This window comes from Oreochromis niloticus, linkage group LG17 (assembly GCF_001858045.2).
Source record: "Oreochromis niloticus isolate F11D_XX linkage group LG17, O_niloticus_UMD_NMBU, whole genome shotgun sequence".
NCBI classification, from domain to species: domain Eukaryota; kingdom Metazoa; phylum Chordata; class Actinopteri; order Cichliformes; family Cichlidae; genus Oreochromis; species Oreochromis niloticus.
Genome location: NC_031981.2, coordinates 13,104,745 through 13,248,923, shown reverse-complemented (window position 1 = coordinate 13,248,923; position 144,179 = coordinate 13,104,745). Strand labels below are relative to the sequence as shown.

At 39.2% G+C, this 144,179-nt stretch overlaps 6 protein-coding genes and 3 long non-coding RNA genes across 16 annotated transcripts; 2 read left to right on the top strand and 7 right to left on the bottom strand.

Annotated features, from left to right (window-relative positions):
- Nucleotides 1–26,318: 26,318 nt before the first annotated feature.
- Nucleotides 26,319–33,041, bottom strand: fam3c (FAM3 metabolism regulating signaling molecule C). Its single transcript, XM_003444945.5, has 10 exons — nt 32,884–33,041; nt 32,432–32,490; nt 32,200–32,304; nt 30,938–30,964; nt 30,451–30,574; nt 30,171–30,229; nt 30,026–30,076; nt 29,856–29,940; nt 29,635–29,761; nt 26,319–27,134 (listed from the first exon to the last, which is right to left on the bottom strand). Exons 2-10 carry the CDS (start codon nt 32,445–32,447, stop codon nt 27,045–27,047), a joined length of 684 nt encoding a protein of 227 aa, XP_003444993.1. The 5' UTR covers nt 32,448–32,490; nt 32,884–33,041; the 3' UTR covers nt 26,319–27,044.
- A 502-nt stretch (nt 33,042–33,543) lies between these two features.
- On the bottom strand, nt 33,544–71,441 carry si:dkey-159a18.1 (sortilin). The gene is made up of 23 exons (XM_025899401.1): nt 71,424–71,441; nt 64,792–64,915; nt 48,160–48,436; nt 47,747–47,809; nt 47,126–47,202; nt 46,956–47,052; nt 46,449–46,616; nt 46,220–46,293; nt 45,921–45,967; nt 45,035–45,171; nt 44,863–44,946; nt 42,585–42,645; nt 38,777–38,929; nt 38,099–38,196; nt 37,923–38,022; nt 37,650–37,824; nt 37,362–37,555; nt 36,579–36,771; nt 34,671–34,787; nt 34,453–34,594; nt 34,247–34,353; nt 34,041–34,158; nt 33,544–33,788 (listed from the first exon to the last, which is right to left on the bottom strand). The coding sequence occupies exons 3-23, from the start codon at nt 48,418–48,420 to the stop codon at nt 33,774–33,776; spliced, it is 2,481 nt and encodes an 826-aa protein (XP_025755186.1). The 5' UTR covers nt 48,421–48,436; nt 64,792–64,915; nt 71,424–71,441; the 3' UTR covers nt 33,544–33,773.
- LOC106098225 (uncharacterized) lies at nt 51,201–55,247 on the bottom strand. Its single transcript, XR_001224359.3, has 2 exons — nt 52,987–55,247; nt 51,201–52,060 (listed from the first exon to the last, which is right to left on the bottom strand). It is a non-coding gene; the product is annotated as an uncharacterized LOC106098225 (long non-coding RNA).
- LOC102076485 (uncharacterized) lies at nt 56,303–64,778 on the bottom strand. The gene is made up of 2 exons (XR_003214422.1): nt 64,325–64,778; nt 56,303–57,358 (listed from the first exon to the last, which is right to left on the bottom strand). It is a non-coding gene; the product is annotated as an uncharacterized LOC102076485 (long non-coding RNA).
- impdh1b (IMP (inosine 5'-monophosphate) dehydrogenase 1b) lies at nt 69,445–84,093 on the top strand. 6 transcript variants are annotated; one of them, XM_025899404.1, is made up of 17 exons: nt 69,445–69,732; nt 71,761–71,859; nt 72,036–72,113; nt 75,201–75,249; nt 76,410–76,511; nt 76,617–76,691; nt 76,818–76,823; nt 76,996–77,202; nt 77,298–77,385; nt 77,480–77,679; nt 80,127–80,217; nt 80,358–80,453; nt 80,850–80,993; nt 81,116–81,260; nt 81,348–81,491; nt 81,573–81,656; nt 82,005–84,093. In XM_025899404.1, exons 1-17 carry the CDS (start codon nt 69,728–69,730, stop codon nt 82,024–82,026), a joined length of 1,635 nt encoding a protein of 544 aa, XP_025755189.1. In that variant the 5' UTR covers nt 69,445–69,727; the 3' UTR covers nt 82,027–84,093. The 6 variants fall into 6 exon arrangements, with proteins under 6 accessions (XP_025755189.1, XP_025755190.1, XP_025755191.1 ...); XM_025899405.1 differs by having other exon boundaries at nt 69,446–69,637; XM_025899406.1 differs by lacking the exon at nt 72,036–72,113 and having other exon boundaries at nt 69,451–69,732.
- Nucleotides 84,094–84,151: 58 nt separating this feature from the next.
- On the bottom strand, nt 84,152–105,388 carry prrt4b (proline rich transmembrane protein 4b). The gene is made up of 4 exons (XM_005451606.4): nt 105,277–105,388; nt 98,695–99,831; nt 92,725–92,847; nt 84,152–86,855 (listed from the first exon to the last, which is right to left on the bottom strand). Exons 2-4 carry the CDS (start codon nt 99,737–99,739, stop codon nt 84,823–84,825), a joined length of 3,201 nt encoding a protein of 1,066 aa, XP_005451663.1. The 5' UTR covers nt 99,740–99,831; nt 105,277–105,388; the 3' UTR covers nt 84,152–84,822.
- Nucleotides 105,389–114,518: 9,130 nt separating this feature from the next.
- On the top strand, nt 114,519–120,880 carry LOC100704070 (uncharacterized). Its single transcript, XM_013271219.3, has 3 exons — nt 114,519–115,890; nt 117,319–117,953; nt 120,138–120,880. The coding sequence occupies exons 1-3, from the start codon at nt 115,865–115,867 to the stop codon at nt 120,497–120,499; spliced, it is 1,023 nt and encodes a 340-aa protein (XP_013126673.2). The 5' UTR covers nt 114,519–115,864; the 3' UTR covers nt 120,500–120,880.
- A 2,712-nt stretch (nt 120,881–123,592) lies between these two features.
- lepb (leptin b) lies at nt 123,593–128,777 on the bottom strand. Of its 3 annotated transcripts, none has more exons than XM_005451607.4 (3): nt 125,849–128,777; nt 125,539–125,689; nt 123,593–125,392 (listed from the first exon to the last, which is right to left on the bottom strand). In XM_005451607.4, the coding sequence occupies exons 2-3, from the start codon at nt 125,686–125,688 to the stop codon at nt 125,084–125,086; spliced, it is 459 nt and encodes a 152-aa protein (XP_005451664.1). In that variant the 5' UTR covers nt 125,689; nt 125,849–128,777; the 3' UTR covers nt 123,593–125,083. The 3 variants fall into 3 exon arrangements, with proteins under 3 accessions (XP_005451664.1, XP_025755109.1, NP_001287978.1); XM_025899324.1 differs by having other exon boundaries at nt 127,894–128,777; NM_001301049.1 differs by lacking the exon at nt 125,849–128,777 and having other exon boundaries at nt 125,084–125,392; nt 125,539–125,688.
- A 4,746-nt stretch (nt 128,778–133,523) lies between these two features.
- Nucleotides 133,524–139,853, bottom strand: LOC112842594 (uncharacterized). Its single transcript, XR_003214421.1, has 2 exons — nt 138,483–139,853; nt 133,524–135,006 (listed from the first exon to the last, which is right to left on the bottom strand). It is a non-coding gene; the product is annotated as an uncharacterized LOC112842594 (long non-coding RNA).
- Between the last annotated feature and the right edge of the window lie 4,326 nt (nt 139,854–144,179).

Here is a 144,179-nt window from a genome sequence, read left to right as displayed (position 1 = left end):
GTCATTTGATTAGTCTTCACAACAACATACACACAGGCCTACTATCACTTCCCAGCGAACATACTACACAACCTGCATCTGTCTTGGATTCATAATGGGCGGCTTGTTGTTAGGCATCTCCACCAACCCCCGCAGAACTGTCTTCTGGGGATTCACCACTTCAATGAGCCTCTTATATCTGCAGAGGGAGACAGCCAGTGCCAAACAAGACTGGCACAGAGAGGGAACAGCGTAGGCACGTGGGAAAAGCATGGGCAAACCGTGGCTCATCTCGTGATTCAGAACAATACGTTTTAAATGGGGAAGCTGGCAGACAGGAGACAAAACTGATAGAAGAACAAGACTAAAGGCTATTTTATGGTCTCCTGTAACGCTCTGCTCATTTTACAACAGGGAGAACAAAAGTTAATGGGGAAAAAATAAAACACTAAAAAGTTGTTTTTTTATTGTTTCTTTTGTGTGTGTGTGTGTGTGTGTGTGTGTGTTCCTGTCTAGCTATCTTTGTGAGGACCTTCTACTATACTTGTGACAACCAACAGTCACTTGTGAGGACACACACACCGGTCCTCACAAATTTGAAGGCCTTTTTGAGGCTCAAAATGTGGTTTTAGTGTCAGGGTTACAATTAGGTTATGGTTAGGGTTAAGGTAAGGGTTAGGGTTAGGCACTCATTTTTAATGGTTAGGGTTAGGGTAAGGGGCTAGGGAAACCATTATGTCAATGAAGGTCCTCACTAAGATAGGTGAACGGGCTTGTGTGTATGTGTGTGTGTGTTTAATGTAAGTAATTTAATTAGGACATTTAACTTTTATCCATCCATCCACCCATTCGCTTCCGCTTATCCTTTTCAGCATCGTGGGGTTCGCTGGAGCCTCTCCCATCTGTCTCAGAGCGAGAGGCAGGGTACACCCTGGACAGGTCACCAGTCTGTCGCAGAGCTAACACATAGACAAAGACAACCATTCGCACTCACATTCACTCCTGCATTCACACCTATGGGACAATTTAGTGTTTCCAATTAACATGCATGTCTGCATGTCTTTGGACTCTGGGAGGAAGCCGGAGTACCCGGAGAGAACCCACGCAAACACGGGGAGAACATGCAAACTACTCATTAGACAACTCTTTCGACAACCAGAAATTTTGATCAGTAGTACCTGGTGGTGCTTTGTAGTAAAAATAAATAGCTTAAAAACTAAAGAAAATACACAATATGTCACTAAACGTTGCACTTGAAAGACTAGAAAACATTCAAATAGCAGTCTTATATTAATTATAAGGAACCGTCAGTCTTAACGCAAAACAGCTTTCCTACCTTTGCAAAGCAAAAAATAATATAACTTAGAATACAAATTTACTGAATTTTTGATATTATTATTATTGAAATAGTAAATAAAAATAGTGACAAAGATAAATACAGTGAAAAAAAAATCATGTTATTCATCTAATTTATTTGCACTGGGTTCATTTCAGATTAAAGCGAGAGTCATTTGGCTGCAAACTGCTGTCATTTACAGCCACAGAAGTTTCTCATTGTTCTTCTTCACAGACAGGAAACAGTGCCACATCTGTGTGTGAGGAGGAAATAAAATTAAATCTGATGTGATTTAAAAACGTTAGTTATTCAAAACCTTTCAAGATAAATATTGCTAAGTGCTTCACACCAATATACAAGTGAATGTCATCCGCATAGCAGTAAAAATAAATGTCCTTAAAAGTCCTCAAAATGTGCTGAGGAGCGGGCAGATACAACAGAAACAATAAAGGCCACAAAACAGAACCCTGTGGCAACATGCAGGCAAGAAGAGGACCTGTACTTAGAAGCAGCCACAGAAAAGGATTGCTTAGAAAGAACCACTCCAAAGCAGACTCTGAACACATTCAGATTTGCTGGTGAAGGTTTGTTTGAAATGAGATGTGAGACATCATATGAGTCAGATTTGAAATTTTTATCCCTTTTAATGTGATCATCCACTGTTATAACAGCATACAGATGTCAAAAATAGACAAAAGCACACAAAAAGTTCACTCTGCAGAATTACTTAGCATCACACATCACAATATAGATGCAGACACCAAAGACACGTTGGACTGTTTATTATTATGTCACCCATACCAGTGTCACAAAATGTCTGTCTGCTTGTAAATGCAAATCATTAAGTCACGTGAATGGGATTTTTGATTTGCTATCTTCGCATGCTCTCAGCGTTTGACATGGAAGAAAAAACGAAAGGGCAGGGAGTCTGTTAGAAATGCACACAGGTGACTGGAACACCAAGAACTGTATGCAAATCAACAGAGCCAAACTAATGAAAGCTGATGATGTTTGGATTTCACAGCATAGCTTTCTGTTTCTTATCTGTTAGATTGCACTTTGTGTACCATAGCAAGTTCCTCTGATAATCCTTGCCGTCCTGAAGACCGAGTGTGCGATTATGCGTGTATGCTAAGGGTTTCTTCATGGGTGTATTCAAAATGAATTTTATATTTGCGTGTGTGTGGCTGATAAGCGTAAACACGCCTCTCAGCCTGTAGCATTTGCCTACCTTGATTACATCTCTGCCTTCTCAAACCCAATCAGTCTTCATTCTGCCTAGCTGTAGCACACACACACGCAAATACTCTATGCACACAGAAAAACACAGATTAAACACTCAAATTGCCCCTGCACAGGCATGTGATGTATAAACGCTTCAAACACAGCAGATCTGAAGCACTCCAAACTTCCCCTTGCACTTGCACTGTCAACAAACAGGCCGTTTTGCCCATGTAAATTCAAAACCCTAGAGGAAACTAGATGGATATCTTGGACAATGATGAGTTCATACTTTCCTAATGAAAGGCTTTATGTGGATGGGTTGTTAGGGGATTTATAATTACAGGACTGTGGAGGAGGGCTCAGGAGCTGTAATGAGCCATGCAGCCTGGTAGGTCCTCTGAGTCAAGAGCGACAATCTTTATGCCTCCTGTGGAGTCTTTTTCAGTTCATATGTGCTTGTGTGAGAGAGGGTGTATAATGTCTGTCACTGGGTAAAATATGTAGGGCTTGTGAGACTACTCATTTGAATGTTATCAAGTCTGTTTATACTCTCAAACTGCTATTTTTTCTCATTAAAATATAGGCTATGTGTTAGTTATTGTTAGAGTTGACAGACTGAATGCAATTTTCACTAAACCGAGATGGGGCCTCAGCTCCAAAAAAGTCCAGATTTGGTAGTGATTTCTGCCTTCTGTGGAGTAATTTCATATGTCGGATGCTATTTAAGAACACATAAAGGTCACAAAGATTAGCAAATGTTTCTGTAGAACCTGTTAGTTTGTCATACCTCTGATAGATTTCGTTCACACCATACCAAACATAGCTGCTTATGTTTTTTTCCCCATGTGATAACATCATTGTTGGCACACAACTGTGACTAAGTTTTTTGTTGCGGCCAAGCATCAGGTGATGAGCCCCAAGTAGCCTGAATGCCACATTGTTCATGCTGCCAAAGAGCTCAATCGCCTTTGTGGTGCTTCCTGCTAAACTAGGCGTCTCCAGAAACACATTTTGACGTGATGACACACACACAAGGTAAAAATAATGTCAGCTATGCTATCCTGGCTCATAATAACATTTGTAAGTATGCTGTTTTAAGCAGGCCACTGGTTCATCTGTTTATTCTGCCAGTGCAGGACCATAGCTGATCACAACAGATGTGGACGAACACAGGAGCTAATTCACCAGTGGCAAGCTTACAGCAGCTTGTGATTTGGCCTTTTAGCATCTGTTGCAGACTGAATGACCTTTGTGCTGCCACGAGAAATCTGCAGAATGTTATTTGCTACTGTTTGAGTGCCAGAGAAATAAGTCCATAGCATGAGTTTACAGTATGCAAGGAGGCTTTTGGGGCTTTTTCAAATATAAAAATAAAGGTTTACTTTGTTTTTGTTTGGACAAAATGACACATTCACTGCCTCTAAAATTCCCTGTTTTGTTTTGACCATTTCCCTTTTTCTTTTTCCCTTTTAGTCTCTCAAACTCCCCTCTTCTTACTGTAAATGTTTGCACACCACAAACCGTAGCTGGAACGCTGACATAAAAATCCCCACACTTCCCTAAAAGAGGAAACTACAACAGGCTTGCCGCCACAAGACAGAAAAAGCAACTTTTGTTCTTGGAAAAAATAGCCAAAATGTAATTTAAGGAGAAAAATGCTTAACATAACAATTTTTTTAAACGAGAAACATAAAGAAGTGCATACATTGATAAGTATGCAGCCATACTCCCAGACTTTAGATAGTGGCACTTCAAAAGCCTGTTACAGTGAAAGGACACAAGGGTTCATGGTCACATGTACAGGGGCAGTCGTTTCGTAAATAGCTCCCTTAGATGGGACTATCCTACATCCCTCTATTATTAAAATCTGACCACTAATTAGACAATGCCTGGGAGAGGTGGGGTTAATATTCAGGCGGTGGCACAAAAGAGAGGAGGATTATAAGGGCAAAATGACAAAGAGCTTTAAAGAATATGAAAAAGTTTGTGTCTTCAGGGAATGTTAAAAAAAGTTATTCCTATCCTTTTTGTCTCATTTAGACCTTTAGAAAGAAGAAACATCTACTCACAACCGATCCTTACAGAGATGGTAAATGGTCTCCACTGTACACCACCTTTTAACCTTATGGATGGATGAAGAACACCCACTATGTACCACTGTGTAGTGAATGGTTATTACTGATGACAGACATGCTTCTTTGAATCTCTCCGAATGTGAAGGCTACTAATTATACAGCACATACATATTATGTAATAGTAAATAAACAAGCCTTCTATCTTAATCTTGACTTCATGTCCTGTTTGTTATGTAGCTACAGTGTGAGTTTTAGACAGTGTTCTTTTGTTGGTTGAAGGAGTGTTTGCGCTAATGTTTTACATTCATGGTTCCTCGGTACAAGGTGTGGCTTCTAAATAATGGCTTAGATAAGCCCAGTCTTGTTATTGATAGCCACTCCTGTATTAGTCCTGCAGGTCTGTGTATGGTCCACACGTAGTCTTGGCTTTTCGTCCGCAAGCAAATGCAGTTTTAGGTCACTGAAGACAGATGCCCTTTCAGGGTGAAGCCATTCAAAAGCTCAGTCGGATTGAGAAAGTAGGTGGCTGGGAAAGGTGCCAGTGATTCTGATTTGCCTGCATGGTTCTAGGCTTAAAGTTATAATGCTGCCCGTTGGCTTGGCATGCTCTTGACTGCATGTTCCTGAGTTGTGATTTTGAGTTTCAATATGACTGAGAAAAGGTCTGTGCAGGAGGAAAGATACTTGTGCACTGTGGACTAGTTGAGACTCATATAGAAACGTAGACAATATACTGTTCCTATTTGTTAGTATGGCTTTCTTGACAAATGTATCTCCAATTCATCCCTTCTCTGTCAGATGTTTTCTTCATCCCCGTGTCTAATGTGCTCAGTTGTATTGAAGCTTGTTTTTGCCATGGAAAAAATGCCATTCGTTCAGCTATCATTTTGAAATTTTGACAAAATAACTTGAAATTGTCAGTCATTTTCTACATTTTCAGTTATTTTCTCACACGTTAGTGTTTAAGGTGAATTTTTGAGAAAATAAACCCCAAATGTTGACTTCTCACTCTTTATATTCATCTTTCTCTGTAACCTGCAGCAGTATTTCAGCCCAGCTCTTCGTGCACTCTTTCACCGTGTCTTATTTGTTTTACTCAGCCTTTTTGCTCCCTTGTGTGTCTCACTTAGTTCATAAGGTACAGCCATAGATTGGATTAGTGCAGCACAGACACAGATACCTGCTAATTAGTGATAATTAGCAGGTATAGAATTAAAATACACCAAAAACTGGAGCACTGGAGTGAGCCGAGTGGGTCGGATTAGCAGCGACCTGATCCGTACGCATTTGGATTCAGCTTTGGAGCTGGTCACTTGCATTAATCCACTACAATTTTGCCCGCTTACCTGCTTCACCTACCTGCAACCCTCTCCCCCTGCTTTCAGTCCACTCACCAACTCATCAGCTTGCCTGAACCTCATCATGCAAGCTTCCTTCCTGGCACTCTGCCAGCGATAAACTCTTTTATTACCCCTCAATCAATTGTCTGTGTTTTGCATTTTGGTTCATCTTGTCGATTACACCATGCATAACTACTTATTCAGCCTGTATGCCATGAAGTGGTTTGGAAAAGGAAACAGAACACTTACGATGCCCCTTTCCATGCCATAATCGTAATAATAATGCTATAATTCCTAATTTGAACCAGGAAATGAAAATGGTTGAACTTCCACGCAAAATCATTTTCCACAAAGCTAAAGTCTCACATGCAAATGTGGAAATCGAAGCCAGCAGGGCACCATAACCTGATTTAAGACATTCAGATCACCGCTTACGCCACACATGTCGAAAATTACATTTGAATCAATCTGTCGCCCAGATTAGCAATCAGCTCCGTGACCGAACCTCCATCCGAGCTCAATAATAACCTGATTTCATATATTTCCTCACCTTGCTGCAAGGGCAGTCTCTGTAAGAACCAGAGAGGTTTTTACATACATTAGAATACAGAATGCCTCATGGCTTAACGTCTTTGGTTATGAGAGCAGTGGAAATGTGATCCCAGCAAAACAGCATGTCAGTCAAATGCATTGTCTGCAATCGGGTGCGCTGTCTTTCTTTGCCACATAATACAGTATGGATTATATTTGCATTTGTCCCCTAGAGATACTATTCCATGCCAGAGAAAAAGGAACAATCCAGGAGGCTTTTTCAGGGGATGGCAGGTATTATATAGAAAATGCGTCACGTTTCTTTTAAATGAATAGACAGCCGATCCGAAAAAAGACTATGTATAGGTATTAACTGTGTACATATGTCTGTTTACTCATATGCAAACACTTCCAGCCATTTAGTCAGATCAAGTTTAACAAAGACAAAAGTGAAAAAAAAATCATTTAAAACACGAATTTCTTTTTTTCTGGTTACATTGGGATTCAGTATTCCGAGCAACGTTGACTGATCATTTATAGAAACAATTTTTTTGAATGACTTTTTTACCAGACAGAGCAATGGTTATGTTTTACCGTATGTCCTGTAAGCACATTGGTCTCCATGTATTGTTTGGAGCTACCGCTTGCTGCAAAAATAAGTTCATGAGTAGTCTGCTTTCTCATCCGTGCCAAGGAAAACATCCAGGCTGCATTTACCATTGCTTCATAAAACCCAGTGCCACACTCTCATTTCAAATTTACAGCCATTAACTAGATGCAGAAAGCCTAACAATGCTTCCTTTCTTTGGTACAATGGAAAACAAGAAAATAAACTGTAAATGAAACCATGGAAAATACCATGCTGAACTTATAGCTGTGATATTTAAGCAAAGGTCTTGGCATTTTGAGTCATTGCACGGCTATGATAAATATTATATTCAGTACTATATAACATTTCTTTATATGTTTCTAGCAAAAATGGAAAATAGATGCAATAATTTATTAAAACATGGGCAAACATACATGGAAATCAAGTATATAAGACCAAAGCAATTAGTCTTCAGGAATTATTCTCCAGGATTCTTAAAGGAGAATGACTTCTCGGCAGCCACCCTTCTACTGCAACCATTTCTAACGAGGCTTCAGCAAACAGTAGATGGATCGACTGAATTGCTCAGGCTCTGTGCCAGATGTGGATTGTTTTTTTAAGATCATAACTTTCAGATACTATTATCTGCTGTAGAATGTTTTTTAAGCCTCTCACTTCGTCTTTTGTGTTCAACGTGTCCAGTTTCCTCATTTTTTAAAAACACACTGCGCAGCATCCTGACATATGCCAGGCTTTTAGCTAATAGCTCTTTGGGAATCACCTTGGTGGTGCAAAATTCTTTATGCCTGTAAAATGGCATTATCTTTGGCATTTTTCATCTACTAAACTAAAGAAATGTGAACAAATGACAGGCTGCTACTAACAAAGTGCCTAAAAATCTGATTTAAAAGGGCTTTTCTGTTATGTGTAGGCACAACAGTGGTTCATCCTTGAGTTTAGTGTCTTTTTTATGCTTGAATGATTTAGAGGTCACTGTTAAGTGGCTTCACAAATAAACAAAAGAGTGAAAAAGTAGCCAATGTCCAAAGAAAAACTTTTAAAGACCTTCAGAAAGCCGGAAGAGCTCAAGAACACTTAAAAAAATATAAGAAACTCTGTCACCTTAGAAGCAAAATATAAAAATATGAGGGATGGCTCAAGAACTTTGCACAATACTAAGACCCCTTTAGCAGCAAATATGAAAGAGAACAGTAGAACATCAACTGGAACAACTGGGAAAAAAAGGACCATGGCTCAGTGAATGGTAAGCTATTGATCTCCTGTTTATTGATCAGGCCTTTTCAGCCTGAGCCTTCTGAGAGTCTTCAGTTTCTCATAGCACATTGAAGCATGTTATATTATTTCCAGTGAGTTTAAAGGACATTAATAAAATTAAACTTTACTAAACTTTAATCTAAAGTTTTGTACTTTTTAGGATTCTTTTATAATTAAATTAAAGGTTTCAAATCTGAGTTTTGCACCTTTCCTCTGCTGTGAACATCTGACAGCACAGAGAGCTGCGGGGGAGGGGGTTTGGGTGAGGTTGTAATTAACAACGCTGAGATTCACTCCATTGAAGACTGAGAATTAAGAAAAATGGATGATAGGGAAGAATTTGGAAAAGGGAAGAAGAAGCAGATGTCACCCATACCTTATTAACATTACTTTCATTGACTCTGAGAGTGATGTTAACATAGCCGACGGAGAAGTTTTAAAAATTAAAAAAAAGAATCAACAAAAACCGAACACTGTAATTATTATATCAAGCTGAACACAGACTTTCTTTATGCATTATTCTTCCTTTACTGATTCACTTGGTTCTTGGTGTGGCTTAAACTTTATGTAATACATAATTCATGTAAAGCGTGACATTAATATGTTGAATACATTGCAGTTTTTGTATTCTCTCTTGTGAGTGAGTATGTGCACTTACATTTGCCTGCCTGTGTCTTCCAGGCTCAAATAAATGAGTGAGAATTGGGCACCTGAGGGGTTTTTTTCACCCAACATTTCACACTAGACAAACATCCACTTTCCACTAGGTCAGACAATTTCCCTAAGTAAATGAGAGACGTTGTTTGTTCTACCAGCATAATCACTGGGAAACAGCCACACCTGTTATACAATATATGAAATGGAAGGGGCATGTGGGGGGTAAACGTAATTTGCAGAGCCTGACGCTCGACAAAAATACCAAGCAACATGGAAGAAGTGGGATGATAAGTAATCAGTAACAGGATTAGAAAGAAGCATTACAAGAAGTAATTGAGTCACACATTTATCACAGTTGTGATATCAGTGGGGGTTTCAAATAATGCAAGCACTGACTGAGAGAGACTGCCTCTCCGTCCCGGATGCTGATAGTACAAATGTATCTCTTTGAAGATGCACCGGGCCTTTTGAGGTCATCCACAGTGCAGACCATGAGGTGGACAAAATTAGAAAGCACACTTAGCGAGGGCAAAGGTAGTGGTCACTGAAGTGAGTGCTACAGCTGTCCAACTGGTAGAAATTTTCCATGCATGGATCACCTGTTTAAAGTAGCTTTGCTCTTTGCCATGTGATCAGAAGTACAGCCATCCTTTACTTACATAGAACAGTAAGTAGTACAGTAGTTAAAAAGTATTCTTTTAAAAGCTGATTTACTTTACTCTTCTATACTCAAGTAAAAATGAAAAATTACAGGCTCTAAAATGTAAGAATTCTACAAGATGTGACCCAATATTTCTCAAGCTATCGTGGCTGATTTCCATCCCCTACACCAACAGTATACTCTTGATACTACCTTTGTAATAGGCAGTTAGCATAAAGGTGGAATTCATTGACTAAATATAAGCATCATCAGCTCAAATTCAAATTCATAACTTGAAAAAAGTAACTTGACATCATATACAGAGCCAATATCTGATTTAAAAATAATGACATTACATGCAAGCTTTACATTTTCAGTTTATCAAATGTCACTGAGCAGTTCTTACCTTTAAATCTTTACAGAACACATCACACATACAGGTGCTGTCTTTTACAAAAGTAAGGGCAAAGAAGTGTAAAAAAAATCAAGCGTTCATCCTAGTCTGTTTGCACAATGCTAATGTGCAAAAGCAAAGTCATTTTGCAGAAAACGTAATGCCCGTTAAATTATGATGTCTATCAACATAATGAGGAATTTTTTTTAATTACCATCTTTGACTTTGCAGTGTGTTGTAAAAAGCTGATATTTCAAGTATCTGCAAATTGATCGCTGACTTAACTGTGGCTACAATACTGATTTACCCTTGCAGTCAGTGTTTTCTTTGTTGCTGCTTTTGGACTATTTGTTATTTTTCTAATTAAAAAATTCTTTCAGCTTTATGCAATTTTCGAATGCTTCATTTTAGTCGCAGTCCTGAAGGTTCAGGAGTGTTATGCAAGTAGCAGCTGTGATCAACTAGAGGAGATGAGGAATGAGCTAAAGAGAGATCCGATTTTCTCCAGGTTTTCTCCCTTGGGGTCTACATCAGTAAGCGACACGGATAAAAGTGACATCACTTGCGACAGTCTATCACATTTTATGTGGGCCCCTCTGGATCTACAGAGCGCAGTACACCACTTCACACATTTAGCTGTGCAGTACTGCAATAATATGTAAAACTGAATGAAACTTTAAAATGACTGAAGCACAAGCTTTGGCTAATATTTTTTACATATAAAAAAATCTAAATAAAACCTTACCTCCCTGACATAAACAAAGAGGTTTTGTTGTACAAACCTTTACCCCCATAACTCAGAATATAAACGTCAGTGTTCGGCGTCCAAAGTCCTAATTGCTCTACAAGCCTTCCTCTGTGAACTTTTATGTAATAAAAATGTCCTGACAATAACTTTTTTTTTGTTTCATTATCATTATTTATTGTTGTTGTTCTCATGGGTGCTGTGAATTCTGAGGCTGGGCTCAGCCTCCTGCTGTGGAGGGTGAGCCTGGGCTCTTTATTTGGCCTATAGCGATGCAGTTCTGGCTTGCTGACACCTGATAAACTTGAATCCCAAAGAGCTGAAGGTGTGGACATGATACAGTATGAGAGCTACTCCCATGGAAATGCAAAACTGGGCACTACTTTTCCATGTGTGGTCTCACACCACTTGTTCAGCTTGTAAAGGAAAGACAAGACCTATGTGGGCAGACACCTGACATTGGAACATATGCAAAGCCGTAACCAAATTCCCAAATTTATTAGACCAAGAGCTGGTAGGTTTCCCTTCAGTTTAAACTATTTTTTATGACAGTGGAGCTTTCCGCTCTGTCTAGGGCCTGTTTTAAAAAAAGCACAGGTCAATTTACATATGAAAAAGGGACATGATTATATCTGCAGAGTTTAACATTTACACAAAAACTTTTTTTCATTAATTCTGAACACTAAAAAAACATAATATACAAATGTTAAACGTCAGGATTAAATGTGTAGGTCAAAACTATCCTAAAATTATTTACTAAAGGAAAGAAGAGTGGAACACTATGTGCCTCTACATCTTCCCAGCCCATCCCAGGATACCAGGCAGCTATACTCCCCTTTTTCAAACCTGTAGGCAACTTTCACTCCAGTCTGCAAAAGAATGCTCTAAGGATTGTGCAAATAAACAACAAAGATGTGCTTTGCTTTCCTTACAGGAAGGAAGCTACAAAGCTGTATATAGAACGAAAGAGGAAGTATTCCTATAGTAAATGAAAGAAGCAAAAACACTTACTGAGCTTTTATATTTGTGCACTTTTTACATGATCTACTTTTATTCTTGATAATAATTAGAGATCATAATGTCTGAACGGTTTTGAGATGCCCTACCAGGATCTCTCACTGTCAACAAAGAATGCACTTTCTTCACTCTCTGCAGCCTGATTTTAGTTAAATTTTACACAGTCTCTCATCTATTTCAAAAAATGAGTATGTATTTTGAGAGGAAAAAGATTGCAAGATTGCACGTGTTGTACATTAGCAAGATCTACCATATGTGGAAACCCACATACTGATTGCCGTAATTTATAAAGGAGCCTCAAAGAGGAGGGGAGGAGGACTGAAAGATATGAGGAAGAAAAAGGAGCTGCATGGCAGACCTTGTTAAATGAAAGACGGGTGATTTAAAGGCCTTCACTGTAACAGTCCATTGATGCTTTATGCAACATATGTGTATATGCACTGTGTGTAACCATGTGACATTCTTAAATGCAAGAGTGTGAGCGTGTGTGTGTGTCTCATTCTTCCCTGTGTCATCCAGCTGTCCCCGGTGAACTATGCATGCCATTAAAGGGTAGCAAGCCCTCGACCATTAGTGTAACAGGATCAGGCCAGTGAAAGCCTTCTGCACACATGCATATACTGTATGTGCTGCAGACGCTCACTCAGTATCAAGAGGGTACACGCACACTCTAAGACTTACTAGAAACCATAACCATTAACACAGCTCCCATTCAAAGCACTTCACCAGTCAGTTATTGAGAGTATATGAATTCCTGACTGTTTGTGTGAGGAAGAAGGGGATCAAAGTCATGAAAGCAGCAGTTATGCACCCCTGCAGCCCCCTTTTCTTGGCAGGAAGTGAAACAGAGACAAGAAGGAGAGCAGAGCAGCAGAAATCCTGTTTACCCCTGAATGTCACCCACACGGCTCTGCATTTTGTTTCCCAGAGGAAAAAGGAAAATGGAAGTCTCCTTGTTTTGTTTTGCTTTTTTTTCTCCAGCCGTTTTCTTACCCAAGAGGCAGTGCTCACAGCCAGCCACATCTCTTCCAGTAAGCTATAATTATCACTAAACTGACGCAGATTACTGGAGGAGGGAGCGTGTGGGAGAAACAGCGGTGAAGGTTTCGAACAATGCCGGAGAAAATCATAGCCTTGATACGGAGGTCACATAGTAATGGCAAATAGAGCCTAAATGAGTTGATTCTATGGCTCACAAAACATTCCCTGTATTAAACCAATAGAGACAGAGGGGGCTTTGTCCTTGGCCGCTATTAGCATTTTACACAAGATGTGCAGCTAGTAATTACGTTTGCCATTGAAAAAACACTTAAATACTTTGAAGAGACAGAGCAGGGAAAATGAGAACCACCCGTATCTGTCTCTGTTGTGCTCAAGTAATGAAATTGCTGTTGATTGAATTAAGAATATGATGAATGATTTCTTGTGCTAGGCTTTAGGCTTTAAGGCACGAGCAGGCGTGAGCAAATGGGCTGTGGGCCATATTTGGACAGCTTCGGGCCAAATGGTGTTGTATTTCCACATGGCTCGTGTAACATGGGAGGCTATTTGCTGTTAGGGCCAGAGATCAGCGCTGTTGTGAAAAAAGATCTGAGACGGACTGTGTTGGATGTGACACGAAGCACATGTGGTTCTGCGGTGGTGGATATCATGCAAACAATGGAACCTAAACACAGACTTATAGCTAAGCGTGAACACAAACATCTCTGGCTCAAGCAAAACCTCAAAACATGTGGAACCAGACTTTACAACGCCCCCTCATCTGTCCAATCACCTTTAGAGCGTGTTTTTTCTAAATTACCTAATCAGTCCTGTTAAACGTTCTTCCTCTTCTTCCACACCCTCTGCTACACAGATGTATATCAGAACAACAAGAAGTTGTCTTGCCAAAGCAAGCACTGGGGCCACTCCCCTGCTCTCCTATCGCCAGGTATCTCTGAATTTTCATTGGCCTGCTTGGCAGAGAGATTGCAACACCTCCTGAAGGTTCAGTGACCTCCACTCCTTGTGTCACTATGAAAAGCAAACAAATGACTTAGAGGACAGTCAGCTACACTGACTAACATTGCAGGTTTACTAAAAGATCTTTCTTAGTGAAACTTCCGCTGCAAAAAATGCACATAAACATCCTTTTATCATGCTCTATATTCGGCACTCGTTGCTTAACTTTCTGCAAGTGCAGTCCATGTGAGTCCAGTTTGCATACAAGGAGACTCTAGCATCAACTTATTTAATGAAAACAACTTGAAAATCGCTGGGCCTCTGGGTTGAAAACAGCCTGTGGTTATTTTTAACAAGACTCACCTGGGAAATGTAAAGTGACACAACCCTAACAGGATCTACATTATGTGTGTACATTTGCATACCATGAGGTGACAGTGGAGGTCAAGCCTACACACCTGCATCCTTTTTATGGAAGCAAAAACACACAGCAGACAGTCCTGCATTTGTACAGCAGTGTAAACTGTGACACGCTGTCACCTACAGCGTATACAGTTGGCTTGGCAGGACCTGAAAGGGCTCACATGCACAAATGGTATAGCAACATAGCTGCCATTAGTGGACTCTGGCTCTGTTTATGTTGAGGTCTTTCCAGTCAAAACAGTTGTTGTATGGAACCCATTTGGCTTTCATGTTAAAAGATTGTTTCTCACAGCAAAAAACACCACACTGAATATATACTGTACAAAGGAGATGCAACAAGCATTTGTAAAGGATAGCTTTGAACGTTTGAGAATATTTAGAGAGCAAAAAGAGTGTAAATGTTTCCCATATGGTGTTGTATTGAATTTTCTGTATGGTCATTTGATCTTGTGCCCTGTATTTGATCTTGTACCTCATCCCAGAGGAGACAGCAATACAACTTCTGTCGATTCAAGAAAGACAGACAGTGATACAATAAGTGGAACTCTTGCTAAAGAATTCATATCAGCCAGACTCTGGCTTGATTCAACATTTTTATTGGTGCTTATGCTTTGTGAATTATGCATTGTTTAAAAAGTCAAATTGACATCATTTTTGTGGTTATTAATCCTTCCAGGAGCTACACTATAAAAGAGCTCCATCTCAACAGCATTGCTGTATAGCGGTATAGTGAGATCTCACAATTTTGCATGACCTTGTCTTACTGCGGCCAGAGGAATTTTCAACACATATGATAGAAAACCACTTTACTGTACAGTAGAAAATGGATTCAGATTCACTATAAAACTAATTTATATGTTAATATTTTGTTTTTAGAAGAGGTCAGATAGCCCATTATAAAATTATTCATGTTTGAAAGACTACATTGTAAAGACGATGACTTTTTCTGTGATAATTCCAGCTTGCCAATGTGAGCTGGCACATGATCCTAAACAACACCAAATAACTTACTCCAAAAGATTTAATATTTAATCTGGGGAAAAGTACCAGTCTCCACACACAGACTACACTATATTGTTTTTCTGATAAGATGGCAGATAGGATGATTACAGAGTCGTAAATTCTTGCCATGCTGGACCCGCAACTGATTCCACAGTAATCAAACATCGTCTGTGGCATGTTCAGTGAGGTGCTGGTACACACTACCCACTAAAAGAATGTAAACAAATTGTCTATAGGATTGTTTAAGAACTCTGTGGACCTGTGTGGTTGTTGATATAATCAACTGAATGCATTTTCTTTTTTTGCTTACAGAGACAAAAAGAGAATCTACATTTAATTGTAAGGAGCATTTCAATTAAACATAGCTTACATTTCTCTCCTTCCCTCCCTCCTTTCACCTTCCCTTTCATCCTTGGACTCTCCAGTTGGATTAGTAAAGCCGCCTTCCTTCCAAACTAAACATTGTGATGAAAAAAATAAAAATCCAAGTGTGGGTGTGTAGTCTGTATCCACCATAACACATGACTTACACTGAAACCACAAGGCTGTGCCCACCCCCGCCATAGCGACTCACCCTTGTCTGGGGCCTCCCTTGCACACATTTTTTTCATAGCTACCACGGTTTTGTTTCTGAATCATCGAGCATGCCTGCTGATGCAGAAACAGGGTATAAGTTGAATAATTTCTAGCTCTGTGTGCTTGTTTTAGACTTTATGAGATGGGGGCTCGATCGCTTCTTGGCTTGTACCTATAGTCGTCGTGGAAACACGGCAGACCTTTTCTAAGACTAGGGAATCTGGACAAGTTTACATGAACATAATTTTTGTTCACTTCAGACAGTTTGGAGTACTGACGATGATATTCTACCCTCATTACTTTATTGATAAGTTTTATTAATATCAATGTACTTTAACCTAGCAAACTAGGTTAAGCTATAAATATGTATGTGTTTCTGGTTTATGCTATTTACCTATCTCCATGAAAATGTACCCCGTTCTCATTTCCTGGTTGTCAAACACTGCAGTTGTGTCAAAGCCTCTGGGAACAAGTATGCAGAAATTTGGCATCTGTTCAATAACACATTGAATCACGGCAAAAGTAGCAACAGATTTCCCTCCCAGCTCATATGTTAGTTTGTTCAAGGCATTTAAATGCACTGGATTGCCTTATGTGGTATTTTTCAATAACAGGTTGAACATTTTAATGCAAAATACATACAAGCCTTGTACCAAAAATGGATTCACACACATCATTTCAATTCAAACTGTTATGATGTGTGCCAAAACATAAAGGGAAGATGTACCAGGCTACAAATGGTATCTAGCCCAACTGAAGTGCATTACAGAGAAATGCATTGCTTGGCTCCAAACACATAAGGGATATAGCAGAATGATACTAACTCATTTGAATAGCATTCTTTCAATTGTTTTATAGTACGCTGTACTTAAGTGTATGTTGCGTAGTGAAGGACATGCAAGATTCGAAGTGATACAAAGTGCAGTGTAATTTATGAGGCAGCTGTATTTATGGGAAAAGGCAGCACTAGCTTGCTATAAAACTACAGCCTGATAGCTGGCAGAGCAGTCGCTCTGTAACTGTAATCATTCTAATACATGTTATGTTAGACATTAGAGTATAAAGTGGTATATTAACTGTTGCCAGAGTCAATGATTGTGGTAGGTGGAAGACAAAAAGAACATCCAGCCCTTCCAAGTAGCTTTCAGGAAAAAAAAAAGAATCCCATCTTTAAACTTTTAGGATAAACTATCCAAATTAAAATGTATATGATGAATTCAGCCAGTTATTCTGAGTGGTGCAAACATGATACTAAACTGAAAGTCAAACACGTTGAATCCCTTAAGCACTGCGCATTAGTTTGGAAAGGAGTGATGGCTTTAGAAGTGATAGTGCTCAGTGAAGAAAAGTAGTGAGGAGTGTTGTCTAGACTGTTGCAAAATGAATGAGGCAGACTTTGTGGTCAAAGCCATATATTTCCCGACAGCTTGCACGAAATCACTTAAAACCGATGGAGATGAAAACAACAAGGCAGAAATGGCCATTTTGAAATTTTAATCAAACTGCATGAGGCTCAAAGGCACAACCTGCAAACCATAAGTGCAACCACTCAATATTGAAAGCAGATAAGTGAAACTTTTCATTACTGGCAAATTTAGTCAAATGCTCTAGTGTTTATAAAAGGTTTGTTTGTGTGTGTTATGACTTTATTTTTTCTTCCGCAGTACCCCTAATGAAATTGTCAAATTGAAAATTATATAGAGAGCTATGATTCATACATTTATGTGACGATATATGTAGGCAGCGGCTCTCTGAAATCTGTTTTCGAGGAAAAACATTTTTGCTGACACAGTTTGGGGTTTTTTAGGTAAAGCACGATCGTGCCAAGAGCGCCTTTGAATTTTTTAAAGTGTATATATATATATTTGTATATAGATACCCTTTCCAAAGAGCACCGCAAACAAAAACAATATGATTACAGGAAGCGTTCCTACAAAAAAAATTTTAATATCATGGTAAAAAGAAAGTCTAAGGTTTTACATGTTAGGACAACATATTATACCATGCCATTATTTATTTCATGAAAAATTAAATAAAGTAAATAAATACTGACATATAGAAACAGTGTGTGAAAAACTATATACGTCCTTACTACTTTCATAGGAATTAAGAGGGTAAGTAGCAGCCCTAGTCAAATGCACTGAGATGAACTAATTATTAGCAGGTGTGACCACCTCTCATTCAAGACAGCTGCCAGTCTTCCCAGGAGTGGACGTCCCAGCTAATTCATCCCAAGGACAGATTATGCAATGCTCAGAGAAACTACCAAAAAAAAAAATATCAAGTGCTACATGACAAACTCTACAAGCCTCTGTTAGCATGTTCAGTGCTATGTAATGTTCATGACAGTACAACTGAAAAAGACTGAACAAGTATAGATTGTTTAGTAGGGTTGCCAGGACAAAGCATCTTCTTTCTAAAGAAGAAACAGCAGCATGACTTCGGTTTGCAAAGTTGCATCAGAACAAACCACAAGACTTCTGGAACAATGTCCCTTGGACAGATAAGACGTGTGGACATGTTTCACAATAATCTACAGTGTCACATCTGGTGAAACACAAGCATATCAGCACAAATACCTCATACCAGCGGTCAAGTATGGTGGTGGAGGGGTTTGTTTTGCAGATACAGGACGTGGGCACTTTGCAGTCACTGGGTTGACTATGAACTCTCCTGATAAAGTCACACATTGAAAACATAAACAAAGTTATTGTTGCTACAACCTACTGAATCACGGGGTGTACTTTTTTCCAAATAAATAATGAAGCAGTGGAATGTGTCCTTCATTACTGTTTATCTCAGATTGCATTTACCGAATTTACCAAACCAGATTAGACATCAGCAGGTATGAAATTACTGCCTACTGACCTGTCAGTTCTCCAGAAAATAGCATCACTATTCCTGGAAGATCCCACAGACCTCTGCGGAGAGAGTAGGAGGGTGTGAAGTTTGTCAGTAGCATCTAATGACTTAATGTTTCCCTGATGAGTATCAGTAAGAAATATAGATTCTTAGACCCCGCTTTATTCCTTGATGTTTTTCCTGTTGGCTCAACACATTTTTACAACACTTTCGTTGTTCTTTAACCATGAATATCTGATCCTAAAACGCTATCTCAACATGTAAACCTCACATCAATTTTGTACATAAACTAAGACTGTGTTTGATTTCTTTGTTTACTCTCAAACCCTTGCACACACCAGGTCTGCAGCTGAGAGGATAAAAACCAGAACTATCAGGAGCAGGTTATATTATCGAGTTTTGGTTCAACATCAGCTCTAAGCGTTACATTTTTAACTATCCTTATATGCACAGCATGTTTGACGTGAAATACACTTTACATGTGCAAGTTGTTAAGTCGTACCTTACTAAAACCACTGAGTAAAGCACTAACGGTGTGTAGTATTGTCACAGGAGTGCTGCATGTATTAATTTAGTGATGCAGAAAATGCAGAAAATGCATAAATTGCCGTTACACTTGATGCTAATCTGCTGCAAAGGCTATTTAAGACTGTTGGAAGTGCAGCTACTAGAACACACACACCATAAATACTTGTCCAATCAATCAAATCACTTCTATTTTCCTCTGTAGAGAAACTCAAGTGATTTCCACCATCTCCTTTATTAAGTAACCTTTAATGTTTAAATGGAACCAGTATAACGTTGTGCAGCGGTCACCTTAGAAATAAACAGCAGCACTGACAGCACACTCAGCCGTGAAATAATTAACTGGAATTAAAATCTTTATTTTACTACTCATTAAATCGCCAGATTAACGATTTTCTGCAGCATTAATCGCATGCCCTTTTTTGTTGGTCACCATTATGTCATCTTCTGATCATGTCTCTGGCTGGAGTAAGTGGCACTTGTAGGGATCATTTTCTTGGGAAGGAGAGTCATATGACTCATGAAGCATCCCTTTTAGAAGGGTTAGATGCTTCTAACACTAGGCCTTTCATGCAAACACGCAGGGGAAACCCTGGATTAACTTAGCGAGTTGACAAACAGCTTCATGTGACCACTTATCCAGATTAAGTGTTAGCGAATCCAGAAAAATGGAAAACACTTGGGTATATTAAACTTGCTTCGTAGTGTAGGGCCCTGGAAAAGACCAGATGATTTGTGTGTGTTTGTGTGTCCTGATATATAAAGCTTTAGATTTGACAGATGATGTACTTTCTTTTTACCATGACTGCTTTTGTCAATACCTGGTTGTTTGACTCATGGTACCTGACAAGAATGTCATGATCTCAACATATCATTGCCCTAGTATCCATGCTTGTTTGGTTGCTGTATATACTGTGTTTATTTCTATGCTTTTAATTTCAGGCATATTTTGGAGAAGCGTTTGAAACAAAAAAATCCCCCTGGGCTGGAAATGATCAGAGATCGGTTGAAAACAAAGACAAAAACGGCTCTTTAATAACTCTGGGTCAAACTCTTCATGTGCATTCAATGAATTGAGACAACATGTTTCAATTTGTTTGTGAAAACCCACCCACAGCATTTCTGAAGCACAGCTAAAACCATTAATGAAAATCTAAGTATGTGAAGGTCTTCACGTTGTAGTCATAAGCTCGTGCAGCCAAATTACCTAAAAGCACATGCATCTAATCCAGCTGCTGAGAAAGATAGTATTCACCTATTTGGCAGTGGCAGTGCACAATACGGCAAAGCTGCTGCTGTTACAATACCGAGGAAGAGCTTAGAGTTTGGAGTACGTCGGGATGAATTTTTTAAAGCAGTGATCTGATCCACTTTGACTTCCTGACTCTGAGCCAGAAGTAGCTCAGGAAGCGAAATGACAACTATGAATGAGACCTTTGTTTTACAGGGAAGACCAAAGAGACCATGTGCGTAGCTGAGTATGAGCTGTGTTAGCCATTAGTGAGGGTGAAAAGGTTACTGCTATTTCAGTTCTTAGCGTGTTATTAGTGCAAAGACTTGATTTAGCTTTGGGGCTGCCCTTAAATTGTGCTGGGATTATATAAATCCATGAGAAAAACAACACACCCACTTCCACAGCAACAAAGAAGTATAATTTAAAGTACGCGGAAAAACAGTTCTTAGGTTTCCATCTGGTTCTTCTGGATTGTGCTGGCAATCAGTCCCATGTGTTTGACTGTCTGTGTGCATTTGACCAGGGTCCGCTTAGTAATCTCTAGATGCCGTGAAAAGATCCATATGATCAGCTATCGATCTGGTTGGGTGTCTGCATGAGGCTTGTCTGTCTGTGCTGAGGTCAGCAGGAAGTTCCCACAGGCCCACTGAGTGTAAACACAGCTGTCTGGTTGTGTGTGTGTGTATGTGTGTGTTGAAGAAGCAATTACAGGATTGGAGGAGGGGTAGAAAGAAGGGCAAAGGGGTCACTGAGAAGACTGGGGGGGGGAAGGGAATGAGTTTAAAGGGGGTGTCAAGATAAGTTAAAAAAAAGAGAGAGAAAGAAAGAAAAGTTGTGGAAAAAGCTCGGTGCTTTAAAGAGCTGGTAGTAAACATAAGGGCTGAGCTATTCCAGTATCAGATAAGAGATTATAAGGGAGTGGTTACAGCCTCCAGACAACATAAAAGCACACAAATAACTGTGTTTATGTTAGGAGAGCAGTTGCCCCGATTCAGGTCCTTCTAGCTGAATGGTGTAGTCTGGGAAACTTTTAGAGGGATGCCAAATATTCTGATAACACTCTGGTAAACAAAATATCTTCTAAGGGGGGAATGAAAAGCAAAGTCAGGTGGGAATAAAGCAACAAAAACAACATGACTTAGAAAGGGGCTTCAAATAACTGATTCAGTTATACTGAAGGACAAAGAACAGATTAAGACCAAACAAGGTCAATGTGGCATAAACTAAAATATTCCAACTTTTAGTTAGTGTCAGGACATTGCTTGGAACGCGAGTCCTTCCATCCTAACATATCAAACTTTTAAGCTCAAGGCACTTTGCAACTTTCAGGCCAATCACAACAGTGACAATTAGTATTAGTAGCAGTTTTATAGTAGCCTAATGAACTACTTAGTCACCCAGGAGAGCTTAGAACTTGTAACAGAGGTAGTCCATTAATAACAAGGGTTAATGGTTCAATATTAGCTCCTGTTTACATGTTGAACATAGACTATATATAAATGATGTAGCCTCAAGGTCTTATCAGAAGTGCTTTAAACCTGCATTCCTTTTAAAATCCAGCATGTCTACTTCTCTCAGTAAACACTTTCCCCATGAGTTTGTTGTTTCAATTAGTTTCACGTGGTTTCAGGTCTTTTATAATTAAACAGAGTGTTCATTTTAGAAATGATGTTCCCATTTAGGACAAAATAGACAATAAAACAGAGGATGCTTTAGGGCATGACTACCATTCAAGCAGACTATCAAACTAGCAAAATGTCAAACTCGAGACTTCAAAACAGAAAAGGGCCTAGAAAGGGTCTTTACAAGGGCCTCAGTTACATAAGCTGAGAGACTGGAGGTGGCCAGGCGGTTGCCAACCAGTCTCTCAGCTTATGTAACTGAGGCCAAAATGTGTTATGTGTTGCAATTTGTTGCAAAGAAGATCCCAAAAACCCAAACCAAAAACCTCCTTGTGATTGCTTTGGTTGCTGTTGTCAGTCGTACTTGGTGTGGAAGACGCTGACTTGTCTGCAAACACTTGCTAACTACTAGCAAAACAGCAGTGAAGCTGGAAAAAGTGCAGCACATATGGTTAAAGAAAGCTGTGCCCCTGAAAGCAGAAGTTCTCCATTTCTGTCTTGCTTTGCAGTCTTTCAAGTTTCACTACCACTTGGCAAATTGTTGGCAAGTATTTGCAGATAAATTAGCGTCTTCCACTCAAACTCTGAAAAACTATAGCAGTGCGCTAGCAAACAAAGCAATCTCAAAGAAGGTTACCTCTTTTCCCCTTGCAATCAGCAGCTGCCAAATGATCACCTTTAGGTCTTTATGGCTGAAGCCTAAGCAAGGCCCTTAACTCTAAATTGCTCATGGAACAATTAACTGATAGCAGCACATAAAAGCTGAATAAGTGGATGAATAAGTAATCTAATGTCCATATCAGACTCAAGATATGAGGCCTAGGCTATTTCTTGGAATCCGTGCCATTGTAGTCCGGTGGGTTAGTTCATATTTTTTTCTTTAAGTTTCCCTGAAGCCCTTTAAATTATAATGATAGAGCTTAACACCTTTTCGTAAACTATTTAGTTTCACAACATCAATACCATTCATTGTTTCCATAAAAAAATAGTTTCCGACTTGACTCACAAATTTAGCGACAAATCAGGTCTTCCATAAATCTTAGCAGATCGTGTAGCATTCGAATGCCAAAAAGATCCTCAAAATGTCATGTGCAGGGCAAAAATGTTAAGTGGAATTTACAAAGTTCAACTCATAGCCACAAAAGGCATTAAAAGGTACAATTTAAGTGCTTTGGTAGTATGACAGGAGCTGACAAGATGCAATATTTGCAAAATATAATAGGAAACATAGACCTTAATAGATGCTTTAATGCATATTTTACCCCAAGTGGTGATTTCTGCTTGTCGTCTGTTTTATTTGAATCTTGCAGAGACTAAATGGGTTTTCAAGAGGCCAGAGCTGCGATGTTCAGGTCACTGAGGGATGTTTGGTCAGCAGACTCACAGAACGGAGGCCAAGGGAAGGTACAGTACTGGACTGAAATGAGTGTATGAGCATGTGCATTTACAGAAAATACCAATACAACCATGTTAGAGTCTCATAACTAGGTCAAGAAGAGATGCATGTTAATCACAAGGTTCATGTTAAACAGAAGACGGTTGTTTCGAAGCTTGTTTTGATGCAATGAGAACCTCGGGGTGTTTCGGTCAAAAGGCTAAAGGGCGGAGGTCAGGGGTCACAATCTGAAAATTTAGTGCTTCTGAGGTTCTTTCAGAGGCAACCACCTTTGTGTGGTGGACAGATTTATTTTAAAAACACACCCAAAAAAAGGAATCTCAAACAGGGTTTTGTTCTACGCGCTAAAAAACAGTAATAGTCCTCTTGTGTTCCTATAGTTTTGCCTTCATGCTCGCATTAGACGTTTCTGTGTTCATATGTAACATGAACATGACGAAACATGACGCTCTGGAGAGGTTCGGCCCACGGGAGCACCGGCTAGCCTAGCCTTCTGTAGGCATCATGCAGATACATCTTTAACTGCTTCAAGAAAAACAGTAACATACTACGTCCTAACATAGCAGGCAACAACAAATGTTGCCCTTTAAAAAACACATGTGCATATAAAATACAACAGGGATGTGGGATGTGTGCTGCGCAGATGACATCAAAGAAAACACCCCTCTGTGTTTCTTCCACTACTGGGGGAGCTTTTATGTTGAGAGGAGATGAGAAGGTCACTTCAGTGGCAGAAGGTGTAAAAAAAAAAAGTGACTAATTGAAGAACTGTTGGCTTGCTGCCATGGTGCAGAGCATGCAGATAGTAAATATGCTTTGAGGAGGGAGACCGAAAAATTTTCCACTATAATGTGATGCTGACACAAAGAGAAAGCCCCGGCAGAGGTTAGGCAATTCAATTTTCACACCCTCAATAGACATGCAAGCAGGTACAGCATTTTCTATCACTTTTTCATGTATTATGTTAATTATTCAAGGGGAAGAAATTGCATATTTAGTTGAAAGTAGGCCACACTTCATCATTAATGGGATATTTACAGCAGTGCTGATGGAATCTGCTACAAAGACGTGATTGTACGAAAAAGGCCTCGGATCTTTCACTAGAAGGAGCAAAGCCACTCACGGACACTTACTCTACTGTACAGCTGAAGCACATCCACACAGCGAAGTCACTACAAAACATATGGCCTGCCGCCTGAAAAAATAAGGCAATAGCGCTCCCTTCAGGTCACTTTAAAGAGTGTTTCTTTAGACCAGTTATTACATTTTTAAAGACTGAAAGGGCAATATGGTACAGGTGTGCTGATTTACTGTAAATATGACTCCAAACACGACGATCTAGTAATTACACCTCTATAGTAGAACTCAAAATAACGATAAGGAATGTCCAATGACTAAAATAAATCTCAATGCTGCTGAATCCTGCCATAGAAAATCTGTTTATATACTCAAAGACCACTTTATTTAGTTCAACTACTTATTAGCAGAAATATCTCATCAGCCAATCTTATGACAGCAACTCAATGTATTTAAGCATGTAGACATGGTTAAAATGGGCTGCTGAAGTCCAAACTGAGCATCAGAATGGGGAAGAAAGGTCATTTAATTGACTTTGAACACGGCATGACTGTTGGTGCCAGACAGGCTGGTCTGAGTATCATTGAAACTGCTCATCTACTGGGATTTTCCCATGTAGGCATCTCATCTCGGGTGCACAGGGAATAGTGTGCAAAAGGAAAAATATCCAGGGAGCAGCAGAAAAGCCTTGTTGATACCAGACATCAGAGCAGAATGACCAAACATCTTTGAGCTGATAAACCTTTGCAGCGGGTGGGCTACAGCAGCACGAAGACCACGCAGCTAAGAACGGGTAACCAAGGCTAAAATTTGCATTGAAAATTGGACAACAGAAGACTGGAAGAACGTTGCCTGGTCTGATGAGTCTCGATTGCTGTTGCCACATTCTGATGGTAGGGTCAGAATATGGTGTAAACAATGTGAAAGCATAGATACATCCTGCCTCGTATCAGCGGTTAAGGCTTATGGTAATATATTGGTGTGGGGAATATTTATCTTCCACTTTTGATCGTAGTTGAATACTATAGAAACACAGCAGCTTAACTGATGAACCTAGCTTGTGTTAATGCGCCATGCCATGAAGCTCAAATCATGTAAAACTGCAGCAACTGTATGACGCCATAATGTCAACAAGGACTGTAAGGAATATTTCCAGCATCTTGTTGAATCTGTAGAGAATGAAGGCAGCTCTGAAAGCAAACATTGGTCCAAACTGATACTAGCGAAGTGTATCTAAAACTGTTTTCAAAACAAAAGGTTTAAAAACTATAAAAATACAATCTTATGACAGCATTAGAGACTTAAGAGTTAAAAGTTGTTTTGCACTTGTAGATAAGTTATGTCAACTGAAAAGTGAAGTTGATCAGTGCTTTATTTTGTCATTTTGTCAAACAAGAAAGAAAAATGTGCAACTTGTAAACAGTGTTGTGCAAACGTTTTCGATAAGTTCTTGTATGTGGGAGACAAAAGGAAACCGCACAGTGTGATCTGAAATTGTGTAAAAGGTGAATGCAAATGGAAATGTAGTGCATGAGTACGTTGCAAAAGCTATGATCGCAGGGGCTAAGTTATACTAAAGCCACCAAAGATTTTTAAACCTTACCCCAAATAGAAGCTAAGCTGAAGATAAGACAGGATGTCACACCTAGCCAGTCTGAAACAGCAAACGCTCTATTATCTTGTTTGAAAGTGATAAAATGGTGAGCAAACAGACATCCAATCCATCTACACCTAATGTTTAAAGAACAAGGTCTGTTTCAAGGCAACACGAAAAACCACATAGCAGTGCAACTGCCGTACACACTGAAAAAGCTACATCCCACTTTAAGAGGCTACAAAACACTTAATCAACCGCAAACATTGTCAACAGGATCATTTATTTTAAGAAATTATATTAGTATTCAAATGCTCATTAAATTAATCCCTTTCAAAACTGCTTCTTTCTCTAAACAAATATGTACAAAACATCACAGTGAATTTGGTACATTTGGTTATAAAATCTTCAAATCTAATTTAAAAAAAAAAAAATCAAATTTCTAACAACAAACATCTGGAACAAACAAACAAACAAACAGATATAACAATGGTTATTTAAGGCAGGGTACAGGTTATCAAAAAATTAGCCACCCCTCCCCAAAAATCTGATCTACTATGTCTTTTTTGGTCAGCATTGCCATTATGCAACACTATCACAACCAAATCCCAAGAGAATCTAAAGATAGAAAGTTTGATTAAGAGCAAATGATTAAAGCCTTCTGATCAGTGCAGTCTACTCATAAACCCGATTTAGCATCTATTTAGTAGCATCTAAACAGAAGGAGAAGTGCAATGGAGTCCAAGTTTCCTTTCACATGCTCTGACTGAAGCATCATCACAGCTTTTTCCTGCTAATGTCTTCTTTAGTGAGATTGTTGCTGTGGTGGACAAATTCAGATAAAAGGCTTCTGGGTAACAGGTGTACAATGGCCTTACTGAGCACAAAAAGTGCAACGACTATAAAGTCTCATCAAGATAGGAACATCAGCGCAGGTGACAGCACATGGGTAGACAAGAGTGAATGCAAAGGTTGGCAGCACTTTAAAGGTCATTCGTGCCTCTGGGGTATGCAGCCTTCCATCTCCAACACTTCAGGCCAGCCTTCAAATTTGTTTGTTTCTGCGCTGTTCTTTATATGCTGAGAAAACAAAATAAGATACATGTTAAAGGTTAAAGTCATACAAGTCTCTATTGTTAACAGCTAATGACATGAGAATAGTCAAATGTTATGATAAGAAAAGACAAGGACCAGTAACCAACAAAACTGGTTTGTGGTTAAAGATAATCACTCTACAACCTGTGTGTTATCTGACTGCAAAATATGAATCCCTGAATGACTGATTGTGTACAATAGGTATTCTTAGTAATAAAAAGCCTACTGATGTCCAGTGATTCCACCAGTGTAAAATTAATTTAGCTACAAATTACGACTGAGCATACAAACATACTAGCGTGACGCACACAGTTTGCACTGCTGTACTGGTTGTGTCAGCAAGGAACATCTCAGAAGGTTGTATACAACAGATTCCTCCAGTGGAGACTCAGCATCGTAGAGCATACCATAAGCGATTTTAAATGAAAATTCTAAACAAAACATGCTGCATAACTATGTTAACTGAACCAGGAAAAGAACCTCTGGGGATATAAAGATTTACCGTCTTACTTATAATAAATGTCGATGCATACATAAAATAGGGCAACTACTCTTGTGCCATGATCCACACAAGTTTTAGACTTTGCAGAGCCATCCAGTGGGCTTGAGTGAACCCTTAGGCAGAGAAGTTCTAGTCAATTCTAGTCTGCAGTTCACGTGTTTCACAAAGCTGTTCCCGACTTTACAGTTGTACTTAACAATGTATAAGCATATTCGTTGGCGTTATCGGTTATGCAAAAGGCAAACAAATGCCTTCAGCTTTATCCTCCTGAAAACCAAGATAAAAATGAATCTTCCCCTTGAACCTTTTTTGTGATTTCCTCCTGAAGAGTGCTTTTTAGCAGGTAACTGTTAAAATGAAAACGATTCCAGATGTCGTGCATGAGGATTTTGTCTCAATGCAACAAGTGTCCCACTTAATCTTCCTTTGTTAGCAAAGCGTTGCAAACTTTTACACTTTCAAGAAGCCAACACAGCTCAAGTTGACAGCAAGTTATTACATTACTGTAAGCCCAATAAAAGCTGCTCAGTAAGTGTTAATCAACCCAAAACTACAGCCGTCTGAAGTCAGCCCCCAGATATCTGAATTTTTTTTGCAGCCAACCAGAGTGACGCCAAAAGGGAAAAGGGCCATAAAGTGTAGCGGTGCGCACGCACAAATGTCCACCAAGATCAAAGAAAACAACCACAGGATGTAATCTGACAAGAGATTTTGACAGTTTAGCAGAATCATTTGCTCAAGATTATTTTAGTAGCCTAATAGAAATAAAGTGTCAAGCTGTTTCATCCTCATATTTTGCTCTGTGGCTCTGTGGTGTATGGATTTTTCATCTGATGTGCGAATGATCCCTGCTTCAAGGCTGGGACGGGGCACAATCTAAATCCCATGGGTCACAAACCCCTAGTTCCTGTCCCAAGACTGGATAAACAGTAGAGTTTGTTTGAGTGTGTCTTTGTCATAGACAGGCAAGATCTGTTGTGGTGATACACTAGCAAACAAAGGAGCTGCTGAAAGGACCTTCTCACTTTGTCTTTGTCTAATGTGCTGTAGCTTTGCTGGCAGTTTTAAATTTAAAGACTATAAAGAGTAGGGCTGCAGCTACCGATTCTTTTATTAATCAAGAATTCTACTGATGATTCCATCGATTAGTTGAGTAGTAGGATAAGAATTCCTTTTGTCTTAATAATGAGCAATAATAAATATTCAAAAGAGAAAAACAGATCTTTTAAAATAAACTGCTCACACCAACACAAATATCTTTCCTAATGAGAGCTTGGGTCAGCATCCCCTCACTTTAAACATCACTCTTGTGGCTAGCTTAGCGTTAGTATGCTATCTGTGCAGGTGTGTGCAAAGAGCTGAAGTTGTGCTCACAGCATAATCCAGTTGGTTTTTTGTCCTGGGTGTAGTTTGCACTTCACCATTGTGCTCTCACCCTTTTTAAATAAAAGTAATACCCATATCCATGCTGTAGACTGCGTCACTATGTTCCCTCTCTGAATCACAAACGGAAATTATCGGATTGTAGTCAAGTGCAAGTGGAACCAATAAGCAGAATCAATAGGCAAGCAGATTAACAATTGTAGAGATCTGGATCTCGGTTCCCATTCCTACGTACAATCAGGCATAAAACAAAATTGTTACTTCTTGGAGTGCTTTCTGACACTAGTGGGAGGAAAAAAAATGGTTGGATCTCCTGCATAAGGTAGATTAGGTGCGTGTTCGTGTGAATGTGTTTTGTGTGTCTGTATGCTTAAATGTGCTAGTGAAGGAGTAGGTGTGTGTTCCTGTAAGCCTTTAAAGGAGCACATGGTGGGGGCAATGAAGAGAAGCAAGTGTATCAGCATTTTTTGGATGTTTGCCTTGTGGTTTGATCTAAATGTTTGAAGAAAACACACATTAAGATGGTGTAGATGTTAATAAGGTCACTAATAATTTAGTTTCCAGCTTTTACTAAATATGGGATTTTGTGCATCGTCTTACCTGCTCAAATGGACTCTTGGTCTTGATGCCTTTCCCTCCCACAAAGATCCAGTTATCTCGAAAGCCCAAATTATTAATAGCTGAGCTGCCTAGATCAGCAATTAACTTCCTGGCTTCATCATTGAGTCTATATAACAAAGAAGACATATTATTTCATGACCATCCCCGCAACTAGAAATAGCAAACATATTTATTGATCACGCGAGTTGAAATGCTCTTACTTTGTTGCGGAATCATCAAATGAGGCCATCATTACAACGGTCCCATCTTCAATTTCATTCAGGAATTTAATCAAGGGAGCCACATCTATGCAAAATTGACACACGGTTAACAAACTGTATGAACTGGATTTGTAAGTGTCTACAAAAAAATGGTTCTCAAGTATACTCACCTCCAGCCCACATATCAAAATATTCTGTTTTGACAACTTCCCCTGTCTTCCCTATGGAAAAACAAACAAACAAAAATACCGTTTTTGAGAATTAGGTTTGTAACTCTCCGAATTTAAAGTGGGGGACTCGAGTGGATAACGTCACCATTAACCAGGGCGATGTTGATTCCTCTTCCCACGTTGTTCTTCACGCCGCTCATTACTCTACAACCAAAAATAGGAAAGGGGGAGAACATATGGATACATTTAAATATAAAAGCATATAAACTTAAGGAAATGAGTGATTTATAGAAGGATAACACTTCATAACATGTTTAACATACTATAATGTAGATTTCCAGACAGCCCAGAATAATCAGACAACACTTTCTACCACACAAGTGAGTCTTTCTTTCTTATAAAACACTGTCTCACATCTTACTTACACTTTGTCCTCCAGGCAGATTCTGGGCCCGACCACACTGGCTGCACCACTTGCCATCTTGAAGGCAAAATGTCCAGCTGAACATGCCTTGGACAGCCCACATTTATGCCTGACAGGCTTTGTTGCTGAGAACACAAAATTCCATTTACCCAAACAGCACAGTATCAGGTCACAGGTAGTCCAATTACATTGTTTAAGGCTTTTCACAAACAGGCACAAGTACAGGTGATCAAGGAATGGTGCAGCTTGAGCTCATCTAAAAGGAGTCTATTTGCACATGTAATGCAATAGCTAAGCTTAAAACACACAGTTAAACTCGATATCTAGATGTTTTCAAAAGGATTTAGCTACATTACAATCTGAGACAAGCTCCTTATTACCATTTTTGTTCTGACTGTTATAGAGATAGATAAAAAAAGACAGAGGCATATCAAAACACACAAGTAATAGAGAATAAAAAGAAAAAGTAAACAATTGAGAATACTTACAAATGTCATTTTCTGGCACAGATCTTGCTGAAAAGCAAAAAAAAGATGTAGATGTAACTAGACTTTATAATATATAATATATTTGTAATTAAGAATATAAATAAGATTTATATTATATTTTTATAAATGTTTATTCAGGTTGCAACAATTAATACAGATAAGTAATAAGTGTGCAACATTTTTTGTGTCAAGACAAACTAGAGGCATAAAAAATTACAACCATCAGTTATAGGAGTGCAGAGGATACTTTAAATGTGGAGGAGTAGCGGCTCTACTCTGAGCCCCTCCTGGATGGCCGAACTTTTCACCCTATCTCGAAGGGAGAGGCCAGTCACCCGTCGGAGAAAGCTCATTTTTGCTGCTTGTATTCACGAGCTCGTTCTTTTGGTTACTACCCAAAGCTCATGAACTTAGGTGAGGGTAGGGATGTAGATTGTTTGTTAAATCAAGAGCTTTGCTTTTACAGTCAGCTCTCTCTTCACTACAACAGACCGGTCCAGCATCAATCTGTCTATCGATCTCTCACTTGTGAACAAGACCCTGAGATACTTTAACTCCTTCCATCCGGGGCAGTAACTCCTCCCTGACCCAGAATGGGCACTCCACCCTTTTCCGGCTGAGGACCATGGCCTCAGATTTTCCACCTACAAATTCTGTCCATAAAAATCATGAACAGAATCTGTGACGTAAGGCAGCCCTGGCGGAGTCCAACATGGTAAATGGTAAATGGCCTGTATTTGTATAGCGCTTTACTTAGTCCCTATGGACCCCAAAGTGCTTTACACTACATTCAGTCATCCACCCATTCACACACACATTCACACACTGGTGATGGCAAGCTATATTGTAGCCACAGCTGCCCTGGGGCTCACTGACAGAGCCGAGGCCACCGGACACTGGCGCCACCGGGGCCTCTGACCACCACCAGTAGGCAACGGGTGAAGTGTCTTGCCCAATTTCTCCACTTTCAAAACATGATAATGAACTCTGAGTTCACGATATAAATTAATTTTTCATCTTCTTCTAAAACTGTGCCAGACAGGCAGATAACCATCCTGGAGCCAGGATTTTTTTTTTAAAGCCATAACGTGCTGACCCAATGAATAAATAAAAAAAATAACCAGGATGCAGGACATGCCTGGCTTAAACTGTCCCTGGGGACAGAGAGTACACAAAGTAAATGACTGTCCTGTTTCCTTTACAGATGATTATCTCCCAACTACACAGCTGTTCAACCCCGTCTTACAGGAAACGTTACTCACAAATCATATTAGCCAGTTTAAAATCCGCATTAATCTCGAATAGCTGAAAAGCCAAGAAGACAGCCAGGAGGAATCCAATGACCAGCACTGTCAACTTTAAAATTCCTGTGAAGAGAGGGAAAGCGGAGAGGTGCGGTTAATCAGCCATCTGAATCACTGCGCAGATGAGAAACTGTTTTAAATAGCAAATGTGAGTTTGCTTAAATATTTATACTAAATATATCTGACTTACCGTTGGCTCTAACCATATTTGCGAGTCTCCAGAAGATTTTAAAAAAAACAGCTGTCAACCTGTAATATCAAATAAAAGTGTTAGGTGGCAGGTCATGTGTATATCTGCGTGGCTTTACATGGTGGTCTAAAGAGGGAAGTTAGCTTGTGCTGTGTATTATTTATAGGAGTGTCTAATGCTGAAAGTTGACACAGTGACCTTGCACATTTTCTAATAACTAGTTATTACGACCGAATTAACTAACAATGAACTCAGCTAGCGTAAGTTTGCATAGCATCATGTAATACATTTTTAAAGCTATATTTTGAAAAGCTAACTAGCTTTTAACCCTGTGGACAACTTCTTCGTCTTTGACAGGTTTTACTCACTGACACTGGAATGACTGCACCTCAGCCTCTACAAAAGAAAAATCCCTAGTTGAGCTTTGAGATAAATGTTCACGACTTTCTTACCTGTTTACGTAGCAAAATAGCGGTGGACGCTCCTGTGTGACTCTTTTAGGACAGGCTGATTAACTTACGATGGTGGTGCTGATACGCGTCATGACAGCTGGACTGTGGAAGAGGCGCAAACCGTGAAAGCGAGGCGCCACTCCTCCGGAAAAAGCAGAGACGAACCGGAAATAAAGCGCCTTGAGAGTACAAGAAAGAGTAGCTTCCGTAATTATTATCAGGTTGTCTTTTTCCCCCCTACTATTAAACAGGCAATTTATATAATTTCTTTTTAAATGATTGAATGTCAATATAACCTACTAGATTTGGAAAGAGTAATGATTGAAAATGTGGTATTCCTGACAACAACAAGACAACCTTTGGTAAGTGTATCTCCCATTTATGCCAGATGATGCATACACACATATATATATGTATATATATTAGAAACTGTTTACCTTGCAATGCCTCGTTGTAGTTTATTTTTAGTAGTGAGCCATCTGTCAAAATATTCACTATGTCACATCAACTTCCTGTTGAATCTTCTTCTTCAGTCATTTTACATGGGAGAGATAAAAGCGTCAACAGCGCCATCAAATGGACATGTTTTAAGCGGAAATTTCTTGGAGTATAATTTAATCTGTAATATTGTTATGTAGACTCAATAATATGCAGAATTTGTTTCATTTTAAATGTACATTCTGTTTTGGGTTTTATTTTTACATTGTACAGAAGTAAAATGTGTTAAACATGTAAATCAAGAAAACATACTTGTGTAAAAAGAAAAAAAAAAGGAAGTCAGCTCAATAAATTAAGACATTCAAGACATTTGGGGAGCTTCAATAAAAAAAGAAAATCAAGGCAACATGCAGTCCACTTTAGTGCAGCTGGCGTCAATCATATCTGCTGTGTCATTCAATGAGATCCTAGAAAAACGAGAACACAAAATGTATGTGTGAGAAAAATTATATCATCTGGAAAACATTATAAAACAGTGCTAAATAACGTCTCGATGCATGCTCAATCATGTTGGTAAGGAAATCCCAAAAAGTTGATTCTGTTCATCTGGATGTAGCGTTTTCAGTGGGAGAAACGTTTCGTCACTTATCCAGGTGACTTCCTCCTTCAGTCTGAAGAAGAGATCAATCAACCTTTTGGGAGTGCTAAATAACACTTACATCATCTGAGTCCTGTTGGCAGGCTGTGCTATTGCTGCTCGTGCCGCTTTCATGATCAACTGTCGTGGAGTTTTCGTCATCCTGGACTCGAAGGTTGGCGAAACGATAGATTGGCGTCCTGTAGCAGACAGTAGGAGACCACCACGGTCAGAGATTTCTGGGTGCTTAAATTTGAACATGCAGCAGATACCGTATGCTTGCCTCACCTATTTCTATAAATCACTCTCCTGACAACAATCACAGCGGAAACAATAGCTATGAGGACGATGATGACTGCTCCTGCACACACCAGGATCAACACCAGCTTTTCTCGCTGGAAAATACACGAAAAGGTTGATATTTAACCAAAAGAAGACAATTTTTAAAAAATGAAGCAAAGACTGACAGAGCACAATGAATCAAACCTACTGACCGGTGTGTCAAAGTGTGTGACTGAAGATGTGGACTTTGCAGGAGGAGCAGGACTAGGTTTAATACCACAGGCTTTGACTGTCTGCTTTATGAGCTGAGGACTGAACCCCCCCTCACACCTATCACTGGGTACCTTGCGGTACCTAAAAAAGAGAATAGAGTGAGATTTGCATGTGGGCATAAAGGTGGTGTTTCTTTTTGTTTTATGAGGGCAATTACCCTTCTGTCAGAAGCTCATCCTCCTCTCCATTCAAACAGAGCTCATAGGTTTTATTTGCAGTGCTTGGCTGTCTCACACACTCTGAGGTGTTCACATGGCGATAGTAACCAAAGTCGCTGTAGTAAAGGAGAAAAAGGAGTTTTAGTGCGACCACAACATGCGTTTCTCTTCTTAAATTCACATACAGTACTGTGCAAAAGTCCTTATCTATATTTTGCAATAAAATGGGTGCAGCAAGTTATTAAAACATGTGCAAAGACACGTGAAAATGTAGTATATAAGAAAAAAAGAACACAGTTATACTGGGTTTGGCTAAGAATGCAATTAAAATGTTTTAATTTTGTTTTAATTTTATTGTCTATTATGTGCAGACACAGCATCCCTTGAGTTAGCTGCCTTTTTTGTGCTTGAGTGATTCCCACGTTTTCCAGACAGAGCAGCATTATGTTTTACACACTGTACACTGGTCTCTCTTGGTTGCTTGCTGCAAAAAGAAGTTCATGATCGTCTGCTTTCTCATCCCTGGCAAGGAAAACACTCAGGTCACATTTGCCATTGCTACACTCTGATTTAAAAGTCACAGCCATTAACTAGATGCCAAAAGCCGAACAATGGTGCCTTTCTTCATTAAAAAGGAAAACAAGCAAACAAACAGAAAATGTAAATGAAAAATAAAAAGCTGATCTTGAACTTCTAATATATGAGTGAAGGCCACGGAATTTTGAATCATTGTACAGTTAAGATAAAGTATTATATTATTATTTATTGAGCAAATGTCTTGACTAACCTCTCATTTCTTTTTATTTTTTTTAGGAAAATGGGAAATAGAGTTTGTACACTTCTGGCGAGGTTAAATTTGGTAACCATCCATAGTCTTAAACAGAGCCTGAAGTCTCTTCAGCAAACCTTCTTCTAATTCCTTTAAGTAGTTTTCAGGAATAAATCAACAGGCTCCTTGAAAGACATTCAAAGCTCTTTGGATGTTTCTGCCTTTTGCTCCATTGTCCTTTAACATTATCCTACACTGCTCCAATAATACTGAGGTCTGGGCTCTGGGAAGGCCAATCCATGACTGATGGTGTTCCATTGTGTGTTTTTCCATCCTGGTATGCTTTTACTGCATTCATTGTGTGTTTTGGATCACTGACATGGTGAAAATTTAAGCCACTGGCAATCAAATGCTTTCCTCACCCTAAACCATGACAGAGCATCCACTGTGCTTTACAGATGGCTGTCTCTCAGGTACATCTTAAGAACATGATGTTCATATACTGTTCATCTATACTGTAGATAGTATTTTTTTAAGTCTTCTTTTGAAACCTGCCCACTTTCATCACTTTTTTAAGTGGCTTGACAAATGGTCAAATGGTGACTGGAAACGAGTGGAAAAGCTGCCAGTGTGCAAAGAAAAACTTCAGAAAGACCTTCAGAAAGCCTTGAGAACTATTGCTCAAGGTCATTAAAAAAACAAAGAAAAAAAGAAAACAGTCTGGCTCACTGGAAGCAAAATATAATGAAATTAAAGGTGGCTGATGACTTCTGTACTGTGTACCTCAGACTGGGCTTTATAACTGCACTACACACCAGAAATCTTGCTCGTGATTTTTTTTCCCCACTGTAATATATATATATATATATATATATATATATATATATATATATATATATATATATATATATATATATATATATATATATATATATATATATATATATATACACACACACACACACATATATACACATATATATATACATATATATACACATATATACACACATATATACATACATATACATATATATACATATACATACATACATACATACATACATACATATATATAGTAATACAATAATATGTATTATGTTACAGGACCATTTTAAAAAAAAACAATCCAACATACCACAAGAAATCTTCTCTGGTGCACAGACAAGGGCTTTGCTTTTTCTTCACCACAAAGCTTCGCCCATTTCGGCATACAGATTGCTTCTTTAACCTCCTGTAGGTCTCCTTAACACCCAGGACACATCCATTTCTTTCTGAGCCCCCTCCTTCTGTTGAATGAGCCAACCACTCTTCATAGTCGTTGTCATTACCTGATGAATGCAGTGATTACCTATTTAACTGTCACTAACAATCCTTTAAAAAAAATGCAAGTTTAACAAAACCAAACCTACAATGTAAATAAAGCAGTTTTAGGCAATGTTAGTCAAACTAGTGACGCATGTGTCTGTCCCAATGCTTATCAGATTACTAATGTAAGTGCAAAACAGCACCTGCAATACAACAAAGCAAAATGCCACAGGGGAAATATCAAAAGTCCTGGGAAACTTGAAAGTATCTATCTTTTCACCACCAGATAAAAGGGTGTGGTTTAATTACAGCATAATGTGAATGAATAATGTGAATATCACTATCTCACACAAATTGAAGAGAAAAAAGCAAAAAGAAAATGCAAACAGGTCTGTCTTCTTCTTCAAACCTGCCTTAAAAACAGAGGTAAAACAAGAGGAATGTATTTTTACAGGTTTTTTAGGTTATGGAAAATCCCTGCTTCTGTAATGGAAAAACAGCTACTAAAAGGCAACAACTCACACGCATCTACCACCAGGTGGCAACACGCCATAAAAACGAACAACAAAGAGTGCACTGTACAGTGTGTAGTCGTAGATGTTACTAGACTTACATTCTCTGGTAATGAGACTCTGGAAATCAATGGTGACTGCTACCCACATAGGCTGGCCGTCTTCCTCGGGTCGGAAGCCCCAAACACTGACGGTCATGGCATTGGTCCCTGGCTCAGATGCCAGGCCTGCGAAGAAGAAGGGCTGATCCGTAAAGTTATACAACTTCCAGCACTGACCCTCATCCGTTGAGAATCTGGTGGTGAAAAACAGTAGAAAAAGAGAAAATTTTAAATCTAAGAAAACACTTTCTGTCACTTCCCTGTGGTCTTTAAATGAGAATAAAGTACTTGATAGTCTTGACTTGTCCTTCACGATGGGCCTCCACAGCCACAATTAGACCCCCAGAGTCCAATATAGTGTAGTGATGAGGACCCCTCAGTGTCCCCCTCCAGTTATAACCTCCATCTGAGGAAACGAACACGTCGGGGTGCTGCGATGACGACAGAGAGTCACCCACGCTGCCTGTTAAAAAGAGGAAATCATCTGTATGTGTAAATTTTACACAATATTTGATGCAATGGTTTGGACTGAACCACTGAAAGTAACTACAGATCATTTACCATGCGCAATAACCAGACCAACAGCAGCCGGCTCAGACAGGGTCACCATGGGAACTATATGGTTATTACGACTGTGTTCCCCATGTATATGGAGATTGCACTGGCAAAAGAAAAAAAAGATCAAAATGAAAACACATACATACAGACACATAAAAAAAATTTTCTATGTAACATACACTCTTGATCTTGTCTCCACAGTTTGTGTTCTCGGGCTTGTTAAGCGGTCTCCACGTCCCTCCTCTGTTAAATGAAATGACAGATTTTATACGGCCATCTGAAAGAAAAACAAAGTATTCCCGTCAATATTCAGTAAGTTCAATCAGGAATTCAGATATAACTGTCATTATGCACTCTTTGTGCTCTGCTCAGGCCATGAACATGCCATGACAACATCTCTGTAAAGTTCAGTAAGTTTCCCTACTAATTTCTTTCTTTCTTTCTTCTGTAGCTTTTATGAGCAGGGTGGAGTCCACCTACTCTAGGTGTTACAAACAGGGGTGTTTATCTTGGCTTTTGTTGTTTCCTCATGTCAGCAATCAACTCCTTAGTTACGATAATGTTGGGTAATATTTTGTTCTCTTAGCACCGCACTGCAATATTGCTGATGATAGTGTTGTCAACCACAGACTTCACAGTTATTGGTTGAGCACTAAATTGCAAGCAACATGACAGCGTGTCCAAACTCCTCAATTAAAACACTTATAACTCATAAAGTGTCACAAAACAGACAACTGGGGGCTGCATTTTGGGGGTTGAAATCAAAAGCTCTTGGCGTAAAGCCATTTTTTACAAGAATTATGTAGGAAAAGCTACAAGACAGAAGAGCCATACAATACCTGTATGGGGAATCTTACCAACGTCTAGCTTATTAGTGAGGTACACTCCTCTCAGTGAAGTAATGTTGGTGAAGTCACTCTTTCGATGTCCATCAAACAGGTGGCGCTCTAGAGATTTAGAGAACAAGATCCCACGGTCGTCTGAGGTGTACATGGTCCCAAAGAAGGTGTCTGAAATAAAACGGAAAGGTGAGAAAAGCACGAATGTATCTCACAAAATTACAACATATTTTAACCTCTCCTATGTAAAGAGTTGAATTTTTGCAAAAATCTCAAGCCACCCGTCACGAATTTATATTTTGCTAGAAAAATAGTAAATCAGTGCAGTTACTTATTGAAGCACGTGCAGAAGAAAACGGGTTCTAGCACATTTGAAAGCCAATATTGCAATGATCTTGTTGTCTGGACTCTGAGTAGGTTAAACCAAGGCTGATAGTGTTAAAAGCATTGATTAATACCTTCAATTCAATTCAATTCAATTCAATTTTATTTATATAGCGCCAAATCACAACAAAAGTCGCCTCAAGGCGCTTTATATTGTACAGTAGATAGCACAATAATAAATACAGAGAAAAACCCAACAATCATATGACCCCCTATGAGCAAGCACTTTGGCGACAGTGGGAAGGAAAAACTCCCTTTTAACAGGAAGAAACCTCCGGCAGAACCAGGCTCAGGGAGGGGCGGCCATCTGCTGCGACCGGTTGGGGTGAAAGAAGGAAAACAGGATGAAAGACATGCTGTGGAAGAGAGACAGAGATTAATAACAGATATGATTCGATGCAGAGAGGTCTATTAACACATAGTGAGTGAGAAAGGTGACTGGAAAGGAAAAACTCAATGCATCATGGGAATCCCCGGCAGCCTACGTCTATTGCAGCATAACTAAGGGAGGATTCAGGGTCACCTGGTCCAGCCCTAACTATATGCTTTAGCAAAAAGGAAAGTTTTAAGCCTAATCTTGAAAGTAGAGATAGTGTCTGTCTCCCGAATCCAAACTGGAAGCTGGTTCCACAGAAGAGGGGCCTGAAAACTGAAGGCTCTGCCTCCCATTCTACTTTTAAATACTCTAGGAACAACAAGTAGGCCTGCAGAGCGAGAGCGAAGTGCTCTAATAGGGTGATATGGCACTACAAGGTCATTAAGATAAGATGGGGCCTGATTATTTAAGACCTTGTATGTGAGGAGCAGGATTTTGAATTCAATTCTGGATTTAACAGGAAGCCAATGAAGGGAAGCCAAAACAGGAGAAATATGCTCTCTCTTTCTAGTCCCTGTCAGTACTCTTGCTGCAGCATTTTGGATCAGCTGAAGACTTTTCAGCGAGTTTTTAGGACATCCTGATAATAATGAATTACAGTAGTCCAGCCTGGAAGTAATAAATGCATGAACTAGTTTTTCAGCGTCACTCTGAGACAGGATATTTCTAATTTTAGAGATGTTGCGCAAATGGAAGAAAGCAGTCTTACATATTTGTTTAATATGTGCATTGAAGGACATGTCCTGGTCAAAAATGACTCCAAGGTTCCTCACAGCATTACTGGAGGCCAAGGTAATGCCATCCAGAGTAAGAATCTGCTTAGATACCATATTTCTAAGATTTTCAGGGCCGAGTACAATAACCTCAGTTTTATCTGAATTAAGAAGCAGAAAGTTAGTGGCCATCCAGGTCTTTATGTCTTTAAGACATTCCTGCAGTTTAGCTAATTGGTGTGTGTTACCTGGCTTCATGGATAGATAGAGCTGCGTGTCATCTGCATAGCAGTGAAAATTTATGCTATGTCTTCTAATGATACTGCCTAAGGGAAGCATGTATAATGTAAATAGAATTGGTCCTAGCACTGAACCCTGTGGAACACCATAATTGACCTTAGTGTCTGAAGAGGACTCTCCATTTACATGTACAAATTGGAGTCTATTAGATAGATATAATACAAACCACTGCAGTGCAGTACCTGTAATACCTACAGCATGTTCTAATCGCTCTAATAGGATATTATGGTCAACAGTATCGAACGCAGCACTGAGGTCTAGCAGGACAAGCACAGAGATGAGTCCACTGTCAGAGGCCATAAGAAGATCATTTGTAACCTTCACTAAAGCCGTTTCTGTGCTGTGATGGGCTCTGAAACCTGACTGAAACTCTTCAAATAAGCCATTCCTCTGCAGATGATCTGTTAGCTGTTTGACAACTACTCTTTCAAGGATTTTTGATATGAAAGGAAGGTTGGAGATTGGCCTGTAATTAGCTAAGACTGCTGGGTCTAGAGATGGCTTTTTAAGTAAAGGTTTAACTACAGCCACCTTGAAGACCTGTGGTACATAGCCGATTATTAGAGATAGGTTGATCATATTTAAGATCGAAGAATTAATTAATGGCAGGACTTCTTTCAGCAGTTTTGTAGGAATGGGGTCTAAAAGACACGTTGATGGTTTGGAGGAATTAATTATTGAAGTTAACTCAGAAAGATCAATTGGAGAAAAAGAGTCTAACTTAACATTGATGGTACTAAGAGTAGCTGTAGATAAGATTACATCTGTGGGATGATTATTGGTAATTTTTTCTCTAATGATAAAAATTTTATTTGTGAAGAAGTTCATGAAGTCATTACTAGTTAACGTTAAAGGGATGGTTGGCTCAGTAGAGCTCTGACTTTTTGTCAGCCTGACTACAGTGCTGAAGAGAAACCTGGGGTTGTTCTTATTTTCTTCAATCAGTGACGAATAGTAAGATGTTCTGGCTTTGTGGAGGGCTTTCTTATAAAGCAGCAAACTATTTCTCCAGGCTAAATGATGATCCTCTAAATTTGTGACACGCCATTTCCTCTCCAGCTTACGAGTTATCTGCTTTAGGCTACGTGTTTGAGAATTATACCACGGAGTCAGGTACTTTGGATTTGAGGCCTTAGTTTTCACAGGAGCTACAGTATCCAGAGTCGTACGTAGTGAGGAGGTAAAATTATTAACAAGATAATCGACCTCTGTTGGAGTAGCGTTCAGATAGCTGCTCTGCTCTATGTTGGTACAGGGCATTGACGATGATAACAGTGGGTGGATTATATTCTTAAACTTAGTTACAGCACTTTCAGAAAGACATCTACTTTGATAAAGTCTACTCTCCACTGCTGTGTAATCATTCATGTGTTCAATCATACCTTGAGTTAGGTGCTATTCTTGTGCCTGAATGATTCATAGGCCAGTGTTAAGTGACTTAATGAAAAACAAATGATAATAATAATAAAACATCTCTCCATCACCTGAGGGAGGTAAGCTTTTGAATGTGTGTCCTCGTGTGTGCATGTGTATTTTGTTACACCCCGATGCCAAGATATGCTTATCAGCTTTTGCAGTGAAACCTAAATCTTCCTCGTTTCAGCCAGCAAAAGACAAAGTCACCCCACATCACCCATGCACCACTATCTCACGCAGGTGTGAGCCCCAAAATTATGTTATACTAAAAAGTGAATAAAATGGCAACGGAATGAGGAAGGAAAAGAAAGAGGGCACGAGGTGCAGAGGGAGAGAAAAACAGAGAAAGAAAGGAACAAAGCCACGAGATCTAGAGTTGCATGGACAAACACACACTCAGTATTATGGACTGATTTGTCAGCAAGATCAAGAACTTGTGAAACCAGTCTTGCCTTTACAGTTGAAGTTTTCCATTACAACAGAAAAAAAAAAAAAAAACACTGATATGCTGTGAGGACACGTTTGCAAATATGTGCCATTCATAGGGTTAATTTTTATAGGTGTGGCTTTTTGAATGGAAAACATTTCCAAAGATATTAAAAGGTCCCATATGCGGGTTTATGTATCTGTCTGATACCTCCCGGGTTGTCCACGTGCAGGAAGAGCATATCCTCATCTCCATCCAGGATGGAATAAAACTGCAAACAGAGACACACATGAAAGTAGAGAGCAGATGTGGACGAGAAAACACACGCACACAAAAGAGATGACTCATTGAATTTTTTGCAATAAATCTTGTCTAATCTTCATGAGACAGAATGTGTGTTTGTGCTGTCAACAAGATGTGTGGGTGTTTCATCAGAGCAGGTGTGTGTGCAGCTGGTGTTGAAAGGGAAGATGTTGTCACTGATGTTTTTTCCTCATCTCAACCAACTTCCTTAATATCCCAGCCAACAGAAGTATCTGCATTTATCTTTAATGTTCCCCACCCATAAACCTGACACGAACACAAATGGAGCGCTGCGATAAACATCTCAGTTATCATTTTAAAAAATTCCTTACAAGTGCCAATTAAACTCAATTTAAAGCTACTGTGTTGTGCTGGGGGGGGAAAAAAAGGTAGAGCTGTATCTTGCTTATTGCTTTAGAATAACTTACTAAGAACTAAGAGCAGTAATAATACTATATGTTTGAAGGGTCAGTGATATGTGCTGATAAAAAAAAGCAGACAAATGGTTGTGCACTTTAGTGGAAGGCTACATTTCGGTGTTGACTAGACAATCTGTTTTTAAACACTCAGTGCAGGAGGGGATTAATAATGAGGGCAAAAGCTGATGATGTGTGGAGTTCACACATCATCAGCTTTTGCCCTCAGGCAATTCTGATGAATTTACCTACAGTAGATTAATTAGATCTGAAAAAAAAAAAGCCCGAATCTACCTACAGTAAATTCATCAGAGTTGCCTGAGGGAACACATCATCAGCTTTTGCCCTCAGACAAATGTGATGAATCTACTGGAGATTCACTAGAAAGCGAAAACGTTGCTGTATATTCATCAGATTTGCCTGAGGGCAAAAGCTGATGGTGTACGGAGTCAAGTGACTCCAAAAATCATCAGCCACACTTTTGATTTAATTTTCAGCCTGTTACTGCACTACCGTGCTGGGTGACCCTTGAGAAACTATTTTGGTACCAACACCAAAATATTACTAACACATTAGACCGTTTTCATTAAGAGAGTGCTATTCTATGCTTTGCAACACCTCAAAATCTCCCAGTTTGATTAGTTTAAAGTAACTCTTTGAAGGCACTAATTAGCTCTACTACAACTTCCACAGTGTTCACTGTGACTTTCATAAGGTCTCATACTGTTTGTTGCCTCCCAAGAGGTTTTTTGGCTTCATTGTACATAATGTTGCTTTCGACAAAACACTTTATGAGTTCTGTGCCACAGTTACTTTTTTAAGTACTTTCAGCTGCCCACGTATTTCCCATGTATAGCAAATGGATCCACATGTGTGGTTTGGCACAGATTCCACTTTTATGCAGACTCTGGATCAGATCTAGGAATACAATACTTGTGAGGCTGAGCTTGTGTTTTCTTCCAGAACTGAACAAGGTAATTTTACCATGTAAGGTGAATGTGTTAACCTCTACACTACAGAGGTGCATCTATATTGTATTTAATATATACATGAAATTATATACAGAGGATGCAGTATAGAAATGTTAACAACACTAAAGCCAAGGAAATCTGCACAGGCTCTTGGATTTTACCACTGGGGATCTGCACAAAGATAAATATTAAATACTTTTGACTCTGAGTCAAACAAAGCTGCTCTAGTAGAGCCCAAGATTAAAAATGGAGCCGAATTCATGCAGAACAGATCATCTTTTAGTTTGAATGATAAGTAAACAAGATCTGTCTGTGTACATCCTCGGTTGTCTGGGTCATGATAATCTTAAGCACTTAAAATAAAGTAAACTTAACTTCTGTTTGTGAAAACGTTTTGCCGCTCATCCAAGAGACTTCTTTAATTTTAAAAACTGATGAGTTAGATCATTGCCCTGGAGGTTGTCCCAAGAGTTACTGACTAAGGCTGCATGAGGGTATGGGGGTCATATGAGGTAAGGAGTGAATCTAGGCTGTCAGTACCACCTCTCCGTCAGTTTTTAGAACTTATGAAATCTCTTGGATGAGAGAAAAAAAATGACTTCATAAATAAAAAAGACATCCAGCTGCCTTCATTTCAAGCGCTTAAGAAGTAAACAAGATCATACATTTGACTGCCGGGTGCTACAGTTACATTTTGAATACTACCAAATATAATTGGTTTAAGACCTACCTGTAGAATATTATTAGATGTTGTTGCTAACACACTCAACAGAAATCATGGTTGATGTTTTCTCTCACCTGCTCAGTGGATGCAGAAGGCAGGAGTGCTTGACTGAAAGTATCTCCTTGGTCTGATGAGAAATACATCACTCGAGGAGATCTCTAGGAGAAAAATAATGAATGACTATATAGATCGAATATATACTACTCGATAAACCAAAGTGTATAAATAATGGTCCAGCCATCTCACCGGGTCTTCCATAACGGAGAAGAAGAGAAACGCTCCTATGTAGCCAAAACTGTAGATGTCCTCATGGATTATGGTGAAAGTCTTCCCCAGGTCCTTCGTTCTTTTCAGGATTAAATCTCCCCTCTCCTCTGCCTCAACTGTATCGACAAATGACAATAATAATACAAATAAGTTCAATAAGAAATTTGCACTTGCCTTAAACACATTTAAGCTCATTGCTCATCCGCATACAGCATGCACCCTCACAAGCAATGAATGTTTTGAGTGAAAAAAAGTACTTATATTTATTTTGAGCTTGTGTTTCAGAAATTAGGCTATGATATACACAAAAGTAGTGTTTTACACATCTGACGGACAAGTGAAAGTTGTCTGGTTTGATCCTGGAAGGAGACGTAGATCCTTTTGGGGTTGTGTCAAGAAGGATTTCAGTGTAAAAATCCACCAAATAAGCACTTCTCTACTTACAGATTTAGTCATCTTAGCAATTATAAATTAAACTCAATCTCAATACACATACTCTACCCCTCAGTTCCTCATACAACTTGGTAATTTATTTACTTGTTTTGCAGTGAGCTTATAGCACCGCAGTTTTGAGCTTCTTCAGTTGCTTTATTGTTTTATTGTACTTTAATTGCTTTTATGCCGTCCCGTAATCAAAGGATTTTTCCTGTGAGATAATAAAGATTTTAACTTGGCTGCAAAAGCCATAAAAGATGCAGATTAGATTAAACATTAAAAGCAGAATTCTTATGACTATGCAAACACTGTTTCACACAAAATAAAAACATATACACACTAGAATATAGACAAGCCTGTATTACAAAGTGTCTGATCTTTAAATCGCACCAGTTTTACAAAACCCTTTAATAGCTTTACATGTTCTTACCTGCATCTACTCGACTGCAGCTGAAGAACAAGTTTATGCCAGCCCCCCTAATGGAAAGAGGAAGGGAAAAAAATTACAAACACCTTAAAATTTCACAATTTTAATAGGTTCTGTTTCTTTTTCAACAAGCACTTATTGCTTCAGAAAAACCTTGCTCGTATCATCTTAGTTTATTCAAAGCTAAGTCCCACATGTTACGCATGTCATTATGCATTTTCCAGTGCTGTTACTATATTTGTGCTACAGAGCTATCCACTCTATGATATAATGAGTAACTCTTTTTCCTTCTTTATTCTCACCATGAGAAAGAATGCACTCCATCATGAACTTTTGTCCACCAGGCCCCAAAGTCCAGAGAAAGCCAAAGACCGCCCTGAAAGTCAGGAAACAGAGCAATGTTTACACTTTAAGGAGTGTTCCTGATGTGTGTTTGTGTGGATGATAAACATGTGTGTCTGTGCGTTAGCCAGGAATATTAAACAAAGCAACGGAAACCACTAAGGGACTTTAAAAGTTCAACAGACTCACATCAATGCTTAGGGCCACAAGATAGTCTGGGTTGGAGAAGTGGTACGTGATTGGTTGTGCCAGGTGAAAGGGCAGTTGAATGAACTTGAAGGTTGCACCAGCATCCGTGGAGGTGAAGATAATCCCGCCTGGATTGTTAAGCACGGGTGTGTCGGCTGTTAAAATCACCTGTTAGTGAAAATCAATGGAAAACAGCTCAGAGATGGAAATTTGATTAGGAATTTTAGCTTCATCAATAACTTTTGGGAGTTTCGTGCAGAATTTTCTGCTTAAATTTCAGTGCATGCAAGCTCTGTACTTGTGATTTCATGAACTTGAAAGAAAAAAAAGAAAGACGAAAACCATCCACTTTCTCAGCTAAAGATTCTGCTTGCATAGCTCCGTGCAATATAATCAGTCTGTGGACAAAACTGTAAGAACACTAGTGGTTAAGACTCAAGCCGATTAGATGTCAGTATACACACCCACAGAAAAGTGTTAGTAAGAGTGTAAAATAGTGCTACTTACAGAGATCCCAGGTCCAACACTGACTCCAAATTCCTCCTTAATAAAGGTGTGGTTGATGCTCTGAGAAATGTCATGAAAAGATTTGCCATAATCCGTGCTGATGAGAGAGGAAAGACGGTTACGTTTTGATTGAGGTACCCACGGTAGCTGCTGATCAGATTCTAACTCACCTTCTGTAGAGTCGTGTGGAGCCTCCTTCATTTAAAGGATGAACAGGACCACTGATTGTTGACAGCACCAAGACCACCTATCAAATGAAGAAATATAGTTACAACTTTAAAAACTGGGTTAAAAAGTCTCAGTTAGATTAAGACGATCCAGTCTTATAGCACACTTTAATTTGACTTTTATTTTAAACCAGCATGTTGTCTAACATGTCTCTTACTGCGCAAAAACCTGGTCAAGTCTGCGCTTTCATTCTATAAACAAATCCTTAAAGTGCAAGATGGAAAGCTCAGAGATTGTGACCTCTGTAAGAGCTAATGAAATGTAGGTTTTTCTTATTTTTTCCTTAACACTTCATTACTATATTCCAGTTGTCACTGACAAAACTAGTAAGATAAGGATAAAACCAGGGGTATTGTGAAATTACATACCCATGGATATTAAAGAATGAGGAGAATTTGCTGTGTTTAAAATCAGCCTCAATTATATTTAATTCATTATCGTACATTGATGCATATTTGTGTGTTGTGGCACTTTTTTTCCTTTACAAAATCTACCTTGAATTGTGCCCCTGTGATATATAAGAGGCTATATGCAATAAACTGTCTGTATAAGAAGCTACTCACCCCTGTATCATCACCAACCCATGTGAGAATTACATAGGAACCATCATCGCCATTAAAACCTGTCTAAAATAAAGAGAGAGGAGAAAAACTCACACATCACAAAAACACACCTAACAAGCTAAATTAGATCTCTTCTCACAATTTCCTGTAATTTTCCCAATAATACTCTTTGTCAAATGGGTATACGGGCTTACATAATTATAATGTTCATTATACGTGTTTGTATTACTTTCGCTTGTTTGAGAAACCCTGTTAAGCATTGCAAAACACAAATAAAAACTGGTACCACATTCAAAGTCCTGGAATCTGTTTCTTCACATTAAATAAAAGGCACGACGGACATTGCACCTGCCTATATTGACCAAACTCTTCCCAGCATCTGAACAATGTCGAATATCTGAAGTGCAGCTCACCTCGTGTGTGTTGTCACCCAGAACCTCGTGTTCGGCGGGGGTGAGGAGGAGCCGACAGGGGGTGAATGGAGGACCATGTGAAGGCTTGGAAGTACCTGGGGAGCTGCTGGCATCCCTCCTGGGGCGACGGCACATTCGGCCCTGGCTATCACTATGCTGAGTCCGGCGGAAAGTCAGCGTCTTTCCCTCCCTGATTCTGCATTCAACTCCCATAAGAAGAACGACGGACACCCCCAAAAGCACCAAAAGTCTCCAGATCATGTCGACAGTGATGTGACTGCAATGAAAAAAAAAAGCGTCCCACTGACCGATATGCCTGGTAATAATGACTCACTTGTTGTACTCTAAAAGTAAGTGCTTGGACGGGTCATTAACATAAAAAGTGCTGCGCTAAGTGGCACTTTCACCACCAGCAGGTGCTTCTGCCCGCATCCTGGTGACCTAACTGCAGGGAGAAAAAAGTTTGGGGGTGTTTGTCTTAAAACAACAAATTAATTCGTGATTCGTTCACTTATCGTCAATAAATTAACAACAACAAAAAACAACTGGAATTCACATTTACAGAAGTTAAGGACATTTTAAGGACAGCTTTAAAAGAGACGTTCTGGCAAGCTTTGAAAGAAATAAGAGGCGTTAATGTGACATAAAATCGCAGTAGTATGGTCAGGTTAACGCAAGAGGTCGACATGTATTCACTTGTGTTGCTCCCAGATGTACATGATAGGCTATGGTGGCCAAAATACTTCAGGGAATTATGGCTATGATTCATCTAGTCAAGTTGCTACGACGTCATGGTCATGTCCTGAACAAGTCAGATCTAAGGAATCAGAGGGCTGGGGCGGTGCCAGAGAATTACACAGCTGCTTTAACCGCGGGGTGATTCAGCTGTAACAGGCTTTCCCTTTGGAATAAGTTTCATTTGAAAGAGACCATTTGAGCTATTACGGGAACTTTCATCTTAACATATATAGAAAGCGAATTAATACATTGGTTTCAATTAGGATTAAAGGTAAAGAAAATTTATTGTAATGGTCCTGTATGCATTTAAGGGTGGGAAACCGAAACCACTGAAGTGGTAAAACAAGACATCTAATAATTTGTGAGAACTGAAGTGTGGCACATTAGTTAAAAACACAAAACATAATCTTCTGATGAGTCACCTCTAATGACTTGGTTTTAGGTACAACTAGAACCCTTATAGTGAAAAATGCACCCGAGATATTGGAAAACTGACAGCAACACGTAGGGGCGCCACCAATGGGTGGTCAGTGGGGGGCACTGGCCACCCACCCAAAATTTGCTTTGTGGGAGAGTGAATCTTAAGCTGCTTCTCCCTAGCTCTGCTGAAAATCAAAGCGATGGCTGGACTTCTAGTCAATCAATCAATTAAAACTGATTATTATGGATTTCAAAATCTTCTTCGGTTTTCATATGTGCCTATTTTCAGTGATATCAACTTTAATAGCAGCGAATTAACTAGGCTTATGATTCCTTTCTTTCTCATTTTTGCCAATTTTAAGTAACCTATATTTGACAACAGCATAATAAAACCAGAAATTCTGTTTTTGGTGTGCCTCCCCAATAACGTTAGAGAACCATCCCACAAATGTGTTTTTAAGCAAAGGAACTATAATAACTGCTGATATGATGATTGAGCTTTTTAAGACACTTGGCAAGGAACTTATCTCTGCAGGGGGACTATTGTAATTCATTGTTATCAGCTCGCTCCAAAAGCTCCCAGTTCAGATTCAGGCAATAGAAACTCTCTACTTTACAATAAGGCTTAAAATTTTGTTTAATGTTAAAGCCTATAGTTATGGCTTGATCAGATGTTCCTGAATGCTGCCTTGATTATTGCTATAGTAGGTTTGGATTGCTGGGGGCTTCCCAATGATGCACTAAGTGTTTGTACTTCAGTCTTATCTTTTCACTTTATGTATGTTTATACAACACAATATTTAATCATTAGCAATTATTTCACACTGTCTCTCTTTCCTGTAGTGTGCCTTTTGTCCTGTCTCTCTCTGCTCTCTTGTCTTTACCCTCCCCTTACTGCTCACGGAAGATGGATTCCCCTCCCTGAGCCTGCTTTTCCTGAAGATTTCTTCCTGATAATAGTAATAAAAAATTCATTCCTACTGTCACCAAATGCTTGCTGAAATGGAGTTGTGTGATTGCTGGAGTTTCTTTCTAATATTGTAGCTTAATGTACCTTACAATATAATGTGCCTTTTGGAAAAAGCTGTTGTGAATTAGCGCTATGTAAATAAAATTGAATTGAACTGAGTGGCATGTTCCACCGGAAGGAAGCCCCTGGGCAGACGCATGGCATGCTGGGGAGATTATATCTCTCTGCTGGCCTGGGAAGTCCTCAGTTTTCCTCTGAGAGAGGAGTGGGCCTTGCTGCTTAGGCTGCTGCTCGTTGCCTGTCTCATGAAAAGTGGAAGAAAATGGTTGGATGAATGAACTGAATTCTATAATAGGTAGAATAATACACCGTTCCAATTAGGTTTAAAGGTAAAGAAATTGTCTTAAATGTATTATCCCACATCCTATTAGGGCACAGAAGCAGAAACCACAAAAGTGAACTTAAGGGTGTGTAGAAACACGAAATACTTTTTTGTAATGACTCGTCTCTGATTTGGTTTTATTTGCGCTTGGGTTTGCGTACGTACAAATCCCACAACTGCAACCCTGATTGTCAAAACACTTTAAAAGCCCTTGGGATAATCAAAGACTGAGAGCCAAGTCTTTTGTGCGGTGAAACCATTCAAGCTTCAGTGGTTATTTTGTCCACTTGAAAGAACTAGAGATCATGAAATGGTAAACCACAAAACTCTTATATAATTCACGTCATCTCAAAATGCCCCCAAAATGCTGTTTCTTTGATTAATATGATTTCTTATTTAGATTTTTTTTCTGGAACCAGAGGTTTTCGGATTTAGCTCCCAACAGTAATTCACTGTTCACTTTCTATTTTCTGATTTTGTCTCCTGAAAAGCCTGAGATGGTATCTGCGCTTGATAAGAGCAACACTCAGGTTTATTTATAACAATTTATCTTTATTCATGTTGAAATCATGCACAGAGTCATGGTTTTCATGTTTTACAGATCATTTCCCAGCTTTGTCGCGCAACCCATATTTGATTCACAAAACCTTACTCACAACAAAAAGGCAGACAGATCTTTACACAGTGGGGACCTTGTTGCACAATTTTTGCTGGCAGCCTGAAGGTTTTTTTTTTTTTTTTTCTCTCTTTTCTAGAGAAGTCATGTTTTGTTAAGGCCTGTTAGTTTTATGGCAGCCTGCATTTCTCTTTTTGTCTCCAAGTTCAATTGCATGATCACTACCAAACCAAAAGGCTGCAATAAACTTACACACATCAAAAGCATTCATCAAAAAAATCCCCCCAACCCCCTTAAAAAAAACAGTTTTAATTCACTTTGTTTAGAAAATTATATACAAAATGTGTACTTTTAACACAAGGAACATGTTCTGTGTTCAGTAGTGCTTTTTACAGAATAGCTGCTACAAGATATCACAGCAGACAACGGGCTACAAAAAAGTGCCCAAACAGAGAGATCCATTTGGACCATAAATCCACATCAGTGAAAATTCCATGTCCTTGCAGACAGTTGAGGAACATGTCCAAAAACTACAACATGACGATCTTCTCATGAGCCAATGTTTTTAGTCACGGGCCGCCCTCTCCAGTTGTTTGAAGAAATGTCACTCTCTGTCTGTTGGTTCAGCTCCTGTAAGTAGTGATGGTCCTGCACATGCATGAGACCACCAACGGAGTCCGCTATTTCATAAAGGACTGCAAGGACAGAAAGTGCTGTTCCAAAGAAATACATTTTCAGGATGGCCGCCACCATGGTTTGTGTGAGGAAGAGCTGCCTGCAAAAGGAGAAGTAAATATTCAGATTTTGATGACAGACAAACATTAATTCTACAGCAGGGTGGCCATATTTTGATTTCCAAAAAAAGAGGACACTTTTTTTGGAAAGTCATGAAGAACTTTAATAACTTTAATAATACTGTTTGCTTAAAGAAAACTTTAACATATTTAAACGAAGCCTTCTCTGTGCGGTTAATGAATGGTGAAATAAAAAATGTCATATAGGTTTTTACAAGTCTACAAGTGCAAAAAAGGACAGTTGGTCATCCTATTCTACAGCAGATTCAAAAAAATGTGAAAAAAAAAAATCAGGTAAAAGATTTGTAAGAAAAGTTGAGGCAAAAAAACCTAAACAAAAACATGCATTGATGTTTTTGACAAATAGCTTGTCACCAGCCTACAGATTTTTGAAGCCAAGCAGGTAGCTGAATTCTTGAAACAGTTCATGTGCATTTTGATCAGTGGTTATGCCTCGATAGGGTTAGATGACTGCAGTACAAAATTCACCACAAGACACAGTAAAGAAGTAAAGTGTTCTGTTTTAGAAAGAAATGATCTAGGAAGGAAGCTTGAGTCACCGGCATACATCAACAGGAAGGTAATTCGTGCTGCGTTTGCAAACTTCTGGAAGAATCAACTTTACCCTGGGGAATAATCTGAAGTCCTTACGTCTCTACACATTTTCGACGATGCAGCTGTTACTTTCAATGCGGATGTAATAGTTTCAGTTATTCACTGTGCTCAAATTTACTTAAAAGCTGCGATAAATAAAAAGTAAGAGACGACTCTGAAGGCAACAGTCAGAAAGCGAAAGACACATGGCTTTCAATGCGATAAAAAGCAGACATTAAATGCTGCTTGTCGGTACTTTAACCGAAAGGCTCTTAAAGACTGGGACATGGTTTCTAATGGCACATTAACATACCAGACTATCCACCGATCTGTAAACTGTTGTTCTCTCTCGTTTCTCGAAGCTGTGCAGGCTTTGTTTCTCCACCGGTCACGACACGGCACGGCACAGATTAGCAAAGAAACCAGTTAAGTTGTTTGGTTATTTTGTCCGTCTGTTAGTTCACACGGTGTTTCTTCGTGCGAGGTGAGGAACTCTTCATCCAACCAGCTGCTCTGCCCGCAAGGTCTGCCTCTGACTCTCCCACTCGCACTCTCTGCTGTGGTATGATAGACGACGTCACGAAGGAGAGTTCTGGGTTTTCCAGGCTGTTGATTAATTTCCTGTTTTAACAGCATTCAAATCACTTTCGGTCTAATTGTTGTGTCAGTAGTCAGTTAACGACTGCCACATTATCTGATAAGGATATGGGAAATTTGTAAACGATTTCTAGTGAAAAAAATGACAGTTAAGTGTGTGGACTGTGGTTAAGTTCGTTAAATCTAAATTCTTTCTTTTTTTTCTTTTTTTTTAATGACCAGCAATTGTTAACTATTCTTGACTATATTGAGGTTTTGCAAAAATGTGCCATTTTGGAATCGTGACACTCGGGCTTAGAGACCAGGCAAGCCGGTTGTGAGGGAAAATGAAGATTCCACAACTAGTTTCCAGTAGTTGCTGGGAGGATTGATAAAGCTCGAGTCACGCAGCCCCACTTTCAGTGACACCCTGTCGCTAGAGAAACTGGCATCTAAATGCCTCTTGGTAATTGCCTTGGTTTTTAGCATATTGTTGAGCAAATTAAACTTGTCTACAAAATCTGTCTAGCTGTTCTCCAAGGTGTAGTTTCTGCTCTGCATCACACTTAGTTTGATAGAGATAGATAGTAAGCTGCAAACATGAAAAACTACAGGCAGCCATGCAATCAATAGGATGTTTTTGGTTGCATTATATCTAATATTTGAACATCACTTGAGCAACGTGTGCATAATGTCAAGTGAGAAACCTTAAAAAAGGTTTTAACTTGCTAGGGAAGCCACCAGCTGCTGGGGAAAAACGTGCATTCCCAGATTTGTTGGCAGTGGTTCTTGGGGGTTGCTGGGTAAGTCGGTTGCAAAGAGTATGCAGCACCAAAAACCTCATGATTGCTTTGGTTGCTACTCTCTTTGTAGCAACTCTTTTTTTTTTTTAGAAGCTCTCTTTTTTACTCTCTCTTTTCTTTGACTACTTGACACGCGGTAGTAAAGGTTGGCAAAGTGCGTGCCAACTTGCCAACGTTAGGGAATATAAATTTTTCCTCAGCAACCAATGGTTGTGGACCAGTGTCTGTCTAGGCCTGTGTGACAGGGACCAAATTCACTTGACCCTACACTTCCACTATGATCATCCAAAATGGCTTACAAGTTAACATCATGTGGTTAGAAGCCACACAACTGCAAAACCTCTCATTATTACTACACTTCTGTATGGCTCTAAGTACTGGATCCTACTGAATGAGGGCATGGACAAGCTCGAAATCTCACAGATAAGGTGCCTGTGCCAAATCCTGGGTGTCAGTCTGGTCAACCGCCTTAAGAACACCTGCGTCCATCAGTGCTGTTCCACCAAACCAACCACTCCAACCCCGATTCATCAAAATGAACTAAGGTTATGTGGACAGGTCTACAAAATTGAGGCTGGTTGCTTTGCCAAGAATTTGCTGCTTGAAACCCAACATGCCAGATCCTGCCTGTCTACATGCCTAAAGCGGCAATATCAGATTTTACCTTTCAGTCTTGATGCTCTAAAATCTTACAGATGCTTCTTATGATCTGCACCAGCACAAACAGCTGAAACATGTTCACACCACAGTTGACAAAGTGTGTGAATTGGCAAAAGGTTGAATGCGATGGAAGCAAATTTGCTGTGAAATCCTTGCTGTGACACGGCAAGATGCTATGTCAAGTATGTTATTGCAATAATGAAATAATGAATGAAGGAAACAGCCACTAGCTCTGTTTCTGTGTCAAATTAGTAAAGGCCTTCATGTGACTCTATTGGCTCAGTTAGTTTTAGGCCATAGTGGATAACACATGTTCGTAAAGCGAGGTGATTTTGTAATTCTGCATTATTATTAAAGGCAGAAAGGAAAACTGACCAAGGTGGACTTGTCAGCCAAGTCATTTGCCAGTAAATGTGTGGTGTGCTTGGCTTTGGAGTTAGATCCAATCCTGGCTTATCACATCCAGCTTCAAAATGGCAAAACAAGCATTGTTTTACAATAAAAACAAAAAGGGGTTAATTTGAACTTTGTTTGACCGAACCTTTAAATACTTATTTTTACAGTAATAATAGAGCACTGTATATTAAAAAATGTCATTATCACACATGTTCAGTTACAATATTTTGATACTTTATAAATCGCTCAGATTTCACCATGTGTACATTTTTTTATGACATGGAACCATTCCTCCCCATTCAGTATCTCTAGGATGTCTTGGTCAATGAGCACACAGTGCCACAGCACTATTGTTGATTTACCCTGTGTGCTTTAAGTTATTGTCTTGCTGGTAGTGGTGGGGGGATCGATCCAAATATCGACTGTATCGATACCAAGTCGGCATCGGTATCGGATCGACACTAGCCTGGTGAGATCGATTCTTCACTTTAAGTTCCGCTCTTCTTTCCAATGCTGTGCTTTCGGCAAAGACGAAACAGCCAGGTCACCGGACTCACCGCTCCTGTGTCAGCGCAGAGCAGGCACACTTTGCTCCCCCTCCCCCCTCTTGTGTTTAGATGTTGCGCTGTCACGTGATGTGACTTAGACGCTTTGGGGGTAATTAAGTTTTTTACATATTATTTATATTTTCACAAGTCGTTGTTTTATGTTTATTATAGTTTCTCAACAGTACTTGTTTGTTTTAATTTGTTTACTGGTTTTTTGTGCACTTTTTTATTTAAGATTTTTCTGAAAAAAAAATGATAATAAAGCATTTTCTATTTAATTACAAACTTTGTCCTAATTATGTCCTGGGTTTTAACTATTTATTAATAAAAAAAAAAAGGAAACATCACAAAAAACACTTAAGGTCATGAAAATGACCTTAAGTGTTTTTTTTTGAAGGTACAAAAGGTTAATGACGCACGCACATTAACGTGTGGGTTAGCCAACCTGTCCTACTCTTTGGGACTTGGTGTTCTTTGTGCACCAAACTCTAAATACCTTGTGTACCTTCAAATGGAGAAAACGTTCTTATCAAGAAATTAAACATCCAAGCAAACATCACTGAGAGAGCAGTCTTTTCCTCATTGTGCAGAAGCTGATAAATTTGAACTGTGATTCAGTAATTTCACAAGATTTTCTTCACATATCATGGGGGAAAAACACCTCTATTTGATGAAAGTACTTTGAATTCACTGTCTGGTTTTACTTTTTCTTTTTTAGCTCCCTGGAGAAAAATGGGTTCCTAATACAAGCAAGTAGGCCTACACAGAAAACTGTCAAAAATATTTATGAGCTGTACTCTTCAACTCCTTCAGCAACTGTCTCCATTATAGAACAAAACCTTTTTTTTAATCTGCCTCTTCGTGTTTCTCAGAGAGCTTTCACCTTGTCCGGACATGCTTGGCTTTTGAGCTTTTGTTGCTATACTGCTCAGGTGTCAGTTTGACTGCCAAAATGTTTTCAATACTTATTGAATTATTAGTACATCTGGAACTTTCTTAGTCTGGATATATTATAATAGGGCAAAATCAATGAGGCAATAACGCAGTAAAACTATAACTAACAACTTCTTTCAAAGGGGAAAAAAATTAAAGCCTTTTTAAAAAAATAAGCTTATATCTTAAAAAAAAAGATTTGATTAGTGACTTTATACATGCAAATTTCATATCAAGAAGGACCACTGAATAAATGGGAATTTATATAATGCAAAATAAGTGCCCAAAAAGTGTCCAGGGGCATTGTTTTGACAAGGACTTCTTTCCAGAGAACAGTCGACATTTTAACTCTTTAAAAATAAAAAACCGTCAAACATTCAGTGCAAGTAGCATTCAGCAGTGACTAGTTGCTACAGGTTTTGGGGGATCAGATAGTAGGTTCCAAACAAGAACAAACACATTCATCATCACCATCGTGTCCTTTCTTTGCGAATGTGCCTAATGAAAAAAAAAACCTCTGACATTTTCCAATGAGCCATCATGAAAATGTCATGTTCTCAGTCACAGACATTCGTCATTGTTGGTTGTTCGTAGACCGCTGTCGATGCTCCACGTCCTGCAGATGATGGTTCTGCGCGTACATGAGACCGCCACAGGAGTCCGCTATTTCATAAAGGACAGCAAGGACAGTAAGAGCCGTTCCAACAAAATACAGCTTGAGGGCCGTTAACACCATGGCTGTGGCTGCAGACGTGAAAGCAACCGATGCCTGCAGCAAGGGGAGAACGGGATTAGTTAATCTGTGTAGGGTATCAAGCGATAAATACATTTTTACAGCCCCACCAACCATTTTTGAATTTTTTTTAATTCAAAAATCTTTTGTGTGTGTGTAATCTCAACTATTTCTGCTACTGTCACTTTGTCAGTTAAATCCTACGAGTTGAGCCCCGAGACCACAAAACTGAACCACAGACTGGAAGATCACGTTTATTTATTTATTTGTTTTATTTTATTATTGTTTTTACGATAAAGCACAGGGATTACAATGAAAATAAGTGGCAAATTAAAAAAAGCTCGGCTGTTAGATAGCTCCTCTCGCTTCTCTCTGCAAGATGGTAGCTGTGCGACAACCACAGCAAAGAAATAGTTCATTATTTATTGCTCATTTTAATGTTCAGGTTTCTCTTATACGCCGAAATACTCTTCCTGCCCCCTGTTGTAACCACTGAGCGACTGGATCGCTTCCGTGCGGCGCTGGTATTTGACGGAGAGGGACGTCACTTTGAGGAAGACAGACTTTTATACTTGTTCGTTTTCTCATTTGTTTGACACCGTTTCTGAGTAAACGTTCATTTCGACTCCTCTATTCTGATATGACCAAACAGGAAAATGTAACAACTTTAAATGACTACGGCCACTTTATTAGAAACACCTGCTCGACAGCTCGTTAATGTAAGCCTCGATTCACCAAAACACATGCCAGCAACCAAATGCGTTTAGGCTTGTGGACATGATCAAGACCACCGGGTGAAGTTAAAATCGCGCATCAAAACTGGGCTGAAAGGCGGTAGGCAGGGTCCGAGTGATTCGGTAGACTGTTGATCTAATGCAATTCCCCCACACAGCTGTCCCTAAAGTTTACAGAGAATGATCTGTGACAAAAATCCAGTGAGTAGCAATTCTCAGGGGAGAAAAGGAGAAGCAACAGTTACTAAAATAACCAGACCTTACAACCAAAGTATGCAGAAGAGCATCTCTGAATGCACAACAGGGTCCTGCACAACACAAAAGACACAGAAGCTAGAATTTACACACCAGAACTGGACAATAGGAGACAGGAAAAACACTGCATGTTCTAATGAGTCTCGATTTTTGTTGTTACATTTTTAATGGTCAAAATTTCCAATCCAATCCAATTCAGTTTTATTTATAAAGCACTTTAAAATACCCAGCACAGGACCAAAGTGCTGCACAGAAAATAAGTTAAAAACAAAAACAGAAAAAAATAAAACAGACCTATAATAATAAAAATAAGATACAATAGCATAGAATCAACTAAAAACGACTACAATAAAACTACAACTAAAACCAACATCTCGCATGGTGTCAAAGATCGAGGTAAAGAGGTGGGTTTTCAGGCGTGATTTAAAAACAGGTAGAGAAGAAGCCTGTCTAATCTCTAAAGGGAGATCGTTCCACAGTTTGGGGGCTGCTACAGCAAAAACACGATCTCCTCATTCCTGGGTACTTTCAGGAACAGCTGATCAGCTGACCTGAGAGAGCAGGTGGGTGCATAAGGCTATAGCAGTTCAGAGATATAAGATGGGGCTAGGCCATGGAGGGCTTTAAAAGTAAACGAATTTTAAAATGAATCCTAAAAGAAATAGGCTTCAGTTCAGAGTCCACTTTGGCCCCCAGGTTTGTGACAGTTGGCTTAATATACTGGGCCATGGTATCTAAAATCACACTGGGGGTCCCATTGGGGCTACCAAAAACCAAGAATTTGGCATTGACAACATGAAAACATGGATCCATCCTGCCTTGTTTCAATGGTTCAGGCTGCCGCTGGTGGTGTAATGGTGAGAGGGATGTTTGGCATTAAAACTGAGCATTGTTTAAAAGTCACATCCTGCCTGAGTACTGTTGTGAGCCATGTGCATGACTTTATGACTACAGTGTGCCCAACTTCTAATTGCTGCTTCCAGCCAGACAATACACCATGACACAAAGCTCAAAACATGTCAAACTTTTTTTTTGGAACATGACTATGAGTACACTGTAATCATACGGAAGTACAGCTAACAACTGCGACACTATCATATTCATATGGACCAGAATCTTTCCAGCTGAATATACTGTTATATATGAAGAATTAAGCCAAAAGGTAGTTCAACCCAGTATTAGCAAGATGTACCTAATAAAGTGGCCAGTGAGTGTATATTTGCTTAATAAACATAGCCATTTATACTTGTGGCGTTTTCTAGTCTGTTTCCAAGTATAACAAGATACTACAATTAGGATTACAATGAAAATGAGTTTATTAACCTCCCAAAGCCAAGTCATCATGTCGGTGTAAGGACAGAACCTGTGTGGCTGTTAACAGTAGTGCTAATTACTGTAACTTAAATGCTAAAGTTATCTGGCTAATGCTGATGTTTAGAAAGCCTAATCTGTACTTTCCAACATCTTGTAGGATGGTTAAAGAATGGCATGTTAGCATGCTGACATTTGGCAATTAGCTGACCCTTAAAGTGACTGTGTGTCCCACTTTATGTATGGACTGCACACAAGTTCCTTGTTCTCTTGTCCAGCATATTCAGACATCCATTCTGACTTAAGCAAAACTTAAGTAAACAGCAAACATATGTTTTCACTTCTTCATTTTGTTAGGGCTCCTAGACGGTGAGGTTTTATGTCTTAGATCAACATTTGGAAATGTCGGGGAAATCATTGCTCAATCTATTTACCACATGCTCACTGAGTCACAAGATGAGAAATTATTATGGACTTGAGTAATGACTCCACTTTCAAAACGATCATTATGCACCTACTTTGAGGGACTAGTTTAGACCTGTTTATCAAGAGGTTTGTCACTTTACTCATGTTAAAACTGAGATGAGATACCAGAAAAACATATATCGAGGTCACTTTATACTTTTCACTATCTTAGCTCAGAACTTTATATGGTCTAAGCTTCCAGTTGTACTCGAGATCTAGTCACTTGAGTATGTTTACCAGTAACATATTACAGTAACTAAAACAAAGATGTACTTTCAAATAACATTGAAAATAGTTTTCCCTGTGAGTTGATGTCATAATTTCTTACTTCTTGGCAAAAGTAGAAAGGCTCAGATTGCTCATACATGCTGTTAATGAATAATTCTGGCTTCCCTTTTAAAGCCTAGACTTTTGTCTCTGAGTTCAATACAGTTTTATTTCTTTAGAGGTCAGGATGGTTTTCTTGCCAATGATTCTCAAACTTTTTCTGTCATGCTTCATTTGAGAAGCCATAAAAAGTTTATGCCTCACGTCACATAACCTTAATCAATCATTAAAAAGTTAAAACAAAGGGCAACAGTCTAGCCCATAACTAAATGGTTGTTTCCTTCATAGCTTGACTCCATAAGTAGTTTTTTTCTTCTTCTTTTTTTAACCAATGCTAAATGTATTGTGGCTCTATGACTCACTGGTGAGTTTATTCTCAATGCTGAAAGGTCAACTGTTAAAAAAAAAAAATGAAACAATGGGAGGGAAAGAACCAGGCGAGACTGTGAATTAGAAGCTATTAGTTGTTTTACGCAGAATTCATCCAACTGTATTTGGGTCATCATAAAAATTCAGGAAGTAACTATGTTGGTTAACAACGTCTTACAGCTGACTCACTTTATAACCATCACCTTTAGGATTTAATTTCTAGGATTTATGGACTGGAAGAAGATTTTGATTTCCCCGCTGCAAGAATATCGTTGAATCAACAGAAACAGATGTGTAAGAAAACACATGAAACACAGGAAGACAAACCTTGCTAAGGAAATGGTGGCATTTGATGTAATTACACATTGCACTCACTAGATGGCAGCGCTTTACAGTTAACAAAGTAATCTTGAAAGGCTTGAAGACTTAGGCACTGAATATGAGTGAGAGGTGTAATTTAACACTGTATCAACAGTCTTGTGTTACATAATAACAGGGATCTTTACTGTAAACTTCCCATAGAGGAAAAAACAGTGTTGTTACTCATAACATTAACAATATATCCATTCTATTTGGATATAAAACAGTATGTTATTGCAGTTAGTGTGTATTTATAGTACCGAGGCATCTTACTGAAGCAGCTAAATGTAATTCAGCTATTATTCATTTTATTGTTTACATTTGTGCATTTACTTTTATGATACTGTAATAGGGTTACTGCACTTTAGTATGTCTATTTTTTTTTTTAATATAATCTATTATATTGTAACATAATAGAGATATCAGTATGTCAGTACAGGAAGAGGTGAAGGTATGCAGTTATTAACAATGGCACCACATTTCATTTAGTCAAGTCGAGATTCTGCATTTGTTTGAGTTTGCGGAAGTTTGCATATTAACCCTCCCTTAGGTTTACTTTTACTTACATGTACTTATATTTTTGATTATTGATTTTACATTTAAGCTTTTATCTTCTTTTTAAAGATAATTTGATACATTTTTTTTTCGTAGTTTTTGTATTTAAATGTATTTTGCCAACCTGTGGTGTCTGGTGAAAGCACAGTGTTTTCCCTCATTTACCTTCCACTTGGGTCTCATTTGTCTTTATTGTCACTTCTGTTTTGTACATTTTAGCATTTTTATTTTCTTCTTTTAGTCAGTTATTGCAACTGCTTTGTTCTTTTTCCTACTGGGCAAAATAAAAGTCCACTTTTATGTCTTATTGCTTGATTCCTAACATATGGAGCAACAGTAAAAGAAGATAATAAACCTGAACATTTGTCTTTATACTTCACTGGGTAAGTACAGTAACTGATCAGGTGATCTCAGGACTTAAAATAAATAAATAGATTAAAAACCTCACCTGTATCACTCCATTCCCCTAATTTGTAACCGTTTTACTTTATAAAGCATGCACCAGAGTCAATAAAAGCATTATGCAATTACACACTATTTTTATTCATGCTTAAAATCTGGGTATTTCTTCATTATTGTGGATTTTGCCACATGTTGTCTACACTTACATTGTGTTAACTTGCTGACATTTTCTGAGATTTATGTTTTGAGATTTAAATATGAAACATTACAATAAAATCACAGGATATAGGCACACTGAAGCAATTAAACACCTTACAAAATGCCTCAGTAGTACTCTGTCTGTGCTGCATGAGCTGTTCATTTGTCAGCTCTGAGACAAATTTTGGATTTCATGAAAATAACCTTACTCCATGCCTCTTTGAAACGGTACATATAACAGTTTCATATTATCTCTGACCACTTACAGTATATTTATATAAGATTCATTTTACTCTAATTACTGTAAAACAAAACTAATAGAATGAAGAAATGGTGAAACTGTGATTCACTTAAGATAAAATAACATTTTGATGGATATTATATTTATCTTTTCAGAACATGTAAAGTAGACAGGAACATTAATTTTAGTTTCTTCTAACTGAAATGAATTCAGGTCATCTGAGAGAATATGTCATCCGCAGAGACTCACACATACACACTTAGCCTTACAAGGAGCGCTCTTTTGTTACTCACGTGTTAAATCTTATGACTCTGATTTATCACAGCTAGTCAATGACTAACCACACTGTTCACATGATGTCCATTACAATAAATGTAATCAAATTATGAGGGACAAATTAAGGGCATGCACATGTGAAATTAAGAGTGTGATCCTTCTAGTTCTCCTGCATGTGACACTAACCCTTTAATGCCAGATTAGATAACTTTCAGGCACTACAGCAGCAATGGGCTACACTCAAAGACGGAAGTGGGATCAATGCACAAATTCATTCGGATTAGAAACCAGTATATATTTAACATATGTTATAAAAGTAAATTTGTTGAACTTTTATATATCATTTTGGGGGGTAGCTGAGGGGAAAAGCATGTGGATGTGTACCATGTGTTAAAAATGAGTGTGAATTGTAAATGGAGGGGGAACTTAGAGAACATGCTAAGAGGATTTTCCATCTTAATGTCTCAGCAACTATTACAAACAGACAGCCACCTGGAGGTGATCCTTTGAGGAGACTACCTGCATATGTGTGTTTGTCACGCTGAGTGGACCTCAAACTGTTTATACAGTTACATTATAGAGTACACAGACATTATAGAGAGGACAGACGAGACCAAAGTGGAGATGTCTGACCGCATTGTACAGTGGCCATGTCCAAAACCAACAACAAGACCTGGACACCTTTCAGTCTTTGAGTCGACTATGAACTTCTCTGTAAAGTATTCTATAGTCAAATTTAGGCCATTTAGTTTTAGGCTAAAATGTAACCAGAATTGAAACATGCAGCAGAACAATGGTCTCAAGCACAGTAGGCAACCTACAGAATAGCTGAAAAAGAGAAGAATCATCATGTTGCAGTCAAAGTCCAGATCTCAACCTGATTGAAATGCTGTGGCGGGACCTCAAGAAAGCTGTATGTAAATGAATGCCAACAAACCTCAATCAACTGAAGCAACACGGGCTAAATAGAATCCTGTGAAAATGCTTTTTATCGCCATCTGTGACATGTTTATCCACCTATTTTAGGGGGTTTGAGTTGAGCAGTCGAAGTCCACCTAAGATAAAAATCACACAGTTTAAAGTGGTCATGTCAGGATAAGGTTAGGTCTAGGAAAGAAGTGGTTATGTTATTGTTATTGGTATGTTTATTTTTTCCTTGAAGTCAAGGATAAAACAGCTTTATAAAGGTTTCACTGAATACACAACAACATTTAGACTGGTGATGCTAAATGTATTTGAGATTTGCCCTTTGCTTTGCGATAAACATTCAATTTGACATGACAAGACAAACATAATGGACTTGCAGCTATGTGGGATTATGACTTGAAAGTGAAATTCAGAGCAATTATGTAACACTTAAACTTTTGCAATAAATGCTCTGCAGTGTTAAAGTACAAATACAAGTTGTTTCCAATTGCTGGTCTGACCTCGGCCTTTGAGTAGTAAGAAGAATGATCACACCCAAGCTGTTTTTATACAGACTGATATCTCTGGAATGCAAACTATTACCTTCTGTGAGGTCGTCACAAAGCTGGAGAAGCTGTAAAAATCATACCCTTCCAGCACGAAGAGCTAAATGCAAGTTTAAGCTGCCTGTGCCAAATATTTCCATAAATGTTGCTTCGTGTTTGTGGTTTTTGCAGAATGTGTTGCTCTCTTTGCAGAGCACGTTCACTCTAGCTGTTCCGACTAATTCTGAAATCCTCTTTGTGAACGTGACGTGCTGATAGTAAGCAGGATTAACCCGTGCATAGAGAGCGGGCAAGACATAAAGAGAGCTCCATGAAGCACTCAGCAGGACAGTGCCACTCACTCCACTCAACCTGTATTCAACGCTCGGGGCAATGACTGCTTTATCCCAGACATGAGTACAATATGGGGCTGTTGCCATGCTCTTCCATCATTTCCACTGCCCTCCTCTCTCATGACTGAAAACCTCCACTAAGATTTCGAAGACATGAGCACAACAGCCTCACCAAAACAAAGTGCAGTTCCTGGCATTTCCACAGCAACACCCTCTCACTGGGAGAATCTCCAAGGTGACGCCCTCTATTGACACGCCTAGAGGTGGCTGGAGCCTTTTTTGTAGGCAGGTGCATCCTGTTGACAGACAGATGGTGTAGCCTGAGAAGGGTTTTTCTGTTATCTCTGTGGGAATACTTATGTGTAGCTTCATAACCTGGCTGGAGAGCAGCATCAGAGTAAACAGAGCAGATAAAGTGGAATTCAAATTAGATTATTAAGAAACAAATGAAGAATTTGCATTTGGAAGTCACTAACTTTTACTGAACATGGGTGAAGAAATTGAGGGTTTAAAGAAAGCAATCTTCTCTGTTTTGGCCTGCATGTTGCTTTCAGCTCTTGGATATCTTCTCTGGTATTCTTAAGTTGAATTTCAATGCAAGGATCTGTTGTTCCAAGTCTGATCTTGGACAAATAATGGAGGGGTTTGGGCATGAGCACTTTCGAGAAGGAGAGAACGAGAGCCAGCAGGCGGACTATCGAAGATTTGTAGGGGACACTCAGCGCTCATGTACCAATGTTTTATCCCGGGAATTAGAACGTTACGTCCGGCAAAGCTCACACGGTCACGAAACTGCAGCTCAGCGATACAATGCCACAAGGATCCAGGCTGGTTTAGGCCCAGAGAGGTAGGTTACTGGGATAGAATATGAAAAAAGAAACACCTTCAGGTATCAAACAAACAGTATTTTGATTCAAATACAGCTGGTTTTTACCTTTAAAAAAAAGATTACTTTGTAATAACGTTTATAATGCTCTTGTTATTGCAAATTTCTCAGCTGCAAGAGAAAATTTATGTCTTGCTAATAGTTACTACTCTTGGTGATGCTCACTCTTACCAGCTGCACCTTTGCAAGATTACTTCATGTAAATTACCTTTGTGAACCTGGGTCAGTTTACATGTCCACACACACACTTTGCAAATGTGCTTGAGGCTACATCATGCTTTGAATGATGTGCTTCATTCTTAGTAGTTTGAAGCCCATGCAGACAATAACATTGAGTTTATGGGCAGGCTCTAATACAACAAAAATGGCTCGTCATACATTGTCAGGTGCTATTTTTAACCTGGTCCTTCTGCCCCTTGTACTCACCCACACACTCACAATTCTTTGATGCACCGTCAAGGCAGGAGTGAGCAGCATGCTGCAGGGAGGATAAACAAGGCTAAAGCAAGCGCTTAGAATAGCTACAGTGCATAAAGGAACCACTGACCCATATCTGCAATGACCCACATTTAATTTGACACACAACACAGAGAGGGAAACGGATCCTCCCTGAGTCACCTTTGCAAACATATCTAGCAACTCTCACCTTGGATCAACACAGAGCAAAGAAGGACTGTGGATTTAAGGGCATAAAGTGTGATTCTGAATATTGTCTAATGATAATACTGGTCTCAAATATTATGTGGATCAGAAACAACTCTATACAGTGGTGCTTTAAACTTTGTCAACCTTTTTCTATGATTCTGCAAAAGTACAATGCTCACAAAAGGAATGGTTTTGCAGAAAGTGGCGAAAGACTGTGCTCTGCTCATCCCTCATGGCTGATTTTTCTCAATTATTTCTTTTTGTTAGTGTCATTGTCAGTGCTGGTAGTAGTACTTGCCACCCCTTCAGGCTACACAGGTCCTCCGGGATGCCACATCCATGCGTTCTGTCACAAGAAGGTTTGATTTGTCTCCCAGCACAGTCTCAAGAGTGTGAAAGAGATATTGGGATATGGGCTGTTACACAAGAAGGGCTGGACAGGGCCATCTGCTTCTTTGTGTGAGGAGGAACAGAAGGAGCACTATCAGAGCTGCACAGTGATGGGGTGTGAGCACAGGTGCCACTAAAGGACATCAGGACCTTATGGCATGCTCATATATGTCTGTCTCTGACAGTTTGGTCAGAAAAAATGTATGAGTACCTTTCTGGAGGCTCTTGCTTTGTTCCTCCTCGCACAAAGCAACAGACAGAGTTCAAGCCGTTTTGCGGCCCGGACCAGCTCTCCTTGTGCGATGGATCAACTCCTTGCAAGGCAAACATTCTTGTGACAGCATGTACGGGCTCCACTTACCATTTGATGATATTAGTACTGATGACAGAGATACGGGTAAAAAGCAAAACTAAAAAGAAATAAGTAAGGAGGGATAAGCAGAGAGCAATGCTCTGTGGAAATTCACCTGTAAAATCACTCTGTTTTTGAGGGTTGCCTCTCCAGTGTACCTGTGACATTCACTTGCACCAAAGCAGATGAAATTCACTATGGTTTATGCTGATATCCCAGAATATCAACTAACTTTGTGTTACAGTGTGAAACCAATAATGCAAATCTAGAGTAAAGTGTTTTCTGTCAATATGACAATATGGTGTGATGGATCAGAATGGGAAGAGTCCACCATCGGGAGAGCACTGAACAACAATAGTGTGCATGGCAGGGCTTCAAAGAGAAAGTAACTGCCCTCTAAAACAAACACTGCAGTTTGCAAAAGATGACATGGACAAGCCACATGGCTATCAGAGTAATGCTGTGTGAATGGATGAGCTCTGCATGTTGTCATAGATGGAACAAAGAACGTAAAGGCATCTGAACTGAATCTTCAACCCGGTGTTCTAAAAAAAACACTCAGATAGGAAAGAAGGTAATTTTATGGAACAGACAAGCCAAAATCCTTATCTCAAGTCAACAGAAATGCTTAGGGTGGGACCCAAAGCGAGCCAGTTAAGGCAACTCCAAACATCTCAGAGCTGAAGCTGTTCTATTCATGTGGAGACTAATCAACAGTTAGTTGCAAACATTAGATTGTAGCTATTGTTTCACAAGCAAGTCACGTGTAAGAAATTTTCCTTTTAGTGCCCATTAGGCTTTTTTCATCTAGTTTGATGAAGGTTTAGGTCACATTTGCACAGAAATAAAGACATTTTTACAGGCTTCACAAAATCTGTAAGAAATGCTGTTAGCAAACATGCTGTTATGTTACATGGACATTTGTGTTGAATGCACAAGTTTAAAGTGAACAAAACATTAACTTGTGACACAGTTCAGCCACCCTGTTATTGATAATTAGCTACTTATTTGGCTGTCAGGTGCATAAATGAACAACTCAGCCTGTTTCCTGAAAGTCTGATTTATATCCAATAATAAACTGGAACATACTTGACGTTGGTGAAATCATCCATGTGCAAAACCCTTTTTGACTGTGCCAGACCTGCTTTGGGTTATTGTTAAAGTGCTTCATTCTTTCCTTTCAGAGAATACAAGACAACCAGCATTATATATATAACTGGATGAAAGTGATTCCATGCCAAACATTTATGCTCCTGGTGGCTCTCTGGCAATACATTTCTTAACAAATTGTCAAGAAGTGTATGGATGCATACACTGTATGGAGCAGTTTGATGTTCCATATAATTTCAGTTCAGTATAACTGGGTGTGTACTGAACAGTTTTAGGGACTATTTGACATTAGCTTTAATTAGGTTAGCTTTCTGCATTTCTTGTTTCTTAAAATAGACATCCCATACTAGTTGAACCTGCTTGCCTTGTTAGAAATCAGAACACTTATAGATATGTCTCCTACTAGTATCTAGTAGGAAGCTGTTTTCTATGTTTACTTTTAAAGACTATGTCACATATAGTAAGGTATTAGAAAAGACTGAATTTTGTCAGCGGTAGAATTTTGCATTCTTAATAAAAAATTTTAAGTAAAAATAAAAGATCAAATCATTTGTTCAAAAAAGGTCCTTTCCTTAAGTCAGCATAGCCAGCCCGAGTTACAGTGTGTTAAAGTATATACAGTTTATTTGTAAGCTTCCTTCAAATGTTATGTGAATGAAATGTGGTTAGTGCTGGCCTTTCATTGCACTTAATCTTGTTAAGAACCTTTACATGTGACCAAAATTTAAATTCAAGGCAGTGTTTCAGTAGGTTAAGGACATTAAGCCTTAAAAGTCTCATCTGTATTTCAACCTGATATGAAAGAACTGTCTATACCCACCAGATTTTCACTTTCACTTTGTTATTTATAGTTGGTTTACACAGCTTTGTGTATACATGTGTATACATGTGTAATGTATATATAGACACGTGTGTGTGCGTGTGTGTGTGTGTGTGTGTGTGTTTTACATTGCTGTGCTTGAGAGCCACCATCTACCGGAACCAAATTCCTTGTATTTGTCTGCACATATACTTGGCCAATAAACACGATTCTGATTCTGATTCTGATTAAAGTTCATGCTCATGCACTATGTAGGATCAATCGCCATTCAGGCTTCTCTGCCTTATTCTACCAAGCGTTGTATTTACACCAATATAACCTATATTTAGTAGTAACACATGAGGATGATTTACACATACATTTACACATTAGTGATTTCACCAACCAATACAAAAAAGGGGCCATTTTTAAGCGAAAGAAAAACTGCCAGTGTTTAAAGCTGAATATAAAGACTGCATGGTTATAACTGTGATTTGTCACTATGCTGTGGGCAGGCTGACAAAATGTTAGTGATAAAACTAGTCTGGCTGCATTTCCGTGTAGTAAACGTTTCACCTTAGCCCGTGTTGCTACTTTGATTCCAGTTATTGGTCCTGATTTCAGGGTCGCAGGAAGCACAGGGTTAAACTCGCCTGAAGGGGAGAGGGGATGTGACGCTGCTGCTAATATATAACACCAACACGCACTGTCTGAAGACAGCGACAGGCAATCACTTCTTGACTGGCTTCACCGCTGACGTTTACATCTTAGAGCCACAAAAGACTGCTGGGTTTTTTTTTTTTTTGGCTTAAAAAAAATCCAGTTTGTCTTTCGAGGTAACGGGAACAAACTGCTTTCTCTTTTAATTGCTCTCAGTCTACAGCTGGAAAGTTGCCTCCTTTTTGGCCAGCGTGGGCATCCGCTCAATGAGGTAGCTAGCTAACCGTACTCAGCAAAAGATGTTGAGAGTTTACCATAGCAGACAAGATGCGTAGTTTAACTTGCTTTCGCTTACTGGTTTAAAAAGATAAGAAGCTTGTTTTAGAGTGTCGGGAGCCTTGTTTTTTTTCCCCACAAGCGAAGCTAAAATAACAGAATAGCTAATGCTAAATGCTAACGGTTTCTCCCACATGTCTGCACGTATAGTCCAACGTATAACCAGGATGCAGCTCGTGAAAACTTTGGGATGTTTGTTTTTCGTTTTTTTTGTTTTTGTTTTTTTAATAACTGTTTTATTGTTAAGTGAGCAGGATATTTATTTTTTTTCGTGCAGGCATGACTCTTAATGGGGCAATATTAATATCCACGAGAGTATCCAAAACTGAATCTGTGACGCTATTGGGAAAACATCATTATTTGTGTCAAACATTATTTGTGTCAAACATTAACGACTGATTGACTTGGCCAGCTTATCAGTTAATTTATTACTTATAATTACCTCTTAGTGTTTAGTACAAGTGCAAGCTGGTTGTTAAAACACTCGTGGTGATAAGGCTTTCAGTCCTACGTATAGCTGGTAATGGTTTACTATTACTTTAGGCTAATAGCTTGACTCGATAGACTGACTTCATTGAGTGATTATGTATTTTTGAACAGTTAAATTATAACGGTGTTATTCACATAATTTTAATATCAGTAGTAGCAATGAACTTGGTTCAAGTGGAAGTAAACAAACTAAACTTTACGTTTCTGGAAATGCTAGATACGGTCTTGCAACCTTTATGCAGCCACATGTTTTAGGAAGATGCAACATATGCCACTGAACGCAGCACCAAACTCGCTCAAAAAGTCTTATGAAATATCACCGATCGCCTGATATACCAGGGGGTTTATTCCATATAAAATGGATCAAAATATTTACCAAGTATTAGAATGCGTTTTTTTTTTTTTAAATTTTTTATTCGACGTGGTTTAAACACTCAAACGCCAACCTTGGGAGTAAGGTTCACCTGTTAGCTAACGTTTGCTAACTCTTAATGAGTAGTGATTTGAAACCCAAGGTAATTCATAAGCATGTGAGCGATGTGCAGCGGGTGGTCTGTTGCTAAAATGAAATAACCCGTTATATCTTCTGGAAAATGAGAGATGTGGGGGTCCTCGATAGCATGGATAAGGTTACACGGATGATGCGTAGTCGCATCTCTGTATAAACAAAGGCAGGTCTGACTGCCATGTTTTTGCTAACTCCCGGCGTGCAGCGTAAGCAGCTAATGTTTGCTAGCAACTGATAATGCAATGTGGGTCACTAGGGGAGTAAACGTTATCGCGCAAGTGTAGATGACACGGCGTTTTGAGGTTACTGTGTTCTTCTGACATTTAATCCATATCTTTTAACTCCACTGTTTTGCATTTAATTCCTTAAAAATCGAAAGCATGCATGATTAGCTAATATGGAATGGTGCCGTTATATGTTAGTGGGTCACCCGGCCATGTTTTCCTTCACACGCGATGGTGTGGGGAGTAGTGCACCGTTATCTGCCTCGTGTGCGGTTTGTTTGGCATTAGATTAGTTATTTAATAATAACGTGCTTAATATTTGTATTACACGTCTCCCTTCAGCAGAGACTCGATTTTTATTTTAGTTTTTAATTTAGTGAGTTGTGGCAAAGCTGTGGTATTTACCCGTAGAAGTGTTGTGGGTTTCCGAGTGTCCCCTGTTTTGGGTTTAAAAGGTTATATCATCTTAAGTACCACCAGCAAGGCTGGAAGTTTAGTAAAGGATTATTTATGGGGGAAGCACCTGTCACGCAGGCGCACTGACCCCTGGCTGGCGGGGGATGTTGATGTTGCCATGGTTATACCTTCCTGTGAGAAGGTCACCCACCAAAGCCCCTGCTGCACAGTGGCTGTGCAGTCTTCCTGCAGAGCGTCATTACACTGTCTGTAGATGAACATCCTGATGTTGAGTGTTGGCGTTAAAACAGCTGATTGGAGTGGCTTTGTTTTGGTCATTTGACAGCATGGCAGATTACCTAATAAGTGGTGGCACAGGCTACATTCCTGATGATGGGCTCTCGGCACAGCAGCTCTTCTCCACTGGAGGTGGTCTAACATACAAGTAAGTTTCCCTTCATTGCAAAGTTTTTGTTTCGTTTGTTTTTCTTGAAAATGTTTTCATTAATTTCAAAGTAAGGTTTCCTCATTTAAAAAAAGAAAAAAAAAAACTTTTGCGAAGTGGTGGGTGGAGTGTAAGCACCAGTGCTTTGTAATGGCCAACACGTTTTGAACCGGCAGATCTGACCAACAGTGTGTTGTCTCCGATGGTCAAACGGCTGAAGAGCTATGCTCTAAAGGAGATGGGTTGACTTACAAGTGAGTAAAAGAAAAAAAACAGTCACCTTCAAACTGAAAATCCTTGATCTATCTAAATAGCGAATTCATAAAGGAGAAGCAAATAATTGTCCTTCTACAGCAACTTTATTTTGACTGCAACAAACTATATCAAAAATCCCATGAACCGCGGTGCATGAAGGCAGATGGTAGATATAGGGCTTTGTGAAATTCTTAACTTGATTTGGGTCATGGGAATGAAAATTGCTTTCAGGGGACATGGCTGCTTTATTAACTTCAACTAATCATCAAAGTGTGTGACCTGTCCTGTAAATGCAGAAAGCATGACGGAGCAGCTTGTGCTCTTTAGCATGAATACTTCTGATAAAAGCGCTCATTAAGCACTCATTTCTGACCTCTTGCAATTCTTGCACTCCTCTGCTTGGCATTCTGATGACATGCTGTATAGACATGCTCATGCTGCATTTTGTGTAGAATTATTTTCCTTCATTAACTCTTGTAAATAGCCTTTTATTTTCATAGCCATAAATGAACAAAGCAAGCTGTAGTGGTTGTTTGGCACTTATAAATAACCAATTTAATCTTGCCTGCATTCATAAGTTCCCTATAGTGCTGTGCTTAATTTTTTTTATGTATATATTTTTATTTATATATTTGTTCTTAGAATTGGTGCTTAATCAATGCTTAAGGTGTTATATCATTAGGACCATTAGATGTTGTGTCGTTGGAAGGCTTTATCAGCGGAACATCTTAGAACTCTTTGCTCTAACCATGCCAGTCTTGCTTTGTAGAATCTGAGTAAAAATTATTATGGTGCATTTTAAGCAGGAGCGTCACGTGTGGAGGGAAAGGTTGCAAACGTGACTGCCTGAATTGATATCATGTGAATTTCAGGGGTAATTGATAAGAATGAAATTCAGATCAGTCTCTCGACCTCCTAATTAACGCAATGCAGATAGCTGACTCAGCATATATATAGTCTGCCTTAATATTTTTTGATATGAATGAAAAAAATATTTGATTACAAACTATTTTCTTTTCTTGGAGGAAGTAGTCACACAGGGAAACTGATACACAGATGCAGGAAGACAGAATCAGAGTTCTGTGAGTGGCAGCTTCCTGCTATACCAGATGCAGCAACCTTGTTCTGAATATGATGTGTCAACATTTTGCCCCAGTCAAGTCTACTTTCACACCTTTTCTTCCTGTAATGGCCCTCAAAGTATCGTTGCACGACTGCCTGTATATCGACTGTCCGTTAAAGGCGGTGTTAAGAGCACACAAAAGAGAGTTTTAGATGCTGACGCTGTTCAGTACATCTACAGGTTCCTTCCTGTACATGTCTCTGTTCTAATGCAGCTTTCTGACATAAACAGGGTGTTTACTGTGGTTGCATATGAGGTCACTGCCATCCACACAAAGCTGCAGGCTTTAATTAACCCGTTTAATTCAAGCTATATAAATAAATGTGTGAACTTTTGAGACTTGGAGCCGAGTGTACACTTTCAAAATTGTTTTAAATGTTAAAGCTGGTAAGCGGAACTTGCGTGGAAGCGTTCTCCTTGAACCTGATAATGGCGTAGGGTAAAACTTAGCCAAAGTTACCTCAGGCTAAGGGCGGAAATATTTTAAGCATGACATGATCTTTAAATAGTAATGAAATGTTTCTTTGGTAGCCAGTTTTAATAAAGGGAGGTGACTCGGATACAGAGATCTAACCTGTACCAATTCACTTAAATAATAGTTAATAATAGTATTTTAGGATGTGGGTACATAGTTCTGTACCAACCTTGATACCTCCAGAGCTTCGTTTCTGTGCTTTGTCTTTCAAAATCAGTTTCAGTTTTACCCTCAACCAAGCTCTGAAATCTAACTAAACCCCGCCCAAAAAATAATAATAATACAATGCAGCTAAAACCTGTGACAATAGACAAAACTAATAACTTCAGTGCCAGCAAAAAAGCTGGCAGGTGAAGGCCAGTTGTGGCCTTTGGTTTTACTTTGAAACCATTAGCATGGTAGATTTGTCTACATTTAACATTCAAATGAAACCTGTGAGATATGGCCGAGCCAGTGTTTTCTTTAGGAGTCAAAGCCAACACGGCAATTGGGTTACTGCTGACCCCAAGTCAGCAGTAACCAGACAGTATAGTCTGTGTGCTGCAGCTGCGGTTTGTGGCTTGTGCTAAATGACAGCAGATGTTCCTTGGACTTTTTGCTTGTCCCGTTTTGCGCTTTAAAGTGAGGATAGGCAAAGCCTTCTACCAGATTTCTCAACTCCTGTTCTCATTTAGACCCGCTTTACATGTTTGTGTACTGTTGCCTCATAGTTTCCTCCAACATTCACTAGATGCATAAAGCTTCACTTATTCTTCCTTATTTCCATTTGTCCCCTGCTTTTTTTTTTTCCCTCTCTCTTCCATAAACGTCTCGAAAAACCCACAAAATACATACAGACTCAAGCTGAAAAATAAACACATCATTCCCACGTCTGGCGCTCGCTGCTTCACTCATCTTTCTGCCTCTTATTGTGTTTATACAGGCCAGGAGCTGAAAAGAGGTCAACTGTAGCTTTTTACCAAGTAGAGGACGCACCCAGCTGCACTTAGTGTCTGTACTCAGCCACAATGCCACTTTGTAATTTTCTGGAAACCACGATGAGGTGCAAGAGCGTCCAAAAATGGGTTGTTGTCCTTGCTTAAAATATTACACAGAAGGAGAGGAGTGACTCTGAAGGACTCTGACTTAAAAAAATACTCAGATTATCACAAGGCCTTGATCACAATCAGAAGTCTATTCACATTCTTTGCTGATCTAAATAGTTCTGTTATCACTACAGTTTACTTTAACCTTTTTTCCCCATTTTTGATCTGTAGTACTTTTATTTGTTTGTTCAGTACACCCTGTTTGCTTTGAGATACTCCTCAAAGTTGTGAAATCCTTTAATTCATCTGGTTTTCTTAGGCATGCCATTGCAAGCTTTCACTGAAACATGTAGAACACCATCTCCTGGAATATTTCTGAAGTGTTTTTGGAGTTTTACACCTCACAATACTGCTAAACTGCTGCTATTAGCCCCTTACTTTGCATTTTGCTTATGTCTTTCAGCGATTTCCTGATTTTACCTGGCTTCATCGACTTTACCTCTGACGAAGTGGTGAGTAGCATACACAGGTGAACGAGGAATCCGAGTCATATTTTTTGCCCTTTTAAAACAGTCTGCATCAATTGGTCTCTTCCTGCTTTGCTATTTTTTTCCCCTCGATGTGGTCACCCACTGGCTGCTCTCTTACCCTTGTGTTCACATTTTTGTCCAGTTAGTTGCTCATCTTGTAGCAGGCAAAAGGGGAGTTAATCTCAGGGCTTTACGGGAAATCTCTCTCCTCTGCTTTGTCTATCTGAAGGGTTTAATTTAGTTTTAATCTCTTTCTGTTTCCTTAAGACTTAGAGTGCTTTCTTTACTATGGGACATATTTGCCTGGCTGCCATTTTATGTTCTAGTTGTTTTCTCCACAGTCTTGGTCTGCCCTAGTTTTTCTCAGGATAGTGAACCTATTCATGCTTAAATAACACAAATGCTTGCACAACCTTGAATAGTAAATAAGTCTAAATACTTTGAGGGATAGAAGCATGAAGTAGTGCTGTGTGTGTGTAGGGTGGTGGTGTTTTGGGACATTGTTTGCAGTCGTGGCCTTCCTCACATGCTTTAATACCTCACAGTAGAATTTAGCAGGTTGGTGCAGTTGTGTTCTCTGGCAAAGTGGCGTTAGGCATTTTCTCTGGCCTTCACCATGAACCTCTTACAAAAAAAAACTGCAAGCACCCGCCATAGTTTGTCTACATCAGATAGTGTTGAGCCACTTTCTTGGTTTCCCATGTTAGTGGAATGTTATTATTTTCACTTTCAGTGGACTGAAACAAAATAGGCTGGTTGTTTTGAGAATCGGCGATAAGTAAAAGTAAACCTGGTCGTTAGACACTGTAGTGTGGCTCATCCCTGTGTTTTTTCCAGACAGTGTCATGTTTCTCTCCCTGGTAGAAACAACAGTTGCTACGTACAGTATGTTACGTCAGTGTTTTTTGTTTTTAATTTGGAGGCATTTCATATCTAATATGAACTAAATCTAAAGCTTAAAACATTTTTTTTAAACTTAACATTGGCTCCATTGTTCTCCCATTTTTATAAAAGTTTGCTTGTATTAACCTTGTTGTGTCCTTCTGGTGTCTGATCTGAAAGAATATTTACAGTGTCTAGTTCATTCTGCCCCCTGGTGGACCACGTGCAAAAAATCCAATCCCCTATTTCTTGTCTTTCAGGACCTGACATCAGCACTGACCAGGAAGATTACGTTGAAAACCCCTCTCATTTCCTCCCCCATGGACACTGTGACAGAGTCGGCCATGGCAATAGCTATGGCGGTAAGAAACTAGCATCTTAAGGACACAGTTTTTTTTCTGTAACTGTTTAATTGAAAAGCACACATCTCATTCTTTTTTTTTTTTTTCTTTTTAAAAATTTGGTAGCTAATGGGAGGCATTGGCATTATTCACCACAACTGCACACCAGAATTCCAAGCCAACGAGGTCCGCAAGGTCAAGGTAAGCTGTGACTGTGTACAAATATTTATACACATTAAAGGGTGCTAACCTTTACCTCAACCAATATAATTCAGCTGTCGTGTGAGCCATGCTCTTGACTCTTCTTGTTATTTTGTCCCTATATAGGCTATGGTAATGGTGTCACGTGTGTGTTATTTTTAGTGCGTGTGTTACTTACTGTTTTTCTGCTGCTTCTGCTCACAACAATTTTTTTTTTGTGTGGTGTGTTTTGGCTTTTGCTGTTTTTTGCCGCATTACAGATGTACAGTGGAAAGTAATTGTTTTGGTTTCTGTTGGCTTCCAGAGGTTCGAACAGGGTTTTATTACAGACCCAGTTGTTATGAGTCCACGCCACACAGTCGGGGATGTGTTTGAGGCCAAAGTTAGACATGGTTTCTCTGGTATTCCTGTGACCGAGACAGGAAAAATGGGCAGCAAACTGGTGGGTATTGTCACCTCCAGAGATATCGACTTCCTCTCTGAGAAAGACCATGGCAAGCCTTTGGAGGAGGTGTGTATTCTTGTAGCTTTTAAGAGACTCTGTCATTTATAAAAACTTGGCTTTACTCACTTGATTATTTTTACACTGACCCTGTCTTCTCTTAGGCTATGACTAAGAGGGAGGAGTTGGTAGTGGCTCCTGCTGGTGTTACACTAAAAGAAGCCAATGATATTCTGCAGCGCAGCAAAAAAGGTGAATTAAAGAAAAAGTATTTGTGTAATAGATGTTGGACTTCTTTCTGGTTATCATATTTTAATAGCTCGACTTTAACTTTCTGTGTAACCAGGCAAGCTTCCCATTGTAAATGATAACGATGAACTAGTGGCCATTATTGCCAGAACGGATCTAAAGAAGAACCGGGAGTACCCCCTCGCTTCCAAAGACTCACGCAAACAGCTTCTCTGTGGTGCTGCTATCGGGACCAGGGAGGACGACAAATACAGACTGGACCTGCTGGTGCAAGCTGGAGTTGATGTCGTTGTACTGGTTGGTGCTTTTTAAAAAGTTAGATTGTGGTTGGTGCATTAATAATGATCGGTCACATAGTTGGATGTATTGTAGAAGATTCATTTTTAAATTTTAGAGCAGCTTGTATCTAAATGGTGGCCACTGTCACATGGCTAAGGGATGTTCATATATTTTTGGTAGTGTGCTGCTTCACGCACTCACTCATTTTTGAAAAAAATAAATGAAACCACTTCTTAGTGGGGATTTTAAATGATGTAGTCAGAATTAAGACAACTTAATTCTGTTAACAGGCATTGAGACTCGACCACGTGACATGACCCGGTCCTGCAAGAAACGTTTTTGTGTAATTTTCTCATCAAGTAAATTTCTGAAAGAAATTAAGAAATATTTAAGCTTATATTTTATTAGTTTTAATAGTTTTGAAAATGATTTTAAGTTTTTTTTTTTTAATGTTTTTACATATTTTAGAATTGATAAACAAACCGTACTATAAACAGCGCAATAAGACATCTGAATAATTAGCCTTGAAAAGAAAAAAAAAAAACTATTGTAGTAAACTTGAAAAACTGATTTGTTAGTAAGAGGTACTAACATTAAGAAAGTATTAAAACAGGGCACTTACATTGAAAGGAATTGAACTGGTCATTGTCTGCATTTTAAAACTGACACTACAGTGTGCTAAACAGAAACTGAGATTTAGTATAAGGCTGCCACGATTAGTCGACTAGTCACGATTACGTCGACTATCAAAATCGTCGACGACTGATTTAATAGTCGACGCGTCGTTTGAAGCTTTGTAAGATCACAAAAGACGCAGGAATAAGTAGTAGGATTTAAGAGTGTAATGACGGACTGAAACAGAAGATGGCAGCACTGCATGTACAAGGATGCCAGCTGCCGTTAAACTCAGAAGAAGAAGAAGAAGCAGTGTCCCAGAATTCATAGCGCGGCCCTGCTCAGTTTTCAACAATGGCGGCAGCTAGTTAGTTTTAATATTACTCTTATTATTTTTTTCTGGGTCACAAAATAAACGTTTAACATATTTTCAGGCGAGAATGTAGCTGTGTAAACCTCAAATATCTGCTCAGTTTATCAAGACACCGCATATTTTCAAAAGCGCTCCGACGTTTTCGGAGACGTCTGTTACCCACTAGCTCGATAGCTACCCGGGGTCAAGGCTCACTAGAGCCCGTGAGAACACCGGACTCCCTGCAAATCGTTTTCAAACCCACCACCGTCTTTCGCTACTCAGGTTAAACATATATAAGTCACTTAGATAACGTAAAAATGTTATTGTTTGGCCTTTTTTTTAGTATTTTATTTGTTCCTGAGTAAATCGGTTTGGCTGAGATTAAAGTTATAGTTTATACACGGCTAAATAAACATCAAGCAGACAACTGATTATCAGAAGTGTGAGATGTTCGAGAATATACTCCGGTGTCCCGTTATATTTTAGATAGCAAAGAGTTTATTAAACTTCACCGAAACAATCTGCAAATCTCATTAAATTTAATAAACTATCATCTTGTCTTTATTTTTAGTTAGCACATACCCTAAACACTTAAAGCTGTAAGCTAATGATAGTTATATAAGAGCAGATGCATGCTGGTGCGAAAAGCTGTACGTTTTACGTCCAATGGATGCATGATCTGATTAGTCGACTAATCGCAAAAATAATCGGTGACTAGTCGACTATCAAAATAATCGTTTGTGGCAGCCCTAATTTAGTATGAGATGCAATGAGATTATGGGGTTTTATTTTAACGTTGACGTCAATTTTAAAATGCTAAGGGTCAAAATAAGCCTGTTGGTGACTCTAGTATTAAATGGTGACAGGATACGAAACCTGTAACATATTCTGGTTTCACTGAAGAGCCTAGCGGTGTGGCTGTTGCTAATATTGGCCATATAATGGCCGATCTCGAAAAAGAGTACAGGCACTAATCATGCATGATGAGAAACTGTCAGATTCTGTGTAGAACACTCTACTGTAGCTAAACACAGCTAAATGGAATGGGTACCACCTTGTGGTGAGATTCAGTATTGCGGGTAAATTACAAACTGATGTTATAGCCCAAATCATACTTCCTGTTGCTGTGTTTTGTTTTTAAATTGTAGCCTAAATGTTAATTATTACAGAGTAAAATTCTCAAGCAGATTACATAATCTTCTAACTGCTGTAATACTTCATGACATTCAGAATGAGTCATCAAATTCAAAGACTGAACCTGTTGGTATTGTTTCTACTTGTATTCAAATGTCTGTTTAGACTCATTAGGTGTTATTTTATGGTTTAAACTTATTCTGTTTATACCATTATTTAAAAAAAAAAAAAATAAATAAATATATATATATATATATATATATATATATATATATATATATATATATATATATATATATATATATATACTAATTATTATTATTATTATCATTATTATTATTATTTTTTTTTTTTATTGTAGGACTCTTCACAAGGAAACTCGGTGTATCAGATCAACATGATAAATTATATTAAGCAGAAGTATCAAGAATTACAAGTGGTGGGAGGAAACGGTGAGTCTGTTGGTGGGGGGGAGTGAGTATTATATGGCTGTGCCTTTTATGAACAGTGACATAAATGACAACAAAATAAATAAATACATTTTTTTTGCACACGTTTCTTGATGGTTTTCACTCTTCCACCTTTCCTACAGTGGTCACAGCAGCCCAGGCCAAAAATCTGATTGATGCCGGCGTGGATGCTCTGAGAGTTGGCATGGGCTGCGGCTCCATCTGCATCACACAAGAAGGTATTCAGTGTGGAAACCATGATATGATGATAGAAATTAAGTGTAGTGATAAGTATTTATAAATAAATTTAAAAAAAAAGAAAGAAGTGCTGATCCTTTTTCCGGCCATGAGCCATGCTAAGACGAAAAGGCCATCAGTTGCTAGTGGAAACAAATACCCTGAGACCACTCCTAGTTGTCATGGTGATTTGCCGAGGCCTCTGTTCTGTGTTGCCATGGGGACCGGTCTCATGTTCAGACTAGGTCATGTTTATACCGAAAAAACAAACAAACGAACAAAAGCAGATCAGAGGTGTTGCAGAAATCTGGCCATTTTTTTCAGTCCTAAGTTGTGCATCATCTTAGTGTTTTTAAAACAACATGGCAGTCACGTTTGATGTGTTTTCTACTTTCTAGTCATGGCATGTGGACGACCCCAGGGGACCTCTGTGTACAAGGTGGCAGAGTATGCTAGGCGTTTCGGTGTGCCAGTCATCGCTGACGGTGGCATTCAGACTGTGGGGCATGTGGTGAAGGCTTTAGCTCTCGGTGCATCAACTGGTGAGGTTTAAAAGATGGTGGCGTGCAGTTTGTTCAAGCTAATATTTCATACAGGTCTTAAGAAATGTCAAGATTTCTATAAAGTGGAGCTGTCTTTCACAAAAAATTTGCTCCTACTCTAGTTATGATGGGCTCCTTGCTAGCAGCCACAACCGAGGCTCCTGGAGAGTACTTCTTCGCAGACGGTGTGCGACTGAAAAAGTATCGTGGTATGGGCTCACTGGATGCAATGGAGAAAAGCACTAGCAGTCAGAAACGCTATTTTAGGTATGTATGAGGTTATTAAAAGGTACAGCTATTGTAATATTGTGAACCACTGGGATGTATATGAATTTGGTGATATGTTGTCCACAGTGAGGGTGACAAAGTGAAGGTTGCCCAGGGTGTGTCGGGCTCAGTCCAGGACAAGGGCTCCATTCACAAGTTTGTACCATACCTGATAGCAGGAATCCAACATGGGTGCCAAGATATAGGGGCAAAGAGTCTTTCCGTCCTTCGGTGAGTTGTGTGTGTGTTTTTTAAGGTTATGAGATGCTTTTATGAGCAATATGTATGATGGTGCTTGTATGTTTTTTACAGTTCCATGATGTACTCTGGTGAGCTGAAGTTTGAGAAGCGCACCTTGTCTGCACAGGTGGAGGGTGGCGTTCATGGACTCCACTCGTAAGTACAAAAACCCACAAAAGAATGTCTTTTCTTTTAGTCATATTTTAGCTACTTGATATAAACGCTGTGTAGACTGTGTGTAAAAGATGGGCAGCAGTTTCTTAATCTTTCTACTTTCTAAAGAGCAGCAAACAGGAAAAAAAAAAAAATCATAGAAGTCTGTAAGAAACTGTGCTGCTGCTTGCCTGATGTTACCTCAGAAAACATGAGTTTCATTTTGTAATATGTGAGCCCATTGAGAGAAATGGAGGGTGAAGCATGATACACTGTAGCACAGACAGTGCCTATGCATCTTGTCATGAACTGGTTTCCACTAGCTGATTTGGGGTTTCTTTGCCTCCACAGATTTGAGAAGAGGCTTTACTGAACAGGGGTGTGATATGTGGATCACCCGGTGCACAGGACCTACCCAATCTTACAGTGACCAAATGTTATATCGCCACTTCTGCTAGAACACATGCCACCAACTACACCCCCTCTGCCCGCTGCAGCATCATATTCACTGTTGCTCTTTCTGATCTTACCCGGCTGGTCTAGAGGGAGGAGGAAAAGAAGGGGGAGGGAGGCATCGTAGCGAAGTGGGAATTTTCAGACTGACACCTAACTCTCTGAACACCTTGGATTTTGCACTTAAGAAGCAGAGCATCAGGGTCTTTGGAAAAACACACACACACCTGTATCACAGCTATACAGCCCGATCCCAGTTATATGTGCTTGTCGATGGCAGTGAGAGAACAAAGTGGCTGAATTAAGAGTAGTGTGCTTGAATGTGTGATATAGTTTTTGTGTGTGTGGGGACAGACAAAGTGAAGGTGCGCTATGTTTATTTGTCCTGTTTCTGTTAGTGAGCTGACAACAGTCATTGTGTGCAGGTCCCATCAGCATCCTTCTTTTTTTTTTTTTTTTTCTCCCTGACGTTTACCTGTGAGTTGCCTCAAACATCCCATTTTGTAACCAGAATAATACACGTGTGCAGACAACAAGAGAAACACTTCTGCTCTATTTGTGCAGCGTGGCGGTCGACCACGGCAAACATCATTACAGGTATGCGCTACACGAAGAGTAGCCGCTTATAGTTGAGCATTCATTCACTCGGTGTATCGTGGAGTCAGAAATATACGGCCATGGTAGTCATCTGGTCAAGTTTGTCTCCTCCAGTGTCAACAGTAGATGGAGGTCAGACCTGCAACCCTTTTATCTTCGTGGATATTCATTTACCCCTTAGACATACTGAGCCGAATAACCAGTGTCCCATCTCGATGTGTAGTGTTCATGTGTTGAGCAAGGAGAGGACCAAAATCCGAAGATCAGGTATATTTAAAGGAAAAAAACAATAAAAATGTGTCAATCAAAAGTAGTTGATGAGTTTCTTTGCCCGTACTTTGAATACTTTTAGATATATTAAAAACAACAAAAGCTTTATATTAAACCTGTATAGTCTCGGGGAGGGGGGCTTTGAAATGAGCATGAAGGGTTTTTGATATGCATGTTTTTTTTCACTAAGCCAAACGTGGCTGTATTTATATTCTGCGTTAATTGCATACATACTGCCAAGTGTATTTACACTTCGTTTGACACTTCTTTTATAAGTTAAAAGCCAAAATTGGTGCAACAAGTTGCTTCTCACTTGTTTGTTCCTGCTCTTTTCACGTTGTGGCATAGTTTCTCGGAGTTCATGTCATCTGATTCTTAAAGTGTCTTTTCACTGGAGATATGCCTTGAAACGGGGGTGGATAACAGCTGTAAGACGGCTATGTGAAAATGCATTGAAATGCATCATGTTACAGACCTTGACTCCATTTCTTGCTTTGAAACAGTCTCATTGTTTTTTTTATCGTTAAGCTTATGTAGGAGTAGGTTTATTTTCTAACATTTTCATACAAAATTATGTTTTTGTGTTTGTGGCCCAGAGTGTAAGCAAGAATTGTTTTCCTAACTGGCTAATGTATTACACCCTGCGCAGGGTTCACTTGACTAACATGATCTTGCAGCTGGGCTGAATTGCAAAAAGTACAGGAAAATATATGGAGACTTGTATACCTGTAGTTGGAAATGACTGCTGCTTGTTTTCAGTTTCCCCACCTAAAGTTGTAATTCAGGTTTTTAAAACGTCTTAAGTTGTCAAGTACAGAGTCCTGTTGGTCCATCTAAAAAGGCACAAATACAGTTATTTGAAGTATTTTTTGCCTTTTCAGCCTCACAAGCGTTGCCAAAACACTGCAAGTTGCATAAGCAACTGCTATCTAAATGGCAAGAAAACTCCAATTTTATTTTTTATTTTTTTAGATGGACTAAGAAGACTTTGTATCTAGTAAATCTTTTAGGGGAATTTGAGGACTGTTGTGTCAGAACATGTTTACAGTAAAACACTCGACAGAGGAACGTTGCTTTTGCTGTTCATCAAAGTAAAAAAGAATAAATGAATAAAACCATGTATGGGCTGTTGTCTTTTTGTATGAACCACATTTGTTTCAAGATATAAAGAAGCAAACTTACTATAAAAACAAATCTTTATTAAACAATATGTTGACAAAGTTATAGATGAACATAAATAAGTTAGTAAGCTGGTCATTAATATGCTGTCTGGATTGTTTATATAGAAGCATGTGATAAATAGCTTGTGCTTAATACCAGTAGAGGGCACTGCTGCATTATAACTGCAAATGCGTAGCTTAGTGGTATGTTTTTGTTGTTTTGATTTTTTTTTTTTAAGCTTGAAAAACTCCCATTCATTTGACATGAGAATTGATGATTTTGTAGAACTGGAAAGAGTCTGACTTCAGTAGTATTTAATAAGTGCTTTTTTCACTCACAGTACTATCTATTGGAATGTTGGAATGCGATAAAATTATTTGTACAAATCAGTTCTTGTTAGATTACCACTCACTACACGACTGTATCAAATGTCACTTGCTTTTATCAAACATGTAAAAGTTACAAATTACCATTTGGCTTTTGACATTCTTGGCACTTAGACCCTTTTATCTTTTTACCACATAACAAAGCCTTTCAAAAACTATATTTTGGCAGCTGTAGCTCTTCCATAGTGTATACACCACTAACCATGCACTATCAATTTGTAAAACTCCTGGACAGTCAGCTTGCTGCACATAGTAGTCACCCTAAAGTCCTCAGTATAACCCTCATTTGACCAGACTCTACTTCATAAATCAATAGTCTCACTGCAGATGCTCAAAGCATCGATTTGTCTGCAAACACTGATGAATTCCTCCTGGACAGATCGGTCTGCCTCTGTCGACGTGTCTAGGTCCAGGCTCTCTTGTGAGGCTGCTCCCAATGTGTGATAGTGCCTCTGCAGGTCTGCATGGCCCTGGTGGCCAGTGGATGCCACGTTACCCGTGCCGCCTTGTTGGAGAAGCTGTCGTGCATGTCTCTCTGGGCTTGCGCAGAGGACCAGCGAGCTTCCAAGAGAGGCTCGGTAGAGCGAAGAGGAGGAAGAGCTTCCCCTCCATCGTTCAGGTGATGAACAGCTGGAGGAAGAGCTCAGGGAGGGAGATGGTGGAGCACCTTCAACACCATTACCCTCAGATTCAGGTGGCTGGGGTTGAGAGGCTATCTCCACGCAGGAGGAGGTCCGATAAAGGCCAGCGTCGGCAGAGACAGGATCACAGAGTCCATTGCTGGGAAGTGTCCAGTGCTTGTTTACTGATTGGTCACTGCACTGAAAAGGCCTAGCAGGGCTGAAGAGGCTCATGGGAAACAAGGCCTCACTGAAGAGCGCCTCATCTATGCTGCGACGTAGGTTGATGGGTGAAGGCGGACGTAAGTCTGCGGTGGAGTCACTGGTGAATGAAGATGCACCTGAAGGCTCTCTGCCACCTGTATCTTCAGGTTTTTCTGAACTCTGTAAATCCATGTCCAGGTCTCGGTAAGCCAAAGCCCGGTTACTGTGGTAGAGGAGGTCCAGGCCATTCAGACTGCTGCCAAGTCTTTCGTCCACCAGAGTGTAAAGCGGGAGACTCTCAGTCTCTCCCAGTCCGATAGTGTCAACAATAGCTAGCTTCTCTTGCTGACTCAGGGTCCATTGGTAGCTTCCAGGCAGGATGGGTGACTTGGATGCCAACAGTTCGGTCCAACAACTTCCAGCAGCTGGAAGGTGGTCAGAACAATAAACTGGCTGTGCAACCACTAAGGCTAAGGTGAGACAAACCCCGAGCTCACAGAGTCTGCAGCTAAACTGGAACGCCCACCACGGCCAAGGATGGAAGACCTCCGCTCCACCCGCAACACCCATTGCATTGAGCATTGCGTATAACTGAAGTCCTGCACACGCCAATGAAAACAATGCTGAAAGACACACCGTTGCAGCAGCACGATCCCACTCCCTGCTTTCAGCAAAAGGGCAGCGGTTGTAGCGCTCAGCAGGTGTTGGAGATGTGTTATTCAGGTGATAGATGTGCTTTGAGTCTGCCCGCACGTAGATATAGAACACAAAATAGGCAGCTGATAGAAAAGTTGCCAGAGCCACAAAGGTTCCCCGGGAGATGAGTGACAGAAAGAGGCACAGAGGAGGCTTTTGCTGGTAGAACTTCAGAAATGTAACTGGACCAAACGCAGCGGCAAAATGCAGGACAACCAGGCAGGCCAGGAAACAGGGTCTCTGGAAGGCCGAGTAAGAAAGCTGCATCCGTGAGCGCATGGAAAGGAGAAGGAAAACCAGACCGAAAGCTGCAGTGAGGCAGGGAAACGGTGCTTCGTAGAGCATCAGTGAGGCCTCTGTGGAGGGTAGGCGGTCCTCGTGGCCATAGGCATCATACAGGAGTGAGAAGGACCTGGTACAACCAGCAGCTAATAGGAACAGGCTAACCAGAGCAAAGTAGCCACAACCGGATGGGCATCGCAGTGGTAAGCAGAGCAGATTCAGTGCTGAGGCTATCGTCAGCATCACAAAGACGCAACCAGCGCCGTAAATGTGGGCCTCCCAGGCCAGGCCCCACGTGGCCATGGCGCTGTTCCAGTCTGTGTACAAGGGCACCAACATCGGTGGAGCTGGGATCAGAAAGGGGCTGCTTGACTGGTTGATGGCAGTGGCGTTTTCTGTGGGCTTAATGTCCAAGTAGGTTATGGAATCCCACGTGGTGGTGGAGCGATTACAGCCTTCTTTAGCGACGTTGGTTGAGGTGGACATCCAGTCTTCAGTATACAGAAGTATATGTGGAGTTTCAGAGGGAAGGTCTACAAAAAGAAAAAACATAGAGATGATTCTGGAACATTAATAATTGAATGAGTATTCATAAAAACAGAGAAAAAGAAAATGCATAAACTTTGAATTGACAGTAGCTGTAAACATGTACTGACACTTTTATATCACTTGAAAATGCACAAATGGAGTTCTAATGAGAATACACAGAAGCATTTAATAGTAAAACTATCTGAGTCAGAAAACAAATGGGCTCAGGCCCAGGATGGTGAAAGTTCTCCTAATGTGCTAATCCTGTGTAAAATCTTGTAAGCAGTTCAAACCAAGCGAGGCCCAAAAGCAGAGGTATGCATGTGTGGCTGCGTGTGGGTGTGTGATGTGTGTGTGTGAGTGAGATCAGCCCACTCCGAACCACAAGAGCTAGTTCTTGCGTTACGTAAGCCATCTGGAGTTTCCATGCAGCTATAGTTAATTGTGATTTTGTTAGACATGTTTTAGCACTGCAAAGGAAGTGGCTTGGCTTTGTAAATTAAGGAGTAGCCATGCATATGTGTGTTTGTGCAGAATTTACAGAGATGTCTGCAAAGCTCATCTAAGCTATACATGTTTATGCACCTCAATTACTCGAATAGGATGTACATAAGGCACTTCACACAGCATAATGCCTCACAGATGGGCAATCAGACAAAGATTTTTCAGTCTTCTAGTCTCTGCATCACTGTGCTCCACATCCTGGTGCTTGTTCTTTTTCATAAAGCAGAACCGATACTGCAATTACCATGAAAAAGAGCAAAAACAACAACAAAAAAAGAAGGACCCATGCTAACAATGGAAGCTTATAAAGAATATGAATTCAAATGCAGCTGAAGAGAAACAGCTTCTAACTGCATATCAGGGATTTGCACACACACCCAGGATCATTAGTCATTCTGCTGCAGGCTTATCAGAGACAATAACTCCACCATATAAATCCAGGTGCTGAAAGAGACCACAGAGACAGGGACAAACGGGCAGGATAAACTGACAGCCTATTAAATCACACAGCAGGCAGATTTAATGAAGTGTACACTCGTAGATATATTTTGGAATCATTTACGTGTCAGAAAGTGATGTTTTTATTGATTAAAATATTGCCCAAGTGCAGATAAAAGGCACTCCCACTACTTTTGTCTGCAACAGTAATTGAAACGCATCTAGCGTTAACTGGAGAATCCATTATATCCGGTGGTAATCTTAAATGCCTGTTTAAGAACATGAATGTGTAGACTTTAGAACCGCAAACCCCCCAAATCTTTGCCTATAGGCCGAAGATGTCTAATTTGTTTCCTGAGTAAAAATAAAAGCGGAATTCATGTGGTTTTCTGAAGCCTTTCTCACATGTCTTTTATGGGTTATATTCTTGCGTTTCCCATCCCACCCTGTCCTGGTCACCTAATTCATTCTTTTGTTTTTGATTTTCCTTCAACTCCCGCCTGCAAAAAGGGAAACTCCCATAGGTGGGCTTGTTATTTTTGAACAGTGACAGTTTTCTTTACCAAATCCACTTTTCTCTTTGACAGCCCTGAGTTTTACAAGTCTCTTCCCATGCTTTATGTTTTGTGCTTTTCCTGGTGTTTTTCCAAGTATATAGGTCCAATGTATGGCAGCTGCAGTTTCTATTATGTTTAATATGCCCAGAGCAGCAGCTCCAGATGGAAATAGCCATTTCATTTTTTTTTTTTGTGCTCTAATGTGAAAACTCCTTTATTTTGTGCTTTCCTTGAAGCCCGTGTCTATATGTGTGTTCATTTTGGTGTGTTTATCATTGCATTTACATGGATTTGTAAGCTACTTGTGAACAAAGCCATCATTAGATCCCTATGAGCAGAAAAGGACTTTCACAAGTGCTTTAGCAAAAGCACCTCTCTGCTGTTTGCCTGTGTTTGTTTTGTCATTATTCACATTTATCTCCTGACCTCAGTGCTGAGTCACAGCCCCAGGTACTGATGAAAACATCAAGCCTGAGGAAATACGAGCCCACCGCAGGCTCACTTCTGCGTCTCTCAGTGTGATGCAGCAGTTTTATTTCACACCCTGAGCTGATCCAGAGCAGCGGGAGGAAACGCAAGGATCAATTTTTGTGAGTGGCTTTGTTTTGTTTTGTTTTTTTCACTTAAGTCTTGATGAAGCTTTAACAGCAAGATGCATTCAACATGGCTCTGTTACACATCTCTCTCTCTCTCTCTCTCTCTCTCTCTCTCTCATGATGATGCTGGATTATTAAGAGCAGGAAAGAGATTTAGATGTGCAAGTTTGCAGTCAGCACATTCACACCACATTCTGCTCTGCTAAGTACACGCTGTGCAACCATTAAGTCTGTTAAGCAAAATAGGAATAAACATCCTGTTCCATGCTGACATTTAATTTGCCATAATTCAGAATGACTGAATTATAAACACAAGCCCTGATGGGTGTGGAACAGAGACATGCTTTAAATTTGAAAACGCTCCAAGCAAATCTTGATTACCTGCCTAAACAAATGACAGAAACTAAACCACTTTTTTGACAAATAACATGAAGTGGTCAAACATTTATTACTTTCATAACCATCCCTGTTCTGTTTCATTATATTTACAGTACCTCGGACTGCTAGTCTGACAAAACGGGAATGCTAAAGACATGCAATATTAGTTGTGCAGCACTCAGTGCTGCAAAAGTCAACCTCATGATGCCATTATAGGAAAAGTCGGTGCTCACTAGTGTCATTAGAAGTCATTGTCTGGGAATGTGTAATGTCTGTAACACAATATTCAAGTCTGGACAAATGTGGTGGGCTGACAAGCACTGGTGCAATGCAGCAAGCATAAATAAATATCTAGAGATTAATCAAGGTCAGCAGTAAACCTTTCTCCAGTATAATGAAATGATAATTGGTTAACTGGTTAATTCAAACTCCACGTTGCATCAGTGCAAAATGCAAAAAACAAACAAAAAAAATCTTAGTTTGATTATTCTCAAATAAAAATAAGATAAAATTACGTTTAATCTTGTAAAAGTTATCGCACTAGCAGCATAGAAACAGTCTATGTACTCTCACCGACTCCAACTATGTCATCTTATCACAGCACACAGTAGCTGTGTGGGAAATGTGGTTCGAGTATTAAACAAACACATGGCTGCAGACATTCTGAATGTGGGGGCCACTGATAAAGTAGGTGTGTTTTAGTATATGCATTATGTCAATGACCTGTGTGCCCACTTGTCTGCTTTCCAGGGCAATGACTTGGATTCCACTGAGGCAGGCCGAGTGGAAAATCTGATGGGTATTGAATGATCGCCCTCTTTTGTTTCCTCATGTCAATAAGAGTCCCATCTGAGCTGCTGGCTGACTGGGCGGCCTCGGGAGGGTTTGGTATGTGCCGGCGGCTGCTCACTCTTGACTCGGACACACTCTTGCCTCTCATGCTGGGAACCTTTTAGACAGAAAGACTCCAAGAGGTCTTTTGTGGACTCTGAGGGGTTAGAACTATCAAAAACAAAGTGTAATCTTTTAATTACTTGAGAATAGTTCTGCTTGTTGGGATCACAGATATAAAATGAGCAGCTCTGTGAGACATACGATGGTGCTCTGAGCTCGCCGTTAATGGTAGCACACTACTGTAAAATGCTTACAGTGGCAGTGCTCCCATATTTCACAATGTTCAGCATTTTTGTGTTAGCATGGCAACGTTTAGTAATAAAGCTGTGTCACCTCTGGAGCTCAGACAAAACCTCCGCACAAAGACAAGGCATCAAATCTGAATGAATGGATCATTTTCGCATCTTCTCCCGTTTATGTGACAGCTTATGTAACAATAATTATTTGCCTTCATTGCAGTAGCAACAACAGATTTTCGAAAATGTGACTGCAGCAAGCTGCTTGTCATTATAGTTACTTGTGAAACAGTGCAGGTTGCTTATGGTTGTAACAAGACAGTGCCGCAAGGGAGAAGAGAGTTCAGATTTATTTGCCATTCTCTAACCTGAACTCTAGTGGGGGAGGTTTACACTCAGGATTTTATCCAACATAAGTACTTAAATCATCCAGTCGAGTTCCAAATCCACAGATGTGAACTTCTAGGTGGGGCTTGGGAAAAAAGTAGAGGAAAGTCACAAATGTTTAGAGGATTCCTACTTTTTAGACTATTAGCATTTCATTCAGGAGTCAACCAATCCACTGACTGGCATCTCTGTAGCCACACAAAATTGAAAAAAACAAAACATAAAAATCCTGTTTTGTACAGCTAATATTTATTTACTACCAGCACTTCAAGGTAGATAAAAAAAGGTCCTAGAGCTTCCTTAAGACAGTTCAGCCACAAAACAAATTAGCCAGCAAACCCCCAGTGGGAACAATATTGGTACACAGTGCTGTATTTATGTCTTCATTGCTTTCAGCCTTACTAATAAACCCTCAAAGGTCTCACCTGAGGTGCCTCACATGTCTACCAGCTAAGATAATGAAGTAGAAGGGTTCTTCTGATGATACGTGAACTCCAGCTACCCCACACCCATCTTTAATTCACTGCATGTTGATTCTGTATCACTAAACTATAGGACCCATGTAGTTTTCTTCTGATCGCCTTCATCTTCAATTTGGCTCACTTCAGAAAAAGCAATTTCGTGGGAGCTCATGGAGAAATCCGATGCATACTAAGGAGGGGCCAGTTGTGCTGGGACCTGTACGACTGAGGTTTTATCTCTCACTTAAACAGTTCTGCACAATGCAGCGGGCCTGCTTACACAAACAGAAGAGATTTTAGGATAACTTTATGCGGAACAGACATTCTCATCAGCACATTTATTTTATTTTATTTTTCTCTCTTGTTTTTTTTTTTATGCTTTAGGGACAACACTATTAAATAACAGATGCGCACACTAGTAATATTATTGTTTCATTTACTTACTTGCGAGCCATATTCAGCAGGTGGCACATTTGAAGTCTATTTTTGGAAAAACCACTTGACAGTATCTGCTATTCTGGGTGAGGTAATGTGGGTTACAGCTGCTTCTGTGAAGTGGGCTGAAAGTGAATCTCTTCAACAAATATCTGATCAGAAATCAACTGTATATGATTGACAAATAATTAGACTAATATGTGAATTTCACATTTATACTGTATCACATTCTTACAATTGATCTGATTTTGTTTTCTTTTTAATAGCAAGAGATGCAATGCACCTACAGTGTTGGATTTCCTAGTGAGTACTATTCTATGTGTACTCGCTTGCCAAAATACTTCCACCAGACTTTGCCTGTTTGAGCTGTAAAGATTCAGCCAGTGACGTGGAAATGTTTGAAGAAGATGCAAATGTTACTAAATTACTTTTTAAACTGTTGACAGCATGGTTCCAGACAACTGTATTATAAAAAAATCCACATCAACTAAGTAGAATGCAATTAATGCATTTATTGCTATTTTTTTCATTCTCTTTATTTAATTCAAAAGTGGATATTGCTTTGTTATAATGCAAAAAGATGACTAATAATGATAGTCATTGGCCAGCAAGATTCGTACTACTGCATGTTTTATTTTTGTAATAGAAACTGTTTTATTGGATCAATAATTATGTATTTTAGAAGCAGTACCTAGAAGTCTGTTCAGTGGTTGGGCATTGCTCCCTATCTGTTGGATGAGCACTTTTTCCCCTCCCATTGGAAGCAATTAGTAGCCTCAGGCAATAGATGCAGGTAATTGTTTCTCCCAGTCCTCTGACAGATTTATACATACGCAAACATTTAGAGGATGGCTTCTGAAAGTAACAGCATGCAGACTTTTGCTTGTCCTCTTAACAGTATGGCAGTGCAAACACATGCTTCTAAAATGGATTAGAGTTTTCAAGGAAGTTAGTGTTTGTTTACATCTCGAGGGATGTGTTTGCTCACCTGTCTGTTGTCGCAGCTCAGTGGACGGCGTGGACATGCCTGCCAAACTTATGTCAACATCATCGTCTGCAGTCGACGGAACCACACCTTTCTCATCCTCCTTATCCTCTTTGCCTGGAAGATCTGGGGAGACACGTGCAGTTTAACCTAGGCAAGAGCTCAAAGCGATCAATTTAATTAAAATAGCATTTTAAATAGCATTGGCATCTTTAAAGTAGTCTGAGTTAAAGAGATTAGCTTACCCAAAGAAAACTTAACCCTCTCTGTTCTCTGCTCAAAGCATGTCTGAGGTTTAACACTGTAGCAAATGGAAGAACTACATTTCTTAACCCAGTTCTGTCAGGGATCGGCCTATCACCCACTTAGTTGTATTCAGTCATCCATAGCATAGCACAGTGGAATAGGCCTGTGTGGTCTAATTACATTGACATCCTTATGTGTATGTGCATGGGTGTGTACATCCTGGTCCACTGCAAATCCAGACTGTGTCTAGAGCTGCTGCGTTCCATAAAGAAGACAAAGAGGAAAAATGTTGCAAGAAAGCGGCGAGAGAATGTTAATGTTAACAACTACACAAAAATGCCATACTGTTCTTTTCCCTTTAGCTCAGTATGGTTGAATCACAAAATATTTTCATAGTTAGCCACCCACACAGGAATTGTGTGTTACAACAGTCACAAAGACAGAAGAAAAGATTTAGGGCGCTGAATGAACCTGTTGGGAAAACCGGATGAGCTGACTATGTAATGAAGCCAGGGATACAAGGTACAGTTTTAGGCTACAAGTTCAGAATTAATATTAATGAAAAAAATACCAAATAAAATGGGAGATAATGAGTTGTGAAAAAAATCAGAACAGCTACAAAGCAATGCAAGCCTCTATCTTAGAGACTAATCTAGGTCAAGCAGATAGTACCCGAGTCATCTGTTAGTTTAAAAAGTCTCACAATAAATCGGTTTCACACAGCGAGAGCTACAGCTCAGCCAAAAAGAGTAAGAAAAAAAAATGAGACAAATATAGCTCATATAGACACCCACACAGCAGAATCTCACACTACAAGTTTGTATTTTAAGTTTTTGAGCTAAATTTCAAAATACTATTAAAGTGTCTTCTTTGCTTACGTTATTATATTTCAGTCTATCTGAACAAATGATTAGTAGGGAAAAAATATTGTATTTGATGAGGGCATATTACACATTTCCTTTTTATTTCATTACATATGCTTGCTATGCTTGTTAATGTTTAACAGGATCAGTTTTTCAAATAATATATAAAACTCTGTGTTTGTTCTGGGCTTTTTCTCTGGTCTAGCTCTGTTTGTGGAAGCCAGGAAGGGATAGCAAATCAATTCAATTCAGTTTTATTTTAATGGTGCAAAATCATAGCAACAGTTTCCTCGAGGTGCTTTAGATTTTAAGGTGAAGACACTACAATGATCCAGAAAATCCCATCAATTAGATGAACCCCTATGAACAAGCACTTTGGTGACAGTGGGAAGGAAAAACTCTCTTTTAACAGGAAGAAACCTCCAGCAGAACCAGGCTAAGGGACTGCAACAGTGACTCATCTAGCAAACATCACAAACACAAACATCTAAAGAACTGCAGGCCTCACTTTCCTCATTTTCCAGTTAGGGTCAGTTTGGGGGAAAAAAGTGGCATACATGGGAAAGTTCCAAGGTTTTCCTACTGCTGTCCACAGAAAATATTTTCTGTTGGTGGTAGTGTGATGGTCTGGGGCTGCTTTGCTTCTTCAGAACCTGGAAAACTAGCTGTAATAATGGAGCCATGACTTCTACTCTCTACCAGAAAATCCTGAAGCAGAATATCCAGCCAACAGTTCATGAACTGAAGCTCAAGCTCACTAGGGTAATGCAGCAAGACAATGATCCAAAACACGCCAGCAAGTCCACCTCTGAATGCCTCATAAAAACAAAATAAAGATTTTGGAGTGGCTTAATCAAAGTCCAGGCTGATATCTGACTGAGGTGCTTTGGCATGAGGTTCAACAAACCTTCCAATGTGGCTGAATTAAAACAATTCTGCAGAGAAGAGTGGGCCAAAATTCCTCCACAGCAATGTGAAAGACTCATTGCCAGTTGTCACAAATGCTTGATTGCAGTTTTTTTCTGCCAAAGGTGATGCAACCAGTTATTATGTTTAGCGGGCAATTGCTTTGTGTTGCCAGAAATGTAAGTAATATATTCTCACTGCAATTTTGTCATTATTCTGATTGTTGTAAATTTTTTCACAATTAAGTTCAACTGATAATTTCGATTTTTTAGGGAGCTAATGTTATGTGTGTGTACGCCACATCTAAATCACTACAGATCTGCAGTGCAGGCAGCGATTAAACTACAACATCAAACAAGATCTGCTAAAAATGAGAAAGAGAGAGTGACGAGAGAGTTCACTCACTCAGATCTGTAGCTCATCACAAACTGATGACCAGCTTTTTAAAGAGACTGCTGAAATTGCAAAATAAAACAGTAGACAGTTGACAGGGATGTATGAGCTAAATATGGATGTGCTAACTCTCCACTTTACTTATTAAACAGCTCAACTTTCCACACCTCTGCTGACTTATCATTTATGCTTCTACCTAATTAGTACATCCATAATTTTCTTTGGTCTCCGTGACCTTAAAGTCTCATTCAGTTGTTTTTCAGTCACAGCAGAAAAGGAATGTCTCAGTGCCTTCCTCACCACAGGCTATAGCTTGATATAATTCAATTCATTTATGGCCACCCAAAATAAAAATAAACACAATTAGCAGCAGTGGCGAGTTTAAGTGTACCACAACAACACAGTGTATAGTGATGATGGAGCTCCCCTTTATCTTTAGCTACCAGAAATGATAAACAGGAGATGATGTTGCACTCCATTACTCTTTGCTTATCTATAAAAATCCTTGTGTGAGTTGATGAAACGAATAAATGCAATGGTTTGTAAGAAATTTACCGATAATTAGTTTCATAACAGTGGCGCAATAAAGTTTCTCATCTTGAATTTTGCTTCTAATGTGACTTACTTGCGCAAAATTGCATCATGTTGTTGCTAATTTGGTTCATCTTTAAGGCAGCAACACAGGAACTCAGAGCATCTCTTACTTTAAAATCAGTCTGAGCTAGAGTATTAAATCACCCCTATTGCTTAATATATGTTCCTCAGCCAGTTCTTTTCATGAAGTTTATTCAGCCTAAGAATTGTGTGTCAAATCCTAAAAACAAACCAGGCTGGTAAAGCAAGTATTGTGAGAAGATTAGCATAATATGTAAGCCCCAGCAGTGTTCTCTATTTGCACTGAAGCCCATTTTCCATGTAAAATCTATAAAAGGCCATCAGATATTCATGTCACATGCTCTGTATCCATTTCCATAATCAATTACTCTGTCATTGGCCACGCTTTAGTAGTTGGGTACAGTGCTTGGATCACAGAGACAATATATCCTTGGAGGTATTAATGGAGTGTGCTAAGGGTCTAGTCTCACCAATGACTATTAGTGCGGTAATGGAAACAGGGAGGAAGGGAAAGAGAGCAGGGTAAAAGACAGATGCTTGGATGAAAATTAGCAGCAGTGGTTTGAGAAAACCAACATTTTCACCCCTCAGTTCTCTTCCACTCCTTTTTTCCCCCCCACTTTCTCTTCTCATAATTGACCTTGCTATGGCTGTTTTCATCACTGTTTTATTTTTACACCTGACAGCCTCCTCAAGGGCAATGCTCCCTCGATCAATGTAACTCAACCCCCCCGTTTTTTCTTTTTTTTTGTGGCGAAGGTGTCCAACACCTGAAACAATTCACCCCATGCAGCTTTCAAATAAATTACAACATCAGGATAAAGTATGATAACACAGAGCTGCTATGCTGTCAGTTTCCTATTAATCTCCACTTGTGTCCTTTGGTAACGTGTAATAATTTAAACACTGCATGACTCCAGTCCAGTAGCACATCAGTTAGTCTTATGTTACTGGTTTACGTTTCTTTGTGAATGATCAGAAGCTTCTCAGCTTCTCATTCAACCTTTAAAGCAACAGCCGACATTTTTATCCATGAAACGAGGAGACAGGGGTTTGTGTCTGTACAGAGAGAAAATACATGGCCAAAAGAGAGGAGGGAGGAGACTAAATGGCAAGAAGCATGTTCAGCATCCATGAACAGCGACTGGCGAGCGGATGGTCCCACAGGAGAGGCGGTGGTTTCGCTGAGCGTGCGCTTAGAATACTGATACATGAACACAGCAGCCCTCCCCACCCACCTTCTGTGCTGTATCTCACCACACCACGCACAGCTAAAAAACAAGTGCAGACAACACTGATCACGGCAGACAAAACATAATAACTGTCAGCTTCAATACCCGCAGCCAAAGCAGACTGGGTGATATGGGATTGGGAATGGTTGCATTCCAACACTGCTGTTGCAGAAAAAAACATTCATGGAGGAACTGTAATCTCAAGATTTTAACATAACAACACTATAAACTGCAAGTATCTTGATGAAGCTCAAAAATCTTTTCTCAAATCTGTAAACAGCACATGGCAAAACAATTGGATTTCAAGGTCGAAGGCTGATCTTGAGCTTTTGAGAGAACCAAAGTGCTCAGAAAATTGCAAATGAAGACATTTACAATTTTGTGATAAACACAAAAAATACAAAAACTGGAGGAAAACTACTCAAATGGCAAGTTTGATGTTTTTTAAATAGGTAAGTATAAACACAGCAGCATTTAAATATATTTGTAATTGGCGAGTATCTAAAGTTGAGTTGAAAATGTATTCAGTTAGTGATTTAAATGAACTAAATCCAAAAAATGACATTGGGACAGTGAATACATAAGAACATCAAGTAACACAATTTCATCCCGATTAATCTTATAACTCCTTTGCCGAATTGTATTTTATAAACAACTTAAAAATTATATTTGAAGTAAATTCCAACATTAACATATATCTGATGTATTTGCAGAAACACAAAATAGTTGTGTCCTACACAAGCTAGGACACTGCTGTGTGTACCCATCCACCAAACAACTGCTGAGAATAATCGACTCATCATTTTCCAGCCCGACCTTTGACCCCACATGATGAATGTGTCTGTACTTGGAGGAGGATCTCCCTCCGAGGGCTCGTTAAGTATTCAGACCCCAGACTGCCACCAGTGGTTGGGGGATGGGACAGGGATAAGAAAGTATTGCCTCGGTGTCGCGTCCAGGTCTCCTGCGACAAAAAAGGCTACCAGAAGCTATTTCAGATTAACATCTTTTGCTTTATACGCACGAGGAGAGCAACTCCTCTTCCCCCTTCCTCACCCAGCAACCCCCACAATATTTAAACAAAATAACCTCCCTTTTCTGGTTTTAGTATAAGCAATGCTGGAGTTGATCTGCTGATGAAAACACATTATAGGTGGTTAAAGAGATAATTTCTTTTAGTAGGGTGGCCCAAATTACTCACTGGAAGCAATTGTGCAATGTGAAATTAACTTGGGGTATAGATGGAACCAGTAAACAACAACACAACACTTGAAGTACCATTTTAACCACCCACAACATTTTACTCAACACATTCTGATCATTTCTTCTCCCTTGATGCTTTGGAAATATAATAAAGACGTGTCATTTTGTCAATGGTTTCAACATGTTTTACTTATTAAGCAACTCTCACTTCTCAAAACCATCATCACGCTGGCAGTTAGATTCAATCCATTTATCAAATGCTGAATATCGTGTGTGATAATTTTAATGCTGATTTCCATCTCGTATTCAGTGACTGTTTACAAGGATTCCTCTGGATCTGGGTTTTATGCAAATTTCTGACCTTTGACTTCTTGCCATGTCAAACATGTCATCGATCAAGCCAATCTGTCTGCAGCCTTTTTGACAGCCATTTATTGAACACTAAAGACCTGTCAACACATGATTGATCACATCTTTCAAGTCAATCCAGCTACTATTGATTTAACTTTGCTTACCTCCAATTGGTAAGTTAACCTTTTGGATCTGAGTTGTGCTTGTTATGGATTCCAGAACTGGTTTATGATCGATCCCCGGGGCACTAGACATTACCCCTGGCTCCTCTGCCATGGCCCACGACCTGGCCTCAGTTCTGCTTTGAGTTGTGTGGACTTCTGATGTAGTGAAGTCTCCAGCTTGGAGGGTAACGCTAACAGATGCATCTTGTGGTTCTCTGCTAAATATTGTTTCTGGGGTAGCAGTGTGAGCAGCCGGCCCCAGGTTGTGTCCCATGGTCAGCGCGGTCTCCACGAGTCCTGGGTTTGTTGTTGTGGTTTGAGCTACTGCCGATGTCAAGGCAGTGGGAACTGTGGTTTCTGGTGCTATTGTTGAAGGGTTCTCTGGAGAAAAATCTTCATTCGCCAGAGGAACACTGTGTTTCTCTTGAAGGTGTTGTGCGGTGGCATTCATGCTGGGCTCAGCTACCCATGTTGTGTCCCATGGTGGGTGGGTATGTGTTGCATTCTGTTCAGGAGCGTTAGTGCTGGTGGGACTGTTGGTGAACAGAGTGTTTCTGATAGAGACGCTTGTGGGAGAGTAGGAGTCGGAAACAAGAGTATCATTGTCACTCAGAACTATGCTGCTGTGTGGAGAATCTGATGTTCCTGTGGGAGGTGATTCGCTTCTTATCTTAGTCACGCTGTTTAGGAGCCCCTGAGTCAAAGTGGTGGGTGACTGAGATGCTTCAAAAATGCTTTCGTCTCCAGATCCTGAGCCTTCTTGGACTTGATCATTTGATTCTGTCAGCCCTTTGGCAGGTGTGGTCACTGCAGCTACCTCTTCTTTACTATCTTTACTATGTGAACCCCTATAAAAGGGATTCTCGAACTCGAACGGCAGTTTGGGAAGGGAAGGGAGCCACCAATACGAGCTGACTTTATTTTCAGGTGGCTTTTCACTTGATGCCGTCGATCCCCAGGGGGCCTCTTCATCAGCCGCAGCCTCTCTGTGAAGTAGCAAAAAATACCAAAAGAAGAAGGCCAAGGTCCAGTAGAGGCGAAGCATGCTTTCGACAGTGGTGCGCAGATCCGTCACATGTTGTTCTCCATTCTCCTGCTCCCTGAGATGGGTCTGGCTGGCTTGCCAGCAAATATGGCCTAGAAGACAAGAACACAGAGGACATCAGTGACACACTTTTCATCCACTCCTTGGCGGCTAAATTTGAGTTGATGAAAACTTGATAGAATTTGCATCTGTTCACTTTTCAGTTTTTGTGTCTTAGAGCATGACCAGCTTCTGAGCTGTTTTTCCAGGCCATAAAGCAAATTTTTGGGAAAAAAAAGTATAGAAACGATGCCACTCATTACAAATGACTGCTGAAGTTAGCAGGCTTAAAAAATACGTCAGCCACCACAAATCACAACAAGACCTTAAGTATTATGGACACCCCACAATTAGTGGTATTCTGTCAGATGCCGTGGTCAGTATTTATGTCATGCTCTTGCTCACATGCTTACTGTGTCGCAGCGGTTGGGCTGTTACATGGACTGATGAATTAGAGAAGGAACTTCCTTTCATATACATCCTCTTCTATAAGGAGTGGTTGAGAAATAATGTATAAGAGTTGGGTTGGGGGGAGGTTAGACTCTGAGAAGAATAGAGAGACCACTTATTCTTTTGTGGAGCATTGAATGGTTCAAAGTCACTAGCCTGTTGCCTCAGTGAAAAGACTGGAGCACCTAAGGAATTTCCCCTGTGAGAACAACAACCTGTATGCATAGCTGTACTTAACTCCCTCCTCAATAACTCCCAGCTTTGGTCTTGCTCTCTTTCAATCTCAGATTTATTTGTTCTTTAAAGCAGTGGAGAAAGGTCTCTTTGTGTGGGAGTTAAAAAAAAAGCATCAATATTCACAGAAAACTGCTATCACAGTCAAGCTTCTCTACCGTGCTCTCATTGTATTTATCAGTCATGTCACACTTCCTCTTCATTGTCAGCGTTTCTTTTTCGCTATGACAAGTTTATTTAAATCCCTCTTTTTTTTCCAAAGCACTGCCTGTTAACTTTGATCTCTCAAGTGTTGCCGTTTTCTTTAGCACGCATACAATTTAGATCAATAAGCCACTGCTTATCCCGATGTCTCTGGATTATTTCCTGTGATCAGGAAAGCAGGGCTTTGTCCAGCCATCAACCCTTCTCTTCCCTGCCTGAAGGAATGAAATCAGCCAGAGCACACAGTCAGATGCTTAGATATGAAGACTGAGAACTGGAAGGGGGGGCAAACATGAAGCTTCCCACACACTCCCCACTTTTAGCATTTTGACTGAACAGCATGAAAATCCGATTCCAAGGAGGTGAGAATGTTTTTAGATGGCTGTGTGTTCGAGCTTGCCCCAGCCAACCTGCATACAGTCGCATTTCATGCATGCAGTGATATGAGTGATACGATTGTAGATGAATTTGGATCTGACTCTGCGTGTTAGTACAACTTGTTCGCCTACATGTACTGTACTGTAGTAGATCCACACACCCACGCTTGCACTCTCCTGAATTCTTCAAGACATTCTGACAGCAGTTTGTAAAGGCCCAGAAAACGGGAAAAACATCTAGTTGAAGCACGGGGCAAATTATCTTTCATCCCTAGTTGCCCTTTTGTTGATTTGATGTATAAATCATCAATTATTTACACACTGGGTTAGTATGTATAATTTATTTTGGTTAACATTCTCACATTTCACTTCAGTATCACTTTCATTTAGTATCCTGCAGTGTGGTAAATGGGAAACTCATGTAGACTCATGTCGAGTGCAAAATGATCGCTTCCCTTAGCGTAGCGATTGCACAGCTCTCAAATAATCATGATATTTCCTATGATATCAGCTTTTCAGAGCATTCACTGGAAGCAGTTGTGCATTTCAAAGCATACTTTGCTAGATCTTGGATTAAACAACTAAGACATTTTTCATGCATGTTCGTCAACATCAGGATTATTCTTGTATCCAACATACGTAAAATTTTTAAATTACCTTTCAAGTTATAATATCAGAGGATGTCCAGGAGATACACAGTAAAGTTTGCATGCATTTGGATTTGTGTTTCCAGTAACTGTGTTTCCTCGTTTTGAACTATGTTTCAAAATAAACATTTTCTTTCCAACAAAGTCTTGAAGTCTTAAAGTGCCTTAAAGTTTAAAGGACCAATGAGGCAGATGCTAGATGGGCCGCTACATTCATCTGAAGTTTGGTTTGTGGTGAGAAAATAGGTTTGTCAGAGCCAAAAAAAGAAAAGAAAAAAAGATGAGAGCGGTGACAGAAAAGCAATACTTAAGCAATAATTAATAGCATAAAGCAGTTTACAGGTGAGGGTAACTTCGGTCATGTAGTATTTCTTTGTGGGTGACACATTTCATGTGCATGTTCTCACATGACCTTATAAAAACTGATGCCAAACTGAAGCTTTAAAATGTAAACAAAGCAGCCTACAAGTAATGTTCAACCACAAATTGTCAGAGTCAAATTTAAACAATCTTATAATCTTACTACAAACCACCAATTATTCCAAAATCCTATTCAGCTTGAGCTTTAATGCCACTGCCTTTAACATTCCTGTTACCATTCTTCCCCACATCAAATACACGCCTGCTGTAGGCATTGTCTGGTTTGACAGGCAGTCGAGTAAGTGGAAAGGAGCTATAAAAAAGTGGCTGTGGGGAATATGCAAGTCCCTTCTATTATTTTGCTGCCGTTTTGTCTCACTGCTCCTGACAAAGATGGTGGGGAGCCTGGCACTGTAGTGTGCTCAACGGAGCAGAGATAGAGAAAGATGGACCGAGAACAAGAGACAAGGGCAGGCGAGGAGAAGAACAACACCGTGTTGACATTCAATTGTGACATTGTTAGTCCAAGAGAGCAAACTCTGCGGCAGTCTCCTTGATGCTCATTTTAGTTTGCTGCCCAGAACCTCTTTTATTAACTCTGTCAACAGACTCCTGGCTTTCATTTTAGTCTCAGCGTGTCTGTGTTTACAAGAAAGCACATACCTCATATTTTCTCTGGGACCATTAGCTACCTGACAGTCAGCTTTCAACGTGGTGCAGCACGTTTCTCCATGAAACATATGCTGTTTCTAAATTAATTGGAACTATCGCAGGACAACCCCTTCTGTTATCAGTGCACTCAAAATTTTGTTTAAGTTAGTCAAACAAGAAATATAAACCTTGTAACTGAAGTAGAGGCTTGGGTCTTTCTAGCGTGATTGAAATGGAGAGACTCTATAGCGAGGGGAGTCGCAAATAGAGATGAATTGACTGCAGCCAGCGTCATTACTATTTAACAAACCCTCTATGAGCACGGGAAGGTCTGAGGATCAATGACATAGTCCAGGATAATGGAGTAATTTACCTCCCTGCAAATGGCTACTGTTGTGTGTGATAGTTGTTTTTTTCTGAGTCTGCTGTGTGGGTGTACATATTTACAAGCCCTAGTTTTCACTCTAGTATTATTTCCATGGTTATGTGTAGGTGCAATAGCATACAAGTGCACGTGCGTCCTCCCACGTGCCTTTGGGCCCTCTGTTTTTCAAATGCAACTCCCATCTAAAGAGCAAACTTAAGTATGTTATATTTGAAAGGATTTTTTAAAATCTTGGGAGTTAGAAGGCTTTCCATATCAAGCAGGCACTGAACAACCAAGGCAATTTGAATGTGTGACTATCAAAAATTTGTGTTATTGTGCTTTAGAGCCTCATATGCAAATATTCTGATACTTTACCCTCCTTTATTATCTTTCAGAACTACTATATTATCTTTGCTCATGGTGTGTAATAATAATTGTGTGGCATTAAATGCCATAACAATACTGCAAACTAAAAAAAAAGGAAATGACTCAGTTAATTCAACTTGCAATTCTGCTTCCATAGTAGCGTTTCAACATCTTGCATTACACAACCAGTACAGGATGGGGATGACGCTTTTGTTTTTCTTCTGAGAGCTGTTGGCAGCTTTCTTTAGGCAGCTGAAATGGGCGACACTTAAACAACCAGAGTAACTGTTGTTGGAAGAGGCAAAGAAGTCAGACACAGTGGGAAGTAGCATTAAATCTGCATTATTTCTATTAGATCAGGAAGTAAGACAACTTTCCTAGTGATAAACCTAATATAAACATTATAAACAATCATTCAGTATTTGCAACAACACAGGGAGAGAAGTGATAAATCTATAAGCAAGCGCTTATGTGGGCTTCAGTATCTTGCTCAAGGACATACAGACTACAGGAGTTAGGGATCAAACCATCAAATCTCGTGAGCTACAGTTGCCCCTGTTTAATTTTAATCTTTCTTCATTTGTCATCATTTTAAAATAATTTCTCCATCTGTTGTCCTACACTGTAACTAATGTGTTCGCAGCAACATGCGCACAAATGGAATTGTGCAACCAGTCAATAGTGCCTGGACATTATTGACCATAATGAGAGCTGTTCTCATGTCTAAGAATAGCTAAACCCATCCACATGTGTCCAAATAGGCAGCATCATAAGCTGGACTCCCAACCGGGTCCCGTTGGCTTGACAACCAAACAACATCCTGAGTCACTGTATTTACAAACAAGATTAATTCCTTGCTATTTTCACTTGCAGGGCTTCCACTTCCACATCCACTTCCACGTGCAAGAGTACTCTGATGGCATTATCTTTTGGTTCTGGCATTCTTTTTCTAATGTATTTTTTCTAATGTATTCTAAATACCACCTCTTTAAAAAAAATGCCAGTTTGACCAGCCCTGAGATAGATCTCATCAATCTCTTGATTGAGAATGACATTGTAGTGGGTTAATGCTTGTGTTAGCTCTAGAGCTGATGAATGCAGTGAATCCGCTTATTATAGAGGACGCTTTCAAACACAGGCTTTCCACAGGCTGCCTTTGCCATGGTGACAGCTGAAGCCAAAGACGTCTTGTTAATCCCAGGAATTTGAGCACCTTCTGGATTACGCTGTTCGGCTTCTTGGAGCGTGTTGCTCTCACATGTAAATGGGCAGTCTGACACACACACACACACACACACACACACACACACACACACACACACACACACACACACACACACACACACACTCAAAAAAACCAATCGATTCTTGCAAGAGCATTTGCTGGTTTGCTAACTCCAAAACGCACATACATACATCTGTACACCCTTCTAAAACGAAGTGAGTGAATATAGATACAACTGCTAAACGAAATCACAAGAGTGAAATTGCAGATGCCAACATCTTTATATGTCAGATTTTTCCAGATGCCTCACTGACAGGAACACACATACACATATATTTAGCCCTTACTCATCTTCGAAATCCAGATGTTTATAAGAATCTGCACACCAACATCAACCACAACCACTCCTCTTATATATGTTTGATGAAATCCAGTATGTTTGTGAGTATCAGTGTGTAAAACTGCAGCTAGAGTGTGTATATCAGCATGCAACTGCCTGCATTATAGGAGTCATACCCACACATCCCTTATTATTGGTCAAGACCACCTGATTAAAATACACATACAGAGAGAGACAGAGAAAGGAAAAGGACGGTGAAAACATGTCAGGTGCTTACCCGCAGATGTATGAAATAAGATCCACAGCCAGCGGTGTTCGAGTGTGAGTGCTGCAGGCGAGATCGTGTTTCTGAGCCTATGTAGGTTTGCCTGTGTGGAACAGAGTTCCAGTCTCCCACCCTCCCTCCCACTTGCTCTCGCTCCCTCTCTCCCTCTCTCTCTCTGTCTCTTTCTATCTCTCTCACTCTTTGCATCTGTAGTCCACTGTGTGGCCACCATCACAATGCCTGTGGTCACACCTCACTGGGCAAATTGTTCATCAGCGGAGATGACCCGCAGCCGTGGACAAACACACATGCTTAAAAATGACAGACGCAGCCTTTAACATGCATGCGCACACACGGGCAAAAAGCTGCCGGTATCCAGTTGCAGCAGTTTTTAAGGCCAGAATTAATATCACTGATGGTGCTGATGAGGATGTTTTTTTTCACAATCACAAGCACACAGACTCAAAGCACGTGTTCAGATTATGTTAAGTTCTCAGTGTCCTCAAGCTGTCCTCAAGTAAAACCTAAATGTGATCTGACGTCCTTGTAACTAAGGTGTGAGTGGGATTACAGCAGTCTCCTTTGTAACAGCTTGACCCATTCAACCACTTTGGCCTCCTCCTCCTCTTTTGCTCTCTATAGACACTTTAATGTCAACATGTGTATTTAACGGTTTTTTAGTATTATATCATTTCTTGGCAGGATAAACTCACCTGGTTACACAATGACACTGCTTTAACAAAATACAACTTGTGCAGAAACACGAGAGAGGCGGATACAAATTGTAAACAAGTCAAACAGTTTACCACATTTTCCTCAAACGTTTTTGAAGTTGCCACTATTTTCTACCCTACATTTGTGAGCTATAAATGCCAACAAAACTCTCACATCTGTTCGTTTCCCTGCTTTTTCTCTCCCCCAGCATTGCCACATTTTCAGCCACATACCTCAGCAATTGATTTGGCTTGTAATCACATGTTTATGTCCAAAGCCTCTTTCAATATGTGCGCTTTGAAAGATTCTGTTTGTGTTAACTTAAGAACTAAAACAGATGTTTACTGTTTTAATTAAATTTTGTTGCAGGTCTCTTTTGGTGCATGCTGTCATTGGACATCGGTCCTAAAGTACATCATTGTCTCATATCGATGCAACGCCCACAATTTGTAGACTGCCAAAAACAGATGTGTAGTGTTAGTGATGTAAGTCAAGCTTAGCTCTCAGTCAGATTCTACACATCCTTTCAAAAAATCTCAAACAGGGTCTGCTATTTTACTTGCTTTAGCATACCTACAATTGGTGCTAGCTCTACAAGCCCCTTTGCAAGCTACCTACCTATAACCTGTGTTTTATGCTGTGTCCATTTTAATCAGTGTAGGGCTTCAGCACCCTCAGGTGATTTGACATTCAACTGATGAAGCTTTAATAAAAAGCTCAAGTGTGTGCAGTAGCTCCCTTGTAGTGGGAAGTCTTGGTTCATGCATCCTTACCAATGTGTCTCCAGCTCTGCCTGCCTGGTCCAAAAGGTAAAGCTTACCACCTTACAAGCCAGGCTAGAATACCGACAGAGCAGCTCTTTAAACGTTTAAAAATTCCCATTCAAACTCTGAGCAAGAACTAGCATATCAATTGAGAACAACTAACACGGCAAACCTGGCTACTTGAAACCTATAAAACAGTTAATTAATTGCAGGCATTGCAGTAAATTTTGTGGTTTTGTGTGTCTTTATCCATCTACAACTTCTTTAAAGTAAATAATAAGTGCAAATTTAAGCTCTATGTATGAGTGTGGTAGGGTGGAAAAGGGTAGGGTGGTCCCAAAAATTCTAAATCGCTAAATCTAAATTATATCAGCAATTCTGCATTAAAATCTAAGTTTTTATATATAATTTCTATCAGTAACCATCACTTACATAAGGTAAGGGACGGCACACCTTTATTTTGTTTTTCTGCAATTTTTGCACGCTTGCACTTTATTTACTCCTCTGCTAATTGTCTGTTACATGTTATATGTAGCACCATGGTCTTGGAGGAACGTTGTCTCGCTTCATTGTGTACTGTACCACTGCACATGGTTGAAATGACAATAAAGGCACTTGACTTGACGACTTGACTAGATTTGACCTTTAAGCCAGTTTAGCACATCGTTTTGTGAAATGGTTCCACTTTTTTTTAATCTCCATTGACATCTATGGTGTCCAAAGAGAGGATGCTACTCTTGTGCATTACCTTTGGTACAGCATTCCCCAGATCTTTGCCTCAGTGATCCCCAGGAAGTACCTAAAAATAGGAACAATCTGCCCAGTCCCAGAGCTAGGAAACATAATTTCCTGAACAGTTTCTGAGTAGTCCTGCCTGTGGTGAAGCCCCATCCCCAGCGTCACCCACCAGCATGGGCAAGAAAGCCTTAATAACATATCTGACCTTGGCTCTCCTTGCTATTTTTAACCACCTTTACTTTACCCTGGTTTGATCAAAGACCAGTTTCCTTACAAGTACTTACTCTACTTAGAATTGCATTGTTTCTATTTTTATATGAAATATCTTTTTCTGTACTCTGTTGTTCTGACCTCCTGACCATATACTTTTAGCCTACTGTACTGTGTGTATAATGAACTGACAAAGCAAATGCATCTTCCATGCTAAACCGGACTGAAGAAGAATAAGCACACTGTATACTGAGTACTAATACACACTTTTGAGATGGGTTCATGTCATACAATCTAATCATTTTGTAAACACTGTAGATGCTAGTGCTATGTAGTGTGCAGTTTAAGGTTTTGCTTCACAGAAATTGTCTGACATTTGTGTTGGACCTTTAAAAGTTGAGGTCAGCACATTTGAAGTGAATAAGAAGCCAAAATGTTGAATGCATAAGCCCGAATTCTCCTTTAAGTTGATTTTTATACTGTGTCTGGGGCAGCTTTAACAAGCATGTATGTGCGTTCTAACACATAGTTTTTCCTTTTTTCAGCCTTTATTCATTCACGTGTTTGTGTTGTTGTGTCATATCTCCTTTAAATTCTCTTACATCATGCAAATAAACAGCTTTGAGCTCAAAGCAAGACAATAATAACTAAAAGAAACAACAAAAAAAGAAACTCATTGCACCCAAGGTTTGCAGAAACCATCCTACTTCGGCAAACTGTCCAACCGTACGCAGTTTATGCACATTTCTGCTGTCACACAATAATTCCAACATAAATTTAAGTATGTAGGACGCTTTGCCACTTAACTTTACCCACCAGAGTATACTTCTAGCTCATATTAATGAAGGCAGGAGGGTTTGCCACTTAGTTTTACCCATCAAAGTATACTTGTAGCTCATATTCACAAAGATAGGACCGTTTGCCACCTAATTTTGCGTTGTGCGCATACGCAGCACATGCGCAGAAACAACTGGTAGGATGGTTTGTGAGGTAGGATGGATTCCCAGAACACCATCTCACATTAAACCTTGAAGCAGATGAATTACATCAGCAGAAGACCACACCTGCACCAGTCCTGTCAGCGAAGAACAGTAAGTCGTGTTGCAATGGTTTAAACTGGTTATGGTAATGTAAGGGCAGGGAGAATATTTGGGCCCCTTATAAACATTATTATTATTATATTATTATACAAAGCAAATCTTGACAAAACTGCAGCAACTAAATGATGCTCTAAAAATGTCAAAATGAACCAAAATCTCAGAGGAATGCTTCTTGAATCTAAATGACAAAGAATTAAAGCAAGCAAAGGCAAAATAAGGTCTAACATAAAACTAATATGACCGTAAACCATATTTTTTATAAGACATGTGAAGATGTTTCTCTGCCTGCCAGGAAATTTTAAAAGGAATTCTTCACCATACTCTACAATTTTGCTACTAGTTAACTGTAATCAGAAAATTACTTGATAAAAGAAATTCATAACAATAAAAATTGTGTAAATTCAGATTATTTATTCCCGCTTTGTCCATTGCTGTTGCATCTTTAAGTGTCTGTCAGTATCCTGTTGTGATACCGAAATACTCTTCCTTTTCCAATTTAAGATAACCTCTCACCATCATGTACTTTTACACATATTCCTGTGCTAATGATAGTGACCTTCAGTGTGTTAAAGGGACTGGTTTGTCTCTTTCCAAGCCTAGCTTGTGTTTTAAAAATACTCAAAGTTCAGAATGTTATGCATGTTACTGCAAACTGAGGTCCTCTCCTTGACCAGTCTGCTGGCTCCAGCAGGCGGAAAATGCCGGACAATAGCTATTTGTGAGAGTCAAAGAAAGTTTCTTTGTCTCATAAAAAAAGAAAACAATTGACACTCTGAGTAGTTTAGAGGCTCTACCATCTGCACGGACCCAGCCCAGGTTCCTTGGTGTGTTTACACGCCAAGGTCAAGATCTTAAAGCTCCCTAAACCGTCACATAAACAATTACTAAATTTAGAGCTTATTTTGAACTTGTGCTTATTTTGCTAAAAGAATGTTTTATGTGTATTTTGTTAGCATGTTTTTACCCCGTCTTTGAAAATAATGCTTCACATTTTTCTCACTGTCATCAGCGATTTGCTGAAATTAAAAAACAGACAACGTGGGGAACAGCGGGAGTCTTGATGAAGTACAACCTTTGAAATAATCCATAAAGACAATCTGACTGAGGGAAAAGTCCAATATAAAGCCGCCCAATATGCAATACAACCTATAATCAAGCTCTGTGTGTGTGTGTGTGTGTGTGTGTGTGTGTGCTTGTGTGCAATCCTCATGTGTGTTCTTATGATGTTCACAGTTTTTGCTCCAGATTTGATATGGCTGATTAGAGCTGTTAGATGAGCATTGGAGATGACCTTGGCGGACAAATCATCACTCCTTGCTACAAGCCTGTGGGATAAGTAATGTGTTATCTTCACTTTCACTGGGGCACTCACAGAATTATAATGTATGCCCTTGGCAAAGCATTTGGGACAATCAGAAGAACATCAACAATTTAAAGATCGCTTAAAGTGAAGCAATTGAAAAACGTATTTATTGTAAACAAATTGGTTGGGGCAGACTAGTTAGCAAACAATTTGTGCCAGTGTGATGTCTACAAAAGACTAATGTAGTCCCAAGGATTGGAGGTGAAACCAGTGTAATCAGGTTGATTGGATAGAAGTTTGAAAATACCCCAAGTGCTCATTGCATATATGGCTAAAATCATTATTTTCTTTCTTTTTATTAAAGAACTAATTAATGTTTATGGCCGCAGTAAGTAGTTTCAAGTCATATTTAATAAATGTTTAGTTTGTAACAAGTAAAATAGATAATAAGGCAGGCTATGTGTTACTACATAGGCTTGATTTGTCAGTCAGATTAAGCCTTGCTTGCTCTCTGCATGGTTACAGTTTTCCCATTAAACAGGGTATGTTTCATTTTTACCAGCCAAAACTTGACGTCTACCGCGACAGCTAGCTAAGCTATCTAGCTTGTGTTAGCATTAGCTAATCAGGTCTACTCTTTCATGCACCATCTGGTTTCAAAAGTGCAAGATGGAAGCAACCAAAGATGCTAACTGTAGGTTTGAAAACAGCAGCTGCTGTTATCATGGTGTTTTGTACTTCTTTATATACAGTCTGTACTCAGGCTGTTTCCAGAACTTTTAATTCTCCCATTTTAGTGTCATTATCAACCAGACTGCTTTTCCTCCTGGAGCCATATAGCTCCATGCCCCATCTGTTCACAACTTTTAATCTTTTAGACTTCATATGCAGTCGCATCCATTCCAGAATTCAATTTACATTTAATGACAACTGATTTTATGGACACTTGAAGGCACTGCAACAAGGCTAATGTTAGCAAACACTTAGCAACCTGTCTGAAGATAAAGAGAGGTATGTTTTTAAAGTGGTGAAGTAATATAAAGTATAAGCAAACACAAACTGTTTCTGTGCAGCATGTCTCACAGTATGCCTGCTAGGCAAACTTACAATGGCTGAAAGACAGGACAGGAGGGGAAAGTGAGAGATTACTTTTCAAAGGTAATGACTGCTGATAGGGGTCAAGTTTAGCTTCATGTAGCTCACTATCATTTGCAACTGCCTCATACTAGGTATTCGGTAGTATTAAGAATTTGGAAGATTTCCTGTTAATGTTTTGACTTTAGCTAAATTAACAATATAGTCTACTGATTTAAATAAAAAAAAAAAAAACACAAGCAAGAAGCTTTAAATGGATAATATTTTTTGCTGTACTCATTGTTTGCTGGGTATCTGTAATCGGTGACTGTAGTGTTGAAGATTTCATATGGTTTCCATACCAGCAAGGAAGACCCATCAAACGTCCTTGGTTCTTGGTATGTAATTGGTTAATGAGGACAGGTGTCTCACATCATAACCGTAACCATAACATCCTTTGGGCATGGCGTGAATGCAAATCACAGTCTTCAAGAATCTTGAAAGCTGGAAGGCCTGGGTGGGAGAGTGAGACTGATGGAAATTAAGGAATGAGAAATACAGGTTCATATTGTTTAACACAGCTTTCTTGGCAAAATTAATCATGGATTAAGTAACACAACTTGCACCACGGAGGTAGCAACAAATATGATCATTACACCAATCCCCTCAGGCCTATAGAACATTTTAGCATCTTTCAGCTCATTGGTTCTGTTGCCCATAACTTTAATGTTTTTTTTCACCCTTATTACTCGTTAACTCATTACCCGCAGCCTGCCCTGTACCAAAGAGCAGACAAAATTAGCAAGCAAACAAACTAAAGAGCTGGATATTTCCCTAGGAGGCTGGCAGTGGCCAAGAAAGACTCAAAATGAGAGTGAATATTGGCCAAAAGACCAGACATGTCTATCCGAAAATAATGAGGTTGTGCTGTTTTTTTGAAAATCTGATCAAAAATGATCATTTATAGTTAATACAACATAGGGTTTATGAATAAAAAAGGACTTGTAGTTATCTTGTTGCTATCATTAAACAACACTACACAACTTTGGGTTGGGGTTATGATGATGTGTTACACCTGCTAGCTCCAGACAGGTATATATATATACATACATATATAGATATATATATCTATATATGTATATATGAAAAATACAGGTTTCCCTATAAGTATTCAGTTTGCTTAACTCTGCGTTGTTTTTCTGTTGTGATCGTTTAGCTTTGAATGATGTTGCCACATGTTCGTACCTACTCACAGTAAAAATGCTCCTGGGTTATCCTCAGAGAATGCTTTCCATTAAAATCTGGACATTCCACAAAACCAAGAGAAAACATGACAGAGATGACTGAGTGAGGGGACTAAAAGGAAAGGGCTTGGAGAGAAAGCAGGAAGCTGAAACGGAATTTCCACACCCTGATGTGGGTGGACGCCTCCAACCCAAAGAATAGAGAGGGCACATTCTCCCCTCTCTTCACTCTCTTTCTTCCTCCCAACTTTCTGTCTTTGCTTGGACAATAGAGCCCATGGTGAAACAATTCAGAAAGGGAAGGCCGGGAATCTGTATGGCTGCAATAGGGGGTGGTCCTAGCAAACCTCTTTTTATGTATAGGAGAGTTTGGGGAGGGGAACTTATAGAAAATCAGCAGGAATGGGGGGGTGGGGTCCTGAGAGGATGTCATTAGATGGGAATGAGAGGTGTAGGGTAGATGGAGGCCAGCTAGTGATGAGAATACCACGGACACATGGCCTAGGGGGTGAGGGTTATGTTTTTGTGGGACTCAAACATTTTTCTGCCTGACTGAGCCTGAAAGTGATCGTGCTGAGGCAGGAAAAGCAATGCAGCCTTTTTCTGTTGCACACAAGTTTTCACACACAGAGCAGAAATTAAAACTGCATTAATCAATATTTTTATATTAACTATTGAGTGTGAGTAATTTGAAGTCAGTGCAGTTAATTGAGTAGAGAATTATAAGTCCAATCTGTTGTTCCTGATGACTTCTTTCTTATGTACTGGAATTTAAATATATATTTCAGCTCATTGACCTTTGCGGCCCACAGCGTCACTGTTTTGGTTTCAGTTCCAGTCACAGCAGGCAGCTTTCGTTTCAACAAACAAACTCTAATGAAACCACTTGCTGCAGGAATAAAGAGTCTATTGGGAAAATTAGGGACTAGCTTCTGATCACAGGTATATATTTAGCAAAATGAAACTAATGTTGCTCCATGTTTGCCTTCTGTATAAGCAGACAACTGTTTGCTTACTTGTTTGCCAAAAACAAGAAAGCAGTCCGTAAAAGTGAACAAAATCCTATATTAATATTTTGCCATCAGATGAGAAACTCAGGTATTTAGTTGAGTGTGTTTATATTTTTAATATTGAATAGATTTCTGGTGTTTCTGCCATTCGGGAAGTTATTCCAGTAGTTGAGGATGAATGAATTTGTTTTCTATTTACATGGACTATATTTACCACCCTGCTCTGACTGATTACAGTTATGTTAAGGCAATATTTTCTCACATTGTTTGTTACATGCCATTCATAGTCAGTTAGCTCAAAGGGACAATAATAATGGGAATATTAGAGTAATCCACAAGTAAACACACCCAAACCAGGGTTTCAAACATAAGCAGAAATCCTGGAAAATTTAAAGGTGTTGTAGGGGTGAGTGTGTGTGTGTGTGTTCTTGTCTAGCTATCTTTGTGAGGACCGAAATCTGCATTCTACTATACTTGTGAGAACCAGCAGTCACTTGTGAGGGCACACAACCCGGTCCTCACATTTTTGAAGGCATTTAAAGCCATTTTTGAGGCTCAAAACGTGGTTTTAGTGTCAGGGTTACAATTAGGTTATGGTTAGGTTTAGGGTAAGGGTTAGGGTTAGGCATCCATTTTTAATGGTTAGGGTTAGGGTAAGGGGCTAGGGAAACCATTATGTCAATGAGGGTCCTCACTGAGATAGCTGAACGGGGTTGCGTGTGTGTGTGTGTGTGTGTGTGTGTGTGTGTGTGTGTGTGTGTGTGTGTGTGTGTGTTGGTGGGGTAATAACTGTAGAAAATTACCTAAAACTCACTCTGCTGCCTGACAGAATGGAAATATTTGATCATAAATGTGACATTTTAAAATTACCTACATATAAAGCACTGTCAGCACAGCCATGACTCACTTTCCCTGCGATTCCCATTGAGACGATCTCAAATGTAAACTTAAAGTTAAGAACATAGACTCAGATTCTTGAACTCTACATAATTTAGAATTCAGGCACTTATGCCTGCGTTTGGTATATCTGTTATATTTGGTATAGATAAAACATATATAATACTTTCTTACTGTGCAGGATGAAACAATTTTAATCTGGAAGCTTCTTAAAGGATGAATTACATCAAAAGTACTGAAACATGTTGCTGGCATAGCTTTCTAGATTCTGGAATTCCCCACTGTCTAAAACAGCTCTACACAATTAGATTTTGCTGTAAGAACAATTTGTCGTAAAGAAAGGCAAAGACGACAACACATAATAAACATATATAGCAGGTTATTCTGAGAGACATGGAGGAAGAGGATGGAAATGCAGGGCACACAGAGAACAGAGTTAAAGTTTAACGTCCAAATAATTATAATTAAAAAAAAACAAAAAAAAAAACAGGCAAAGGTTATACACGGGGAATCATATAATGTAGCAAACAATCAAAATGATGAGCAGGCAAAAGGTAAACTCCCTGACATAGTCCAGAGGTCACACACACACAAAAAAATTAACACACGGGAGGGGAGTTTCCACAGTAAACAAATTAAAACTGGGAGTACATTTATTCCCAAGTGAGCAATCAGCTGATAGGGAACAGGTGAGGGAGACTAAACTCAGGTGACAGATATTGAGGACAAACGGTCAGAAAAGGGGGAAAAACACAACAAATACAGGAAGCAAAACTGGCAAGCGTGTAAATGGACTAAGAATTACAAAATTAAACACGAACAGGAAACTAACATCATGATACACACAATAGAAAAACACAGCACATACAACTAAGCGTGCACAACATGAAGTTGCGGGAATATTTAATATATATTTAATATTTTTGCTGTCAGTGCATCAGCCCAAAGTTGATTCTCTGAAATCTATGTGGCTCTCTGGCTCCATCTCGTGGCCCCTCAGACGTTTTGGAGTTAACTGGTTGGTATGTCAGAACAAATAACCTCGTGGATTTCTGTGCTTCCCTATTTAGCCGCATGAAGCCTGTCGGGTCAGTGTGACCAGAGCATGGTCACCAGGCCCTATGCGTTATCGCCACGGGATCCAGGTGCACTGAGCCCTTGACGCTATAAATACCTCCGTGTTCCGATGTTAAAGGGTCAAACAAGAATTTTTATTGAACACCTCGTTTTATATTATTCATCACTAACAGTTGTTGCTTTCACATTGTGCCTTATCCGTTAGGCGATCTTTTATGCGCTTTGTTTCAGCTTGTTTGATGGGACCGAGCAGACGTACTGCAGCACGCGGTCAAGAAACCGCTCACGGTGGACTGCGGGAGTTAAAGGGGCGGTGAGAGCCGGTGGAAGAGAGGCGGACTCTTGACTGTCAGTCAAACATCCGGGGTTATCCGTTGCTACGATATAACGCCTTAGCGGATGTAAAGACTCTCAGAAGTAATTTTTTTCAGACTACCAGGAGGAGACGGGCACACCTAAGTCTCTCAGAATGGGAAACCTGCTGTTCTCCACAGGGTAAAATATAAATATATACATATGTGTGTATATAGACAGATACATCACGTTGTTTTGGCATTGCTTGTGCATGCCCTGCTTTCTGCTCTTTGCATGAATATCCACTGAAACAAAGGTAGACGGAAGATGTGACGTGTCCTCGCGTGACCCGGTAATGCTCTGAAATTATCCCCCAGGATTCACTTCACTCAGTGCATGCGTGGGTAAAAGCAGCAGAGGTATAAAGCAAGCTGTAAAGCTATGTGTGGATCATCTCATTTTTCCGAAAGTCTGTTAATCACATGTTCAAACAATATGGTAATCAGTGGATCGGCGTGGAGCTCTAGGTGTGCGTCAAGAACGCAGTAAGAATATTAACAACCAAGGTCACGCGTTCGTTTTGCCAGCGTGTCGCTATAGAGCACCACCAGTAAAGAGCCAAGAAAGATGGTGCAATATTGACTTAAACTACGGTTTATAAAAGTCTAAGGTGTTGAAAAAAAGTACAACTACAAGGAAGTGACACAATAAAGCCAGATATGTAGCTAAATGCCATGCGGGAAGTTTTTATGATCACGGAAATGGATCCATCGATGAAATGAAGGGGTGAATGTGTCACTTTTATCAGATGTTTTCTGTGTAGGTCAAATTAACAAGATGGTAAAGTTACACTGATTCAGGTGAAGCGAGAAGATGGTTTACAGCTGACGTTTCCTTTCCATTATCCACAGTAGCAAACCGCCTCCAATAAGTAATTTGTTCTCTTGTATTATTTCCTTTAAAACTACATAATTTTACACATAAAATGGGCCAGACTTAAATAGGAAGTGCACACTGACACGCAAAAACCTTGGCCTGTTATGCATCTCAGCTGCATGTAGTCCACTAATGATGATTACATGGCTTCAACACCATCATCAAGAAATAAAACTTAACACAGTAAACATGTTTCCAATATAAATTAAGTCTTTTTAAAAATGCATGTTAATAAACAGTCTGATGAGTCTAATGCATGGAAAATTGATCATGTGAACCACTGCACTCACAGGCTATGTAAGATAATGTCATCAAAATGGAAATGATGGCATTAAATAAGGTAAAATGATTTTACATTGAAGTTAAACAAATGGCCATCTGGCACAATAAATAAACTTCCTTCCAAATTCAAAACCATACTGATGACTTTATTATAGTCATTTTGTTTGTCCATAATTTCAGTCCTACGATGGGAATTAAAGTTAGTTTAAGCTCGAAGAATTCTCCATTGAATTACTGTTTGTGATGACAGTCACAACAGATAATGACAATAATCAGTCTTTAGGTTCTCTGGGTCCTCGGAGGATATGTTTCCAAATCCTTACCCAAGCGAATGTTATAGTCTGTTGTTCTGTGCTGTTTCTCTGGTGAACTGTGGAAAGTATTCATGTTTCAATCTGGCCTCTTTTTCAGCCTCATAAGGACTGATGCAACCAAGTCGGATCAAGTTCACAGACGACATTTAATAGCCAAAACGATCTGCAATGGCATAACCTATTATTACACTCCACTCACTGGTACAGGTTGCGAGACAGAATGTCTTGCCAAAAAATGTCAAGACTCTGCAGCTGTTTGCCCCACGTTCCCTGTTTCACCATCTGCAGGGGCCTCCTCTTCTACACTCCTCTCAGATTCACCGTCAAACACATCTGTCTCCTCCCAAAACCAATCATATTCTGCGTCCACTTCTCGTCCACTTCTGCTTTTCTTCTCCTGGCTTGGTGCCCAACCAGGGGGAATGGCTAAGTACCGGGACCTTTATCTGGACCGTGGCATGGATGTCCTCCTGGTTCAGAGCAGTGTGATGCACTTCCTGTGGCCTCGATGGGGGCTCGAGTATGGATTGGAGGTTCTGAAAATTCTGGAGAACCCTCCCTTCGCAGGGAGGGTGATGCTGGTTCATGCTTCTTCCATCGGTGGCTACACTTTCACTCAAATCCTCACCCACATTGTCCAAGAACCAAAAAAACATGCAGGCCTGGCACAGAGGATGATGGGGCACATCTATGACAGCTTAGTGGTCGGCACTCTGGAGCACATGGCCATAGGTGAGTGAGAGTGATCCAGTATATTGGGTTGCAGTTCACTTTTGTGTTGGATACGTGTGTCAGATCTTTACATAATTTATTAGCCGATCGACCCACTGCTCCAGTTTGTCAGGAGTTCTCTCTAGCTGCTTGTTTTAATCTGCTTTAGGGCTGTGTCTGCAAACAGTTTATCCATTCAACATTTGGCATTTTTATCAGGTTCTAACTAAACCGCTAGTTCCGTCTAGTTTTCTAAAAATAAACTGGCATTCACACTGTGTAGTTACTGTACTACCATCTAAAACCTCATTTATTTAAATTAAAATAAATTCGAACATGTGCACCCAATTCTTTTCTTTTGTTTTTTTGAAGTCCTTAAAGATGTATGCTGTGCAATCATTCCAAAGAGGAAGAAGAACATTTTGAAGAAATCAAAAGCCTTTTAGAAGTGCAAAATTTCCATCAAATTCATGCCCATGATGCATGTAAACTTCTGACAGCATGGACACAAAGCACCTGGTGATTAGAGAGGTTACAAAGAAAATGCTAGAATTACAATCAGAAGAACTGGAGCACAGACTTGTTGGTGTGTTTCACTACAGGGTAAGCCATGACATTACTTGTCAGGTATTGGATTGGATCATCAACACAACAAAAGCACTCAAAAGGAGGTAATAATTAGAGATGGCACGATACTACTTTTTTATGTCCGATACCGATATCATAAATTTGGATATCTGCCGATACCGGTATGAATCCGATATAGTGTGTTTTTCAATCAATAAAACTGTTTTTTAAATATCTTGCTGCATTTTGTATAAGTTCATCCTCAAGTTAAAAAAACACTAAAGCTATTCTGTTATACCTGTATGTAAAAAATACACTGCACCCAAAATATTTCATAGTTCAGCAATACTGATCAATCTAATAAACTTAAACCTACTCCATCCTTCCTATTCTGGTATTTTAAAGAGTACTTAGCAGAAATATTAAGCAACCTAACTAATAGGTTTGCCAACTCCCAGCAAAAAAAAAAAAAAAAAAATAGGGAACCACCCCCCACCCTCCGCCTCATGATGCTTAATCGATGTAATCAACTTTAATTTGATGCAGTGTGGAAAAAAAATGCACAGAAATAAATTATTTTTCAAGAAAAATTGAATAGATTCAACATCTTTCTTCAACAGAATTGCAGACTGCACAGATGGTACTTTCCCAAAGGAAAAAGTACTATAGCTTACTAGGGTATATTAGATTTAATAGTTACTATATACAGTAATGGACTTCTATATATTTTACACAAGATTAAAACTTTGGGTGTAAGATTCAGATAATTATTTATTAAAAGCTAGATATTTTAAATGAGAATAAGAAAGAAAAGTATGTCTTTGTGCCCCCTTTTCCCTGTTAATGCCCTATCGGCCCCCCTGGCTAAACTTTGCTAGATCCGCCCCTGCACAGTTACCAGCCGTCAGCTACGTAGAAAAGGATCCTGGTCTAGAAAGTAATATTAAATACATTCCAACAACAGCTTATCAAGCTTAAACGTGCTGCTGTTGTTCAGCTGCTGGTTTCCTCTTTCTGGTGCAAAGTGGGCCAAAAACAAAGAAGAGAGACGGACTCGCGACAGAAAAGCCGATCAGCTGATCATTAAGCAGTTTCATGACTAAAGTAGCAGCAGGAGATGGAGGGAGAGAGAGGCAGTCGCTCCATATATTGGTTGTTAAGCTTAACGTGGGAATGCTTTACAAACATTCAGAGATGAACTTACACACTTGCTTTACTTGGGATAACTTCCTCGGAGATGACATGCCGGATTGCTAGCGAGGCTACAAATACACACAGCCGCTCTAGCACGTGACGCACACTGCTCCGACGTGCTACGGTTATGAGCAGAGTTACGCCGTGTCACAAGTTTTGTGAGGTGCTTGTTTGATATTTAATGGATCGGATTACATTTTTTATTTCTCTCCAGTAATTTACGTCAGTATCGGACCGATACCAATAGTAATATCGGATCGGTCCATCTCTAGCAATAATATTTGATTTTGCCCTACAGCTGGCCATTTTAGGACTTCGCTACATAAGTCTAGATAGGAGTTGGTGATTTTTGATACACACCCTACATAAGAGTGTGTATATGTGAAGCTTTAAAACTCTAAACTATTTATGTTTTTTGTTTTGTTTTTTACATTTTTTATTCAGGCATTGGTAGAACTCTGGTGCCACGTTTTGAGAGCTTCGTCAAAAGCACTGCCATGCTTTACTTCTGGCTTTTCAAAACCCACACGGCAGACTTCTACGAGACCAGCATCCAAGTGTTCCACAACAGCCCAGTTACCGCTCCCGCTCTCTTCTTCTTCAGTGAAAACGATGCAATGTGCAACACTGCAGTGATGGAAAAGCTGATTGACGTCTGGAGACAGAGAGGAGTGGACGTGCACAGCAGAAAGTGGAAGAAGTCGATACATGCGGCCCACTTGCGCTGCCACCCAGATGATTACCTCTCCACCCTGCAACACTTTTTGAACTCGCTGCCCATTGCCTCCTGTAAAAAGACAATCTAAATAAGTGGGGAGGTAAAAATACACCACCACCAAATATTAAAAAACAAAATAAGCTTTATGATTTAAAAAAGAATGCACTTTGATTTTTTTTCCTTTAGCTTTGTCATTAATTAAAATTTAAAGTATTTTTTTCTCTCTTTTGCATTGTTTGAATTTTTGTTGCTTGCTGTTAAGTAAGGTTGTATTTTAAGTTATTTAAAAACAAACAAACAAACAAAAAACTAACCGATGTTATTTACCTGCGTGCTTATGTTATGGATTATTTTGCACTTTAAACAATTCAAAAGCTTTAGTTGATAAACTGTTGGTACTCTTACCAGAGATGTGGTTGCTGCACATTGAGTGAAATAAAATATTTCAATTGCGCTGCTTGAAACAGGACTTTTACGTGTGGGTTTTTTCCATGTAAAAAATTACCAACATGGTCTCACTTCTATTAAGAATTTCTTGAAAGTCGGTTTAGCTCAGTGCGTTGAGCGGGCGGCCTGGGTTTGAGTCACACCCGCGGCCCTTTGCCGCATGTCTTCTCTCTGCCCCCACCTCCCTGTCCTCTCTACACTGATTTGATTTGATTTGACACTGTGTCCATCTAATAAAGTTAAAAAAGAATTACTTGGAAGTCTTGTAACTGGTTTATCATTTAAGTCATTTTAATTACTTTTATACACATATACATTTGTTTATTTTATTTTATTATAATGATATTTAGTCTATTTGATATTTTTTTTCCAAATTTTTCCTTTTAATGATCTTCTTTATTGAAATCGGGTACTTCATAGTGTGGAAAAAGGCTAGTTTTCTTTGAATGTGAATGGGTGGAACTGCAAGTTAGTGGGAAATTTATTCCAAATTTAAAAAAAAATACAATATATAAATGGGTTTATAATGTGTGTATAGGTGCAACCAAAGGCTTACTGTTAGTCTTTAATTAAAGGAGGGTAGCAAAGTAAAATTTTATGCTAAAGAAATGCTGAAGATATATGTGCTAAAGCAAAAATATTTATCTTACCCTGAGCTTATCATCTCAGCTAGTTTAGCTTATCTACACGTGTTTATTCCAACCATATCTTTTAATCTATTTTAGCAATTTGGACTTACAATAACTTTTGCTTAGGATTAGACCTGTTTTCTAGTCTTTTCTGTTTTTATTTTCAGTGTAATTCAAACATTCACATGAACTCACATTATGAAAGCACAATCACTCTTGGTAAGTAAAACATAAACTCCATAAAAACCTGTGTCATTTAACTTCTTTCCAACCATCTTTGAAGTGGGTATGTCTGTTTTCAACCCTTGCTGTTTATTTTAGGAAAACACAAAGATAAACATTTGTAAAACTTTAATATTTTTAGGTGAATTTCTTTTTTAAAATTTCAGTCTGCAACCCTTTCTGTCTGAAAATGAGCTTATAATGGTGTTTTGAGTTCTTTTCATTCACTTCTGTGTGAGTTACATTTGAGGAATGATATGTACTGCAGTTACTCAGAGTTGTTAATATACAGTGGCTTGCAAAAGTATTCGGCCCCCTTGAACTTTTCCACATTTTGTCACATTACAGCCACAAACATGAATCAATTTTATTGGAATTCCACATGAAAGACCAATACAAAGTGGTGTACACGTGAGAAGTGGAACAAAAATCATGCATGATTCCAAACATTTTTTACAAATAAATAACTGAAAAGTGGGGTGTGCGTAATTATTCAGCCCCCTGAGTCAATACTTTGTAGAATCACCTTTTGCTGCAGTTACAGCTGCCAGTCTTTTAGGGTATGTCTCTACCAGCTTTGCACATCTACAGACTGAAATTCTTGCCCATTCTTCTTTGCAAAACAGCTCCAGCTCAGTCAGATTAGATGGACAGCATTTGTGAACAGCAGTTTTCAGATCTTGCCACAGATTCTCGATTGGATTTAGACACCAGACAGGTCAGGGATAAAGTTATTGAGAAATTTAAAGCAGGCTTAGGCTACAAAAAGATTTCCCAAGCCTTGAACATCCGACAGAGCACTGTTGAAGCGATCATTCAGAAATGGAAGGAGTATGGCACAACTGTAAACCTACCAAGACAAGGCCGTCCACCTAAACTCACAGGCCGAACAAGGAGAGCGCTGATCAGAAATGCAGCCAAGAGGCCCATGGTGACTCTGGACGAGCTGCAGAGATCTACAGCTCAGGTGGGGGAATCGGTCCATAGGACAACTATTAGTCGTGCACTGCACAAAGTTGGCCTTTATGGAAGAGTGGCAGGAAGAAAGCCATTGTTAACAGAAAACCATAAGAAGTCCCGTTTGCAGTTTGCCACAAGCCATGTGGGGGACACAGCAAACATGTGGAAGAAGGTGCTCTGGTCAGATGAGACCAAAATGGAACTTTTTGGCCAAAATACAAAACGCTATGTGTGGCGGAAAACTAACACTGCACATCACTCTGAACACACCATCCCCACGGTCAAATATGGTGGTGGCAGCATCATGCTCTGGGGGTGCTTCTCTTCAGCAGGGACAGGGAAGCTGGTCAGAGTTGATGGGAAGATGGATGGAGCCAACTACAGGGCAATCTTGGATGAAAACCTCTTGGAGTCTGCAAAAGACTTGAGACTGGGACGGAGGTTCACCTTCCAGCAGGACAACGACCTTAAACATAAAGCCAGGGCAACAATGGAATGGATTAAAACAAAACATATCCATGTGTTAGAATGGCCCAGTCAAAGTCCAGATCTAAATCCAATCGAGAATCTGTGGCAAGATCTGAAAACTGCTGTTCACAAACGCTGTCCATCTAATCTGACTGAGCTGGAGCTGTTTTGCAAAGAAGAATGGGCAAGAATTTCAGTCTGTAGATGTGCAAAGCTGGTAGAGACATACCCTAAAAGACTGGCAGCTGTAATTGCAGCAAAAGGTGGTTCTACAAAGTATTGACTCAGGGGGCTGAATAATTACGCACGCCCCACTTTTCAGTTATTTATTTGTAAAAAATGTTTGGAATCATGTATGATTTTCGTTCCACTTCTCACGTGTACACCACTTTGTATTGGTCTTTCACGTGGAATTCCAATAAAACTGATTCATGTTTGTGGCTGTAATGCGACAAAATGTGGAAAAGTTCAAGGGGGCCGAATACTTTTGCAAGCCACTGTATATATTGGGACCACTCTCACAAGAAGTGAACAAGAAGTGCTTGGTAATTTCCTGGCATTGTTCATAAAACTATGTTCTACATCATCCCAGATGTTCTCTGATAAATAGTCATACTGTTATTCACTCTTATTGTAGTATGATCTTAGTAGCTTACAGTTGTTGCTGTTGTTGTGTAGCAAAGGCACGTTAGACCAGATAACTGAGAAACTCCAATGTAAAGTTAAGAATGCTAAAATAAATATAAGCACTAAAAAACAGGTCCACAGCAGTATATACCTCATTTCAGTACAGCTGTTAGTAGTAAGCCACGGTTTCCTCCCTGCCACTGTTATCTAACACAAAAATAACCCCGCATTTCCTCTCTAAATACAGTAGCTTCTCTCATGCCAGGAAATAACAATTAAACACTCTGTTAGCACAGGCTAATGTATGATTCAAAAAACAGAGAATTTTACTAAGTTATCAATGGAAATTAAAAAAATAATAGAATAAACAGGCTTTCAAACTGCTCTCAAACACCTCCATATCACACAGATATTTCTGGCACTCATTTGTCTTTCAGAGGAAGGCCAAGTGTAGATAACTGTAAAGGAACACCAACAAATCTATGTTAAACACATCTTAATCCTATAATGTTATCATTAGACTTTCTTTGGAATCTCATGTAACTCAGCTGGAATACACAAAAAGCAGACTTACCGTAAAGTGCTTACAAGCACCGCCTCTTGTGTGTTTAGCCATCATTTTAGGTATGTAGTAATATTTTATTGCATGTCTAAATAGTATGAAGAACTGACTCCCTAGAATGTAAAAGAGTGGATCTGTAAGAATTTACTGTTGATTTACCTTGTAAAACCTTATCAAGGTTCTTGAATTTCAACTCTGTTTACTTTTATATGTTAGTGTTTCACATTACACACACACACTCGCACTGTGATTATTCATCATCGATTTGTGGTGACTTGTGTTACATTTCCATTATAAGGTACAGAGTTTTTAACATTTTCAAAACGTGTAGCATACTCTGCTTAGTGTGGTTTAATAGCAGTAAAATTAGAGGGTTAAATTTTGTTTTTCTGTTTGTTTCTTTGTTTTTTTTAAATTAAATTTAGTAGAAACTTTTTTCTTTAAAGTTTAAGCAAAGGATTGTTTGGGGGTTTTTTTTGTAAATATATTATTATCCTAGTAGTCAGCTTGATGTGATAAAATAAAATAAAATAAAATAAAACCATGATGGCTGAAAACTATATTTTATAATAAAAACCAAACTTAATTCTTTTTGCCGCTTTGCATGCTTTTAATGACTGTGACAGTTGTCCATGTAGTAATTATATATATAGAAAATATGCATTGCAAAGACAAATTAACCTTTGCCTACACTGAGTTATTTGTCCCGATATATAGCAAGTCCTGGCTTACTATATATGCATCAAGCTTAAATTTGTTAGCAGAGCTTGAGTTTGCCCTTGTTGAGAATAAGTTTCTCTAGGTAGTGCTGCACCTTAGCCACTGTCATGTAAAGGCGGCTGTCTGGGAACACACTCTCATCCGTCTGTACTGCTGGTTTGGGCTTAAGGGGACACTCCATTGATAAGGCGAAGGAGCGCACCCTTCCTTCCAAGCTGGAGACATCAGCCTGAATCTGAATGAGGAAAGGGTGCTGCAGTTCATTATCCAAAACTCCAAGATCATGGCTTATACTACTTAGTCCATCAATGGAAGGAGTGGGAACCTCTGTCGGTGTAGCCGGCAACTAAGAATAAAAAATAATACGTAAGCTTAGTTTAATATTGAATAAAAACATTCCTCAATGAGAAAATTTAGGCAGAAAACAGTATACAATGCAATGAAAACAAACAGTAAATCTCATTAACATAAAAATAATCAATATATTGGTACCTTTAGTTTCTTAATGTGGACAAGGGTTATCTGAGCAATGTTTACAATGTTGTGTATGGTGTTTTTGATGGATTCTCCCTTTGTGAGAAGAATAGTGCTCTGATCAGCTGCCATAAGAAAGACGCAGAGAAGGGCCAGAATGTTACGCATTCTAAAAAAGAAAAATGAATTCATTAAATAGACAAAAAGAAAAAAGACATATAAACAAAGACATAATAAAAACATGCAGAAAAAAATAAAGTATAACTTAAATAATGTTGGATATTCTTTGCATTTAGTGTGGGGAAAAAAAAAAAATCAAATCTCTTACCTGTATTTCTTGAAATGTGCTCCTCTAACTGGCTTCTTTGCAAGTTTCCAACATTTAAATAGTCTGCCCTGAACTTGAGTCTTGCCTCGGTCTGTTCTCCTCCTCTATCCCCCCCATGATACATCTTAAACCTAAGTCTGACCCTTGCAGGTCAACTTCTTAACATGCACTGATTAAAAAGGAATTTCACATTAAATGTCAATAAGAAAACAGATCCCTCTGACTCAGACACATGTGTTCTTATTTTTTTTCCCCCTAAGATGATCATTAATAATGTTAGTATAAGCCAGCTGTTAATGTAACACTTCAATCTTAACTTTGAGGTACTGGAAAATGTGTAGGCAGACTGGCACAGTGCAGAGTGCATGCAGTACAGCTGTTTAAAAGAAAATACGTATGTAGTGCTATTTGAACTCTTCTCGTTTAGTATAAGTGAGTCATCCTTATCAGCTCTTGTTCTAATATTTGTGATAAACAGTTATGAGTTGCAAAATGTCTGCTGGAAAAAAATTTGATGCAGTAAACCTCTTAAATGGAAACAAATAACGGTATATCGGTATGATTTTGAATTTTGAATGTTGTCTTGGTGTTACTGTGACTCATCTGCGTGTGTGGGAGTACATTCTGTTCATTCTTTTCATTTTACCAGTATCAGGAATATAAGACTTTGTCTTCAGTCAGGGCTTCACTTCACTGAGAGTTCACTAGCCGTGATCAGAAATGGGATCAGTAATAAAAACCAGTGACGGCATGAGAGTTAAGTAAAACTGTGTGGAAGACCCTTGAACACTGAAACCTTTGAATCTGCCAATGACTGGAAAACCACTAAAATCTTGGATTTTAAACCTTTACAGGGTACCGTCGAGGTAAATAGACCATTTTATCTGATTGCTTAAGTGTTTGTTTTCTTTTTTGATAGCTATTTTACATGTTGACAAGCTATTTTCTGGGTTGTCTTTTTGGGTTCTCAGTTAAGTTCTCAGGTCATGGCAGAACGTCTTTTTGTAAGTCAGGGATAGCATGTCTGTAACTAATTTAATTCACAATGAATTGTGTTCTCTATACCTGTAAATATACCTATACTTCTTTTTATGTACCACACAACAATAGCTTAAAACCGAAAAAGCGAGAAATTGCAACAGAACACACTTTTTGTAAGTCAGATGCGTCATTGCAGGGATAGCATGTCTGTAACTAATTTAATTCACAATGAATCATTTTCTTTATAACTGTAAACAATCCAGTGAGCCAGCACGTGCACTACCAAGAACTCCAAGAAACTAGGAAATATCTGAGGAAATTGGAAAGAAAGCAGCTTGTCTTCTTTAAGTTTTTGTAGGTTCCTTTTCAAAAGTCCAGTTGCTTTCTTTCCAATTTCCTCAGATATTTCCTAGTTTCTTGTCAAAGTTATTATAGTTAACTAAAACTAAACCGACAACTAAAACTAAAAAGATGTGAAAAAAGATTTTAGTTAACTGAAATAAAACTCAAAAGTAGAAGTTTAAAAAAGGTTAAAACTAACTGGACTGATTTTGTGAACTTGGAAAACTAACTAATTAAAAAATGTGTAAATATGCTTGGTTTTAATATTTGTTAATTCTGTAACGATTTTATGAAAACTTGCCTGATGAGGCTTTGGTGTATGTATTTATTGAGACTTTGAATCAGCTGTTTTCAAAAATGTCTGTGTTTTTATTGTCTGTGCTGATTTTAAACTAAACTAACTTAAACTAAACATTTTCAAACAATTAGAAACTAAACTGAAGCAAGCACTCACTCTGGAAACTAACTGAAGCTAAACCTAAATGAATTGAACTGAAAAGTAAATGTCAAAATAAAATAAAATTAAAAACTAATTGGAAAATCTTCATCACATGCATATGACTTGTTCCTAATGCACTGAAAACTTCTCTGGCTGATCAGTAAATTTGTGTGTGGGGTCTAGAAAAAGAACTGAGCAATAGAGTGTTTCAGATATTTAAATAAAAGCATTTGATATCTGCTTTAGTCTAAATATTTAAGTTGCGAGTTGGAGCAGAACTTACCGGGTTTGCAGGTTTAGGAAAATGTGGGTAATAACAATATCTTTATTTACCCCTGTCCTAATAAAACCCTGCTAAACCTGCACATTCACTTTAGCTTACTTCTTAAAACATCCTTCATTGTTGGCTTAACAGTAAGGATAGCAAAGTAACCATGAGCTTGATTTAAAAAAAAAAAAGTATTCAGAAAAAAGCATTTTTTCTACTCTGGTTCAAACAGACGAGTCATCCTTTGTTGGTAGAAACTTTCTCTGTTAGCAAGAAGAAAAATATTACAGTAAAGAAAATTAAAAAGAAAATAACAAAAAGGGATTTTTTTCAGTGGACTTCTTATATAGTTCTAATAAAGTTGCTGGTTTGAATTGGTGTGAGAGTCCAATGAAAACAGCCTGGCACTTTTTTATTAATAATAATGAGGTAAGGAACCTAAATTCACCTAGAGAAACTAAAAGACAAGGTTGAGAGACTCAAAATCAGACCTGTTCCATAATTAAGCTGTATTTATGCAATTTTCTGTCTTATTTTCTAACAAATATTTGTGGTATATAAAGGTAATTTTTTCCCATCTTTTCCAGACAGAAAAGTGGATAATTTATATGACATATTCCACTAAACAGATTCTTCTTTTTTGCTTTGTTCAGTTTTCTTTTCTTTTCACAAGCACAGCTTGGTTGGATTTGCCATCATGCGACAATCTCCCTTTAAACTCAGAGGTCATACCAAGCCGATCCTATAGTTGCTGATGCCTAGTTGTGCTAGATGCAAAAAAAGTCCCATTGTTGGTAATATATTGAGATGGTACGTATCATAATATCTGTGAAGGTTCTCAGTCATCCAGGTCATCGTAGTCAAAGGAGTTTGCAAAGAAAAGCGTCTGGACTTCTTTAAGTTGCTTGAAGACGTTTCACCTCTCATCCGAGAAGCTTCTTCAGTTCTAAGGTCAAATGGCCGAGAGTCCCAGATTTAAACCCAATGGGACTATCCCCCCAAAGAGGGACAAAGGACCCCCTGGTGATCCTCTAATCACATGAGCCAAGGTGTGAAAACGGGTGTGGGACCTAATCAGCCAGGGTTTCGGGTGAGCTCATTGTGGATGAGAGGTGAAACGTCTTCAAGCAACTTAAAGAAGTCCAGACGCTTTTCTTTGCAAACTCCTTTGACTACGTATTATAATATGTACTCCACGTTGCTCCTTTGTATTACAGAAATAACATAGTGCAGATGGAAATACTTTGTTTTTGAAGTAGATGATACATTGAGGCAAAAATGGGCAAGTGGGAGGAGAAAACTGGAAAGTGTATTTAGGTCACTTCCAGTAAGTTAACATGGCAGAGCACCAACTGAATTTGACGTCCACCATCCTCACTTGCCTTTTTGAAACCAACTGACTCGTCTACAAAGGAAATAGTTGTGGTTTAATACACATGCCTAAAGCATTATTGCATGATTGCAGAGGATTTAAACCTCCCAAAAGATTAGTCATCGCGGACTGGATTCACAAGACTAACCTTTAAAATGAAATGTTCTGGCCTCCTTCTGTCAGCTTTATATGTGATATCACTTACCTCACTTAGCTCACTTTCAACCTGCTCTTTGTAAATCACTTTTCCCACAATTTTATATACATTTAATATCATGGTAATATATCATATTAATATCATAGTTTTGGGATGTTTTGAGTTTTGTTGCGATCTTGTGATTCTTTCTTCTGCATTAAGAGATGATTCAAGTTTATACTTTGTACTCTTTAGTCTTTAGTTAGTTCTTCATAAGTGCCTCTGAGTTTGTTGTCTAGATTCCTTTATCATAGTTTCTTGTGTTATAATGTCAGTCTCAACTTTGTCTCTGTGTCTTGTCCTCTGCATCTGCTATGGAACATTACCTCTCTGTCTACCCAGTCATGTCCCTATTTGTGTTTGTTACTTCCTGTTTTATTTTGATAGGCTCTTGTCTTGTATGAGTTCTTAGTTTTGCTTCCCTCGTCTTGTTAGTCAGATTCCGTTCAGCTGTGTTCCCCGCTGTTTCCCATCTCCCTAATTACCTGGTGTTTGCTGTGTTGTCCCTCTTGGTTGTGTCCCTCCGTGTCCTGTGTTTTTTTTTTTTTTATCAAGTATTATTGTTTTGTGTTTTTGTTAGAGCTTACAATAACGCTGTTTTTGAGTTTTTACGCCTTGACTTCCAAGTCTTGCAGTTGAAAAGCAAATGTTAGTTCCATCAGCCTCAGCTATGCTTTGTGTTGGTTCCAAGTAGTCAATGTTAGCATGCTAAACATCATCACATGTTAGCATATTAGCATACTAAACATCATCACATGAGTGCAGTGCCACTGCTGCGATTACTAAAGCCTCATAGAGTTCCTGCAACATACTAAAATTTACTTCAATTTGTTTTAAAAAGCTAAAGCTTCACTTAACTTTACCTCTATTAACAGATAAAAATAAATTATCAAAGATCAGTAGGAAAAATTGGCCTTGTCATTTAAATTTGGATATTTCTCTGAAGTATAGAGTCATGAGAAAGTACCCCCACTTTCAGTTGTAATGTTTTATGTATCAGGACATAATAAAGATAACCCGGTCCTTAGAAGGTCATGTAATTAGTTAAATACAATCTCAGATTGTGCTCTATAAAAGCACAAGTTTTGCTGGTTTGGTCTGTAGCATTCAGGCGTATGGTAGCACAGTGCCAAAGAGGAAAGACACCAGTAAAGATCTTAGAGAAGGAATTGTTGCTACAGTAAGAAAGATTATTCATGAGTGGAACACATTCAAGACAGTTGGCAATCTGCCCAGGAGTGGAAATCCCTGCAAATTTGGCCTTGACTCAAGGTCAGCTTGTGCAATGCTTAGAAAAACTGCAAAAAACCCAAGAGCTAAATCGTGGACCCTACAGGCCTCTGTTATCATGCTAATGTTAAAGTTCATGACAGTAACATTAGAAAGTTTGGAAGCGTTGCCAGAAGAAAACCCTCTCCTTTAAAAAGAATATGGCAGCACGGGTTAAGTTTGCAAAGTTGCCTTCGACCAAACCACAAGACTTATGGAGCAATGTCCTTTGGACTGATGAGACCAAAGCGGAGATATTTGGCTAGAACGCACCACACCACATTTGCAGAAAATCGAACACAGCATGTGTCATCATAAGGACACTGATTCCCAAACAGCAAATCATACAAAAGAATAAGTGAAAAAGAAAATATTTAAGACGTCTCAATGGCCCAGTCAAAGTCAAAATCTTAACCAGATTGAATGAAAGAATAAATGAATGACTGCAAACCTCAATGAATGGAAGCAACATAGTAAAGAAGAGTGGGACAAAATTGCTCCACAATGATGTGAGCTACTGATGAAGTCATTACTTCAAGTTATTATTGCTCAGGGTGCTTCTACTCTTTATTGTATCATGGGATCCCCTTAGTTTTTCACACATTTCTGCATTCTTCATTCTTAGATTAGTTTTTGTTGACTAACATTATGACATCATAATACATGATGTGATGTTGTTCATCTGAGGTTGTATTTACCTACTTTTAAGACCTGATAAAAAAGTGTATATATATATTTTTTTTAATTTTGTTCTCCCATTTAGAACCAAAGAAATATCTCTTTTTTTTTTCGTACCTTGATAATATGTAGCTCTCGGTTTCAGATATTATACCAAAGTTACAAAGTTGTGATCCACTGGTGTGTAATTTTCTTGTGTGACATCGATCACACCTATGTACTCTATGCATACATTTCTTCCTAACTCTACCTGTGTTATGCACATTTTAATTACATTTCATGTAACTACATTTGTGTGTTCTGATTTCAGAAATCCTAAACTACAGAAACATAATGATTAAACTGCTAAAGACAACTAACAGATGTACATGATTCTTTCTTTTGCGTCATTTCCAGAGGTCGGAATAACAATACTGTTTCCACTCCTGCCAGCAGCACAAATACATCGATTTCTTTTCTGTTGAGTCAACTCACAATAACTGGATAGTACTTGGCAAGACTGAGACTAAAAACACAGACATGATCTTTTAAAGTATGTTTTGGTAAATTAAACAAGGCATGAAAGTGTTCACATTTACAGCCTTTTACCGTAATCTTGTGTTGAATACCTCATAGGGAGGAGACTGCCAGTATGCATTTGGACATTTAACTGAGTAAGGTTGCTACCAACCCTTTATGCCTCCTGTGAAAACATTTCAGGAAGAAACTTTACTGTTAAGAATTAGTCTGTGCTTTTTAAAATTCTTCTGTTAGTCTTTGTAATGGAGATCCATGTCTTGCAGTTTTCAATCCATCCTCTGGATGGCTATACTCACCCAGAGATGAGCAGTTTCCCAGTTTGTTTTGACTCTCGGCACAGTGTAAAATTCTTCCTCTGTTATGAATTTCCTTGCGAGCTTTAAATCTTCTATGAAACACAACATCGCAGCATTTAAGGCCTTGAATTTTTAAAGGGTCTTATTTGTGAATTACAATAAACTACATTTCAAACAACTGTGTGGTGTTTTCCAGGTATTAACTGTGGTTAGTTTGAATGTATTTCACTTTAACCTGCTATAGGGATTTTGTGATTTACCTTTTCTGAACACTATTCTTATGTTATGATATAAAATAAATCAATTATCTCTGCAAGAGGATATACATTTTAAACAAAAAATTGTAGCAACTATGTAACAACGTAGCAATTTACTATTCCTAGATAAATCTCACTTTTTATATTTATCGGGTCCAACTAATCCCAGTTACACAGGATACATTTTAAACCAGAGTTCATGTGTCACCAGGTTCACTTTTCTATTGCACTCATTTCTTTTTTTAACGTCTGTGTTATCTTTTTGCAACTGTGCAGGTTTAGGAACTAATTTCAGTGTCTAATGTATTGAAATTTAAATCTTTACATGTGACTTTTAGTCTTTATTGAAGGCAAGGCACTCTATGGTTCACTATTGTAAAGACAAGAATAATGCCACACATCTACTTTCCAGGCATTTTCTTCTGTATATGATTATCCAAACCTACTGATATAAAGAAAAATGTGTAATACCAGACAAAAACCAAATAAATAAATAAATAAAAAATCCCTATCTACCATCTCTTGCCTGTGGTTACCAATTCAATTTACTCCATTACAACTGAAAGGAGCCAAAGTGCATCCACCAACCTACATCCCTATCATGGATGAGGCACTGCTCTATTTCCCAAGGCTATGCGTGACACACAAATTTAACTGGGAATTCTAGCTTCAATCAGAAGGTCAGTCAGAGACTTGTTTGGTCATTTAGTAGTTGCAGAGGCCCTTGTGCAAAAGCACGTCACTCCTATTAGTCTTTTTGATACTGTAACAACCCACAAGGCAGGAAAAGTGGATGACTTCATCTGGAATTTGCTGGCGTTGTTCTGCCGTTGTTAAATTCTTGATATTTTTAGGAGCTGGATTCTTAAATGTCACTGATACACCTTGTGAAACAAGAGTCAGAAATCACAACCCATTCATTCATCAATCAGCAACAGAGTAACCAGTGTAGTTCAATATCCTGCACATATTAATATGTTGCTGAAATAACTAATCAAAACCATGCAATGCTTACAGTTTGGACACTGGATTGAAAAAATACCGCACAATAATCCATCAAAATTTTATTTCAGCTTTATTTAACAAGGCACAACATTTAACAGGGAACATTCGCGTTACTACAAGGAAGCTTCCAGAGGTTTTGAAGGGAAGAGAAAGAGAGAGAAATAGAAAAGTGTGAAAGGAGTAGAAGGGTGCAAAAAGTTGATCACTGCCATAACCATAAGGGACAAGCTCATCAGCATAACATCACTTAACATGTGCTCCTAATTGTAATTGCTCATGATACCGTACAGAATGCCTCATGCACCCTCGTGTGCTATATGCAGGCATAAAAACGCTCCCCAAGCGATGAAGTCACATGGCCAGTGAAGTGCACAGAAAGTGCCTCGGGTTTTGATGTATAAAAAGTACATTGTGAAGGCTTGTGGCATTGGCAGGATAAATAATCATGTTTATGTAACACTTAGAACGTCAAAGCCTTGGAGCTACACGACCATTTCCTCTTGGCTTATTTAGTCACTATTTACATTCTGTTAATGCAGTTTCTGGGGTTACGTTTTAAAATGTATTTCCCAATTAGAAAATGCCATCCTATTAGTTTCTTCTATGATAGTGCACCACTATATGGTAGCATCAAAATATGAAGAAGGCATAGATGCACTTATACACTGAGAGTGTACAAAGGATCAGACAGTCATAAATGCCTTACCCAATCATGCTGTATTTCTCTATACACTTTCATAAACAACTGATTGAGCAGAGATGATACAAAATCATTGAATGTGTACAACACAGTCTACATAGGAATGTATGAAGAAAGCATCTGTTGTAAGATTTTTCTAGTAACATCCTATAAGTGCCGACATATGTAAATGAAATAAAGCATTATTTGTATTGTATGACAAAGAATAAGTAAAAGTGTTCCACATTAATGAGACATGACAGATCTAAGTGGGAATTTTTGGGGTTTTTTGTCAAATCTGAGAAAGTAAGACAAGTTGCTACCTGGATTACACTGCCTGGTGTGTCTAAACTAGCACACTATAAGATTTTTCCTAGAAAGAAATTTGATATTAAAGCTCACTTTGGAAAGTGGAGCTTTACCAGACTGATGAATAAAGCTGGTGTCTCTTTCTTGCTGTTTCTTACTGTAATAAGATTCTTTCCGATCTGATTTTTCTCAGGTTGCAGACATGTGTTGTGCCACATCCTGCATTAAGCTTCTCAAATTCTTCCAATTTAAAAAGGTAAGTTCTTCTGTTTCGAACCAATCAAAAGCCACACCTTGCTTAGGTTCTTAAAGCAACTCAATACAATAAATATATAGTGTCCTCATTCCAAAACTCACAGGGAAGATATGCAACGCTTTATCAGAAAGAAAAAAGGGTGATTTCTGCTTCAGATGCCAGAATCCAGTGCAGATACTTTTTGGGGTAAGGGCTTCCTGGCTACTGCCTTAGGAACAGCAAGCCCAGACCGCAAAAAGACCCAAAAAGGACAGTTTTGATCCTTTGTTCCCTATGAGAATGTCCACAGCACCTAGAGAAAGACAAAAAAACCCCCTTTAAGGACATGTAATTCATGCAGTGATTTTTTTAATGAAGATAATCTCAAATATGAGTGAAGACTACACAACACATCTCCCTCGAAAAGTGCAGTTTCTGCTAAGTAACAAAAAAATCTTTGTAATTGTTCTTTTAATTGTTTTGGAATACTGTGCAGAAAGCAGAACAACTGTGGGTTTGTGTCCACTAACAATAAACTGTGAATTGTTGATTTTAGACTTGCATTTCAGAAACGACTTTAACACTCCACGGTGTGGACAAGCAAACAGCAGTTAGCGGTTTCAGTCATCATGGTCGGGAAGACCACTGCTCGCACGCTGTCTGTTTAACAAGTCTTGGTCAAAACGCAGACTGACGAAGAAGTGGTTTGGATGTCATGAATTTATAAAGCATAAGTTCATGTTTTTAAAGGTGGTTGAGGTAAAAAGCCCTGAATGATGGAAAATGATAAAGAATATTACAAAATGTAGAGTTGATGTCTTCCACATTAGTAAAGCATACAGGGAGATGGAGCTGAAATAAGCCATTCTAGAACCGCTTAAGTAAATAATAATGGAATGATACAAAACACTTTCCTCACAGTTTTCATTGTCTAGCTCTACTTCTAGACTGAAGTAGAGCTAGATACTCGTTACATTTCTGTATCAGCTTGATCAAATGTTAAACTACTAGCTGAATTTGCCTATTGGTCAGTTCTTAATCTAATCTCTTCTGCTTTGGTAGCAACACGGTGTACAACCAACACTAACATGACTACATTTAAGAGGGTAAGATTCAGTGTATAACTGGACATTTAATGTATGATTTCTTTTTAAATAGGTAGCTGGAGATCTTGATAGATGCAGAATCCTAAGCATGCAAAGGTTATGGATTTCTGATGAATTCCACTATGGAGATTTTGTACTGCCAGGTTTAGAGTTTAATTTAAAGAAAATTAAGTAGCTATCTTTTTTTAATCTTAACATAAACCAGGAGGCTTTCTGGTAAAAAATATAAGTTCTATATATATCCTCCTCTTTGCATATATATATATATATATATATATATAGAGAGAGAGAGAGAGAGAGAGAGAGAGAGTGAGAGAGAGTGAGGTGAGATAGATAGATAGATAGATAGATAGATAGATAGATAGATAGATAGATAGATAGATAGATAGATAGATAGATAGATAGATAGATAGATAGATAGGCGCACACACATAGGTTAAAACTATGTATGTATTGTATGTATTTATGTACAACCAGAAGCTTTTTATGGCTTTAGGAATGAAACAAAAGGGCTGATTACAAGAATCTTCTTCTAATAACACACAGTCTCTCCCTTATTCCATCAGCAAAAGATCAAAAAGAAGTAGCTGTAATTTTTCCTCAGATGGAGATGACAGATGGAGAAAGGTTCAATATTATGCAGACTTTAAGTTCAGAATTCCTGATGGCACTGCAAGAAACGAAACATTAAATGAGCTTTTGACACCAACCCTTCACTTCAGTGCAAGCAGGGCAACATGGCACCCCAGTGGCTGAAAATTAGGTTGTCATTCACACATATGTCACAAGGGACAGGAACTGTAACTGTGGACCTGGTGTGGTCTTTGATGTTCTTGGTGCATTTTCAAAGAGCAACATTGTCACAGCTTAGTGATGATGAAACTGGTGTGCAACCATCTTGTACTCCACTAATTCTTTAGCCCTCTGGCCAAAAAAGGACACGGGTCGGCATATTTGCTTGGTTCTATCACCTGATAAGTCAAGTCTTCATTGTTGGCCTTCAGCGCCACATAACTGTTGACTAATCTCAGCTGGACACTAGTGAGCTCACATAGTCCCGTCCTTCAGGGAACAATGGGATCTCTTTTTCCTCAAACTAATCCCACTATCTCCACATTCAAGATCTTTGGCTTTCGATAATCCCGCACATGCCTTTCCAGGAAATGAAAACATTCACGTTTTCCTTATATTTAGAGCAAAAAGTTTAGCGAACCTCGCTTTCTTTTGAATTTGGTTTCTCAAAACGAAGGTCAGAGCTTATATAGCCACCCACTAACAGAATGTCTGAAGTGAACATTGTTATGTAGCCTGATCATAAAGACTACAGTCTAGTTTTGAGAAAAGTTTATTCTTTAACATTACATTTCTGTCACAAGCAGAAACAATAATAGCTCTTTTCTATCCCATGTGACTCACAGAAAAATGACCATCACTAATAAATCTCTGATTCAGCTTCATCAGCTGCAAATGTGTCAAACCTCTCAGACCAAACTACCTTAACAAACTATCAAAAAGCTCTAAAAGGCTAAATTAGACAAATAAACCTCAGAGATATAAAAAACCTCTATGAAATATAATACAGCAGCCACCATATTATATCAGTATGCCTTACTATGTGAAGAGGACAGTGGAAAAAGTAATACTTTAGCTGCATTTTTTGTACAGTGGAATTCAGGGACACAGGTAGCTGATTTAAATACGCCACACCCTTTTTGAAACTAAATAACTACCTGTGGAGCCACCACCTGCTGAAACTCATAACTGCTCCTGCTGAAGGCTACAGATAACATGGTGCAACTAATCGCATAAACTTTTTATATAGAGGTTTGATCCTCTGGTTTTCAAAATTTACTAACAACAAAATACAATGAAATGCTGTTTCACACCATTTTTGTTTAACACTAGTCTTGAAAAAAAAAAGCTTCATGCTGTAGTCAATTTCATTACCTATAAACACAGTGAGACTATATGAGAAATAATATAAACACAATATGAACAATTCACACAGCTCAAATCATGCAGACAGCATTGCCAGTTTCATGAACTTAGCAATAATAATAATAGTAATAATAATAATAATAATAAATAATGATAATAATAATATTAGTAATAATAATAATAGTCATAATAATACATATTCATCAAAGACTATGGGAAATATTTTGAAGATGTGCATGCAATGACCAGTACAGGAAATATTCTTGGAGGTGCAGCATGAAAAAATTATCTGAAATAAAGATCCACCTCAAATCTAGAAAAAACAAAGAGAAAGTCTAGTGAGACAGTTTTCCACACAAGCTAAACTATGAGTCTAACTCCATAGGCCATAAAATTTCACGCTCCAGTAAAGAACAAGTTCATAAAAAGGGGGGGGGGGGGGGGGGCTTTAAAAAGGGCTTTTGTGGTGTGTACTGAGGAGGCATGAACAGCACACGACCACATCTGGACGACAGGGCCTTTGCCTATGGGTGTTACATCAAGCCCAGGGCGGATAGGGACCAGCACACTGGACCACTTGCACACGTAGGCATCCGCCACACTTACCTCACCACATGCGTCATATGTGAGGGGGGGAAAAGTGTCACAGTTTCTGCTCTTCTCTAAATATATCTTACTTTGTCCCAACTAATCTCATATACGATTGAAAGCGATGGAAGATAGGGCGTTCTGATCGTTTACTTACTTAATGAATGCAACGATGATGGCTTCACTGGGCTCCATTTATCTCATTTTCGTAGTGTCGGTTGCGCAGGCCCTCAGCCACTTTAGGATCTCCTTCTTAACAAAAGTTGCAGAGGCAAGCCGACCTTTACAGCAAAGAATGACTAGTCCAGTGTTCACAGAAACAACAACAAAAACCCCACAGCGCCTAAAAACGATGGGTGAAAGAAGAGCGCTCTCCATGGTCCTGAAATGCACAAGTGATCTGGTGCTGAAACCAGCTCTTCCCCGCGTGGTGAACGCCCTGCACCGGAGCTCAATTTGTGGAAAGACTGGAAAGTGGAGTTGGTTAAAAACGAGGCTGAAAAAACCCCCCACACACCAAGGATCAAAACTAAAAAAAAAAGAAAGAAAGAAAAAAGAAAAAGAAAAAGGCAGGCAAACAAGAGCCAACATGTCCATTTGTAATCTGCGGGACGAACTGATCGTGCATGAACTGGCACTTGTTGCCATAACGCATTTGAAAGCCGGCAAGGTGGGCAATATTTGTATGCGTGCGCGAGCGCGTGCATCGGCGGAAAGGGAATCTTTGCTATTCCGAGCCAAAAAAAGAAGTAACGTTACTTATTCTAGGCTCCACGCGCACGACTGCCCCCCCCCTCCCCCCACCTACACACACGCGCGCGCGCGCGCGGCTATGAAAAGTAGCCTCTTGGCAAACGACGATCAGCCAGCTCAATTTCTATAGATAGCTCGATCTTAATGAAATTCGCCGGAATCGTTTACATTTCACTCTCCAAAACTGATGCAAGATGTTGGGTGACTGGCATTGCAATTAGACCGCTTGCAAGTATCGCATTGATCCTTTTAATGGTGTTTCCAGTGTTTGAAAGATTACGGCCAGTCGTCGGAATTGTAATTATAGATAGTAAAATGTATTTCCTCCCGGTGCACGCTCTCTGTCAGCGGTGAATATGTGCAGAATTGCTGTTGCATCGGAATAGCAGGACTGTAGACAGAGCACGTCCACCGTTGCGGTTAATGATAAAGAATTGCAATCAACTCGGTGGAAGTCAACACGAAGACACTTTTAGTTTAATATCTTTTCCACCACCCCCCAAGCCAATCCCCCACCCCTCGCTCCTATCATCACACATCAACACGTCTCCCCTCCGGAGGAAGCACCGGCCACTCACGCTTCACCATCAAACTCTAGGGAGGGGGTGGTGGTGGTGGTGTAAATTTCTCAATGGCTCTGTACACAGCAAAACAGTCGATAACCACGAAAACAGAACGGCAGGTTGTTGTTTTACTCACTTCAACAATAAGCAAAGAGGATATAATAAAAATAGAATGGGCTCACCCAGTCATCACCGATCCGAGGAAGCGTGCATCATTTTTCTCTCGCCCTCCCGCCCCCCCTTCTTTTTTCCCTCCAATAATCCCTGGGAATTTGAACGGCACCCATTGATATGCAGCAGTAGCCCCCCCCCCCCCCCCCTCCATCCTTCCTCCTCCTCCTCCTCCCTCCACCCCCCTCTCGCCCTCCCTCCGTCATTTCTCTCGCCAGACGTCAGTCGCATTGCCTCCCATTCATTTTCGCTCTACATTTATTTTTATTTCTGTGCATTTCTTAATCTTAATCCATTTTGGTCCTCCTCCCTCCTCTCCGGAAAATGCTGCAAAACCTCTAATGGAAGCCACTCAATTCCTCCAGTCTGCTTCTTGCTGGTGACCTGCATTGACGTCATTGCGTCATTAGGTTTCCCCTGGAAACACGGGAGAACCAAAAATAGAAGCACATTAATTCAGACCCCAAGCTGGGGGAGGGAGGAGGTTGGGGTAAGGGGTAGTTGGAAGGGGCTGTTTTCGACGTCTATTTCGTTCAAATAATCCATATTCTGACCCTCGCTGGACACACACACACACACACACACACACACACACACACACCCTTCTCTTGGCTTTCTTGTGGAGTCCCAAGATAAGAAATTAAGATTTTTTTTTAAAAATTATTTGGTCAATGCCCACCTTTTGGAAGCAACGCACTGTTTGCAGCTTTTGTCGCATTTCCAGGATACAATGTGATACACTGGGGTTATTTTCCTCTTTGATACAACCTCTATTTTTCTGTATAATCTTCTGCAGTGAACCCGAGAAGCTACAATAAGTAAATAAAAGAGGTCTTTATATCTACATAACATTAAAAATTGTGTTTGTTTTATATATTTGAGGATTATATATTTACTTACATTTTATATATCTATATATCTATCTATATATATATAAATGAAATAAATATTTTTCATATTTCTGTTTTTGTATTCTACTGTTTTAAATATATTCATATGCTACATTTGTTGTTATCTGTCTGTTTTTTTCCAAGTGGTATTTCAATGAGCGATGCCACTAATATTGCGTGAGTGAAAGTAACAATTATTATGAACATGAAGATTGTATGTTTGTTTTTCTGTCACATTTACATCACATGGGTGGATGCCCGTATCACAGCAAAAATGGTCAAAATTTAATCTAAAGCTCTGGCGTCAGATCCCTCTAAACGTTCGCTTTATATGGTTTATTCTACTCTTGGCTCTGTATGATGTCATTGAGAGGGAATATCCCATAAATGACCATTTCTGACACATAGCTCTAGCTGTGAGCACAGCGGCCCCACCCATAAGGGGCAGAAGAAAGAGGGCCTAAAGGGAGGGTGGCCTTAAAGGGGGCTTTTATGTTAATTTCCAGCTCTGTCTTTTTATTCTTAGGTTGTACTAGAGTAGCTGTGGACAGTTTATCAGTTTATCCGCTTTATGAAACAATTCATTTTAACTCCATTGTCAACTCCAAACCAGTGTTGTTCTAATTCAATGAGCCTCACAAATAGAAGGCAGGTGGGGCATGTGTACTCAAAGTCAGCTGAAATGACCATATTAAAAACACCCCCTCCCATCCCTTGGCTCTTTATGGGATCATAAAGAGCAAAAGACAGAAAAAAAAAACCTCTGAAATTGAGCTGAACTTTAGTTTGTAGGGGTTGCTTGTAAGACCCACTGACATAACCCCAACCTTACGTTTTGGTGAGACCCAAGACCAGCGAAGGGAGACCTAAATGTACAGTATATGCAAAACATACATTCACTGGCCACTTTATTAAGTACAGCTTGCTGAATGAACCCGCCTTCATTCTTAATAGCATATATTCAACAATGTACTGGAAATATTTTTGTCCATACTGACATGATAGCATCAAACAGTTGCTGCAGATTTGCGGCTGCACATCCATGACAAGAAGGTCTTGTTGCACCACATCCCAAAGGTGCTCTATTAGACTGGGATCTGGTGACTGTAGAGGCCATTTGAGTGCAGTGAATTCATTGTCAAAGAAACTAGTATGAGATCATCTGAGCTTTGTGACAAGGCGTATTAATCAGTTGGAAGCTTTCATCAGCAGACACTGTATTTAGCAACAATCCTCAGGTAGGCTATGGCATTTAAATGATGCTTAATTTATAATAAGGGGTCCAAAGAAAATATCCTCCACACCATTACACCCCCAGCAGCTGTGTGGGGAAATCAGTGGATCAGTAGTTTCTGAAATATTCAGGCCAGCCCGTATGGCACTAACAATGATTTCATGTTCAACATCACCTTTCTTCCACATTCTGATTCTCAGTTTGAACTTCACCACATCTACATGCCTAAATGCTTTGAGCTTTTGCCACGTGATTGGCTTTAGATATTTACTGTAATGGGCAGCTGATGAGCACGTGCTCACATATGTGGTGTGACAAAAAATGAGGAAAATCATAATAACTCAACTTGAATATTGGAGGAGCAAAAATGACTTGATTCAGTGCATGAATTGGACTCCAAACAACCTCTATTTTAAAAAAAATGCATAAAAAACACACAAAGTCAATAAAATGTGAATGAACAAATGCTGGTCCCATTAACCATCACTTCTCCCACCATAAGAAAGAAATGTTTAAAGCCCAAAAACCAGAAATGCTTTAACAGTACAACACAAACTCACTAATCTCAAGTTAGGTTGTAAACCTTGAGGTCTGCGGGGATCTGGGTTTTGGTTAGTCATCAAAATTTTGGCGACTCGCTCTGTATGAATGATCCATACAGTAGATCATTTCTTTGACATCTTGTACTCTGAGCCCAGAGCGCTGCTGCTTTTAATTTAAACTTTATAATCAGGATTTTACTTTTAATGTCAGGGAGTCTGGAGGACTGCAAAAAGAACATTGAATATCTTCATATCAGTTTGAGGGTACTCTGTGCGTACTGGAAGATTTAGATTTATTAAAGAGGGTATAAAATTTTGTGATATTCATTCATTGTCCATTCATGCACTCAAGTTCCCTTCTTAATCCATTCACATATCCAGGGCAGCCACCTTGCCAGTGACGCAAGGCGCTCCTCTCATTTAATCGCTTTAGCTATATCTATCTGCTCTGATGTTCGAGATCAAGTGACATGCAGCGCCGCGTGCACCCCTCCCCCCTTTTCAATGCGGACCCACCGTGCACCACCGCTCACATACAGGCACGTGCTCACGTGCACTCTCCAACCTCGTGAGATCTGGCTGCTCCCATGCACACTGGCACATGGGTGGTGATGCTGCATTCATGTTATAGCTTTAATAAAGGAAAAAAAACATAAAGAAATAATTGAATGCACAAAATAAATTTGTTAAAACATACACTCTAAGACTACAAACAGTGCTAAATGTAACTGCCAAAACCCAAAGCAGTTACAGCCATTATTGCCAAACTCAATGCAAACCCCCCCAGAAAAGAAGACAATGATGTGTTAGTTACTGCTGTCATGCTCTAGCTAATCTTTTTATTTTACCATGTCAAATTAAATGTCTTGATGCGTGATAAATAATCCAAGTAAAGAAATCCCAGAAATGTTGCTTTTGTTCATATGGATGCATTGTTTTCACTGTGTCATCACTCATCCAAGTGACTTCTTGAGTCTCAGCTGACTGCAGGTTTCCCCGGCCTTATAAAGAAATCACTTGGATGAGTGATGAAATACATTTTCCCACTGGAAACGCTGCACCCAAAGACGAATAAAATCTACTTTCTGGGATCCCAAATTAAACTTTATTCACACTTGAAGGGGTGTACACCAAACCCGGCAAGTCACCATCATAACCCTAATATGACATAATTTCCCACAGAACAATTTGGCTGCTGTTATTTAAGCTCATTTAAGCCCAATGCAAAACTGTCATGTTTGAGATGTGTTTGTCATGTGATTACATAACCTGTCACAAAATTAGACAGAAGACCTAATTATCAAACCTTTACTATTTAGCACTGCCTGATCTCATATGTCTTCAGCTTTTTTTCATAAGATTTCTCCCTGACTTTTCCTTCAAATTAGCCATATAGCCTTTCAAGTAACCCTACCCCATCTCAAATAATGTCATCTTTATTAATAACCACTAACCAAACAGATCACAGAAGTAACTAACCCATTATGAAATTGTTACAGTTGTAGCACTGTTGCTTGACAGCAAGAAGGCCCTGGGTCCATATCCACCATCTGGCCAGACTCTTTCTGTGTAGAGTTTGCACATTCTCTTCATGTTTACTGGGTTTTCTCTGGGCACTCCAGCTTCATCCTGCAGTACAAAGACATATAGATAATGAGGTTAGGTTAATTGACGATTCTAAATTGGCTGTAGGTGTGAATG

Coding starts and splice junctions, on each gene's coding strand:
- si:dkey-159a18.1 (XM_025899401.1), bottom strand. CDS start 48,420: ATGATCTGGAGACTTTTGGTGCTTTTGGGGGTGTCCGTCGTTCTTCTT. Junction 47,810..48,159: donor TGGGTGACAACACACACGAG/GTGAGCTGCACT, acceptor TCTTTATTTTAG/ACAGGTTTTAATGGCGATGA. Junction 46,617..46,955: donor GTGTTGGACCTGGGATCTCT/GTAAGTAGCACT, acceptor TTTCACTAACAG/GTGATTTTAACAGCCGACAC.
- impdh1b (XM_025899404.1), top strand. Junction 75,250..76,409: donor ACTTTACCTCTGACGAAGTG/GTGAGTAGCATA, acceptor CTTGTCTTTCAG/GACCTGACATCAGCACTGAC. Junction 80,218..80,357: donor ACAAGTGGTGGGAGGAAACG/GTGAGTCTGTTG, acceptor CCTTTCCTACAG/TGGTCACAGCAGCCCAGGCC.
- fam3c (XM_003444945.5), bottom strand. Junction 30,575..30,937: donor TGTGCCAGAAAATGACATTT/GTAAGTATTCTC, acceptor TTGTGTTCTCAG/CAACAAAGCCTGTCAGGCAT. Junction 27,135..29,634: donor CCAAGAGTCCATTTGAGCAG/GTAAGACGATGC, acceptor TTGTTTTCTCAG/CATATAAAGAACAGCGCAGA.
- lepb (XM_005451607.4), bottom strand. CDS start 125,688: ATGCGTAACATTCTGGCCCTTCTCTGCGTCTTTCTTATGGCAGCTGAT. Junction 125,393..125,538: donor TCCACATTAAGAAACTAAAG/GTACCAATATAT, acceptor TTTTATTCTTAG/TTGCCGGCTACACCGACAGA.
- LOC100704070 (XM_013271219.3), top strand. CDS start 115,865: ATGGGAAACCTGCTGTTCTCCACAGG. Junction 115,891..117,318: donor AACCTGCTGTTCTCCACAGG/GTAAAATATAAA, acceptor CCTCTTTTTCAG/CCTCATAAGGACTGATGCAA. Junction 117,954..120,137: donor TCTGGAGCACATGGCCATAG/GTGAGTGAGAGT, acceptor TTTTTTATTCAG/GCATTGGTAGAACTCTGGTG.
- prrt4b (XM_005451606.4), bottom strand. CDS start 99,739: ATGCTTCGCCTCTACTGGACCTTGGCCTTCTTCTTTTGGTATTTTTTG. Junction 92,848..98,694: donor GGTTAACTTACCAATTGGAG/GTAAGCAAAGTT, acceptor GTGTCTCCCCAG/ATCTTCCAGGCAAAGAGGAT. Junction 86,856..92,724: donor TGAGCTGCGACAACAGACAG/GTGAGCAAACAC, acceptor TTCTTTTTGTAG/ACCTTCCCTCTGAAACTCCA.